The sequence below is a fragment of the Rana temporaria genome, chromosome 3, assembly GCF_905171775.1.
Source record: "Rana temporaria chromosome 3, aRanTem1.1, whole genome shotgun sequence".
Lineage (NCBI taxonomy): Eukaryota > Metazoa > Chordata > Amphibia > Anura > Ranidae > Rana > Rana temporaria.
The window spans coordinates 414,840,630-414,962,525 of NC_053491.1; the positions used below are offsets into that span (position 1 = coordinate 414,840,630).

A 121,896-nucleotide genomic window follows, 5' to 3' on the forward strand; every position below is an offset into this window, starting at 1 on the left:
TTATTTTCACATTAATAGAAAGTCAAACATTAATATCATTGTTGTTCATGATCCTCTTATTTCCTATATCATTATTGAGTTCAATTTATGAGTATCCCTTCTATTTATTAAATCTAGTATAAATCTTTTCCCTTCCAACCTCCCCCCCTTTTTCTTATATATTCATCATCTCTTCTTTTCCATAGTTCCCCCCTTCTGTTTCTCTCCTTATCCCTTTTTCTTCTTTTCCCCTTTTTTAATACAGCATCTTCATATTCCCAGCCTTGACCCACCTGAACCTCCTTATGTGCATTACCTAATCCCCACTATGTGAAAGTGCAGATTCTCAATTTAAAACTGTGTTTTATGTGACGTGCTATTAACTTAATTATGTCACTTTTATTTCCCATGTCTCACTCCCCCCCCCCCCGTTGTCCTTATATTTATTTATAAAAAAAAAAAAAAAAAAAAAAAAAAAAAAAAAAGAAAAATATTCTTTCATATGTACAATAGTGCCAATAATCTCCCTTTCTACCCCCCTCCCCCTCCCCCCATAGACTAACCCCTCTCAATATTCTTATATGTGTACAGTGATGTACGTGGTCAAGTGTTTAATTTATTTGTGTTTCAAAAAAAAAAAAAAAAAAAAAAAAAAAAAAAAAGCCCAGGGTGGTCTATCCTGATCTATTTAATAATATATAGTACTGTATTATTTATATTCTCTTGTATATTCATTCTAACATATTTTTTTTATCCTCTCCTATTTCGGACCTAACTAAACATTCCAATAAGGGTTCCATATCCACATATGAATAAAAAAGAAGGGGGTCAATTGGGGGGGGGGTTCATGTCCAGACTTTACATTGATACCTTCATGGGAGGAGAAAGAAAAAAAAAAAAAAAAAAAAAAAAAAAAAAAAAAAAAAAAAAAAAAAAATGGGAATGTATACAGTCCATACCATCAATTCATATTTCCCCTTCTCCTCGTTCCAAAAAAAAATCTTGACAGAGGGAAGAAAAAAAAAAAAAAAAAAAAAATAAGGGGAAAAACACTCACAGTTTTCCATTTCCCCAACCCAGTCTCTATATTTTATTTCAATTTTCTTCTATTCTTCTACGTTGTGGTTCTCGACCTCTCTCTAGGCCACCTTTCCGACGTGATCTTTCCATTGGTTGTAGCCAATCTGGGACCTCTATCTTTTCTGTTCCCAGAAAATTAAACAGCTCTGGAAGTTCCGACGGTTCAGACAGTAAAAAAGAAAGTTGGCCTTTTTTAACCAATAATGTAATCGGGTATCCCCAGCTATAAGTCCCACCCCCCGATTTAATTTTTTCCAAAAGCGGTCGCAATTGCGACCTCCGTTGTAAAGTAGCCCATGAAAGGTCCGGGAGAATCTTTATTGTCATTCCTTCAAATTTCATTACCTTTACCTCCCACGCCTTGCGGTTAATTATTTCTTTATGGGCATAATGATGGAAGCGGCCTATCACATCTCTGGGTCTTGCTGGGTCATTGGGCCGGGGCCCCAGGGCCCTATGTAGTCGATCAAATTCAATCTGTTTCTGTTCCTGTATTAATTCCGCCCCTAGCTGCTGGCATATTGTTTTAACTACTCTTTGTAGAGATTCTCCCTCAATTTCTTCCGGTATCCCTCTAAAACGTAAATTTAGCCTTCGACTTCTATCTTCAATTTCTTCAAATTTCAGATATATCGCTGGACTCTGTAGCCTATAGGGGGATTCTTTTTCCCTTATCTCTTCTAGCTTAGTTACCCGATCTTCCAACTTCACCACCCGTGTCCCTTCTTCTGAGATTTTTTCTGAAAGGGCTTGCATCTCAGATCTGATTAACTGCATTTCTTTCCGGTGTCCCTCCTCTAGTCGGGTCACCAATGTTTCCATCTCATCCCTTGTTGGGAGAGCCTGAAGAATCGCCATTTCATCTCTCGTTGGTAATGCCTGCAGAATCGCCATTAAATCTAATCCACCTACACTATTTTCAACCATTTTCTTATACTCCCTACTCCTTATCTCTTCCTGTTCTTGCTCCCCTTCCATCGCCTGTGCTGTAGTAAGGCTCATCCGGGGTGCTGCTCTCGAAATTTCCGGGTACTCTGTCCCCCTTGTCTCAATCACTGAGGCTCTTGCAGTAGCTGTAGCTGCTCTTGTACGTAGGAAGTAGTCTTTAATTTCTGGCTGTGTCAGTGGGGTCAATATTTTTTTGGTTTGAATCTGTTGCTGCTTTAACTGTAGGTTCCTTGCCTTTTTTTCATTTACTACATTCATCCCAACTGCAGCGAGCGAGATAAATACTGCCCAGTCTCCCTGGTTTTCCCCTTTACACTTTATCCAGTCAACAAAGTTCAAGAAAAAGGTCCTGATATATTCACCATTATCTTCCAGGGACTATATATCACAAATCTTAAAACACCACCTGTAGCCTGTCTCCCCTTTTTCCGTTATATCCCCCTTATATGATAGGCTCACATGGGCTCGCTTACTTCATATCCACTGCCACTGCCTCCAGGCTTCTGTGCTTCCTTAAAAGCCCCCCCTTTTTATTGTCCTGATCTCTTTCTTAATGACAGTGTTTAATATATATATAATCCACCAAGGATTGTTTGCCGGGAAAGAAAATAGTCAATTAATAATATTTTCCTCAAAGTTTTGAAAGGCAAAACAAACCAACACAAAAAAAAGTCCTTCATGCAGCAGTGAAAGGCATTCACCAATGAGATCTCAAAAAAGACATAAAGCTTGACTCATTTTTTAGGGAAGTGTGAGTAAAACGCAAAAAAAAAGTTAGAAGGATTGCTATTAAGAACAAATTAATCCTTTTTTTTTTTTTTTATACAGCCGCAGCAACTCCTTACTCACACACTTCACCCGTCTCTCTTCGGTGCCTCCGGATCACTTGTGCCGCCCAGTATTCCCGGCTGCAGTTGCTGCAATGATCTACGGGGGTCCGTTCCTCCTTCCGCCTCTCGTTCACCGCCGACTTCTCCCCCTCCTCGCAACGTGTCAGTGCGGCGGTATGTGTCGGCTATCTCCACTCCCCCGTTCAAGCTCCCTGCTCTGGATCTCTCCTCCACCTTCTCGCACCGCACGCTCAGCAGTCTCCGCCTTCTCACACCACTCGGCTCCACTCACCCACACAGAGGCTCTGAACGGCTCCAGATGACCGGGGTGCTGTTCTGTCCGGAATCCGAGATTATAGTCAGGCAGAATTCAGGCTTCAGGTAGGCTCGGGCTCCGCTTCACAGGCTCCAAAGTTCTATAGCAGTTCTATAGCAGTGCAGCGTAAAAGTATAACATAGAAGTTTTTTTTTTTCAGGGTTTCAAACTTTCCATACTTTTCGGGCTACACATATGTTTAGCGAGGCAAGGTGCAGCTCAGCTCAGCAGGTGTTTCCTCGCTCCGCCATTGTTAGGCCACTCCCCCACACCGGAGCAACAGAGACTCCTATCCAGCAATGGAGGCCACCACTGCCCCAGTCCTGCTTCCTCACATTTCCTTACATCTCAGGCATCACTGTCCCCAGCGGAGTGCTTCCTTACATCTCAGGTGTCAATGTCCCCAGCAGAGTGTTTCCTTACATTTCAGTTGTCCATGTCCCCAGCGGAGTGCTTCCTTACATCTCAGGTTTTCACTGTCCCCAGCGGAGTGCTTCCTTACATCTTAGGTGTCACTGTCCCCAGCGGAGTGCTTCCTTACATCTCAGGTGTCAATGACCCCAGCAGAGTGCTTCCTTACATCTCAGGTATCAATGTCCCCAGCGGAGTGCTTCCTTACATCTCAGGTGTCACTGTCCCCAGCGGAGTGCTTCCTTACATCTCAGGTGTCACTGTCCCCAGGGGAGTGCTTCCTTACATCTCAGGTGTCACTGTCCCCAGCGGAGTGCTTCCTTACATCTCAGGTGTCAATGTCCCCAGCAGAGTGCTTCCTTACATATCAGGTGTCCATGTCCCCAGCGGAGTGCTTCCTTACATCTCAGGTGTCAATGTCCCCAGCGGAGTGCTTCCTTACATCTCAGGTGTCACTGTCCCCAGCGGAGTGCTTCCTTACATCTTAGGTGTCACTGTCCCCAGCGGAGTGCTTCCTTACATATCAGGTGTCCATGTCCCCAGCGGAGTGTTTCCTTACATCTCAGGTGTCACTGTCCCCAGGGGAGTGCTTCCTTACATCTCAGGTGTCACTGTCCCCAGCGGAGTGCTTCCTTACATCTCAGGTGTCACTGTCCCCAGCAGAGTTCTTCCTTACATCTCAGGTGTCAATGTCCCCAGCGGAGTGCTTCCTTACATCTTAGGTGTCACTGTCCCCAGCGGAGTGCTTCCTTACATTTCCTTACATCTCAGGCGTCACTGTCCCCAGCGGAGTGCTTCCTTACATATCAGGTGTCAATGTCCCCAGCAGAGTTCTTCCTTACATCTCAGGTGTCAATGTCCCCAGCGGAGTGCTTCCTTACATCTTAGGTGTCACTGTCCCCAGCGGAGTGCTTCCTTACATTTCCTTACATCTCAGGCGTCACTGTCCCCAGCGGAGTGCTTCCTTACATATCAGGTGTCAATGTCCCCAGCAGAGTTCTTCCTTACATATCAGGTGTCCATGTCCCCAGCGGAGTGCTTCCTTACATATCAGGTGTCCATGTCCCCAGCGGAGTGTTTCCTTACATCTCAGGTGTCCATGTCCCCAGCGGAGTGCTTCCTTACATCTCAGGTGTCCATGTCCCCAGCGGAGTGCTTCCTTACATTTCCTTACATCTCAGGCGTCACTGTCCCCAGCGGAGTGCTTCCTTACATCTTAGGTGTCACTGTCCCCAGCGGAGTGCTTCCTTACATATCAGGTGTCCATGTCCCCAGCGGAGTGCTTCCTTACATTTCCTTACATCTCAGGCGTCACTGTCCCCAGCGGAGTGCTTCCTTAAATCTCAGGTGTCCATGTCCCCAGCGGAGTGTTTCCTTACATCTCAGGTGTCCATGTCCCCAGCGGAGTGCTTCCTTACATCTCAGGTGTCCATGTCCCCAGCGGAGTGCTTCCTTACATTTCCTTACATCTCAGGCGTCACTGTCCCCAGCGGAGTGCTTCCTTACATCTTAGGTGTCACTGTCCCCAGCGGAGTGCTTCCTTACATATCAGGTGTCCATGTCCCCAGCGGAGTGCTTCCTTACATTTCCTTACATCTCAGGCGTCACTGTCCCCAGCGGAGTGCTTCCTTAAATCTCAGGTGTCCATGTCCCCAGCGGAGTGCTTCCTTACATCTCAGGTGTCACTGTCCCCAGCGGAGTGCTTCCTTACATATCAGGTGTCAATGACCCCAGCGGAGTGCTTCCTTACATCTCAGGTGTCAATGTCCCCAGCGGAGTGTTTCTTTACATCTCAGGTGTCAATGTCCCCAGCGGAGTGCTTCCTTACATCCAGGGGCGGACTGACAACTCATGGGGCCCCCGGGCAATAGAAGATTATGGGGCCCCTGGGCTTACAGATGGCCACCATGCCAGGAGGCAGTGCAGAGGTGGGGAAGCTAAAATGTCAGGATTTTCACATCAAAAGCATGTCGGTTTCGGACATATCAGCGACAGATGTAAAAAAACACAGAATTTTACATACTGTCCCTGGTTTTATTGAGCCTGGTGACCCTGATGGGGCCCCCTAGTGGCATGGGGCCCTCGGGCAGTGCCCGAGTGACTCAATGGTCAGTCCGCCCCTGCTTACATCTCAGGTGTCACTGTCCCCAGCGGAGTGCTTCCTTACATCTTAGGTGTCACTGTCCCCAGCGGAGTGCTTCCTTATATCTCAGGTGTCAATGACCCCAGCGGAGTGCTTCCTTACATCTCAGGTGTCAATGTCCCCAGCGGAGTGCTTCCTTACATCTCAGGTGTCACTCTCCCCAGTCAGCGGAGTGCTTCCTTACATCTCAGGTGTCAATGTCCCCAGCGGAGTGCTTCCTTACATCTCAGGTGTCACTCTCCCCAGTCAGCGGAGTGCTTCCTTACATCTCAGGTGTCAATGTCCCCAGCAGAGTGCTTCCTTACATCTCAGGTGTCACTCTCCCCAGTCAGCGGAGTGCTTCCTTACATCTCAGGTGTCAATGTCCCCAGCGGAGTGCTTCCTTACATCTCAGGTGTCACTGTCCCCGGCCAGTGGAGTGCTTCCTTACATCTCAGGGGTTGCCCCCCCCCCCCCCCCACTGTTTACTAAGAACTCAAGGCTCTGTACACGGAGCAGTGATGTACTGTAGCTGTTTTTTTCTCCCTGCAAAGTAATCAGCCACATTGATTAAGTGGTTGTTAACCCACTTTCAGTCATTTGCATCTCACCTAGTGACAGTGTCACCCCATCCCCCTCCTGTTGCAGGAATAACCAATATATTTTTACACTATCCGTTCTTAATGCTAATACAGTGCCCCCCTGTCTCTATAGTTCATTAAAAATATACCTCCTTCACTGTATCTCACGGCGGCTCCCATCGCTCTTGTAACAGGCTATGTCTCCTCTCTGCACGTCTTGCAGAAGCAGTGGGCGGGGCCGAGATTTCCCCGCTGACATGTCAGCGGGACACGAGGAGGAGATGAGAGAGGAGACGCAGCCTGTCACGTGATCGCCAGGAGCTGCTGTGAGATACGGTGAAGGAGGAATTTTTTTAATGAAACACAGAGACGGGGGCACTGTATTAGATTACAGAACGGATAGTGTACAAATATATTGGTTATTCCTGCAGCAGGAGGGGATGGGGCAGCACTGTCACTAGGTGACACACAAAGAGAGGAGGGGGGAGGACAGACACAAAAGAGGCGCCGCCCCTTCACCCACTGCCGCCCCGAGGCCTGGCCTCGGTGGCCTTGTGGGAAATCCGGCCCTGCCTCCAGGTTAAGAAAACAAAATCCTGCAAAAGTGGCCACTACACTTCAAGTACTTCTAATCCAGAGCAGAATGTGTTTTGCCATTCTTTGCATCTACAGTGGCTGGATTAGTGAAACTTGTTTTCCAAATATATATATTTTTTGTTAATGTCCCGTGTATCCAATCAGACTTCATCGATATGTCATTATTCAGTAATATACTGTTTGTGCCTATCTCCTTTTAACTATCTATAGGCTCCATTTCCATGTAAAAATGTTATATCAAGGACATGACATTGAATTCTGAGACTCAACTGGTGATTTAAAAGAATACGATAATAATTAAATCATATATTCAATTAAATTTAAAATGTAAACTTAATTTAAACTTTAATGCCTAATAGATTAAATTTAACTTGGATAATTTTATAGGTTTCATTGTTGGCAACTGCACCATAATAAAGCTGGTAAATAATAAAATGATGATCAGCGCAACTTTCTAAATAAGTATAAAGACTACAGTATAAAATCACATATATGTGCTAAGCTGAATCATATAACATGGATAAATACTGTGCAAAATGAGCAAAACATCATCTGTGCAAAAACAGCAATAAAGTCCGTAGTAACTTGTGTAAATTAAGTGCTGAATTAGCTGTGATGCACTATAAAGTCCATAATAACTTGTGTAAACAAAGGAATAAAGTGCTGAAGTAGCTGTGATGATTGTAGTGTCAAAAACAGTGAATCTGTATTGGATACAGTAAATGGTATTGGGAGGAAGTCTCCCAGTGTATAATTAGATTGGCCCAGGTACCTGTCCCCCTAGATCCCTTGGTGTACTTGGTGCTATAGATGTCGAATTGTTTTCAAAAGGAATGTATCTTATGATGATAACCAGATTGTTGTATCTGGCGAGAAAACGTATTGCACAATATTGGATGGCACCAGGGATACCCACGGGGAGGCAGTGGATCCTATACGTGAACTCCCTACTTCTTAGAGAAAGATTGACATATAGCCGTAGGAGGTAAACGGGTACATTTGATCGTATATGGCAATCATGGTTGGGGGATGCCAGTCTCGCGCCACCACAACTGGTAATGGATAGACTCCGGAGGTAGGGATTCCAGGGGGCTGAAGGGGGGGGGGGGTGGAGAGGAGTAAAAAGCATAATCCAAATTAGTAAATGTATATACACTAGTAGGTAGATTCAGGTAGAAAGGAATAAACTTACGGCGGCGTAGCTTAGCGTGTTTAGGCTACGCCGCCGTAAGTTAGCTAGGCAAGTACATGACTCTCAATGTACTTGCCTGCTAATATACGGCGGCGTAGCCTAAAGCAGGCGGGCATAAGGGCGCCGAATTCAAATGTGTGGAAGGGGGCGTGTTTAATGTTAATAAGGCTTGACCTTACGTTTTTGACGTTTTCTTGTTACTGCGCATGCCCCGGGCGCCTACATTTCCCAGTGTGCATTGCGGCTAAGTACGCCACACGGGCCTATTGATTTCGACGTGGACGTAAACGACGTAAATCGATATTCACGGACGACTTACGCAAACGATGTAAAAATTTTGAATCTCGCGGCGGGAACGGCGGCCATACTTTAACATTGCTAATAGATGGAATAACTTTAGGCCTGATAATGCCTTACGGAAACGGCGTAAATGTACTGCGATGGCCGGGCGTACGTTCGTGAATCGGCGTATCAACTCATTTACATATTCTACGCCGACCGCAATGGAAGCGCCACCTAGCGGCCATCCGAAATATTGCAATCTAAGATAGGACGGCACAAGCCGTCGTATCTTAGATATGTTTAAGCGTATCTCTGTTTGAGCATACGCTTAAACATAAGTCGGCGTAGATTCTGAGTTAGGTTGGCTTATCTACTGATAAGCCGGCCTAACTCTTACTGAATCTACCTATTTATCTTTAAGAATCCCGGGGGTAGAAGAAAAGAAAAGACCGGGGATATTTAGACACAATGGGCTAGATTCACAAAGAGATACGGCGGTGTATCTCCAGATACTCTGTCGTATCTCTGAGTATCGACTGATTCACAGAATCAGTTACGCATAGATTTGACTAAGATCCGACAGGTGTAACTGTGTTACACCGTCGGATCTTACCTGCAATTTAAAAATGGTGCGGGGGGGCGTTCTCGCTGATTTACGCTGAGAAATATGTAAATCAGCGAGATACGCCAATTCACGAACGTACGCGGACCCGGCGCAGTGTTGTTACAACGTTTCCGTAGCGGTTTTCCCTGCGTATACCTACCCCTGCTTCTATTAAGGCGCAGCCAATGTTAAGTATAGCCGTCGTTCCCGCGACGGGTGTTTTACAAACCGCCGCCGCAAGTTTGGAGGTAAGTGGTTTGTGAATTACCCACTTGCCTCTCAAACTTGCGCCAGCGGATCTTAAATCACATAGATCACACGGATCTAATGATCCGCTGATCTATGTGAATCTAGCCCAATAGGGTATAAATAAGGTGGTGGTAGCCTGGGGGATGGGGGGGGAGGGGTAGAGAAAGGGAAAGAAAAGGGGGAAGGAGAAAAACAGAAATAATGCACAAAAGGTTAGACGGTTAATGATAAAATAATATTTTATGGACATATGGTTAAATATGTTTTTATGTGTATTTTTTGTATATGACTAAAAGCACAGAGTGTATCATAAGAGCAAATTTCTAAATAAAAATAAAAGAATAAAAAAAAATAAAAGTGAATCTTCGTGTCTACCACTTAATGCTCTCTGGACTCTTACCTCAGTAAGAAGTATGTACAGATTTAACGATCTCCTAAGCTGGGGAACGGGGGTGAATCTCCCGGTCTTTAACCACTTAAGGACCGCCGAATGTACATTTATGACGGCAGAATGGCACGGACAGGCACATCACCCCCTATTGCCAGTGTCACTAAGCGATCGTTTTTCTGATCGCTGTATTAGTGTCGCTGGTGCCGCTAGGTAGCCAGTAGGGATGAGACGAACGCGGGTATACAAGACCCAGTGCTGATCCTGACCTCCCTGGGGCCCTAAGCAAAATGACATGGCACATTAAAAATGAGAAGCCCTGAAGCTCCAGTCCTCGGGGCGCACCAACAGGTCTTGTTTTCAGGCTTTCCATTATTGTGCACAGGTGATTTTATCAGTTTCACTGCCTTAGTAATTACCACAGCAGTTTGATCTGAGGGAAATCCTGAAAACATGACCTGTTGGTGCGCCCCGAGGACTGGAGTTGAGAAACACTGCGTTAGAGCACTGCAGCTAGCACAATCTACTGCCTAACAAATAGGAATAGCTTATCTAGCTAAGCTATACAGTGTATAAATATATGTACAACGCCTAGGATGTATATATATCCTCTACACACTGTGGCCCAGATTCAAGAAGCACTTGCGCGGGAGCAAGTGTGATTTGCGCCGCGCAAGTACTGATTTGCTCCCATGCAAATTTGCGGCTGATTCAGTAAACCAGTTAAGCCTGAAATGCGGCCATTTTCCCGCGCACGCAGCCTAGCTGCTCCTGCGCAATTTTCGCGCAATTTTGCGTGGAGTGTAAGCTGCGCCTTCATGGAATTCCCTCAGTGAATATGCAAATTAGGTACTGCCGATGATTCAGAAACATGCGCGTGTGATGCGCATCTTGCGCTGGAAGCGCGCAAGCTTTTTTCCCCGGGCAAACTTGCTCCTTCTAAAAGCAGGGGCAAGTTAGCAAAAGATGGCCAAATGTCATCTGAAGGAGCGCGCAACTTCAGCAGCACCTAGACAGACGAGCTGAACAAGCAGAGCACCCACATTTTAGGGACCTCACATCTGTGCACCAACATGCCAGGGGCAGCTATGGTTCTTAATATTCTATTGACTGAGCCGACTCGTAGGAGGGCACGGGAGAGGATTTACAGAGGGCGCTACAACCTTTTTCATATGAGTGATAATGAGGTGTATCGCATGTTTCGCTTCAGCCCCCTGAAGTCATCCTTGAGTTGGTAACAATCCTGCAGGATGACATCAGCAGCCCGACCCATCGGGGACAGGCAGTGCAGCCACTGGTGAAGGTAGTGGCAACCCTTCATTTTTTGTCAAGTGGCTCATTTCAGCGCACAGGTGGAATGGTGGCGGGGATGTCCCAATCCAGCATGAGCAGGTGTGTGCACCAAGTGATCCCTGCAATACTCAGACGAATGGGCACACAATTTATCAAACCAACCACGGCTGACCTGCGGCAGAAGGCAATCAGTGATTTTTATGCACTAGCCAGATTTCCACGCACTGTGCCAGATTTCCACGCACTGTGGGTGCAATAGATTGTACCCATGTGGCACTACGCCCCCCCCCCCCCGGCTCCTCGAGCATATCTACTGCAACAGGAAACATTGGCATTCGATAAATGTGCAGATGATTGTGGATGCACATGGCCTCATATGGCATGTCCGTGCCAAACACCCAGGGTCAAGCCATGACAGTTTTATTTACCGACACAGCCCCATCCCAACCGAGTTTGACCAGAACATGTATGGAGACAGCTGGCTGATTGGTGAGTGACATGGGTGTCAGGTATGACTGCCCCCCCCCATGATGCACACATCACAAGGGGCACATGCACGACTAACATCCTCCTGTCTTTTTCCTTCCAGGTGACTCTGCATATGCCCTGGGACCTCACATGATAACCCTCAAACACCAGGAGAGGAAAGATATAACGAAGCCCATGCACGTACCCGTGCGGTGGTGGAGCGCACATTTGGCATCCTTAAATCTCGATTCAGATGTCTGGATAAATCAGGGGGGACCCTGTTGTATTCACCCAACTTTGTGTGCCAAATCGTCGGGGCATGTAGTATTCTCCACAATTTTGCTGAGAGAAGGGGCATGCACATTGAGCTACGCAATGACCTTACCCCCGAACCACGCAACCCCCCCCCCAAGAAACACTACCAGATCTTCTGAGGGAAGAGCAATCCGGAATGGTCTTGTGGAACGTCTCTTTGCACATTAAACACACCCTGATCTTGTCACAAGTAGAATGCATGTATGCACACCACTGTAGTCCCTAGCACACACCCGACACATGCACCCCAAATTGGATTAGACCCAACAATACCCCATGGTATTAGGGAGCAGCAACGTCGCGTCAAGGCTCCAATTATGTTGCTGTCCATTCATACACCTTTCACATGGCAGAGGGTGACACCCCTTTTCCAGCAGGAGTGCCACCCCCCCCCCATTCACACACCAGTCACACTGTAGTATACACTCCTCACCGTGTGTAGGGACTACAAATAAATATAAAAGCTCATATCCTGAGCATATAAAAAAAAAATAAACTCATATCCTGAGCATATAAAAAAAAAATAAACTCATATCCTGAGCATATAAAAAAAAAAAAAAACATATTCTGTGCATAAAATAAATGGAGAAATTATATTATTTTTGTTTTTTTTCTTTGGGCCAAGGGTGCCCCGGCTCTGGCTCCTCAATCTCCGTGGTGCTTAGGAGGCATGGGGTGGGGATTGAGGGGGGGAGGAGCATCAACCGCTACTTCCACACTCCGCGCAGGTGGTGGCTGCATGCCCTCCATGGCATTGGCCAGGCGGGCGAGGATGGTGTTGGTCTGGGCCAACATCCTCATTTGGCGGGTGGTGGTATCCCGCTGATGACGGCGGGTAACTCTCGCCTCCTCCCGCACTGCAGCGGTGTTGGCCTGCACAGCAGCGGTATTGGCCTCCACCGCAGCTGTCATCCTGCTTAATAAAGTGGGTGTGGTCTCCTGAGCCACCAAGCAGGTGACTATGGCCTTGGAGTTGCCACTAATTTCCCCCAGGCTCTGTGAGACATGTTTGTCCCGGTCCGCATGCAGGGTGAGGGCATGCTGCACAGAGGTGGAGGTGGATGCCATGCTGTCCGCCAGACGACGTACATCTCCCACCATGGCCCCTATATGGCGGGTCTGCAGGGCCTGCTCCTCCAGCAGACCGTCACGGAGGCTGGAGGATATATGCCTCGTTTTGGACTGAGCCTTCCTGGGAGGAGAGGCTCGGGCACGGACAGAGGGAGAAGGGGAGGGGTCCACAATGGAGGGGCTTGCCCTGGAGGGGCTTGCCCTGGAGGGGGATGACGTGCTGGGCAGGGGGGTGGTGGGTTGCCCAGGGATGGTGGTATCCTCCTGGAGGGAGCCAGAGTCCTCCTGGATGAGGAAAAAGGAATCCTCCTCCAACACAACTTCCTCCTCCATACTTGGCCCCGGTAGGATCTCCTCCTGGACCAGCATAGACAGAATGTCCATGGGGCCTGACTGGACCCCTGGCTCTGGTATGGATGGGCTGGGTCGACCCGCAGCCGAAGACGGCCCAGCTTCATCATCATCATCATCACCACCTGTGGATGACACCAAAAGGAAATATTTTGCTGGTGCAACACACTTCTCACATGTTCACTTCTACCCCCTCCCATGATGCACAGCAGATATGAAAAAAAATAATACTTCCATCTTCACTTCTACCCACAAATATGTTCACTTCTACCCCCTCCCATGATGCACAGCAGATATGAAAAAAAAATAATACTTCCACCTTACTTCTACCCACAAATATGTTCACTTCTACCCCCTCCCATGATGCACAGCAGATATGAAAAAAAAATAACTTACCAGTCCCCAAGTTCCCAACAGTGGAGTCGTACCCTGCAAGTCCCTCCACCTGCTCCTGCACAAACGTTTGGGCAATAAGCTCCTCCTCCTGATTGAGGCGGATCTTACATTGTGGGCCACCTCCCGTGCCACCGGTATATTTTCGGATAAGAGCCAGTTTATCCCGGACCCTGCGCCTCATATCGTTGAGCTTTTTCTGGATGTCATCCCAGGAACGCTCTTCATTACCCAGGGCATTGATGTCCAGGGCTATGGCTTCATAGATAGCCCTCCTTTGGGCAACGGTGGTGTTTGCCCGCTGGGCACCATATAGAAGCTCTTTATGTTGCTGGAGTGCAGCAATTAAGATGTCCATCTCCGCAGCCACAACGTTTGCCTTCCTTTTTTTGGTTCCTTTAGGAGGTGCCATCTCTTGAAAATGGGCTGAATTTCCTTGCTCGGGGGGGTAGGAAAAAGCAGGATGAAATTCAGCAAAGAACCTGCGCAAGTCTGCTCCTATTTATTTGCTCAGTGCAAGCAGCTGAGCATGATTTGCCCTGAAAGTATGCTAGGCGCAGTTTGACGCATGCGCAGACGGCAGCGCGACCGGCGCAAACCTCTGCTGAGCCGAAAATTCCTCATTTACATAGGGGCACACCCACTTTGACTTGCACGGCCTTGCGCCCTCAGCTTTGCCTTAAACAGGAGCAAATTAACTGAACAAACGATTCCTGAATCAGGTGGCAATTTGGCAAAATTGCTCCAGCGCAAGGAAATTCAGCTGAGCAGCTCAGGTGTAAGTAATGGGCAAATCTACCTGAATCTGGGCCTGTAAATTTAACTAAACTGACTAGCCTGCCTGCTCTATCTATCTATCTATCTATCTATCTATCTATCTATCTATCTATCTATCTGGTAGAAAAGACACTTGGCTAGATTCAGGTAGGGGGACGTAATTTTGTGCGGGCGTAGCGTATCCTATTTACGCTACGCCTCCGCAATTTAGACGGGCAAGTGCAGTATTCACACAGCACTTGCTCCGTAAGTTGCGGCGGCGTAGCGTAAATCAGCCGGCATAAGCGCGCCGAATTCAAATTGAGAAGAGGTGGGCGTGTTTTATGTAAATAAAACATGACCCCACATAAATGACGTCTTTAACAAATGGCGCATGCGCCGTTCGTGAAAGAATACCAGTGCGCATGCTCGAAATTCCGCCGCAAATCGTCAATGCTTTCGACGTGGACGTAATTTCCGCAAAGCCCTATTCGCGAACGACTTACGCAAATGATGTAAAAAATTCAAAATTTGACGCGGGAACGAGGTCCATACTTAACATTGCGTACGCCTCATAGAAGCAGGAGCAACGTTACGCCAGAAAAAGCCTTACGCAAATGACGTAAAAAATTCCGCCGGGCGCACGTACGTTTCTGAATCGGCGTATCCAGTGCATTTGCATATTCTACGCTGAAAGCGACGGAAGCGGCACCTAGCGGCCAGCGTAAATATGCAACTAAGATACGACGGCGTAAGAGACTTACGCCAGTCGGATCTTAGGCAAATTTCGGCGTATCTTGCTTTCTGAATACAGAAAGAAGATACGCTGACGCAGATTTGAATTTACGTAAATCAATGCTGAATCTAGCCCACTGTGTCTCTCTCTATCTCTCTCTCTCTAACTGACTGACTGACTTCTTTTCTTTAACAACGCTGGAACACACTACACGTGGCTGCCTTGCAGGCGGCCTTATATAGTGTGGGGCGTGTACTAAACCCCCTGAGCCATAAATGGCCAAAGCCACTTTAGCTTTGGTCAATTATGGTTCTTAGTTTTTTGCGCGCTGTGTTTGGCCAAGCATGCAGGGTCATGGTGCATGCTTGACCAATCATCAGCGCGCAATGCCGCAGTGAATTATGGGCCATTGCGCGTCACTCGAATTTGGCGCGAACGACCCGTTTTGTTTGAAATTCGTCGAACGTACGAACAGACAATGTTTGAGTTGAACATACGTTCGAATCGAACACAAAGTTCATCCCTAGTAGCCAGTTATTTTTTGAGGTTCGCCGCCAGGTTTTTATAGCGTTAGGTACCCCCATACATTTTCTAAATAAAGGTTTTAACGCCTGATTGCCCCTAGAGTTAACCCTTTCACCAGTGATCAACGTATAAGTGTCAGGCCCCGTACACACGACCAAACATGTATGCTGAAACTGGTCCGCGGGCCAGTTTCAGCATACATGTTCGGTCGTGTGTAGGCGCGAGCGGGCCGAATTCCAGCAAACATTTGCCCGCCGGGCCTTTTCCCAGCGGGCAAATATTCCTGGACGTGTTTTAAAACCGTCCGCTGGAATCCTGCCCGCTCGGACATGTATGGTCGTCAGTACAGACCTACCGTACATGTCCGAGCGCCCGCCGTCCCTCGCATGCGTCGATTGACTTCGACGCATGCGTGGAAGCCTTTAAATGACAGGCCCGCCCACGTCATCGCCGCGTCATTGTCGCGGCGACGACGCGGACACGCCCCGCGTAGTGTTTACGCGCGGACTTCTGTACGATGGTTAGTACAACCATCGTACAGAAGCCCTCTGGCAGGCATGTACGGTGAAAAAGGTCCGACGGACCGGTTTCACCGTACATGTTTGCTCGTGAGTACCCGGCCTCACTGGTGACGTTGGTTAGCCAGTTAGTTATTTAGTTATTTAGGTTCGCCGCCAGATTTTTATAAAGCATCAGGTACCACCATATATTACCTAACAAAGGTTTTAACCCCCTGATTTCCCCCTAGTTAACCCTTTCACCAGTGATCACCGTATAAGTGTTACGGTTGACGCTGGTTAGGTAGTTTGCTGTTTATAGCATCAGGGCACCCGCCGTATATAACCCAATAAAGGTTTAACCCCCAGATCGCCCGGCGGGTGCTATCAATAAAATGTTAGCGTCAGTCAGGGTCTGCGTCGCCTCAGGCAGCGTTAGGTTAGTGCCAGTAACGCTTACACCCACGCGCAAAGCATACAACCCCCATAGTGGTATATTATCTGAACGGATCGATACCTGATCTGATCAGATCTATACTAGCGTACCCAGCAGTTCAGGGTACCCAAAAATGCATTTTTAGCTGAATCAGCCCAGATACCCGCTAGTACCTGCATTTTGCCCCTCCGCCCAGCCCAGCCCAGCACACCCAAGTGCAGTATTGATCGATCACTGTCACTTACAAAACACAACACACATAACTGCAGCGTTCGCAGAGACAGGCCTGATCCCTGCGATCGCTAACAGTTTTTCTTTAAGCATTTTCTACGTTTGCTGACAGTCAGGTGCTGTTTTTACCTGTGAATCATCACTAGTGTACCACTAAATTTAGAGCCCAAAATTTAAAGCCCAAAATGAAATCAAAAATGTATGCCCTTAGAAATCTTGAAGGCGGTGCTTGGTTTTCGGGGTCCCGTACACGGTTAGGCTCCCAAAAAGTCCCACACATGTGGTATCGCCGTACTCAGGAGAAGCAGCAGAATGTATTTTGGGGTGTAATTCCACATATGCCCATGGCATGTGTGAGAAATATATCATTTAGTGACAAGGTTTTGTAAATTTTCTTTTTTTTGGTCATTATTCAATCACTTGGGGCAAAAAAAAAAAAAAATATTCAATGGGCTCAACATGCCTCTCAGCAAATAGCTTGGGGTGTCTTCTTTCCAAAATGGGGTCATTTGGGGGGGGGGGGGTTGTGTGCCATCTTGGCATTTTATGGCCTTCAAAACTGTGATAAAAACTGTTAAATCAAAAATGTATGCCCATGGCATGTTCTTTTTTTTACCTGTGAATCATCACTAGTGTACCACTAAATTTAGAGCCCAAAATGGCAAAGCGAATGTACACTAGTGAAGAGGCCTACATGTTTCTGAGCATGACATGTCATTATTCAATCACTTGGGGCAAAAAAATTAAATATTCCATGGACTCGACATGCCTCTCAGCAAATAGCTTTGGATGTTAACTTTCCAAAATGGGGTCATTTGGGTTTTTTTTGTGCTATTTTGGCATTTTATGGCCTTCAAAACTGTGATAGGTAGTGAGGAGTGAAATCAAAAATGTACGCGGCTAGGCTCCCAAAAAGTCCCACACATGTGGTATCCCCGTACTCAGGAGAAGCAGCAGAATGTATTTTGGGGTGCAATTCCACATATAACCATGGCATGTGTGAGCAATATATCATTTAGTGACAACTTTTTGTAAAAAAATGTTTTAATTTTTTTTGTCATTATTCAATTACTTGGGACCAAAAAAACGGTTCAATGGACTCAACATGCCTCTCAGCAATTTCCTTGGGGTGTCTACTTTACAAAATGGGGTCATTTGGGGGGGGGGGGTTTGTACTGCCCTGCCATTTTAGCACCTCAAGAAATGAGATAGGCAGTCATAAATTAAAAGCTGTGTAAATTCCAGAAAATGTACCCTAGTTTGTAGACGCTATGGGCCAGATCCACAAAGAGCCGCCGTAACTTAAATATTCTGATTTAAGTTACACTGCCGCAAAATATCTACCTAAGTGCCCGATCCACAAAGCACTTACCTAGAAATTTTCGGCTGTGTAACTTAAATCCGGCCGGCGCAAGGCGTTCCCAATTCAAATGGGGCGAGTCCCATTTAAATTAGGCACGCTCCCGCGCCGGACGTACTGCGCATGCTCGTTACGTCATTTTCCCAACGGGCATAGCGCAAAATTATGTTACGCCGTGTTTTGTGAATCGCGCCGGGTAAAAAAAGTTGCGTCGGGAAAAAAAAAAGATACGGCGGAAAAAAAAAAATGTAAAAAAAAATAAAATCAGCGTCGCTGCAAAGAAGGGTCTACTTTTACAAGGTGTAAACAGTTTACACTTTGTAAAAGCAGCCCTAATTTTACGATTGCAACGTAAGTATTTACGGAGATTTCACAAAGCTAAACCGCTTCGTGGATCTCCGTAAGTGCTCATTTGCATACGCGAAGCGGCATTTCGACTCGAAATGCCCCCAGCGGCGGATGCGGTACTGCATCCTAAGATCCGGCAGTGTAAGTCCCTTACACATGCCGGATCTTCTGCCTATCTTTGGGAAACTGATTCTGTGGATCAGTTCCAAAGATAGAAACAGGGATACGACGGCGTATCAGTAGATACACCGGCGTATCCCTTTTGAGGATCTGGCCCTATAACTTTTGCAAAAAACAATAAATATACACTTATTGTGATTTTTTTTTTACTAAAGACATGTGGCTGAATACATTTTGGCCTAAATGTTTGACTAAAATTTAGTTTATTCGATTTTTCTTATAACAAAAAGTAAAAAATATATATTTTTTTCAACATTTTCGGTCTTTTTTCGTTTATATCGCAAAAAATAAAATTGGCAGAGACAATCAAATACCATCAAAAGAAAGCTCTATTTGTTGGAAGAAAAGGACGCAAATTTCGTTTTGGTACAACATTGCATGACCGCGCAATTACCAGTTAAAGCAGTGCAGTGCCAAATTGTAAAAACACCTTGGGGTTGATTTACCAAGCCTTTGCACCATGATTCATGGAGCAAAGGCAGCAGTAAAAGCCTTTTTGACATTTACTAAAGAAATACGCTAGCAGAGCAGCGTATTTCTTTATTTACTATAATGCCTAGTGCGCCCAGGAGAGGGCGCATGGTGCGCCTCTATAGACCTGGCGCACGGCATTTTGAAATGTAAATAGAAGGTGTTTGGGCGGGAGTTTATTAGGGGGTGATGTGGGTAAGTGTAGTGACATGTGTTTGTTTAAGTTTTTCCGGGCCGAATTGAAAGTGAAAGTGATTTTTCTGAAAATGAGCCTGTACGCCGCAAGTACGCCTAAACCTGCGGGAGGTTTAATTGTGTACTGCACATGCGTGCACGGCAATTTCGGAGTTTCACGCACGCCGCCTCACTACGCCGGCAAAATCTTGGTGAACACCAAGCGGCGTAGCTGCATTTGCGCGACTTGAGGCGGCGCACGTGAAAGCCCAAACCGTTTTCAGCTTGCGCTGACCATGAAGGGGAACTCCACGCCAAATTTCAAACAAAAAAATGGCGTGGGTTCCCCTGCAGTGGCACATTAGACCCTTTGGTTGGGTCTGGATCGTAAGGGGGAAAACCTACGCTGAAAAAACAGCGTGGGGGTTCCCCCAAGATCCATACCAAACCCTTATCCAAGCACGCAGCCTGGCAGGACAGGAATGGGGGTGGGGACGTGCGAGCGCCCCCCCCCTCCTGAGCCGTACCAGACCGCATGCCCTCAACATGGGGGAGTGCGTTCTTTGGGGCAGGGGGGGCACTGCGCCCCCCACCCCAAAGCACTCTTGTCCCCATGTCGATAGGGACAAGGGCCTCTTCCCGACAACCCTTGCCGTTGGTTGTCGGGGCCTGCGGGCGGGGGCCTATCGGAATCTGGGAGCCCCCTTTAATAAGGTGGCCACCAGATGCCGGCTGGCCTCCCACCCTATGTGAATGAGTATGGGGTACATCGTACCCCTACCCATTCACCTGGTGGAAAAATGTAAAGTTTAAAAAAAAAAACACTACACAGATTCTTGTAATAATCTATTAGTCAGCTGGGGGGTCTTCTGCTGGCCCCCCCCTTTCTTCTTTAAGCTCTTTTACAAGGGGGGGTGTAGGCCGGTCTTTGCCGTTTTCCTGCGCGTGGGGGGGGGGGGGAGCCGGTCTTCTCTCTTCTGCCAGGCCCCCGGGCTTCTCCTGGCTGTCTTCTGCCGGGCTCTGGTCTTCTCTCTTCTGCCGGGCTCTGGTCTTCTCTCTTCTGCCGGGCCCCCGGGCTTCTCCTGGCTGTCTTCTGCCGGGCTCTGGTCTTCTCTCTTCTGCCAGGCTCTGGTCTTCTACGCTGTCTTCTCTCTTCCCTCCGGTCTTCTCTCTTGCCTCTTCTGCCCGGGCTTCTCTCTGCTGTCTTCTCTGTTCCCTCTTCTGCCTGGCTCCACCGCGGGGGCCAGGGCTTCTCTCCGCTGTGTTCTCTGTTCCCTCTTCTGCCTGGCATCACGGGGTGATGCCACCCAGCGACCCCACCCTTTGTGACATCACATTCCCGGGGCATGATGGGAATGTGATGTCACAAAGGGTGGGGTCGCAGGGTGGCATCACCCGGTGACCACGCCCTATGCCTATATAAGTCGATGCGCACCACTCAGACGGCATTACAGCGGGAGAGCTTGTCGTGTCAACATCGCTGGAACAGAAGAAGGAAGAAGACAGCGGAGAGAAGCCCTGACCCCCACGGTGGAGCCAGGCAGAAGAGGGAACAGAGAACACAGTGGAGAGAAGCCCTGACCCCCGCGGTGGAGCCAGGCAGAAGATGGAACAGAGAACACAGCGGAGAGAAGCCCGGGCGGGCCCCGGCAGAAGAGGCAAGAGAGAAGACCGGCCCACACGGGGCCTGGCAGAAGAGAGAAGACAGCGGAGAGAAGCCTGGGGGGGTGGCCCACCCCCGGCAGAAAACAACGAAGCCCGTATGCCCCCCGAATGTAATAGAGCTTAACCACTTCCATACAGGGCACTTACGCACCTTCCCGCCCAAGCCAATTTTCAGCTTTCAGCACTGTCGCACTTTGAATGGCAATTGCGCGGTCATGCTACACTGTAGCCTACACTGTACCCAAACAAAATTGGCATCCTTTTTTCCCCACCAATAGAGCTTTCTTTTGGTGGTTTTTGATCACCTCTGCGATTTTTTTTTGCTGAAAAGACTGAAAATTTTGAAAAAAAATTACGTTTTTATTTTTTTCTGTTAATTTTTTTGTAAATAAGTAAGTTTTCTCTTTCAATTACGGGCACTGATATGGCGGCACTGATGGGCACCGATGAGATGGCACTGATGGGCATGAGGTAGTACTGACGGGCACAGATGAGGTGGCACTGATTGGCGGCGCTGGTATGCGGCACTGATGGGCACACATAGGCATCACTGATGGGCACACATAGGCGGCACTGATGGGCACACATAGGCGGCACTGATGGGCACACATAGGCGGCACTGATGGGCACTCATGGGCGGCACTGATGGGCACTCATGGGCGGCACTGGGCACTCATAGGCGGCACAGATGGGCACTCATGGGCGGCACTTATGAGTGGCACTGATGGATACTTATGGGTAGCACAGATGGGCACTGATAGGTGGGCACTGGGCATGGATGAGCACTGTGGGGTGGCACTGATGGACACTGTGGGGTGGCACTGATGGACACTGTGGGGTGGCACTGATGGACACTGTGGGGCGGCACTGATTTACCCATGTTGCCAAATGGGCACTGATTGGCATATTTTCTTTTTTTAATGCTTTTTTTTTTGCCCAGACTTTTTGTTTTGCCCTTCCCTGGTGGTCCAGGGTGGGCTTCCCTGGTGATCCAGTGTGGCGATCCGAGGGGGGGCTGCGCTGATAAACAATCAGCGCGAAACCCCCCTGTCAGGAGAGCTGCCGATCGGCTCTCCTCTACTCGCGTCTGTCAGACGCGAGTGAGGAAGAGCCATCAACGGCTCTTCCTGTTTACATCGTGATCAGCCGTGGTTGGACATGGCTGATCGCGTGGTAACGAGTCTCCGTGAAAGACTCTTTACCGAGATCGGCGTTGCGGGGTGTCAGACTGATACCCTGCAACAACGATCGCCGTGATGCGCGCCCCCGGCGGCTCAGAATCCTGAGGACGTCATATGACATCCAGTCAAGATTATACAACCACTTTGCTGACGTCAATATGTCATTGGTGGGCGGCAAGTGGTTAAAGGGGGTGGGGGGCCCCGGCGGAAGACAGCGGAGAAGCCCGGGGGTGACCAACCCCACGGCAGAAAACGACAAAGCCCGGGTGCCCCTCGTATGTAAAAGAGCTTAAAGGGGGTGGGGGCCGCGGCAGAAGACCCCCAGCTGACTAATAAATTATTTTAAAAATCTGTGTGGTGTGTTTTTTTAACTTTACATTTCCCCCCCAGGTGAATGGGTAGGGGTACGATGTACCCCATACTCATTCACATAGGGTGGGGGGCCACCTTATTAAAGGGGGCTCCCTGATTCTGATAAGCCCCCTGCCCACATACCCCGACAACCAACGGCTAGGGTTGTCGGGAAGAGGCCCCTGTCCCCATCGACATGAGGAAAAGAGTGCTTTGGGGTGGGAGGCACATTGCCCCCATGCCCCAAAGCACACACTCCCCCATGTTGAGGGCATGCGGTCTGGTACGGCTCAGGAGTGGGGGGCCGCTCACTCATCCCCACCCCCATTCCTGTCCGGCCAGACTGCATGCTTGGATAAGGGTTTTGTATGGATTTTGGAGGAACCCCACGCTGTTTTTTCGGCGTAGGTTTTCCCCCTTACGATCCAGACCAAACCGAAGGTCTGTGTGGAGTTCCCCTCCCCCACTCGCTCCTGGTCCTGACGCGGGTGCCTGATGGGCGCAATCATTGCAGTGCACCCGCGATCGCTCTTTACAGAGCGAGAACCGGGAGTTGTGTGTGTAAACACACAGCTCCCGGTCCTGTCAGGGGGACAAATGCCTGAAGTCATAGCGATCTGTCATTTCCCCTAGTCACTCCCACCCCCCCTTCAGTTAGAACACACACAGGGAACATAATTAACCCCTTCCTCGCCCCTAATGTTAACTCCTTCCCTGCCAGTGGCATTTTTATAGTAATCAATGCATTTTTATAGTACTCCTCGCTATAAAAATGCCAATGGTCCCAAAAATGTGTCCGATGTGTCCGCCATAATGACGCAGTACTGATAAAAATCGCTGATCACCACCACTACTAGTAAAAAAAAAATATTAATAAAAATGCCATAAAACTAACCCCTATTTTGTAAACGCTATAACTTTTGCGCAAACCAATCAATAAACGCTTATTGCGATTTTTTGAACCAAAAATATGTAGAAGAATACGTATCGGCCTAAACTTAGGAAAAACATTTTTTTTTATATATTTTTGGGGATATTTATTATAGCAAAAAGTAAAAAATATTATTTTTTTTGTTTAACCACTTCCCTACGGCCGTACGACTATTGACGGCCGCAGGGTGGTTCTAAATCTCTGAGCCGCCGTCAATTGACGGCAGCTCATTTTCGCGGTCCCTTGGACACAGCCAGTCACAGATCGCCGTGAACGGCCAATCGGAGCGGCCGTTTCCTAGGCGATCTGTGCGGCCAATGAGAGATGATCTCATATGTTTACATATGAGATCATCTCTCATTCCCGGCTCTCGCAGACAGCGGTGCTGTCAGGGGAGAGAGGAGACGGATCTGTGTCTCTTGTACATAGAGACACAGATTGGTCACCTCCCCCAGTCACCCCCTTCCCCCACAGTTAGAACACTAATTAGGGAACACACATTTAACCCCTTCCTCACCCCCTAGTGTTAACCCCTTCCCTGCCAGTCACATTTATACAGTAATTAGTGCATATTTATAGCACTGATTGCAGTATAAATGTGAATGGCGCCAAAAATGTGTCAAAGTGTCCACCATAATGTCGCAGTCACAATAAAAATCGCAGATCACCGCCATTACTAGTAAAAAAAAAAATAATAAAAAAAAAATTCTGTCCCTTATTTTGTAGGCGCTATAACTTTTGCGCAAACCAGTTGGCTTATTGCGATTTTTTTTTTTTTTTTTACTAAAAATATGTAGAATATGTATCGGCCTAGACTGAGGATAAAAAATGTTTTTTTTTTAAAAAAATGAGCTATTTATTACAGCAACAATTAAAATTTTTATTTTTTTTTTCAAAATTGCCGCTCTATTTTTGTTTATAGCGCAAAAAATAAAAACCGCAGAGGTGATCAAATACCACCAAAAGAAAGCTCTATTTGTGGGAAAAAAAGGACGTCAATTTTGTTTGGGAGCCACGTCGCACGACCGCGCAATTGTCAGTTAAAGCGACGCAGTGCCGAATCGCAAAAAGTCCTCTGGACAGGAAGGGGGTTTAAGTGCCCAGTAAGGAAGTGGTTAAATTGTCGCTCTATTTTTGTTTATAGCACAAAAAATAAAAAGGTGATCAAATACCACCAAAAGAAAGCTCTATTTGTGGGAAAAAAGGACGCCAATTTGTTTGGGAGCCACGTCGCCTGACCGCGCAATTGTCAGTTAAAACGACACAGTGCCGAATCGCAAAAAGTGGCCCGGTTATTGACCAGCAATATGGTCCGGGGCTCAAGTGGTTAAAAAATAACAAAACAGTAAAGTTAGCCCAATTTTTTGTGATAATGTGAAAGATGATGTTACACCGAGTAAATAGATACCTAACTTGTCACGCTTTATTATTGCACACACTCATGGAATGGCGCCAAACTTCAGAACTTTAAAATCTTCATAGGCGACGCTTGTTTTTTTTTTTACAGGTTACCAGTTTAGAGTTACAGAAGAGGTCTAGTTAAAAGTATTGCTCTCGCTCTAACGCATGCGTCAATAACTCACATGTGTGGTTTGAACGGCGTTTACATATGTGGGTGCGACTTACATGCGTGTTCGCTTCTGAGTGCGAGCTACTAGGGACAGGGGCATTTTAATTATTATTATTATTTTTTTTACATAATTATTCAATAAGAAAAAAAACAGAGATCTCATGCTTTCAGCCGCGATTGCAGCTTTGTTTATGTTTCTGCCTCTGCATTTCTGGTGAACTGAGCATGCCCAGGGACTTAGATTTTTTTTATGTTGCTTTTTGTGTGTTGCTTTTTTTGCACTTGGATGTCTCTGAGCACGCTCATAGAGTGTGTTTTTTGGGTTAGTAATTTAAGGACATCCTTAACAGGTGTAACCACTTACAAGTTCACCCAAAGTAGAGACTGAACTTTGTCCATGTGTTTTCAATTGCCTCATTAGCACAAGCCTATGTTAAATAAAGCATGTATAGAGCATTTGTTAGCTGCCCTGAGGAGAGGGCAGGTTGTGTGTGCGGGGGCTGGCAAGAATGTCTTTGCAAAACAGATATGTTTTTGATCAAGGTTTTTTTTTTATCAATTTTTTTTATTTTTACGGTGTTCACTTTGATGTCTTTGTGCTGCATTATTTTGCTAAATATTTCTAAAGATGTTGTGATGTTGTGACTAATGTTTCAATCCTGTGTCTGTGGCTCTATTGTGTTATTTCCAAAGCATAAACCATATTCTGTTTACTGTCTCAAATGAACCTGTGTTTATTTTTATTTTTGATATTTTTTTTTGCTTTCCTTGTTTTGTTGACCAATAAAATTACTTTCAAATTTTGAAGTTTGTTTTTGTTACTTTTTCATGCTACAGATTTTGACAGCTGCAGCTGAAATGGGCTGATTGGCCTAACCAGGGGTGGACTGACAGCTCATGGGGCCCCCAGGCAAAAGGAGATTATGGGGCCCCCTGTGTCTCCGCCCATGTGTCTCTGCCCACGTTCAAGCTACATGGGATGGGATCACTAACTCTCACTTGCTGTCACTGACTAACAGGTGACAGCTAAGGATGAGCTCCAGCGTGTTTGCATTGTACACGTGCAGAGCCCGCCAGGGAGACATTTCCCGATCTCTGTAGCCGAGCATCAGGACAATGTCTCCCTGGCTGTGATTAGCACAGCGCCGTGCAGACTTCCTGGCGGGCTCTGCACATGTACCATGCGAACACACTGGAGCTCATCCTTAGCTGTCACCTGTTAGTCAGTGTCCACTTGGCAGGGGAGAGGGGCTTGGTGAGGGTGAGAGAGAAGGGGGGTAGGAGAGAGAGAAGGGGTGGGAGAGAGAGAGAGAAGGGGTGAGAGAGAAGGGGTGAGAGAGAAAAGGGGTGAGTTGGTAGAGAGAGGGGGTGGGGGAGAGAAAGTGGGGAGTGAGAGGGGATGGGGGAGAGAAAAAGGGAATGGGAGAAAGAGGAGGGTGGATGAGAGAGGTGGTTCAGAGAGAGGGGGTGAGAGAGAGAGAGGAATTGGGGGAGAGAGAGGAGTTGGGCGGAGAGAGACAAAGATATGAGTTGGTAGAGAGAGGGGGTGGGGAGAGAGAGAGATATGAGTTGGTAGAGAGAGGGGTTGGGGAGAGAGAAAAAGGGGGTGGGAGAGAGAGGAGGTGGATAAGAGTGGTGGTTGAGAGAGAGGCGGTGAGAGATCAGGTGGGTGAGAGAGTGGGAGAGAGGAGTTGGGGGGAGAGAGAAGGGGTGAGAGAGAGATATATGAGTTGGTAGAGAGGGGGTGGGGGAGAGAAAGAGGGGAGTGAGAGGGGGTGGGAGAGAGAAGGGGGGGTGAGAGAGAGAGGGGGGTGGATGAGAGAGAGGGGGTGAGAGTCTGGGAGAGAGGGGGTGAGAGATCAGGTGGGTGAGAGAGAGAGAGAGAGAGAGAGAGAGAGGGGGGTGGATGAGAGAGAGAGAGAGGGATGGGAGAGAGAGAGGGGGGTGGGAGAGAGAGAGGGGGGTGGATGAGAGAGAGGGGGTGGATGAGAGAGAGAGGGGGATGGATGAGAGAGAGAGAGGGGGGGTGGATGAGAGAGAGGGTGGATAAGAGAGCGAGGGTGGATAAGAGAGAGAGGGTGGATAAGAGAGAGAGAGAGGGTGGATGAGAGAGAGGGGGGTGGATGAGCGAGAGAGATGGGGGAGTGAGCGAGAGAGACGGATAGGAGAGAGAGAGGGGGATGGAAGAGAGAGAAATTGACCCCCTAAGCTGGCCTGCAGTCCTTCCTGTACACCCTGTCCCAGCCCCTGTCTGTGGGTAGGTGTGTGTGATGCACCTACCTCCAGACCATCCTTGTCCTCTGTCCTCGGCCAGCCTATGTTTCTTCTTGATGACAGGGCACAGCTGGAGCAGACGTTGGGAGAAGGTGTGCAGGCTCTGGGACTGTGAGGTGCCGCCGGGGATGCTGCGCTCACTGCTGCTCAGGTCAGGTCTTCTCTCACTCCCTCTCGCGCGTTTCCTTCCAGCCAGCCTCCTGCTTCTCACCGGGGCTGCCATTCTCTGTTGTTGCTGTTCTCAGATGCTGCAAATTTGTCCCTCTCTTTGCTATGTCAAGGGGCGGCCTCGGAGCTCAGCTATGTTGGGCCCCAGGAGGCAGAGCTGTAGCGCGGAGGTCGGAGGAGGAGAAAGTGAAATCCTCCCGCGCTTTCAGCACTGAACAAGGAGGGGATCTCCTGCAGCCGTGATGTCACTGGTTGCTACACGCCAAGCGGCACAGGCCTTAGCAACCAGGGCATGGGAACACTAGCCAGCGGCGCAGCTCCACCCACCTCCTCCCTCCAGCATGGCGTAATTACCATAGTCTCTCTCTCACCACCGTTGTGTGAGAGAGAGACTCGGTCGGGACTGCAGTCAGATTTTCGGGGGGGGGGGGAATGAGCCGACTGGGCCCCCCCACCACGGGCCCTCGGGCAGTGCCCGACTGACCGAATGGTCAGTCCACCCCTGGGCCTAACCAATCAGTTGTGATTTGTCTCGAAGCTCTTTTCCTGGTGCCTTCATGTGTGAAATGTTTGCTGCCATGTTTAGTCACCAGGAAAGGAAAAATACAGAGCGGTAAGTATTGTTTCCTTTTTACTGCAGTGGTTGTCAGCCCTCAAGTATCTTATCAAGAATTGCTGTCCAGACTGTCTTTTAATCACTTGGCCACTGGGCACTTAAACACCCTTAATAACCAGACCAATTTTCAGCTTTTGGTGCTCTCACATTTTGAATGACAATAACTCAGTCATAAAAACCTGTAACCAAATGAAATTTTTGTTCTTTTTTTCCCCACAAATAGAGCTTTCTTTTGGTGGTATTTGATCACCTCTGCGGTTTTTATTTTTTTCGCTATGAATGAAAAAAGAATGAAAATTTTGTCAAAAAATGAATTTTTCTTCATTCTATTATAACATTTGCACAAAAGTAAATTTTCTTCATAAATTTGGCCTAAAATGTTTACTGCTACATATCTTTGATAACAAAACAAAAAAAATGTGGATATTATTTAGTCTGGGTGAAAGTTATAAGGTCTGCAAGCTATGGTACCAATTACTGAAAATTTATCAATTTGATCACACCTGAAGTACTGACAGCCTCTCTCATTTCTTGAGACCCTAACATGCCAGAAAAGTACAAATACCCCCCAAATGACCATTTTTTGGAAAGAAGACATTCCAAGGTATTTAGAAAGAGGCATTGTGAGTTTTTTTAAGTTGTCTTTTTTTTACCACAATTCTTTGCAAAATCAAGGTTTTTTTTATTTTTATTTTTTTTCCACAAAAGTTTCTTTTTTTTGTTTCATAAAGTTTTATTAGGTGAATATGAAATCAAACATAGCATCGTATAGATACATTATATAACTGCATATGTTAACAATAGTGATAAATATCCGAAAACGTGGTATCGCAAATTACACTCTTATGCCAAGATATAGTCATTAATCGGACAAAATAATTGAGGAGAGAGAGTCGTAAATGAGAGAACATTAAATAGCATAAAAGGAGAAAAAACAAAGAGAATTCTCTATTTTTTTTTTTTTTTGTGGAACCCATCTCGACCAGTAAACAGGTTATTCAGTTACAGTATATATTTCTTTCGTGGTCAAGATAAGTAGAGAAGGGGTTGAGGAGAGGGGGGAGGGGGAAGGGGAGGGGAAAAAAAAATAAATAATAATATATGAAAAAATAATTGGGGAGGGGGAGCTTATTGAGATTTGTCTGACTTTGGGTAATTTATCAGTATATTCCATCCACTTTATCAAGATGTTTAATAGCCTTGCAGAGGGTGCTTTTCAGTTTTACTGAATGACTGTTTTATATGTCTGTGACTCTTTGAAAACCATCCAATTATACCATGTTGTCGAGAAATTTGTTATTCTCTCCTGAGAAATACTTATGAGTTCTTCTATTTTTTCTATATTGTTTATTCTTCTGAACCATTCTATTTTGGAAGGAGTAATGTTTGTGCGCCAATGAGCGGGGATACATTGTCGCGCAGCATTGATCATAAACATTGGGAGCGATTTCAGATATCGTTTCTTTTGGGAGGGAGTTGAAGTGTAAGAGATATTGTGCTGGTGTGAAGTAAAGTTTTCCGAGTGACCAAGGAAATGGTCTCGTGGACTGATTCCAAAAGTTTGTATCAATGGGCAGGGTCCACCATATGTGGAGCATCGAGCCTTCCTCTTGTTTACACCTCCAACATCGGTCGGAGAGTATTGGCGAGAATTTGTGTAGAATAGAGGTGTTCTGTACCATCTGGTGATGATTTTAAAAACTGCATTCTCGTGTGGCTACGTTTAGTGACCCCTTATGAGCATACGTGAAGATTTTTTTCCCAGTTCTCATCAGTTAGAGGGGTATTTATATCTTTTTTCCCAATTCTGACATGAGGAGCTGGAGAAATCCGTCTTATCCTCGAACAGTGAGTTGTATAAAGATGATATGATATGTCTGTGTGGGGTTTTTTTTTGTGGCAGAGGTCTTCCATATTTTGTGAGTGGTCTTGTCCAGCAATGTGCTGTGTCGGTCTTGGTCAAGTAATGTCTAATTTGGATATAATCCAAAAAGGAATTAAGAAGGGTTTAATGTCCTTGTTCAGGTCCTCTCTAGATAATATCTTCTTGTTTTTAAAGAAGTGTCTGGATAGGATTCGCTCGTGAGGCCAGTGATGTTTTAAAAAGTTATTCTCCATTCCTGGGGGGAAATCTGGATTGTTTCTCAAAGTTGTTAGCGGGCTAAGCCATGGGGTAGTATTTGTGGGTTTAAATGTGCTGTGGAAGATTTTTAGAGTAGGTCCAACGAGGGGGTGCTTTTAATAATCTTCAAGTGGTATTTAGGGTGGATCCATGGTAGGGTCTTGAGATCTTGGGTGAACTGTATATGTTCCAATGAGACCCAGTCCTTGACGGCTTTATGTAAATTCCAATCTACAATCCGTGTTAGAAGAGTTGCCTGGTGATATTTTTTAAGATCAGGTAGTGCTATTCCACCCCTGTTTTTGGGTAAATGTAATCTGGTAAGTTTAATCCTAGGGGATTTGCCTCTCCAGACAAATTTAGAGCAGGCCTTGCGAAAAGAGGAGAAGAAGGACAGAGGTAAGAAGATGGGTATTGTCTGCATAATGTAAAGGAAACGAGGCAGTATTGTCATTTTGATTAGGGAGGCTCTGCCGAACCAAGAAATGTTCAGAGAGTTCCATCTTTTTAGATCTTCATGTGTTTCTTTAAGTACTGGTAAGAAATTAAGTTTAAAGAGGTCTTCTAGATTTGAAGGGATTTCTATTCCTAGGTAGGTTATACTATGTTTGGCCCATGTGAACGGGAAGTTCGTTTTACACTGATCTACTACCCTTGAGGGTAACGTGATGTTTAGGGCGTTAGACTTTGAATGATTAATTTTTAAGTTGGATAATAAATTAAAATGATCCAAGTCTTGTAAGAGGTTTGGTATGGAAATGTGAGGTTCAGAGAGGAACAGGAGCATGTCGTCGGCGAATGCCGCAATTTTATAGGTGTTGTTCTGGTTGGCTCTAATTTTATTTAGAAGTGGCTCAAGGGTCAAAACAAAGAGTAGAGGGGATAGGGGGCATCCTTGTCTCGTTCCATTACATAGATTGAAGGCGTTCGATAGGTGGCCATTAACTCGTACTCTAGCTGTTGGATTAGTGTAGAGTGCAGTGATATTAGGCCTTCATTTGAGGTAAAATGCCTATGTGATCAAGTACTGCGTCGATAAAGTCCCAGGCCACTCTATCGAACGCCTTTTCAGCATCCAGGGATAGGAAGAATCCTTGTTTCTTGTTAGTGGTTAACCAGTGATTAATGTTAAGGGCTTTAATAGTATTGTCCCGCCCCTCTCTACCTGGGATAAACCCCACCTGATCTAAAGTTATAAAGGAATTGAGTAGTGGGTACCAATCTGTTGGCTAAGATTTTGGCGTAAATCTTGACATCGACGTTAATTAAGGATATAGGGCCTATAGTTTGTGACTTGTGATGTATCATTACCCTCTTTAGGAATTACTGTAATGAGTGCCTCAAGTAGTTGTTTGGGAGGTTGGCGTTCGGACTTAAGCGATTGGAAGGTTTTCAGGATCTTGGTTTTATAATTTCGTTAAACGTTTTGTAATATTGTATTGGTAATAACCATCAGGTCCAGGTGCTTTAAACACCAATTTTCATCTCTTTGATGGCTTGTCATATTCTGGACCTGATATAGGGGCTTCAAGTTCCTGTGCTTTGTCTTCAGCTAGCTTTCGTGGGCTGTATTTTCTTAGGAAATCCTGATCATTTTTGCTCTTTTCTCTGAATTTTGGGGGCATTTTGGGGTTTGACGGAAGGTCATAGAGGGATTGATAGTATGTTTCAAACTGCTTGGCGATCTCCTCGTTTGTGGAATGTGATTTCCCTTGATTGTCTCTATTTTGGTGTATAGTTGAAGATATTTTTTTACTTTGAACTGCCTTGGCCATAACTTTCCACTCTTATTACCCTGCTCATAGTATATCTTGTGTCTCAGTACGTATTGTCTTTTTATTTTTAAGTTTAATTCCTCTGTTAAAAGTGCCCTTGCCTTGGTTAGCTCTTCGAGTGATGAAACAGCTATGTTTCTTTTTGTGTGATATTTCCAGTTTGTGGATCTGATCTGTGAGAGTTTTTAATTCTCGATTGGCGCTCCTTTTTAGCCTTGCTAGTTTTTTAATGAATTCACCCTGATGACACATTTGTGCGCTCCCATTGGATTAGAGAAGAGGTTTTCATCATTTTCGTTCCTTACGAAATAGTCCGACAGCTTGTCTTGTATCTCGATTACATCTGCCAGGGTCTTTTAGTATTGCAGAATTGAGTCTCCACATTTTGTCACTATTTTTTTTTCAGGGAAAGTCAGTGTAGTGGTTATAGGATGATGGTCAGAAAGTGTCATGGGCTCAATTGTCGAGTTTTTTAAAAAGGTTAGGTCAGATTGTGATATAAAGAAGTAATCGATTCTAGAATATTTTTGATGGATGGTGAAAAGTAGTGAAGTCTTTGGTTTGAGGGTACAGAGTTCTCCAGGTGTCATGTAGTGTCAAATCTTTCAATTGTAGCTTGATTTGTCTTAATGCTCTGTAAGGAAGGCCTCGATGCTCCATTCGAAGTGTCTATGAGGGGATTCAGGGAATGTTGAAGTCCCCCCCTAGAATTAAAATGCCTGCGCAAAGTTGTCAGCAAATCCTTAATCTTGCGGAAAAAAGTAACTTGTCCCCGAGTTTGGGGCGTAGACATTGGCAATTGTCATGGATGTTTTTCTAATTTCCTTGAATAAATAAATATCTACCACTGGGGTCTAACAGGGTGTCATGCACTTGGAAAGGAGTCTGATTAGAAATAAGTATAGAGACCCCTTTCGTTTCCCTTCTGAGTTTGAGGCATGAAAAGCTAGAGGGTATCTCCTATCTTGAAATTTCGGGATTTTATCAGTTTTTGAAGTGGTCTCTTGTACGCAAACGATGTTGGCTTTTTGTTTGTGAAACTCATTAAGGAGATTTGGTTTCGTTTTTTCAGGTATGTTGGAGCCTTTAGCATTTACAGATAGAAAGTTTAACAGATAGTGGGATGGTCTGTTGATTACTCATAGTCATTGCTGCAGTCCGTGTGTGGATAGTTTTTTGTGTCCTGTTTTTAAAGCGTCAAAAAACTGCCACGAGAACTAAAGCTAGAGTTACCCTAAGTCTCGTCAATGAACAGTGTTCTGGGAGTTGTGCAAGAAAAATAAAATAAATAATAATAATAATAAAAAAAAAAAAAATAAAAAAAAAAGGGGGGGGGGGTTGGTGGGGGGAGGGGAGAGGTTTGAGGGATATAACTCCGGGGGTAGGCTTAGACCAGCTGGTCTACCCTAGTGTGTAAAATACCGGATGGGTCAAAGGACGGATAAATAACCTGTCCCTTGTGTGGGTTCGTGGCTATAATCAGTCTCGAAATGGATTTTTAGTTTTTGATTGTGAGCAATAGTATACAGTCAGAGTAGGCACTCTTATCTAATATAGATTCTTGTATTTAGTCATATTCTATTTAACTCTTACCTACACTCTTCCTATCTCTCTACTCTGTTCTGTGAACCAATGAATGTAGCAATCTGGAACAGCAAAAATGCTATAAAAACCTAATGGCACGGGGATATTTGTGGTCAGTTGAGGAAAAAATAAAAAAACAAAATGACGGTATTGGAGTCTCATGTGTTAAATTGGTGGTTGACTGGATTAAGCATATAAATCAACCGCAAAGAGGGCTTATGGCCAGGGGGAGACACCAATGGTTTAGGCATTTGGAGGTATCTAAAAGATCAGGCTTGAAAGATCATTAATGACTATTTTACTTTTGACCACTAGGTGGGAGTGTTGCTTTAGTATTGTATAGATTAGCTTGTCTAACAATAAGAGTTTGAGCAGTTTTCCTTGTGTTAGCGTTATATCAGCATGATACCCCAAGGGGTGAATAGTGAAGGAAAAGAAAAAACCCAGAACAGAACCAAACATCTTAGCACCTGTGTGAGGCGTCGCAGTGATCAAGCGTACGAACTGAGTATTTGGTTTACATTCCATGTATTTCGTCGCCCGCAAAGCCATCTGTCTATTAAAATGGTATCATTGTCATCAATAGTATTGAGGTGAGCAGATTAATCGCGCACCAGGACTTTAGGGCGCTGGTGTATGGACCAAAAATAGGTATTGACACTGCCATGTCTCATTAAATCTTGTGATGCGAGTATGGATACACAACCCAATAAGAAAACATAACAAACAGACAAAGGTGTAACAAATGTCTTTAACGACCTATGGCAGATCATCTAAGTTCTAATATACTTTCTATGTATGACTGGAAGTAGTCTGAACATTTTTAAGCCCTTCTAACAGAAAAAATCGGAAACAACTTTGGGCTGAGATACTTATTAAGCAATTCAACACCCTTTATAGGTACCAGAAGTCCACTATTATCTCCCAAAAGTGTCTCGGTATATCCCAGTAGGGTGTCTGCGTATCAAACAATCAGAATATGGTAAAGATATACTAAGAGATAGGCTGTCTGACATAAAGTAGATGACCGCCCGTAAAAGCAAATGAACTGTATAGCATATGAATAAACGGTTGTCTCTTGCTTTTTGAACTGTGTGAAAAAGGAGCCTTACTTACAAGCGTCTAGTTCGTGACGATATAGGCCATCAAACCTTTTTGTAGAAAGATTGTCTGGTTCTTTGTTAGCCGGTCGGATCATCTTGGAGGGATGCATCTCTATTCTCTTTGTTGAAGGTGACAGGTGTTGCTGCAGGAGATAAAGAAAGATAGACATGGGGAAAAAAAAAGGGGGGAAAAAAAATAAAAATAAGTCTGTCCGGTTAGGCTAGGGCCTGCGTAGATCAGAATCCAGTCTCTAATACATTTTAAAAAGAGATGTGTAGAGAAACTGTAAATCGCGGCGGCTGAATTTATCTGTTTGGAGCTTTGAATGGGCTGGTCTTGCGGCTTTCAATCTTCCAGAATTTGGAATCTGGATTAGGTGTCCATGTGGTCCTGGTGGTCCATTCGATCTCTACGTCTGGTGGAGAGATCCTGGGTCTCCTTGGGCTTCTGCTCTTCTGTTTCGGAGAGGAGACGGCGATCTACGGCGTCGATCTCTCTGTCTCTGTGCTCTAGGGGTGAGATTGTTGAAACTGCAACCCAAGGCTTCGTTTATTTTAAATGAGTTGTACCATTCTGGGACCTCTGTTCTAGGTATGTTCATGGCTTCACCAGAAAGATCGGAGGTCATCGGGTGTTCTAAGCAGCGCTGTGTGACCCCTTGAAGTAGCCGAAAGCAGAAGGGGAACTTCCACCTGTATGGTATCCCTCTCGATCGTAGTTTGCTCTGTGATCGGGGCGCAAAGCCCTGCGTTGCTGCAAAGTTATGTTTGAGAGGTCTTGATAGAGTTTTATTTCTGTGCCATTAAAGATGACCCTGTTTTCTCCCTGGCTTTTCTCAAGATCGCTTCCTTAATAGGGAAGTTACCAGGCAGCAAATTATATCTCTGGGGGGGTCATTTTTCTCTTCCTCTGGTCTTAGGGCTCTGTGGACTCTCTCAAACTCGATCGGGGAGTCAGGGGGTCTTTCTAGTATGTCCATTAAATATTGGGTTTCTGCAGTGCGTTCTACAGGTATTTGGTCCGGCATTTCTGGGACCCCCCCTTATCCGGATATTATGGCGCCTCCCCCTGTTCTCGAGGTCCTCTAAGTGGCGGTACATTTCAATGATATGGGAAAGGTGCATGTCAGCATTTTTTTGTACTTGCTTGATTGCCTCTGAGTGGCGTGCTGAGGCCTGTTCAAATGACTCCAGTCCTTGCAGCTATGCCCTGGATTCAGCTCTGATGTCTGTTATGGCTGCAGTAAAGGATGCTTTAATGTCCATGGCGACTGCTTGCAGGTTAGCCTGTAGGTCTGCCAGGCTCAGGGACTGTGCCTGCTGCTGTGCCTGCTGGATTGGAGGTGTCGGCGCTGTTTGGGCGCCGATCGCGCCGTCCGCGAGTGTGCTGGAGCTGCCGAGCGGCGCCGGAGGCTTACTCGAGGCCGCGGCTTTGGGGCCTACAGCCTGCGCCGCCCGGAACATCTCTGGGATGACAATCGGCGGGGCTTGCTGACCTGCCTCCATCTGCTCTTTGGGTGTTGAGGAGCAGCGATCACCTTTCCCCAGGTATGTTGAGGCTGATATTACCCCCGTGGGTGCTGTTTGCTGTTTCCAGGTGCCAGAGCAGAGGGATCAGGCGTCCATCTCGTTCCGACGCTAGGCCACGCCCCCACAAAAGTTTTCATATTAGCAAGTTATTTCTCAAAACACAGCATATGCATACCACAAAATTACACCTCAAAACACATTCTGGTATTCCTTCCGAGTATGGCGATACCACATGTGTGAGACTTTTACACAGCGTGGCTACATACAGAGGCCCAACATGCAGGAGCACCATCAGGCGTTCTGGAGCACCCAGACCAATTCTGACATTCCTCTCCTACATGGATAAAATCATCATTTATTTGGCTAGAAAAATTACATAGAACCCCAAAACATTAAATATGCTTTTTAGCAAAGACCCTAGAGAATACAATGGCTGTCGTCTTGCAACTTTTTATCGCGCAATGGTATTTGCACAGCAATTTTTCAAACGCATTATTTTTGGAAATAAAACAGTTTTGTGCTTAAAAAAAAAAAAAAAAAAACATTAAAGTTAGCCCAATGTTTTTGCATAATATGAAAAATGAAAGTTACGCCGAGTAAATAGATAAAACATGTCACCCTTCAATATTGCACACGCTTGTGGAATGACGCCCAAACTTCGCTACTTAAAAATACCCATAGGTGACGCTTTACATGTTTTTACTGGTTACATCTTTTTAGTTGAGAAGAGGTCTAGGGCCAAAATGATTGCTCTCGCTCTAACGTTCGCAGCGGTAACCTCACATGTGTGGTTTAAACACCGTTTTCATATGTGGGCGGGACTTACGTGCACAATCGCTTCTGTATACGAGCACGCGGGAACAGGGGCGCTTTAATTTTTTTTTTTTTATTGTTCATTTACTTTATATTATTTTAGTTTGACATGTTTTTCCCCAAAAATAAATGTTTTGATTACTTTTTATTCCTATTACAAGGAATGTAAACATCCCTTGTAATAGGAATATAGCATGACAGGTCCTCTTTACAGTGAGATATGGGGTCAATAAGACCCCACATCTCACCTCTAGGCTGGGAAGCCTGGAAAAAAAAATGATCCTGGCTTCGATCGCAGCGGTGAGTCGGAAGAAGCACCGGAGGGCGAAGGGAGTGGGGGACGTCCCCTTTTCCCTCCCGTAAGAACAATCAAGAGGCGGAACAGCCACCATGATCGTTCTTAAGGTGTAGAGAATCGCCAGCTGAAAAAAATGATATCTGAATGAGCCTGGTAGCTGCAGGCATCATTAGATATCCCTGCACAAAGTCCAAGGACGTCATATGACGTGGGCAGGAAGTGGTTAAAACACATTTTTTTCCCCAGAGTATTTTCTGGGTATTGCAGAGTATTGCCGGGGTAATTGCAAAGTATTGGCCGGGTATTGCAGAGAATTGTGCGGGGGTATTGCAGAGTATTGTGCGGGGGTATTGCAGAGTATTGTGCGGGGGGTATTGCAGAGTATTGTGCGGGGGGGTATTGAGAAGTATTGTGCGGGGGTATTGCAGAGTATTTTTTCGGGGGTATTGCAGAGTATTTTGCGGGGGTATTGCAGAGTACTGTGCGGGGGTATTGCAGAGTATTGTGCGGGGGTATTGCACAGGGGGTACTGCAGAGTATTGCACAGGGGGTACTGCAGAGTATTGCGCAAGGGGTACTGCAGAGTATTGCGCAAGGGGTACTACAGAGTACTGGCAGGGGATATTGCAGAGTATTGCGCGGGGGTATTGCAGAGTATTGCGCGGGAGTATTGCAGAGTATTGTGCGTGGGGTATTGCAGAGTAATGTGCGGGGGGTATTGCAGAGTATTGTGCGGGGGGTATTGCAGAGTATTGTGCCGAGTATTGCACAGGGGGTACTGCAGAGTATTGCGCTGGGGGTATTGCAGAGTATTGCGCAAGGGGTACTGCAGAGTACTGGCAGGGTGTATTGCAGAGTATTGCGCGGGGGTATTGCAGAGTATTGCGTGGGGGTATTGCAGAGTATTGCACAGGGGTATTGCAGAGTGTATTGGCACAGGGGGTATTGCAGAGTATTGCACGGGGGGGTATTGCAGAGTATTGCGCAGGAGGTATTGCAGAGTATTGGCGTGGGGGTATTGCAGAGTATTGCACAGGGGGTATGCAGAGTATTGCACAGGGGGTATTGGCAGAGTATTGCGCAGAGTTAAGCAACCACCTTGCCGGCCGTATTTGATGGTGGCTGGTGGTTAAGTGGTTTAAAACACATGTGGCAAGATGAAGGAAAAACCTGCAAACATGGCCTGTTTGGGGGGGGAGGGGGGGTGTATTGGCGGACAGGCTTGAAGTGCTGATTTACAGCATTGTGCTTAAATCTAGCGCAAGGCAATCCTATTCTAATTGTGGGTGTTTGAGGGAAGCCAAGTGAGTGTTTAGAACCCCTGCTTGTGTTTTTTGGGTTGGGCTTTGTGTCCCTTTTCTTAAAATTGGCTTCACTTCCTGTCACACAGCTGAACAGGAAGTTAGGTTAAAACCCTACCAGTGTCTTTTCTTGGGACACACAGGTCAACTAACTAGTGTCCCCATTAGCAAATTGCACTCCAGCACTGCTGTGTACACCCCCAAATGATTAGTTAGTTTGAGGTTTAGAAAAGGCAAAGCCACTCTGCAGTACAAGCGAGTCGCTGAAAATCAGAGGGGGAATGCACTGATTGTTTTGGGAACCAATCCAATCCTGTAGAAGCAAAGTTTTTTTATTTTATTTTTTGTTCTTTTCTTCCTTGCTTGTCCACTTGTAGTGCAAAGTTGATTTCCTTTAGTAAATGGACCCCAAAGTCCAAGTTCCCTAATATTTTGGGGTGTACACAGCAAAATTCTAGAGTGCAATTTACATAATAGGAAACTATTTAGATTGATCTGTGTGTCCCCAAGAAAATACATTAGTAAGGGTTTTACCTTTACCAAAAGTGACAACATTTGTGAGGTGTCCTTCACCCTATCAAGGGTGCAGACATCCCCAAAAAATGAGCAGAGATACTTATTTGCAAATTAAGAAAATTGTTTATTTAACATTGGGTGGTGTTTGTGGGGGGGTCCCTAACACACATTCATACATATTAGCAACGCTGTATCCTGGCCTATTGGCATGGTTATATTTTCTTAGTCCTCTCAATAAAATTATCAGAAATTTGTGCTTAAACTACAACTATAATCAACACTTTTTTTTTCTTCATTTGGATAGAGTGAGGGAAGGTTATAGGCCCTGTCAGTTTAGTTTGTATCAATCCCTGTCCCAATTGGGGAGATTTGCCTCACTTCCTGTCCCATAGCCAAACAGGAAGTGAGAGAAAAACTATGCAAATTCAGGGAATCCAGTGCCCCCCCCCTAGAACTAGTGTGTGTGTGTCCCCCTGACAAGTTCTGGGCGGGTCATAAAAACAGGTGTGGCCTTGACAGGAAGGGGTGGGTAATTTTTCTATTAGGAGGTGCAGAGAGTTTAGTCAGGCCTAGGGCAGCACAAAACCTAAATATACTACTGCATATTAGGGCTTATTTAGACAGGATTCGATTTGCAGCATGTTTTTAGATTGTGGGAGGAACCCCACCAGGCACAGGGAGAACATGCAAACTCCAGGCAGATGGTGTCACAGGCAGGATTCGAACCAGCGACCCTTTTTGCTGCTAGGTGAAAGTACTATCCACTACACACTGTGCTGAACGAACATGATTGCGGCTGAAAGCATGAGATCAGTGTTTTTTTTTTCCAATCTCATTGCATTCCAGCCTGGAGGACAGATGTGGGGTCTTATTGACCCTCGCCTCTCTCCATAAAGAGGACCTTGCACACACTAGTCATATTACAAGGATGTTTACATTCCTTGTAATAGGAAAAAAGGGGTCCAAAAAAAAAAACCATGCATGTAAGTCCCGCCCACATATGTAAACACCGTTCAAACCACACATGTGAGGTATGACGCGTGCGTTAGAGCGAGAGCAATACTTTAAGCACTAGACCTCCTCTGTAACTCTAAACTGGTAACCTGAAAAAAAATTCAAGCGTCGCCTATGGAGATTTTTAAGTCCCCGAAGTTTTGGCGCCATTCCATGAGTGTGCGCAATATTAAAGCGTGTCAAGTTAGGTATCTATTTACTCAGTGTAACATCATCTTTCACATTATCCCTAAAAATTGGGCTAACTTTACTGCTTTGTTATTTTTTAATTCATGAAAATGGCGTTTTGAAAAATGATTGGCGCAAATACCGTTGGAAAAAAAATATATATGACCACCACTTTATTCCCTAGGTTGTCTGCTAAAAAATATATAAAATGTTTGGGGGTCCTGAGTAAATTTCCAGGAACAAAATATAATTTTTACATGAAGAAGAGATGTGCCAGAATAGGCGTTGGTATGGAAGTGATTAAAGTGAAACAATAAAAGTGAAATATTCTTTAAATTTTATACAGGGGGGGAGGGGGGTATAACATGCCTGTGAAGTAGTGCATGTTTCCCGTGCTTATACTGTCCCTGTACAAGATGTCATTTTCTGAAGTGAAAAAAAAAGTAATTTAAAAGTATCATGGCTATAAAGTAATACAGTCATTGCTACATTTGGGGGTCCCCCCAAATTCAATTACCAGGCCCTTCAGGTCTGGTATGGATATTAAGGGGGAACCCCGCCGTAAAAATAAAATAAAAAAATGATGTGGGGGTTCCCCCCAAATATCCATACCAGGCCCTTTGGGTCTGGTATGGATTTTAAGGGGAGCTACACCCCAAATTTAAAAAAGAAATGGCCTGGAGTTCCCCCAAAAAACCACACCAGACCCTTATCTGAGCATGTTATCCTGGCCGGCCGCAGAAAAGAGGAGGGGGGGGGGACAGAGTGCGGCCTTCCCTCACCTGAACCATAACCAGGCCACATGCCCTCAACATGGGGAGGATGTCCCCATGTTGATGGGGACATGGGCCTCATCCCCACAACCCTTGCCCGGTGGTTGTGGGGGTCTGCGGGCAGGGGGCTTATCGAAATCTGGAAGACCCCTTTAACAAAGGGGACCCCCAGATCCCGCCCCCCCCATGTGAAATGGTAATGGGGTACATTGTACCTCTACCATTTCACCCAAAAAAAGTGTCAAAAATGTAAAAAATTACAATAGCCGGTTTTTGACAATTCCTTTATTAATGTCTTCTTTCCGCGCTTCTTCTTCTTCCATCTTCTTCTTTTCTGCTTTCATTCGGGTTTCTTCCTCCATCTTCTGCTTCTTCCTCTGCTTCTTTCTTGGGTCTTCTCGTCCGCATCTTGACCGGCGTCTTCTTCCATCTTCTTCTCCTTTCGTCGGCCTTCTCATCCGCATCTTGCTTCTTCTTCCCCGGACACTGCGCTTGAAATTGAAGTCCCCGCCGTGTGACGCTCCTGTGACCCCGTCCCCCTCTGATGCACATGTACCACACGGGGACTTTCTTATGAGTTTACCTGTGGCGTCAGAGGTGGGCGGGGTCACAGGAGGGTCACACGGGAGGAACTTCAATTTCAAGCGCAGCGTCCGGGGAAGAAGAAGCAAGATGCGGATGAGAAGGCCGACGAGGGAGAAGAAGATGGAAGAAGATGCCAGTCAAGTATGCGGACGAGAAGACCAAGAAAGAAGCAGAGGAAGAAGCAGAAGATGGAGGAAGAAACCTGAATGAAAGCAGAAAAGAAAAGAAGATGGAAGAAAAGAGAAAAGAAGAAAAAGAAGCGCAGAAAGAAGACTTTAATAAAGGAATTTGTCAAAAACCGGCTATTGTCATTTTTTACACTTTTTTTTGGTGAAATGGTAGACGTACAATGTACCCCATTACCATTTCACATGGGGGGGGCGGGATCTGGGGGTCCCCTTTGTTAAAGGGGTCTTCCAGATTTCGATAAGCCCCCTGCCCGCAGACCCCCACATCCACCGGGCAATGGTTGTGGGGATGAGGCCCTTGTCCCCATCAACATGGGGACATCCTCCCCATGTTGAGGGCATGTGGCCTGGTATGGTTCAGGAGAGGGGGTGGCGAATTCTGTCCCCCCCTCTTTTCTGCGGCCGGCCAGGTTACGTGCTTGGATAAGGGTCTGGTGTGGATTTTTGGGGGAACTCCACGCCATTTTTTTTTTAAATTTGTGGTCGAAGGGCCTGGTATAGATATTTGGGGGGAACCCCCACGTCATTTTTTTTTTTACGGCGGGGTTCCCCTTAATATCCATACCAGACCTTAAGGGCCTGGTAATGGAATTTGGGGGGGACCCCACGCTTTTTTTTTTTTAATGAATGAATCCACTCAGAATTGCCGGGAGCCGACAATTCATTATTGCCGCGAGTGATTTTTAAATGACTTTTTTTCCTTCAGAATGTCATTTTGAGCAGGGACAGTTCTAAGTACGGGAAACATGCGCTATTTCACATGCTGACTTTACACCCCCCCCCGGTACGAAATTTAAAGGAACTCAGGACTCAGGTCCCCAAACACTTTTTTTAGGACAAAAACTTGCATATTAACCTTGAAAATTAACACTTTTGATTTCTCGCATAGACTTCTAAAGGAAGTTTGGCGGTGGCTTTACATATTACTTGCATTGCGCTGGTCGCTGCGCCGGTTCATGCGCCTAATTAAGGATTCATCCGGCGCACTAATTAAGCCATGAACTGGCGCAGCGCACTGTTAATAGTAAATCAGCCCCAGGGTGTCCACCATGACGTAGATGGGCGCCCTGCTCTTTATGTCAATCCTGCTTTTTGAATTTATCATGCAAGTCCCCGCCTTTTATAATAGAAAAGAAAAAAAAATGAATAGTATGAATAGTTGACATATGTTGTCTGGTGCAAAGAATTGTATTTCCCTTCTATTAAAAATCCAGTTCTCTTGCAGTGCAGGGTATATGGGGTATGTATTTGGAATAGTTGGCTGATCATATTCCCTATTTGCCAGTGGATATCCTTCTTGTTCATCTGGAAGGGATTTAAAATCTTAGACCTTCTAAAAAAAATGAGAACTGTCCTGTCTACAAATAAGTGGTTTTCTAGGCCTGGGCTTCAGTTCATGGTACAGTTACCATAAAATGGATTGATATGCTAATTTACTGTATACTCATTATTAGTGACTTCATTTTTCCCTATTGTGATCTGGACAGTTTCATCAGAGGTCTAGCGGTATTTGGCATAGTGCCCAATTGTCCCTCCTTTGGGACCAAATCCCTGTGTCCCTCATGCAGCTTCAGTTATCCCTCTTTTTAGTCTGATATGTACATCTCTATACAAAATGTACTATTTTACTGCCAAAAGTGTTATGCTGCCCTAAACTTTTTATCCAGCCTCTATATTACTGCATTTGTTGTTTTGAAAAATCATTATAAAGGAAAAGTAGAGGTAAGTAAAAAACACCTGTATTGTTTAGCCAATCATTTTCTGCATATTAGATCCTTGAGGTCCCTGTAACTGATCCCTGTCCTTTGCTACTAAGACCTCTTTCACACTGGCGCGTTTTTCACACGATTTGGCGTTAAAAAAAGCGCCTGAAAGAAGCCTCATCTGCAATCCCAATGCAAAAGCCCGAGTGCTTTCATAGCCCTTTCACACTGCCAGTGCCTGGAAAATGCTGGTAAAGCTCCACTAAGACCCCTTTTACACTGGGGCGTTTTTCAGGCGCTTTGGCGTTAAAAAAAGCACCTCAATGGGAAGGGGCGCTTTAGGAGAGGTGTATTCAATGCTCCTAAAGTGCTGCAAAGAAGCTGCTTGCAGGACTTTTTTTTTTTTACGCCCTTAGGCCCCGTACACACGAGAGGATTTATCCGCGGATACGGTCCACTGGACCGTTTCCGCGGATAAATCCTCTCAAGGATTTGCGAGGATTTTGATCCGATGGAGTGTACTCACCATCGGATCGAAATCCGCGCCGAAATCCTATCGCGATGACGTGTCGCGCCGTCGCCGCGATGATGACGCGGCGACGCTGTCATATAAGGAATTCCACGCATGCGTCGAATCATTACGACGCATGCGGGGGATTCATTGGGACGGATTGATCCGCTGGAAATCCATCCCAGGGGATAAAAATCTGCGGAAACAGATCCACTGGATTGTACACACCAGGGGATCTATCCGCTGGAGCCGGTCCGCGGATCAATTCCAGCGGATGGATCCTCTCGTGTGTACGGGGCCTGAGTGTGAAAGCACTCGGGATTGCAGATGAGGCTTCTTTCAGGAGATTTTTTTAAAGCTAAGACCCCTTTCACACTGGGGCAATTTTCAGGCGCTTTAGTGTGAAAGCACTCAGGCTTTCACATTGGGATTGCAAATGCAGCTTCTTTCAGGCGATTTACATGCACTTTTTTTTAACTCTAAAGCGCCTGAAAAACGCCCCAGTGTAAAGGGGTCTTATAGGAAACACTCCTTCCCATATGGTCATATTGGATTAGGGTGTGCACCCCAAAACCCAAACACACACGCTTGTGGGTGGGTGTGTGTGTATATATATATATATATATATATATATATATATACACATACACACACACAGACACTATTTTAAATAAATGTAAACAAACATTTTGAAATGTGTTAAAAAAAAATTAATCTTTCAATACATTTTACATCTTATGGCAGATCCAGTCAGAAGGAGAAAGTGGGATGAGAGAGTGGAGATGGGATCAATTGGCAGTGGTGGTGGGGGGAGGGGAATGGGTTCAGTGGCAGTTCTAGAGGGATGGGGATCAGTGGCAGTGCTGGAGGGGAGTGATCAGTGACAATGCAGGGGGTTAATGGGATCAGTGGCAGTTGTGGTGGTGGGTGGGGGCTTAACGGGGTCAGTGGCTGCACTGAGGGGAATATCAGTGGCAGTGCTGGGGGGTTGATGGGCTCAGTGGCAGTGCTGGGGGATGATCAGTGGCAGTTCTGGGGGTTGATGGGCTCAGTGGCAGTGCTGGGGGGGTGATCAGTGGCAGTGCAGGGGGGTGATCAGTGGCAGTGCTGGGGGGGTGACCAGTGGCAGTTCTGGTGGTTGATGGGCTCAGAGGCAGTGCTGGGGGTTAATGGGCTCAGAGGCAGTGCTGGGGGATGATCAGTGGCAGTGATGTGAATTAATGGGCTCAGCGGCAGTGCTGAGGGATGGTCAGTGGCAGTGCTGGGGGTTGATGGGCTCAGTGGCAGTGCTGAGGGGGGGGGGGGATCAGTGGCAGTGCTGGGGGTTGATGGGCTTAGTGGCAGTGCCAAGGTTTGATCAGTGACAGTGCTGAGTGGTTGATGGGCTCAGTGGCAGTGCCGAGGGGTGATCAGTGACAGTGCTGAGTGGTTGATGGGCTCAGTGGCAGTGCTGAGGGGGGGTGATCAGTGGCAGTGCTGGGGGTTAATGGGCTCAGAGGCAGTGCCGAGGGGTGATCAGTGACAGTGCTGAGTGGTTAATGGGCTCAGTGGCAGTGCTGAGGGGGGGTGATCAGTGGCAGTGCTGGGGGGTTGTCAGCGGCAGTGCTGGGGGGTATGGGCTCAGAGGCAGTGCTGAGAGGTGATCAGTGGCAGTGCTGGGGGGCTCAGTGGCAGTGCTTGGGGTATGGGCTCAGAGGCAGTGCTGAGGGGTGATCAGTGGCAGTGTTGGGCGTTGATGGGCTCAGTGGCAGTGCTGAGGGGGGGTGATCAGTGGCAGTGCTGGGGGTTAATGGGATCAGTGGCAGTTGTGGTAGGGGGGTAACGGGGTCAGTGGCCGCACTGAGGGGAATATCAGTGGCAGTGCTGGGGGGTTGATGGGCTCAGTAGCAGTGCTGGGGGATGATTAGTGGCAGTTCTGGGGGTTGATGGGCTCAGTGGCAGTGCTGAGGGGGGGTGATCAGTGGCAGTGCTGGGGGGTATGGTCTCAGAGGCAGTGCTGAGGGGTGATCAGTGGCAGTACTGAGGGGGGGTGATCAGTGGCAGTGCTGGGGGTTGATGGGCTCAGTGGCAGTGCTGGGGTATGGGCTCAGAGGCAGTGCTGAGGGGTGATCAGTGGCAGTGCTGGGGTTTGATGGGCTCAGTGGCAGTGCTGAGGAGCGGGTGACCAGTGGCAGTGCTGGAGGGTATAGGCTCAGAGGCAGTGCTGAGGGGTGATCAGTGGCAGTGCTGGGGGTTGATGGGCTCAATGGCATTGCTTGGGGGGGTTAGCAGCACTAAGGGGAATGGGATGAGTGGCAGGGGTGGCGGGGGATGAGTGGCAGTGCTGGGGGGTGATTAGTGACAGTGCTGGGGGGGTGATCAGTGGCAGTGCTGGGGGGGGGTGATCAGTGGCAGTGCTGGGGGGGTGATCAGTGGCAGTGCTGGGGGGGTGATCAGTGGCAGTGCTGGGGGGGGTGATCAGTGGCAGTGCTGGGGGTTGATGGGATGCCGCTGGCTGCATGTAGGGAGAAAAAACAGTTGTCAAAAGTCGGAGGGGATGTGGGGTGAGCGGGACCGAACAGTTAAAAAAACAATGGGATGGGTCTGGGCTGGCCGGTACATTCCTCTGGCTACGCCCCCTCTCTAAAGCATCTCAATCATTGGCTGGTGTTGAGGGAGCTTGGTCCCGCCCACCCCCGACATCGCGGCTGAGTTGTAAGTCACAGATCACAGATGTAAGCTCCCTCAACACCAGCCAATGATTGAGATGCTTCAGAGAGGGGGCGGAGCCAGAGGAATGTAGCGGCCCGCCCAGACCCCCATCCCATTGATTGTTTTTTTTAACTGTTCGGTCCCGCCCACCCCGACATCACCATGACAGCTCGTCTCTCTTCGTGCATGCAGTGACATTAGCGAAACAGTTTCACAGGCAGCAAATCACAATTTTTGCCAGAGGTTACACGCTCTCTTGGATGCAGAATTTCGGGGCAGATCTCTGGAGACAGCATGGGGTGATTAGGGTGTGCCCAGGCACACCCGGCACACCCCGTGCGCACGCCTATGCATATGGTACAGTAGATCTCTATATGAAACACTCCTATCCATTACATTTGGTACAGGGGATCTCGATATTAAACACTACTGACCATATGGTGCTGTAGATCTCTCTATGAAACACTCCTGGCCATATAGTACAGTGGATCTCTATATGAAACACTTCTGTCCATAAGGTACTGTACCCCTGTATGAAACAATTGTGATCAATGTGTGTGATTTTTTTTTTGTTAATCTTCTTTGCGTTTGTGACGTCTAAGGTTATTGTTTTTCTTTGGACAAGATCATAAATGTTTCACAACAGAACATTCAGTATCTGAGAACTTTTCTTTTTTTTATCTAGCAATGGTGATATTTCTAGCTTTAGGGTATGTTTTTACAAGCTGCTCTGGAGAGTTCTACACAAAGTCTAATTGTTATCCTTGTTAGACAAACAACCTGTGTGCATCTCTGAAGTCTGCGGGTACACCGTGTGGACTGGGTTTTGGCAGATTTGTCCTCCAACTACAAAGAACAAGTCAAAGTGCTAGACTTTAAGAATAAACAACTGGTGGCTGTGTGGTTTTACACTTAGGTCATCTTACTGGCTTTAAATCAATAAGAATTGTGAACAATCAAATATTGTGCTTTTTGTTGTTGTTGCTAAGAATGGTGTTAAAGCAGAACCCCAGGTAAACAGCTACATGCACCATTTGAATACATTTTTCAGCTGGTAAAGGTTTGCAGTTCTGCTCTTTCAGTCTTTGGATTTTTACACCCTTGGCAGCCATCATCACCAGGCTGATAACAGCCATAATTTTCGTTCAACTTAGAAGTTTCCTTTGTGATCTTTACTAACTTATTGAACAATGATTATAGCAAATATATTCTCATACACTGCAGTGGCGTACTAACTGTAGGGTGCATCAGAGTACCCGAGTACCTGTCACCAACCATCAGAGTACCCTAGTACCTGTCACCAACCCATCAAAGTACCCGAGTACCTATCTCCCACCCATCTGAGTACCTATCTGCAGCCCATCAGCTTACCCTAGTACCTGTGACCAGCCCATCAAAGTACCGAAGTACCTGTCACCAGCCCACCAGAGTACCCGAGTACCTGTGACCAGCCCACCAGAGTACCCAAGTACCTGTGACCAGCCCACCAGAGTGCCCGAGTACCTGTCACCAGCCCATCGAAGTAACTAAGTACCTGTCACCAGCACATCAGAGTACCCAAGTACCTGTCATCAGCCATCAGAGTACCGAGTTCCTGTGACCAGCCCATCAGAGTACCCGAGTACCTGTCACCAGCCATCAAAGTACCCTAGTACCTGTCACCAGCCCAGAGTACCCAAGTACCTGTCTCCCGCCCATCAGAGTACCTATCTGCAGCCCATTAGCTTACCCGAGTACCTGTCATCAGCCCATCAGAGTACCCGAGTACCTATATGCAGCCCATCAGATTACCCAAGTAACTGTCACCAGCCCAAAGGAGTACACAAGTACCTATCTGCATGGACTGGCCCTAAAACTTTGGTACTTAAAAATCTCCATAGGCGACGCTTTGAAAATGTAAACACCCCATGTAATAGGAGTGGTGTGTGACAGGTCTTCTTTATGGAGAGATGCGGTGTCAATAAGACCCAAATCTCTCCTCCAGGCTGGAAAGCATGAGGTCGGGAAAAATAAATCACTGATCTCATGCTTACTAGCCGCAACCGCGGCTTTCTTTACTTCCTTTCTTTCTTTACTTTCTTTCTTGCCTCCGACACTCATAGAGATGACTGGTGACCATCTGGTCACCGGAAATCTCTATGCTCGTCATCCGTCGCCAGACGATTCTTTCTCCGGGTCCCCGATGGCACGGGAGAGCCCGGAGAAGCACCGGATGGTGGTGGGAGGGGGGGATGTCCCCTCCTGTCGCCTATAAGAACGATCAAGTGGCAGAACTGCCACTATGATCGTTCTTATCGTGCACAGAATCGCTGTCATGAAGTAATGATATCTGAATGATGCCTGCAGCTGCAGGCATCATTCATGTGTAGCGCTGACATTCTTGTATATTGATGTGTGTTTGCATACTTTAATACAACGTCTATGGACATTGCTATGTTTAAGTATTTGGAGCCATCTAGTGACCAAATACTGGTAATGCAGAGAGATGTTTTGTTTAGTATTTTGGTTGCCTTGGAGACGAGGAGAGACCCAAATACTGGTAATGCAGAGAGATGTTTGGTTGAGGGTTTTGGTTGCCTTGGAGACAAGGGGGGACAGGAGTGTAAACAAAAAGGGCTTCTGGAGGCGGATGCCGAGCTGCTGGGGAGCGAAGGCTGAGCTCGGAGAGCTAGAGGACAGTGGCCGGATTGCAGAGACCGAGAGACACTCATCCGAGCATCGGAGAACCGGATCCATCCAGCGGAGCTGAACAGAGCTGACTGAGAAGCAAGTTGCAGTCACAGGACCCTGAACAAAAGTTACTACCCGGAGCTCCGATCCAGTGGGTGAGCGGGTCACGACCCACAGTTTGCTAAGTTTACACGCAGTTAGACTCATATACAGGCCTCACTGGGATTTATAGTTCCACAGAGGAACTTAAACTGAGAAGGCTTGAGGCCTATCTAATTTGACGTTTCAAGCGATTTTAAAATAGTTATTGCAGTTACACCAGGAGCATTTTCACTTCAATTTGACTCATCAAAACTGTGGATTACAAATCACTTTAGCTAGCGAAGAAAGAAGATCCAAGACCAAGTACTTTAAGTGAGATCTCACGCATAGCTAATAAAGTAGGGGGAGCTCCCAGGTATAAAATATTTATGTATACTGTTTTCAAATAGCTTATGTTTAAATCAATTGTGCTGTCGTCTTACGTTGGGATGACAGCACAATTACTGTAATCACTTCTTTGCATATTTCACAGTAAAATATAGCTCTGGTTAAGTATCCAGTTGTTGTGGCATACTGTTTTTCTCACTCCAAGTGCAGTCAGTGGATCCTGGGGTTATAATACAGGTATTTTGTATTGTCTTACATTGTATTGTATTGCATTGCATCACAGCTGTGCCAAGGGGATTGAGCCAAGTTAGTGGGGTTTATTGGTAGAGTGCAGGCCCAAATTAAACCAGCAGCTTCTTCGGGGGTCAGTGCTACACGTGGGGGCTCGTCCGGGATTCCTGTCACTCTACAAGCAAGCCCGCCCCTTCACGCTATCATGGACCCCATCAAAGTAGTCCAATGGTGCGAAGCAGAAGGGACACGCTCAGAAGAAAGCGTGGTCATTGAACTTCCATGGAGCGACTGGGGAAAGAAACAAATTAAAGAGGTGGTACAAGCATTGTCCCCGGACAGAAAGGCTTACGTGGTCGCAGTGAAACCCGATCCTGGGACCGACTGCACCTATGCACTGATAGAGTGGGAACGGGATGTCCCTGAAAACTTCCACGGTGCCAGTATAAAATTGTCCGAAAAGACAGAGTTCCACCTGACACACCCCAGCAAACATGAAGGGCGCTCTCCCAGTCAAAAGCAGTTAGAACCTTTAGACAGGAAAGCAGAGGCTGCTGTTAAATCACTGGCAGAACGACAGCTGGCTGATCTGAAGCGACAGTACTGTAACATACAGGAGAGCTTTCAGGAGACGTCCAGTATGATAGCTGAACGCATTAATGGGTTACGTGTCATTTTGGAGGACCAGAAAGATGGCCAGATAACGCCCAACACTGGGAAGGTACTGAAGAAACGCACCCAGGGCCGCTTGCAGGAAGTAACCATCCGGAAGGATTTCCACATTGACGGCCAGATAGGAGAAAGAGGGCAGAAGGACAAACTGTCCTACACCAGCCTCCTACACCAAATAGAGTTGGGGCTACAGAAAGGATATCTGGAATCGGAAATTAGAGAGGCTGTAATCCATGCCATCAGCCCAGGTTCAAGTGTTAGGGGCATGTTGGAGAGGAAGAGTGGATTGACCTTGAACCAGCTAAAAAGGATACTGAAAAGCTATTATGAGGAGGAAGATGCCACTGAGCTGTTTCATCGACTGATAAATATGACACAGGATAGTAGAGAGACTCCTCAGAACTTCCTATTTCGGGCCATTGAGCTCAAGGACCGCCTGCTGTTCACATCAAAGGAAGAAGGAAATGGAGAGCATTTTGGAGCCGAGCTAGTTAAGAGGAAATTTAGGAGATCTGTGACTACGGGATTGAGGAGTGACTATATCAAGCTACAACTGAAGCAGTATTTGGAAGATCCCTCAACTCCGGATGAGGTCCTCATTGAGAAAGTGAATGAAGCGGATAAAATGGAGATTGAGAGGGACCAAAAACAGGGGAAACTTCAACCTCCTAGCACCACAAGTGCTAAAATACAGCAGATAGGTGTCCCCTCAGACACTCAGGGACTTAATGTATTGGCAACAAGCGTTGAACAGGGATCATGGCTTTCACCTATTCACCACCTACCCGTAGGTCAGACTGAACTGGAGAAGCTGTTCCAGACCCAGAAAGAAATACTGGAGATGATGACCATGTTGATGACTCGTCTGGTGAAACCCCAGACAGAAGAAGTCCTGCCACTCAAGGCTCCAGAGACTCCTACCATTAACCATCCTATGAAACAAACACAGAGAGTCTGCTTCAAATGTGGAGGAGTAGGACATCTCAGGCGAGTGTGCCCAAGCCCAGTAACTGAAACAAAATCCAAACAACTGGGGGAAAAACTTCAGAGGGCCCCAGTGAAGGAGTCAACTGGGCGCCCGGTTGCAATAGCGAACTCCACACCGACTCATATACCCCTGACCACTGAGGTCACCAACAAGCAAGGATGGAAAAGAGAGAGACCCCCAAAACCAAAGGCGAAGGTACAAGCCACCAGGCAGGTCAAAGGTACTGCAATCAGTGGATTTCCCCCCAAGCTAGTGGGACCCTCCCCAATTGTTCCCATCCAAGTAGAGGGGATTTATACGAAAGCCCTGCTGGACACTGGAGCCCAAGTAACCTTGCTCTACAGGGATTTCTATGACAGACATCTCAAGCACCTGCCATTACAGAAATTGGAGGAACTAGAGATATGGGGATTAGGCACCCAGAACTTCCCATATGATGGTTACCTGCCGGTCAGACTCACCTTCGACCCAAGTACAGCAGGAGAGGCTGAGACTTTCGACACCTTGGCCATAGTGTGCCCTCGTCCCCCAGGGGCTGACAAAAATTCCCTCATCATTGGGACGAACACTGACTTGGTGAGGAGGCTACTTGCACCGCTTGTGCTGCAGAAGGGGACCCTCCCCACTAAAATACATCCAATGTTGGCCCAGACATACCGAGACCTTAGACAGGAGGAAGAGGCTCCTGAAGAGGGAGTGGGAAAAATCTGGCTCCTGGATAGGGAAAAGAGGTTAGTCCAGCCAGGTGAAGTAGTCTGCCTGAGAGCCTCTGTCAAGTTAAGCTGGAAAAAAACAGGTCCTTTCATTGTCCTTGAAAATACAAGCCAGGAAGAAAAAAAGGGGTTAGAACTTATCCCTGAAGTATTGCCCACCAGGGCATTGAAGAGGACTCACGGCAAAGTTCCAGTCAGTGTCCGCAACACAGCAGCTGTGCCAGTGAGGGTGCCAGCCAGACTACTGTTAGGACAGGTCAGCCCAGCAACTCCAGTCACAGCATGTGGTTCGACGGAAGGACCAGCAGCAGAAATCCCTGTAGAAGAATTCTGCCCAAAGAATACGCCTCTTACTCCTGCATGGAGAGAAAGAGCTAAAGCCCAACTTCTGAGATGGAGGGCAGCTTTCTCAAAAAGTGAATTTGATGTGGGTTTGGCAAAGAGTGCCACCCACCGAATTCGACTGGAGGAAGACAAGCCGTTTCGTGAAAGGGTTAGGCGAATCCCATTGGGAGATCTGGAAGATTTGAGGGAACAACTGGCTGAACTCAAGAGTACTGGCATTATCCGGGAGTCCAGGAGTCCTTATGCCTCCCCAATAGTGGTGGTCAGGAAGAAGAACGGGTCCCTACGCCTATGTATCGATTACAGGACCCTGAACCGGAGGACCATTCCTGACCAGTACACCACACCTCGGATAGAGGATGCTCTGCAGAGGCCTGTCGGCGAGCGAAGTGGTTCAGTGTGCTAGAACTTAAAGGTGGGGTATTATCAGATCCCCCATGTGCCCTGAAGACAAAGAGAAGACTGCTTTTATCACCCCAGTCGGATTCTTTGAGTTCAACCGGATGCCGCAAGGCCTGTCTGGGGCCCCAGCAACGTTCCAGAGGTTGATGGAAAAAACAGTGGGTGACATGAACCTACTTGAAGTACTAGTTTACCTGATGGACGTCATAGTATTTGGAAGAACGTTGGAAGAGCACGAAGAACGCCTGGAGAAGGTCCTGAAGAGACTTCATGATGAAGGTCTGAAAGCTCTCTATGGAAAAAATGCCAGTTCTACCAGCCCTCAGTGAATTCCTGGGACACATTGTGTCTGAAGAGGGAGTGGCAACCGATCCCAAGAAGTTAGAAGCTGTCACTTCTTGGCCAAGGCCCACCAACGTGACTGAACTCAGGTCATTCTTAGGCTTCTGTTCGTACTACAGAAGGTTCGTGGAGGGGTTCGCTAAAATAGCCCACCCACTCACTGAGCTCCTGAAGAAACAGGAAGAAGTTAGTGTAAGCCCAGATCAGTCAAGGAAGCCAAAAGAAGGGCCCAGAAGGAAGAAAGAGTCCATCCAGGACCAGTGGACTCCAGGATGTGAGGAAGCCTTCAGACAATTGAAGTGGAGCCTTACCACTGCTCCGGTTTTGGCCTATGCAGACCCTGCCAAACCATACGAGTTGCATGTGGATGCCAGCCGTGACGGACTGGGAGGAGTGCTCTATCAAGAGCATGAAGGGCATCTGCAGCCGATCGCCTATGTGAGCAGAAGTTTGATTCCTGCCGAAAGAAACTATCCGACTCACAAGCTTGAATTTCTGGCTCTGAAGTGGGCAGTGGTAGACAAGTTGAAGGATTACCTTTACGGGGCTGAATTCGTGGTAAAGACGGACAACAACCCCCTCACATACCTGCTCACCCACTGCAAAGCTGGACAGCCACCTGTGACCGGTGGCTAGCTGCTCTCTCGGCATTTACCTTCAGCCTGAAGTACAGACCAGGGGTTGGTAATCGAGATGCGGATGCTCTATCAAGAAGGCCTCATGACCCCCGAAATCCATCAGAAGACTGGACTCAACTTACTCCAGAGGGGGTAAGAGCCCTTTGTGAAGGGACAAGTCTACACGGGAGAGGTGGGGCCAGAGCTGAAGAAGTGGGAGTATCCTCAGCGGGAGTACCCAGGTGCTATTGCAACGTCTCCCAGGTTGTACAAGAGGATCTCCCCAAGCTATCCAGAAAGGATCTCAGGAGAGATCAGGAGGAAGATCCACTGTGTGGGCTGGTGCTGAAGGCATTGGAACATCAACAGTCTGATGTGCTGCAGAAGAGCCCCAAGAAGGAAGCCCGGCTGATACTGAAAGAATGGGATCGGTTGCAGTTGCAACAAGGGGTGGTCTACCGAAGGGGCCCCTCTGATGATCCAGAAGCAAAGTGGCAGCTGCTCCTGCCGGAAAAGCACAGAGAGAGGGTACTGATTGCTTTACACGATCATCATGGTCATTTGGGAGCCGAGAGGACTTTCCAACTAGTAAGGGACAGGTTCTACTGGCCTCACATGAGGAAAGAAGTGGAGAGTTACTGTCATTCCTGCCTCAGGTGTATACAACGAAAGACATTGCCCAGAGGGCTGCCCCCAATGGGCCATTTGGAGAGCCAGGGACCAATGGACCTGGTCTGCATAGACTTTCTTTGTTTGGAATCCGATCTGAGTGGGCAGGGAGACATCTTGGTGATAACAGATCACTTTACCCGTTATGCCCAAGCATTTCCTACTAGAGACCAGCAAGCAACCACAGTAGCAAAGACTCTCGTGGAAAAGTTCTTCGTCCATTATGGCTTACCTCAACGGATACATTCGGACCAAGGAAGGGACTTTGAGAGCAAATTAATAAAAAGACTGTTGGATCTACTAGGCATACAAAAGTCCAGGACTACTCCTTATCACCCACAAGGGGACCCTCACCGGAAAGGTTCAACAGGGACTCTCCTGAATATGTTGGGGACGTTGACTGCAGAACAGAAACCCATTGGAGTAAACACATTACTGCACTGGTTCATGCCTACAACAGTACCAAAAGTGACGCCACTGGGTATTCACCTTACAGATTGATGTTCGGCCGTGAAGCCCGATTACCAGTGGACCTGGCTTTTGGTTCCTCCTTGGATCACACATCAGAGACCTCCCATAGAGGGTATGTGGACAGCCTGCGGAGGAGCCTGAAGATAGCTTACGAGCAGGCTCAAGCCACCTCGAACTCCAGAGTCAACAGGAACAAGAGAAACTTTGACCTGAAAGTAAGAGTTCAGGATCTTCAACCAGGTGACCGGGTTTTGCTGAGGAATCTAGGCATCCCAGCAAGCATAAGTTGGCTGATCGTTGGAGATCACAGCCTTATGTTGTGTGTAGGAAGCTTCAGGGCTCCAGTGTATGAAATCAAGCCAGAAGGAAACACTGGGCCAATAAAAACCTGGCATCGGAATCACCTTTTACCTCTCACTGAGGCAGTCAGGATAAGCACAGAGGAGGAATTCCCATCCACATCCACCGATGTGTGTAGGCCAATAACCAGATCTCAGCTTGCACCCTCTACAGATGAAGATGAGGGAAGTGGAGATGAGTTGGCTGTGGCCTCCGGAAACTTCAGAAACAGATGCTGATATCTCTTCAGAAGTAGAGGAGGATAATAACGGAACTCTCAGGGCAGAGGCCCCAGATTTGTGCGGCAACTCATCTTGCAGAAGAGCCGAGTACTCTTATTTACTCTCCATTTTTAGTCACTGAGAGGAGGGATGACGACATTTGTCAAAAAGGAATGGATACCCCGAAAGTGCAAAGAGCAAAGAGAGACATTCGCCCACCACGCAGACTGACTTATGATACATTGGGCGAATGCTCTGAAGCATCTCAGTTTGTCAGCAAAAGAAACCTTGAACTGTCTGGTCCCTCTACTTTTGATTCAGTAAGGGACAACCCCACCTCACCCCTTGGCACATCTGTACCAGACACAGTAGTATCATCTGTGAGTGCACAGGATAGCTCCCCATCATATGACAATTGGTGGGAAGCTCCTCTGTCTGTATTGTCTAACCGTATAGAGGCTAAAATGCAGAATAGAGTTAGCAATTTGAACCTCTTTGGAGGACCAAAGAGATAAAGTAGGGGGAGTGTGTAGCGCTGACATTCTTGTATATTGATGTGTGTTTGCATACTTTAATACAACGTCTATGGACATTGCTATGTTTAAGTATTTGGAGCCATCTAGTGACCAAATACTGGTAATGCAGAGAGATGTTTTGTTTAGTATTTTGGTTGCCTTGGAGACGAGGAGAGACCCAAATACTGGTAATGCAGAGAGATGTTTGGTTGAGGGTTTTGGTTGCCTTGGAGACAAGGGGGGACAGGAGTGTAAACAAAAAGGGCTTCTGGAGGCGGATGCCGAGCTGCTGGGGAGCGAAGGCTGAGCTCGGAGAGCTAGAGGACAGTGGCCGGATTGCAGAGACCGAGAGACACTCATCCGAGCATCGGAGAACCGATCCATCCAGCGGAGCTGAACAGAGCTGACTGAGAAGCAAGTTGCAGTCACAGGACCCTGAACAAAAGTTACTACCCGGAGCTCCGATCCAGTGGGTGAGCGGGTCACGACCCACAGTTTGCTAAGTTTACACGCAGTTAGACTCATATACAGGCCTCACTGGGATTTATAGTTCCACAGAGGAACTTAAACTGAGAAGGCTTGAGGCCTATCTAATTGACGTTTCAAGCGATTTTAAAATAGTTATTGCAGTTACACCAGGAGCATTTTCACTTCAATTTGACTCATCAAAACTGTGGATTACAAATCACTTTAGCTAGCGAAGAAAGAAGATCCAAGACCAAGTACTTTAAGTGAGATCTCACGCATAGCTAATAAAGTAGGGGGAGCTCCCAGGTATAAAATATTTATGTATACTGTTTTCAAATAGCTTATGTTTAAATCAATTGTGCTGTCGTCTTACGTTGGGATGACAGCACAATTACTGTAATCACTTCTTTGCATATTTCACAGTAAAATATATCTCTGGTTAAGTATCCAGTTGTTGTGGCATACTGTTTTTCTCACTCCAAGTGCAGTCAGTGGATCCTGGGGTTATAATACAGGTATTTTGTATTGTCTTACATTGTATTGTATTGCATTGCATCACAGCTGTGCCAAGGGGATTGAGCCAAGTTAGTGGGGTTTATTGATAGAGTGCAGGCCCAAATTAAACCAGCAGCTTCTTCGGGGGTCAGTGCTACACATATATCCCCCCCACTAAGCCCAGGACGTCATATGATGTCCACCCAGGATGGGAGATCCTATCTGTGGACGTCATATTACTATGGCTGGGTATTGAAGTGGTTAAAGCACAAAAAGTTTTTTTTAAAAACGCGTTTGAAAAATTACTGCGTAAATACTGTGCAAGATAAAAAGTTGGAAAGACCGCCATTGTATTCTTTAGGGTCTTTGCTAAAAAAAATATATAATGTTTTGGGGTTCTATGGAATTTTCTAGCACATAAATGAATAATTTTACATGCAGAAGAGAAATGTCAGAATTGGCCTGTGTACTCCAGAACGCCTGAAGGTGCTCCCTGCATGTTGGGCCTCTGTATGTAGCCACGCTGTGTAAAAAGTCTCACACATGTGGTATCGTCATACTCAGGAGTAACAGCGGAATGTGTTTTGGGGTGTAATTTGTGGTATGCATATGCTGTGTGTGAAAAATAACTTGCTAATATGACAATTTTGTGAAAAAAAGAAAGAGAAATCTTGATATTGCAGAGTTGTGGGAAAAAAATTACAACTTCAAAAAACTCATCATGCCTTTTTCTAAATACCTTGGAATGTCTTCTTTACAAAAAGGGGTCATTGGGGAGTATTTGTACTTTTATGGCATGTTAGGGTCTCAAGAAATTAGATAGGCTGTCAGTACTTCAGGTGTGAATTTTCAGATATTGGCACCATAGCTTGTAGACTCTATAACTTTCACAAAGACGAAATAATATACACCAATTTGGATTATTTTTACTAAAGATATGTAGCAGTATACATTTTGGCCAAAATGTATGAAGAAAAATTACTAATTTGCCAAATTTTATAACAGAAACAAAGAAAAATTCATTTTTTTTACAGAATATTTTTTTCTTTTATAGTGCAAAAAATCTAAAACCCAACAGTGATTAAATACCACCAAAAGAAAGCTCTATTTGTGTGGAAAAAAAGGACAAAAATGTCATATGTGTACAGTGTTGTATGACTGAGTAATTGTCATTCAAATTGTGAGAGCATCGAAAGCTGAAAATTAGCCTGGTTAGGAAGGGGGTTTAAAGGGGTTGTGAATACATTTAAAAAATAAATAACAAACATGTTATATTTACCTCCACTGTGCAGCTCGTTTTGCACAGAGTGGCCCCGATCCACCTCTTTTGGGGTGCCTCAGCGGCTGTCTCTGGTCCTCCCCACAAGAACTACACACATTCATGCGAGAGAGCTCGCATTGTGTGTAGTCCTTGCGGGCGCGCTCCCCGTGATACAGCGAGCGGCCATAGCCGCTCACTGTATCACTCGGCCCCGCACCTCGGTGCGCCGCGTCGCTGGATGTGATTGACAGCAGCGCCAGCCAATGGCTGTGCTGCTTTCAATCCATCCTCTCTAGCCAATCAGCCGCCAGGCTGAGCGGCGAAGAGGATGTCGGGGCCAAGTGCAGGACTTTCAAGGTAAGTATAACGGGGGGCCAGGGGGGGGTATACTCTGAAGATTTTTCACCTTAATGCATAGAATGTGTAGCTCCCCCCCTTTTAGTTAGTGGCGCATTACGCTAAAGTTAGTGGGGAGTGGGAGATTTAGGTTGCTCCCACTCACAAATTGTTTAGTTTATGCTGTTGCCAATTTGGTGCTGCCTCATGGGTCAGTCTGCGTGCCAGGGGTGTGTTGTCACCCCTGGGCGACAGTTGGCGCTAGAGGGGTTCTGACGAATCTATCTTTCCTCAGCAGCCAATCAAAGGGGTTTTCCCTCTTCGGGCATGATGGTATATCTGTGGCGACCGCCATGAGTAGTTCTGTTCTACGCGGGGCCCGAGTCCCAGGTGCGGCATCCACCTTCAGGGTGCGCACATCCATGGGCCCCGCCATCGAGGCCTGCTTGGCCGAAGTTACGCACCAAGAAAAATCTCACCTTGAGGCTAGGTTCACACTGCCGCGATTTTCGGGGATGCGGTTTTGCCGCGATTTTGCCGCGATTTCGGCCGCGATTTAAGAGACATCTGTGCAGGGTTCAATGTAAATCGCGGCCCAAAATCGCAAAAAGTAGTACAGGAACTACTTTTTGAAATCGGTGCAGCGCCGCACCGATTAGGACGGTGCCATTGCCGACAATTGCCGGCAAATGCCGGCGATTTGAGATGCGATTTGACATGTGAAATCGCATCTCAAATCGTACCCAGTGTGAACCTGGGCTGATGCTGAGAGGGACCCCAGCGGCTCGCTGGGTCCCAGATCCTAAGCTGGGAGCTGTACGATGGGGGGTCTGCTCGGGAGAACCTAGATACCGAGGTTGTCTGCGAGGTCTGGACGTGCCATCGGGGATCCGGTCACCACGCAACATGACAGGTATATTTCAGCTGTCTATTGTTGACCCTGAATTGGACTTACTGGGAGGATTCGCTAGTTCTACCATTTAACCATATTTCAATATATACCAGGCCTGTGCAGGGGCCCTGTTTCCTCCCAGTGATTTTATTTGCAAGTGACCTTCTGGCTGCCAGGCTCAAGGTAATCACCTGTCCCGGGGCACTTTAGCTACTCCGGCGGGAGTGGCGACATTTGAACTGTCTATGCTGAGAGCAGGCTTGCTCTCCATGTTCTTGATATCCAAGGCCTGATACTGCAGTTTCTTTTCTCTCTGCTCATCAACCCTTTTCCTATTGTGTGCCATGTTGATGTTGGCTATGTTGGCCTTGGAATAAAGCATTGGAAACTCACACTGTTGTCTGAACATTTGCTCCCTATCCACACTCACGAGTTGTACCCCTAGACAAGAGAACTTGGTAACTTAATACGCCGATCCCCAAATTATCCAGCGGCTCTTTCGGGGGTGAGCGCTACAAATGCATTAAGGTGAAAACTTTTTCCTTTACAACTCCTTTAAGTGCCCAGTGGTCAAGTGGTTAAACTCTCCACAACTTTATCCATGACCTGTCTGGCGTGTTCCTTGGCCTTCACGATGCTGTTTGTTCACTAAGGTTCTCTAACAAACCTCTTAAGGGCTTCACAGAACTGCTATATTTATACTGAGATTAAATTACACACAGGTGGATACTATTTACTAATTAGGTGACTTCTGAAGGCAATCAGTTCCACTAGATTTTAGTTAGGGTTATAAGAGTAAAGGGGGCTGAATACAAATGCTCGCCCTTTTTTTATATATATTTATTTGTAAAAAAAATTTGACCATTTATCATTTTTCCTCCACTTCACAATTATGTGCTACTTTGTCTATCACAGAAAATCCCAATAAAATATATTCACGTTTTTGATGTAACATGACAAAATGTGGAAAATTTCAATGGGTATACATACTTTCTCAACGCACTGTATATATACAATTTAAAGTTGTTTTCGTTTTTCTGGCAGTGAATGAAGGAGTTTGTAAGAGGGGGGGGAGGGGTCTGGGGTGCACCTGCCATTTTTGCCTCGGGTGCTAATGGTCCTTGTCCTGGCTTTGTGTGATAACACAGTGTGACTTTGCTTGGGGACAAACACCCTGTAATATTTAGACAATGAACCTGTTTGCTTATCAGGGTATAAATTACAGAGAATCCCAACTGCTTTCTTCACATCCATTTCCCCACACACATATACACCTATTGTGTGCTCCTACCGCTGTTATGCTAATATCCATAATGTCTCCACTGGTGATGTTCATCCTCCCGGTCATAGGTGAGTTTATCATTTTGTTTCGTATTTATAAAATAAAATAAATTCCTAGTGTGTCAGGGGTCTATGGAGAGGACACCAGAGCAAGTTTTGACTATACCGTTGCCAGCCACATTGGATTGCTTAAAGTAAAATAGCAGAAAATGTAATGAATGACTCCCACAGAGTCCAATACAGTCCTGCAACAGCGCAGCAAACTCTGCGCTTGCTGTGATCCTAGTCAGTGTTGAGGTAAGAAAGAAGTGCTCCAATCACCACTGTTGTTCACCACGTGGGGGGTAAGGGATGCACTTACCAGATGGTAGATATAAATCAGCATGTAATCCACCTCATAACTATCCGTCAGACTTTCACCATGTCAGCAATATTCAGCATACATGAGGGAAAAAAAGCTCATATAGTGCAATAACGTTTTGAAAATTTTATTAACAAAATCCCCCAAACAAAGTTTCCCCTTCAATGTCAATGCGTACCACAAAATAGTGAAAAACAGGCATGTATAATACTGTTTGTCTCACGGTTCTGGACCCTGAAGACCGCTCGGATCCGTTTCCTGTGGCGACTTCCTGATTCCTTCCCCGTGGAGCGCAAACGTCACTTCCGGTTTCTGTGCTTAGAGAGTCATGCTCTGACGCGTTTCGTCACTTCCGGACTTCAACTGAGGGCGTGACTCTCACACGCACCAACCGGATTTAAATACTGCAGCGCCGCCCGTCATCGGCGAATGATCGACGCCCACTTGCGTCATTCGCGTCACTCACGATGCTCGGCCGTGATTGCTCACAACAATGCTCGAGTAAGGGCGGAAGTGTACTGCGCTACCGATACCCAACACTGTTGCCACCATAGAGTCCTATTCGGAATCGGAGCCGCAGCGCGAACTAGCATGCTGACTTTAGCTGCTGGGATTGGTACAATACCATTAACACATTTAAAGTATTAGAGTTATCACACCTAATTATCCGGGTATATATAGGTATATACCACATATGTTTTTGAGCATATAACGAGCAGGCTAGTAACCATGACTTAATAGTCATATACTGTACATAACCTGATCTGGTCAAACATATGATATAACCAGATAGGTTGTATATAAGCATACAATATACAATCTAAATCTGAATCAATGTAGCAACATACATAATTGTGGCAACATGTAAAATTAATAAAATCAATCTAGAGCAATATATATAAATATATAAAATCTATACATAAAACTCGATATACATATAAAATAAAATAAGACCACACATATAATTAACACCCATATAAGCTCATATGTAAAATTAAAATTAAAATTAAAATACTATACATTAAGAGCACCAGCCAGTGATATCATGATGTGTCTATAGACTACCTGATAATAACCGAACATGTATAGAAGGAGGGAGACAAAAACATCAGTGACCTGAACATAGCCTGTACGTTAATGTACACAGAAAAGAGGCTGTTGGACAAGGGATATTCAAATATGGAATATGCAACCATACTACCACATTAGGAATAATGAATATTCCATCTACTTCTGCCTACAACCCTCAAATCCCTTCTGTATTGGTAATGCAAGCAAGATAGTCGGTATCTACAATGCTTCCCGGCTGATCTAAACTTTTTTCCAGTCTAAATTGCTAACCCCTTCACTATGTAATGACACCAACATTCAGTCAAATTGAGTGAGATCAGTTGTGTATAAGTCCTGTTTAAAAATCAAAATTTGGACATAAAACTGGCAGGCTGGGTGTATGAAGAGAAAGTAGGCTGGCTGGTATATGACACAAAAATAGGAATACCTCCTAGTAGATGAACAAAATTAAAGAAATTAATGAAGTAAATATAATATTTATAATTTATATATGCATCACCTCAGGATTCTTGATTGGTCAAAGGTGATCATAATCTTAAAATCCCGAGTGAACCAGTAGTCAATATCATGATGACTATAACCATCAAGGGGGGGGGGTTTGAGAAGGTAACATATGATCTATAACTAATTATTATAATTATAATAATTTGTTATAGATCATATGTTACCCCCCCCCCCCCCTTGATGGTTATAGTCATCATGATATTGACTACTGGTTCACTCGGGATTTTAAGATTATGATCACCTTTGACCAATCAAGAATCCTTGATTGAAGAACCTAGAATATGAAATATATTTTCAGTTGTTTCACACTTTTTTGTTATGTATAATTCCACATGTGTTAATTCATAGTTTTGATGCCTTCAGTGTGAATCTACAATTTTCATAGTCATGAAAATAAAGAAAACTCTTTGAATGAGAAGGTGTGTCCAAACTTTTGGTCTGTACTGTGTATATATATATATATATATATATATATATATATATACACACACACACTTTTTCAAATGTATCCCTTTATTTCAATTTGTTTTCCCTTTGTGCAGGTGTGTGAATGAAGAGCCTTTTACTTTATTATGTTTGAGGCTGGGTTCACACTACACTACACGACAGCAGTACGACTTTCATCCTACTTTGCTCTGCGACATCGGTCCTACATTGATCCTATTTGTCCTACATCCATCCGACTTTCATGAACAGGATACTACTTTGATCCGACTTTGTGATAGTCTGACTTGTTCTTTGACAAATCAAAACAATCCCAGAGTGAGATAAATTCCTTTTACTGCTGCTGTAATCACATGTCGGATGTCTGGTAAGTAGTGTTGAGCGGAATACGCCATATTCGATTTCGCGATATATCACGAATATATAGACGAATATTCGCGAAATATTCGCTAAAATCGAATATTCGTGATATTTTATCAAAAAAATGTTTTTGCATAATTTCGCTAATGCGAATGCGAAATTGATTGCGAAATTCTGAAACATTCAATTTCACCTGCCCTTTGGAAAAAGTGTGGTTTTACGTAATGGACCCTGCAACTAACAACAAGGTATTAATAAAATAAATACATTATTATATAGATTTGAGGGTTTACTTTGACCAATTTGTATATTAATTAGTTTAATAAATATTGAATAACCATAGATTTGGAAAATACAGATCTCTCCTCTAGACTGACCTGTATTGAGTTAGGTAAAGATCAACCGCACACTGGGGCCCCTGATTCTGTTGAGTTAAAAAAAAGCCAAGTAAACCGTTTACGTTGACATCTCTTAAATGTCTTTATGTTAAACAGTTATTATTCTCATTAAAGAGGTGAAATGCAAATGATGACACAAGACAAAAGATGGAAAATTCTTTGAAGATGTGATACACTGGAAAAACGCACAGAAACACTCCACTCTCTCTAGCCACCTTGTGAATCTGCACTGAAATACTGCTGGGAGTGATCTTATATACTGGTCGTGCAGGCAGGTTCCTATTGGTTGCTATGGAGGTTGCTAACCTCTGACAACTGTGGTAGGAGAACTCTGATTGGCTCTGATGCAAAAGAAGGGCGGAGAAAGTATTCGCGAATAATCGTAATACGAATATTCGCGATAGCGAATATTCGTCAACATAAAAGGATCGCCTCAGCTTAGCTACTCGGCCCAGGGTCTCTAATCATACCAGCAATGCTTTTAGACGTCAATGGAGATCACTAGGATGTGATCTGTTTTAAAAATAAATTTGAAAAAATGCGAATATTCGTAATAGCGAATTTTGGCCACGATATTCGAGTTATTCGCGAATAATCGAATATGCAATATTCGTAACGAATATTCGCAGTACGAATATTCGTGAGCAACACTACTGGTAAGGACAAGGCTCCTACTTTGGTCCGACATAAGACTGGGTTCACACTATACTACACGACAGCAGTACAACTTTCATCCTACTTTGCTCTGCGACATCTGTCCTACATTGGTCCTACATTGATCCTACATTGGTCCTACATCCATCCGACTTTCATGAACAGCATACTACTTTGATCCGACTTTTTGATAGTCTGACTTGTTCTTTGACCAATCAAAACAATCCCAGACTGAGATAAATTCTTTTTACTGCTGCTGTAATCACATGTCGGATGTCAAAAGTCGGATGGTAAGGACAAGGCTCCTACTTTGGTCCGACTTCAATGATATTCAATGGGCTGAAGTAGGATCAAAGTCGGACCAAAGTAGTACAGGGAGCATTTTCAAAGTCGGACCGACTTGTGTCAGACCAGTTAAGACGGCTCCCATAGGGAAACATTGGTTTTCACACGTCATGCGTCATGAGCTCCTAATGTCGGAGTGTTTGTCGGACAAGTGTGAACCCGGCCTCAATGATATTCAATGGGCTGAAGTAGGATCAATGTCGGACCAAAGTAGTACAGGGAGCGTTTTCAAAGTCGGACCGACTTGTGTCGGACCAGTTAAGACGGCTCTCATAGGGAAACATTGATTTTCACACGTCATGCGACATGAGCTCCTAATGTCGGAGCGTTTGTCGGACAAGTGTGAACCCAGCCTGAGGCTGGGTTCACACTGAAGATGCTCACAGCAGGGGTCCGGTGTGTGTCTGTTCACTGTTTCAGGTCCGATTTCAGCCCAAATGTTTGACTGAATTCAGACCTCAAATGGACCAGAAGACACACAGGTCTCTTGTCCAATTCGTACCGGAGCCGCTCTGGAGATGTGTGAACCGGCTCCATAGAGAGCCAGTCACAATTCAATTCGGAGAAATCCGTATCCAATTTGCAATAGTATGATCCCAGCCTCAAAGTTTTGAGCATGACAAAAGGGAATGAGCTGTTCTGTCGTGGACCTAAAAATGTAGTTATACCAGTTGATTTAACCACTTAAAGTGGAGGTTCACCCTCAAAAAAAATTCTGACATCACACGGAGTCGAGCCATCCTACCGACAGAATGCTGGTGTTTTTTTTTTCTCAGCACATACCTCGTTATGTGCGATTTTCACCTCACGGCAATCCCGCGGGAGTGGGCGTTCCCAAGCACTACCTGTGATTGACAGGCTTCCGAACGGCGCATACTGCGCATCACAGGTTGCCGAAAAAACCTGAACGTCGGTGCGGCTCTATACGGCGCCTGCGCACAGACGTTCGGGTTCTGTCGGCAACCTGTGACGCACAGTATGCGCCGTTCGGAAGCCTGTCAATCACAGGCAGTGCTTGGGAATGCCCACTCCCGCGGGATTGCCGTGAGGTGAAAATCGTGATAACGAGGTATGTGCTGAGAAAAAAAAAACACCGGCATTCTGTCGGTAGGATGGCTCGACTCCGTGTGATGTCAGAATTTTTTTTTAAAGGGTGAACCTCCACTTTAAGGACCGCTGCATGTACATATACGTCGGCAGAATGGCACTTACGCGCACATTCACGTATCTGTACGTTTCTGTCCGATCGGACCCCCTCCCGGTACATGCGGCGGTCCGGTTTGCTGTGGAAGCGATCCGGGATAAGGGGGCGGCCATTGGTTTCTGGCCACCCCCTCGCAATCGCTCCCAGCGAATCAGATGCTTCCTCTTCCTGTGTAATGTAAATACAGGCAGAGGAAGTGATGTCACGCTTCACGAGGCGATCTTTTTGACCGGAGCTCGTGGAGTGAAGATATCTCACGTGAGTTGCACCAACACTATACTACAACACTACACTACACCAGTACACATAGGCACACTTTTCACCCCCCAGTCACCCCCAGCCCCCAGTCACAGTGTCACTGATTGCAGTGATCATTTATTTACTGATCACTGCATTTAGTGCCATTTGTGACTGTAAAAAGTGTGATACTGCGTACACATGATTGGTTAAACCGATGAGAATGGTCTGATGGACCGTTTTCATCGGTCAAAACCGATGAAAACGGTCCATCGGTCCGCTCTCATCGGATGGACTGATCGTGTGTATGCGGCATTAGGGACATTAGCTTAAGGCCCCTTTAGGTCCAGGGTAGCCCCCTACTCCCCCTAATCAAGGTTTAACCCCTTGATCCCCCCCCCCCCCAGTTAACCCTTTCACCCCCGTCACCAGTGTCACTAAGCAATTGTTTTTCTGATCGCTGTATTAGTGCCGCTAGGTAGCCAGTTATTTTTTTAGGTTCGCCGCCAGATTTTTATAGCGTCAGGTACCCCCATATATTTTCTAATAAAGGTTTTAACCCCCTGATTGTCCCTACAGTTAACCCTTTCACCAGTGATCATCACCGTATAAGTGTCACTGGTGACGCTGGTTAGCCAGTTAGTTATTTAGGTTCGCCGCCAGGATTTTATATAGCGTCAGGTACCCCCATATATTACCTAATAAAGGTTTTAACCCCCTGATTGCCCCCTAGTTAACCCTTTCACCAGTGATCACCGTATAAGTGTTACGGGTGACACTGGTTAGTTAGTTTGCTGTTTTTTAGCATCAGGGCACCCGCCGTATATAACCCAATAAAGGTTTAACCCCCTGATCGCCTGGCGGGTGATATCAATTACATTTTAGCATCAGTCAGGGTCTGCGTTGCCCCAGGCAGCGTTAGGTTAGTGCCAGTAACGCTTACACCCACGCGCAAGGCATACACCCCCCTTAGTGGTATAGTATCTGAACAGATCAATATTTGATCTGATCAGATCTATACTAGCGTACCCAGCAGTTTAGGGTTCCCAAAAATGCCTTGTTAGTGCGATCAGCCCAGATACCCGCTAGCACCTGTGTTTTGCCCCTCCGCCCAGCCTACCCAAGTGCAGTATCGATCGATCACTGTCACTTACAAAATACAACACACATAACTGCAGCGTTCGAAGAGGTCACGCATCTGTCAGATTCTGACTCAGAATACATCCCCGTAGAAGACAGCGGTTCCATGTCAGATAGCTCTGTCGACGAAGGTGAGGTCCCTGCTAAAGGCAGGCATACCCGACCCCATTCTGATGTTGTTGAGGCGCAAGAACCGCAGAACCCTCGTATGGAGCAGAGAGCCAGTACTAGCGCCGCTATTCCTTCTGGTGAACTGGCAAGCACTAGCGGCCTAGTACACCCTGGTCATTCATCCAGCACTGCAGTATCACGTGGTAACGTGGCGAGTCCCAAAAGTGCAGTTCAAGCTGGCGAGGTGGCAAGCACAAGTATTGTCCCGCTGCCACCACGAAGAAGCCAATGACAGGCCCGTCGTGCTCATAGTGCCCTTCCTGCAGAATTTGCCTATCCTGATTGGGTCCCCACCACTTCTGCAGAACCCGTACTTCCCCCATTCACTGGCCAACCCGGTATTCAAGTGGAAACAGCTGATTTTACGTCACTTGATTTTTATTCGCTGTTTTTCACGGAAGATCTCTATAGATCTATTGTGGACCAGAGTAATTTATATGCTGGTAATTTCATCGCCGCTAATCCCCAGTGCGTCCTTGCCAGAAAATGGAAACCACTTACGGTTTCCGAATTTAATACCTTTCTGGGCCTTTGCCTCAACATGGGCATACTGTACATCAATTTCCTAAGTTGTGGACTTATTGGTCCACAAGTTCACATGACCATATGCCCGTGTTCTCTGCTTCCATGGCCAGGAAACTATACTAGACTATCTTGCGGTTCTTGCATTTCAATGACAATTAACTTTGTCGTCCACGTGGAGACCCTGAATACGACCAGCTCTACAAAATTCAGCCCCTCATAAACCACTTAAACGAACGTTGCAGGAAAAAGAAAAAATTGTTTTTGCGCAAAGTTGGCACTAAATTATATATTGCTCAAACATGCCATGTGTGAGACTTTTTGGGAGCCTAGCCGCGTACAGGACCCCAAAAACCAATCACCGCCTTCAGGCTTTCTAAGGGTGTACATTTTTGATTTCACTCCTCACTACCTATCACAGTTTCAGAGGCCATGCAATGCTCAGATGGCACAAATCCCCCCCCCCCCAAATGACCCCATTTTGGAAAGATAGATACCCCAAGCTATTTGCTGAGAGGTATGGTGAGTATTTTGCAGATCTCGCTTTTTGTCACAAAGTTTTGACATTTTTTTTTTTTCATTTTCTATCTTCATTTTCAAAAACAAATGAGAGCTGTAAAATACTCAACATGCCTCTCAGCAAATAGCTTGGGGTGTCTACTTTTCAAAATTGGGTCATTTTGGGGGGGGGTTGTGTTATTTTGGCATTTTATGGCCTTCGGAACTGTGATAAGTAGTGAGGAGTGAGTTCCAGGTTCCAGGTGCGAGTTCCAGGTGCGGTACCCACCTTCAGGGTGCGCGCATCCATGGGCCCCGCCACCGTGGCCTGCTCTACTGAGGTCATGCACCATGCGGAGCCTCATCCCAACTTAGAGAGGGGCCCCAGCGACTGGCTAGGTCCCAACCTTCTGCTGAGAGGATCCTAAGCCGGGAGCTGTGCAATGGGTGGTTGGCTCGGGAGAACCTAGAATCAGAGGTTGTCCAGGAGGCCTAGACGAACCATTGGGGATTCGGTCACCACACTGTATGACAGGTATGTTCAAGCTGTCAGTGGGTAACACTATCTGAATTGACTGGGAGGATTCGTTTAAATCTAGTTTCACAAATCTCAAATTGCCAAGCCTGTGGCAGAGGCCTGTTTCCTCCCAGTGATCCTTAAGTGGCGATCCGGCTGCCAGACCTGTTGTAGACGCCAGTCCGGGGGCACTTTACCCACCCTGATTGTGGTGGCGACGAATTGGGTTACGTTATTGCTGAGAGCAGGCTTGCTCTCTTTCATATCCAGGGCCTGATACTAAAGTTTCTCTACGCTCATCAACTTTTCTCTACTGTGTGTCATGTTGATGTTGGCCACGTTGGGCCTTGGAATAAAGCATTGAAAACTCAATTGACGCCTGGACACTTGCTCTTTATTCACACTCACAGCTATCACCCTAGACCAAGTCAAGAAGTTAACTTAATAGGCCGATCCCAAACTAAACAAGCGGCTCCATTGGGGGTGAGCGCTACATATGTAGCGCTCACCCCCGAAGGAGCCGCTGATTAGTTTGGGACCGGCTTTCAAAGTTACCTTCTTGACTTGATCTAGGGGTGACTTCTGTGAGTGTGAATAGAGAGCAAATGTCCAGACACCAATACAGTTTTAAATGCTTTATTCCGAGGCCGAAACTGGCCAACATCAACAGGGCACATGACAGAGAAAGGTTGATGAGCGTAGAGGAACTTTAGTATCAGGCCTTGGATATTAGGAGAGATCCAGCCTGCTCTCAGCAATAGTGTAGCTAAATTCTTTGCCACCCCAATCAGGGTGGGTAAAGTGCCCCCAGACAGGCAGTTATCTCAGGCCTGGCAGCCGGAGCGTCACTTGCAGATCACTTGGAGGAAACAGACCTCTGCCACAGGCCTGACTCAGGACCTCTGCCACAGGCTGAACAATTTAGGATTTGTGAAAAAACAGTTTGAGCAAATCTCCCCAGTCAGTTCAATCAATGTCACCCACTGACAGCTTAAGCATACCTGTCATACGGTATGGTGACCGGATCCCCGATGGTTCGTCTAGGCCTCCTGGACAACTTCTAATGCTAGGTTCTCCCGAGCCAATCCCCCATCGTACAGCTCCCGGCTTAGGATCTTCTCAGCAGAAGGTTAGGACCCAGCAAGTCGCTGGAGCCCCTTTCAATGGTAGGGTGAGGTTCTACATGGTGCACGGCCTTAGCATGGCAGGACGCGGTGGCAGGCCCATGGATGCGCGTACCCTGAAGATGGGTACCGCACCTGGAACTCGGGCCCCGCAAGAACAACCCGCCAAAAGCGGCTGCCACAGATAAATCCCCTCCCAGCATGCCCAACGAGTGAAGAACTCCTCTGATTGTCTGCTGGGAGAAGGTGGGTCCACCAGAATCCCTCTAGCGCCAACTGCCGCCCAGGGGGAATAACGCATCCCCTGGAGCGCAGACTGACCTACAGGACAGATTCTGGAAATGGCAGCAGCCCAAATTTCCATCAATTGTGAATGGGAGTAAATTAACCCTCCCATTCCCCACTAATTTTAGTGTAGCGCCCGTACTGAAAGTAAGGGGGCGCTACATATATATATATATATATATATATATATATATATATATATATATATATAAATATATATATATAGTGAAGGAGTTACCTCAGCAGCGTTGTGTGAGACCCCCTGGATGAGTTCACTACACAAAAATCAGGCACAGCAGACAGCGTTGCAGGTGAAAAACAAAAAGTGCAGTTTATTTATATTATATACAGTGAAAAATATGACAGCAAAACAAAAAGAAACATGAAAAGAAATCCTGGTCAGCTTGACCACTTACTACACACATATGAATGAAATGAATGAAAAAACGTATATAGCGCGGCACATGCGAACTGAATCGCCTCTGGGAATTCTGGGAATTCCTAACTAACAACTAGGTGCAGCCTTGTGCTGCCCCAGCACCTATCTCCCTGTTTTTTAAGTTTGTCACACAGGCGTTGTCTCACCGCACAGGACAGATACCACACTCCCTCCCCAGTCTACACAAACACAGAACTGGCTCCAGGATGGATCATCTTCCTAAGACCCCTTTCACATTGAGGAGTTTTTCAGGCGTTACAGCGCTAAAAATAGCGCTGCTATACCGCATGAAAAACTCCTGCCCAGCTACCTCAATGTGAAAGCCGGAGGGCTAAAAAGTTATAGCGCCTACAAAATAGGGGACATAATTATTATCTTTTTTTACTAGTAATGGCGGCGATCTGCGTTTTTATTGGGACTGCGACATTATGGCGGACGCATCGGACATTTTTGACAGATTTTTGGGACCATTTACATTTATACAGTGGTTAGTGCTATAAATATGCACTGATTACTGTATAAATGTGACTGGCAGTGAAGGGGTTAACACTAGGGGGCGAGAAAGGGGTTAAATGTGTAACCTGGGAGTGATTCTTACTGTGGGGGGAGAGGACTGATTGGGGGAGGTGACCGATCTGTGTCCCTATGTACAAGGGACACAGAATCGGTCTCCTCTCCCTGACAGGACGTGGATCTCTGTGTTTACACACAGAGATCCACGGTCCTGCTCAGTTACTGGGCAATCGCGGGTGCCCAGCGGCCATCGCGGGCACGCGCATCATTTTCCCAGTTCCCTAGTGGCTGTGAAAGACAAGGACGTCATATGACGTCCTGTCAGAACAATAGGACTATCGTGCCGCCGTCAATTGACGGCGGCCGTTAGTGTAGTGGTTAACCACTTAATGACCGCCCATAGCTGAATAACGGCTACAAGGCGGTTCCTTAACTCTGGGAGGATGTTATATAACATCCCCCCAGAATCGCACTCCCGCGCGTCCCATGGGGCGCGCACATGGGAGTGTCCGTGACCGCCGGGTCCAGAGGACCGGGCGCATCACGGATTGCAGTAAATAGCCACTGAAAGCGATCGTTTACCATGTGATCGCTCTGTCAAATGACGGAGCGACCACTTGTGAACAAACTGGCGTCATGTCATGATGCCGGTTCCTCTCTCCCCTCTCTGTACCGATTGGTACAGTGTGAGAAGGGAGAGATCCATCCCTGCTCAGCCATCCCTGTCATACCCTGCAACACTCTGCAATACTCCACAATACTCTGCAATACCCTGCAATACTCGGTGATACCCAGCCATACCTGGCAATACCCAGCCATATGCTGCCATACTCAGCTGTACTGGGCCTCTGTATGTGGCCAGTAGGGATGAGCCGAACATACCCGGGTTCGGTTCGCATCAGAACGTTCGAACAGACCGCGGGTTCGCGCGAACATTTAGAACCCCATTGAAGTCTATGGGACTCGAACGTTCGAATTCAAAAACGATCATTTTAAAGACCAATATTCAATTTAATGTTGGTAAACGTCTTTCAGAACCCGGGTCTTGCCCCAGGGAACATGTATCAATCGAAAAAAATATTTTAAAAACGGACGTTTTTGCGGAGCAGCGATTTTAATGATGTTTAAAGTGAAAAAAAAAAAATGAAAAATTCCTTCAAATATCACACCTGCTGTGTGTCTCTAGTAGTGGCACATGTTTAGAAATGTCCCTGCACAACATTAAATTATTATAAGAACAAAGTAATTTAATACTGCTTGCGCACGTGCTGTGTGGGAACAATATCTCAATTATTTTAGGGGTGGTGGGGGGGTGGCATTATCTTTTTGGGAAAGCAAAATTGTAGAAAAAAGGGCACCCCTCTAACATACTGTAATTGTAGCGCAACAAAGAGCCACTTGCAAAGTATTGCATCAAAAATTGTTATTAGGCGCCCCTGTTACACAGGGGCATAAAAATGTGTCCGTAGGCGCAACATAACACTGCAACCCCTCCCAATATCTGTAATTGGAGCGCAACAAGGAGCCACGTGCAAAGTATTGCATCAAAAATTGTTATTAGGCGCCCTTGTTACGCAGGGGCATAAAAATGTGTCCGTAGGCGCAACATAACACTGCAACCCCTCCCAATATCTGTAATTGGAGCGCAACAAGGAGCCACGTGCAAAGTATTGCATCAAAAATTGTTATTAGGTGCCCCTGTTACACAGGGGCATAAAAATGTGTCCGTAGGCGCAACATAACACTGCAACCCCTCCCAATATCTGTAATTGGAGCGCAACAAGGAGCCACGTGCAAAGTATTGCATCAAAAATTGTTATTAGGTGCCCCTGTTACACAGGGGCATAGAAATGTGTCCGTAGGCGCAACATAACACTGCAACCCCTCCCAATATCTGTAATTGGAGCGCAACAAGGAGCCACGTGCAAAGTATTGCATCAAAAATTGTTATTACAGTAGGTGCCCCTGTTACACAGGGGCATAAAAATGTTCGTAGGCGCAACATAACACTGCAACCCCTCCCAATATCTGTAATTGGAGCGCAACAATGAGCCACGTGCAAAGTATTGCATCAAAAATTGTTATTAGGTGCCCCTGTTACACAGGAGCATAAAAATGTGTCCGTAGGCGCAACATAACACTGCAACCCCTCCCAATATCTGTAATTGCAGCGCAACAAGGAGCCACGTGCAAAGTATTGCATCAAAAATTGTTATTAGGTGCCCTTGTTACACAGGGGCATAAAAATGTGTCCGTAGGCGCAACATAACACTGCAACCCCTCCCAATATCTGTAATTGGAGCGCAACAAGGAGCCACGTGCAAAGTATTGCATCAAAAATTGTTATTAGGCGCCCCTGTTACACAGGGGCACAAAAATTGTGCCTTAGGCCACATGCAAAGTATTGCATCAAAAATTGTTATTAGACGCCCCTGTTACACAGGGCAGAAAAATTATGCCTCAGGCACGCCAGCTGATCCCGGCACCCGACTAGCACCTGACTTATCTGATCCATCCCAGGATAACGAGCGGATAGCTTTCACACAGCCGAGCGAGGTTCCCCAGTGAGGACGTTTTTGTCACGCATGCAGTCCCAGTGCCGGGAAGGCACATACCAAGTAAGAGGCCAATCAGCTGATGTCTTTTAAGTGTATTTTAATAAAACAGTATTATACTATGAGATCCCCTTTTGTTTTTCCTGCGGTTTGAATACATTGTTTTGTACCAGTGGACTCCCTGTTGCAGCTTCTGCCATACAGTGTGCAGGCACTCATCCTGCTCAGCGTGCATGACCCACTTTTCTAAGGGGTCCATACGTAAGGGTAAGCGCATAAGTTATACAGAGCACTTTGGGTGAAACTAGATGGTGAAGGCGTTCTCCTTATCTGCTGTGAATTTAACCTCATGCATCCATCCACATGAACTTTTCTTTTTATGAACTCTTTCACATGATCACACCACATTTGTGATAATCTGTGTTATTGCATTTAAAACATTTTTTTTTTTTATGAAATTTGCTATTATCTGGGCGAGTTTTTCCTGTAATTTTGATGTGTTGAAACTTTTTTTTTTTTTTAATTGTTTTTATTAAAGTTTTCAGACAGTACAAAAATAAGACAGGCGACAAGATACAAAAAACACAGCTCAAATTCTCACACCATATAGCAGAATAAATGACACCTTATACTTCAACAGTGTGCTTCCGTTGGCAAATGTACAGGAATAGGGGGCGGGGGTGCATCTAACCGCAGGCACTATACACCCTCAGTGTGCTGGCGCATCAGCCCGGCATAGATCAGTAGTAAAACTCAGGCCCCAAGTCAAACATAACAGTCATATTGGATAATCAGCCAGCAGTCTCAGACTCCGCCAGCCAGGCGCGCCAAACTTTATCGTACTTCTGCGGGCATCCCTGATTGATATAAGTGTCCCTATACAGAGGAAGGCTGGTATTTACCAGACGTCTCCACTGCACCATGGAGGGGGGCGTGGGTTTTTTCCAATGTATGGCAATGTTCTTGCATGCATAGAAAAGTAGCAGCCTGATCAATGTTCGTTTAGCGGAGGTCAGAACAACGTTCTCAATAATGCCCAGGAGACATACTTCCATTGCCAAGGGCAGTTGAACTGCCGCAACCTTATTAGTCATTTCCAGTACCACTTCCCAATATTGTTTCACTGCGGGGCATTGCCAAAAAATGTGGGAGAAGTCGCCCGGGGAGGCGCTGCATCTCCAACATTCTGGGGAATGCGCAGGGTTCATCTTGTGAAGCCTGTGTGGGGTGAAATATGCCCTATGCACAATCTTAAATTGCACCAGCCTGTCTCGAATGGAGACCAGAGTGCGGAAGGGGAGGTCCCACACGTCATCCCAGTCATCAGTATCTAGCGTGGGGATGTCACCCTGCCATCTGGATCGCAGCCCATCCAGAGGAGGGAGAGACACAAAGATCAAGTATGAGTACAAGTGCGAGGTGGGTTTCGCATCGCAGCAAAACCTAAGTGTTCTCTCCAACTTCGACTGGGCCACGATGCAGGACGACAGCGGGAACTGTGCTGTAAACGCATGTGACAATTGGTGGTATCTCAAAAGATAATGAGGGGGTAGATTAAACGTAGACACAAGCTCTGCAAAGGGTATCAACTTATTTTGCGAGACGATGTGCGAGATCAATTTGATACCGCACCTCGACCACGCAACGGGGTCCAAAAGCTTATAAAAGTGGTCTAAGGTTGGGTTCACCCAGATAGGAGCATTGGGGGAAACCTCGGTGGGTTTGCACTTTTCAATGGCCAGTCCCGTCCTCCACGCCCGCAGAGTGGTAAGCATGGAAGGGGTCAGGGGGTAGATGTGTTGAAACTTAATTCTAATCAATTTTTTTTAGATGTTTATATAATTGCACAATAGCAGTACCTTCCTATATTGTATTGTTTGTTTCACCTACCAGGTGAATCTCATTCACTAGGTTAACACATTGTGTGCCATTGGTTCACATGTTGAACCACAGCGCCCTCATCCACATATATATCCACCTTATCAGTGCCCATCTGCTCCACCTCCTCAGTGCCCACCTGCTCCACCTCATAAGTGCCCATCTGCTCCACCTCATCAGTGCCCATCTGCTCCACCTCATCAGGCTTAGCACACACCTGTGTAGTCGCACCAGCAACCATGTCAAAAAGATCCTATTCCATTGAGGAGGCATACCAAATACTTTCCGCGCCCGACGAGAGCAATGTGGAGCTCTCTCTTTCAGATTCCATTTCAATTTCCAATTCTGATTCTGAGTTTGACGTCAATTATGAGCCAGCCTTCAGTAGCGCAACACTGAGTGACTCAGAGGAGGAAGATAGCCGGCCTGCTAAACAAAGGCATTCTGGTGAGGAGGCAGTGCCATCCACCAGCACTGCAGTGCCATCCACCAGCACTGCAGTGCCATTCACCAGCACCGCAGTGCCATCCACCAGCACCAAAGTGCCATCCACCAGCACCGCAGTGCCTCGGCAAGAAAGGTCAAGGACCCATGCCAGCCTTCCCTATGCCCTTCAAAACCCCTTGTGGCTTCCTCCTACTTCAGGAGAAGCCAACATTCCCCCTTTCACTGCCCAGCCAGGAATCCAGGTGGACACAGAGAATTTTTCCCCAATCGATTATTTTAACCTCATGTTTACAGAGGACATGCTATTTGCACAGCAATTTATTGCAAATAATCCCACGTCATATCATGCCTGTCCCTTCCAGTGGAGAGACCTAACGGTGGAGAGTTGAATTTTTTTTTAGGCCACACATTATGTATGGGACTCAACCCAAAAAACACTTCACGTTCCTTTTGGTCCAAAAACCCCATCTACCACATGCCAATCTTCTCCAGCGTAATGCCCAGATCCCGATACTTCGCCATCATGAGATTCCTACATTTTAACGATAATACCCAGTGCCATCCCCGAAATCACCCAAATCATGACAGGCTTTTCAAAATTTGGCCCTTACTGCATTATTTTTCTGAGAAATTCCCCCAATTGTATACCCCGGACCAACACATCTGTGTGGATGAGTCCCTTATTAAATTTAGTGGCAGGCTTCAAATAAAACAATTTATCCCCAGCAAAAGAGCCCGCTATGGTGTGAAGGTGTACAAATTGTGTGACCGAGTCACAGGGTACCTGTATGCCTTCAAAGTGTACGAAGGCAAGGACACCCAGCTGAATCCCCCTAATTGCCCAGACTACTTGGGATCAAGTGGCAAAATTGTTTGGGAACTAATCAAAAAAAGGATACCACTTGTACGTGGACAACTTTTACACCTCTCTTCCCCTGTTCCACAACCTGCACCGGAAGCAGATGCCAGCATGTGGCACCATCAGAAAAAATCGTAAAGGCTTTCCTCAAAGCCTTGTAAATAAAAAGCTGAAAAGAGGAGAATCGGCAAGTCTGCGCAACAAGGAGTTTCTGGCAGTGAAGTGGAAGGACAGAAGGGATGTGTACATGTTATCTACCATCCACAATGACACCGTCGTTGAAACCCGCAGAAGGCGTGGCACCACCATCCGAAAGCCCACATGCATCCAGGACTACAATTTGTTTATGGGGGGGGTCGACTTCAATGACCAGATGCTTGAACCCTATCTTGCCACAAGGCGGACGTACCATTGGTACAAAAAAGTTGCCATTTTTTTTTTTTCAATTGGCCATATATAATTCATATGTAATTTACCGCAACTCCACCCAAAACCCCAAACGCTTCCTTGGCTACCAAGAGGACCTTATCACTGCCCTTATTTTCCCGAACGATGCACCCAAAAACATCCGATCTGATGTTTTAAGTCGTCTCGCCGAGCGTCATTTTCCCGATAAAGTCCCTCCCACAGAAACAGGCCGACAACGTCAAAAAAGATGTAAGGTGTGTGCCAGTGAAGGAGTCAGACGAGACACATCTTACCATTGTGCCGATTGTCCTTCCCAACCAGGCCTCTGTGTAACTGATTGTTTTCGCCGTTACCATACCAAACTAAATTATTAATCCTCCGTTCCTGCCTTCACACACCTTCACACCCCTTATGCCACTGCCTGCTCTGTAACTGACCCTGGCTTGTTTTTTGACCACGATTCTGCCTACGGATTTTGTAATACCTCTGCCTGATCTGGAACTGACCCCAGCTTGTTTTTTTACCACGATTCTGCCTAACTGACTGTTTTTTCGACCATTCTTATGCCTAACGATTCTGTAATGCCTCTGCCTGATCTGGAACTGACCTTGGACTGTTTGACCATGTTTTTGCTTGCCTCATAGACTGATCTTGTACCCTGCTACTGGACTAGTGGGATTCAACACAGGGCTCTCACATATGTGAGGGGCTCCATAAAAGTTTTTCTGGATAAAAAAAACAATTTTTTTTGTTTTCTCATCCTAGATTAGGGTCTGGTTGCCCGGAGGCTTCAAAGAGATTTGGGTGGGGGAAACCTCTACCCCTGTCCCCATTCTGTCCTGAACGAGGCCCTACTTCTGCCTGCTGCCTGTAGGACCTATGCCATCATGGCTCTGCCTGTTGCATGAACTGACCACCTGCACTAACCCTGATGGGACAGTATCCCTGCCTGGACAATTGTGTATGCCGTTGCTGACCAAGTCCCTGCCTGCTGCCTGGACCAGTGCTATCCTCCTGTGTAGAACTGCGCTACTATTACCACAGGTAATCTTTTGTTTACGCTTTGCTCAGCATAATGTATTTTGGGGTGTAATTCTTGGTATGTGCATGCTATGTGTCTCTGGAACACCTGATGGTGTTCCTTGCATGTTGGATCTCTGTATGTGGTCAGGCTGTGTAGAAGTCTCACACATGTGGTATCGTTGTACTCAGGAGGAGTAGCAGAATGTATTTTGGGGTGTCATTTTTGCGATCTAAATGCTATGTGTTGGAAATATCTTAGAAACGGACAACTTTGTGTAAAAAAATGCGTTTTCATTTTTTTTCCACATGTTCCAAAAACTTCTGGAAAAAAATGAACCGTTCAAAAGACTCACTCTGCCTCATAGATTATACGTTGGGGTGTTAGCTTTCCAAAATGGGGTCATTTTGTGGGTAATTCCATTATCCTGGTGTTCCAGGGCCTTCAAAAGTGTAATAGGTAGTCAACTAGTTAGATGTGCAATTTATGCTCCTAAAACCCCTGATGGCGCTCCCTGCATGTTGGGCCTCTGTATTTGGCCAGGCAGTGAAAAAGTCTCACACATGGGGTATCGTTCTACTCAGGAGTAGCAGAATGTATTTTGGGGTATCATTTTTGCTATGTACATGCTATGTGTTGGAAATATCTTATCAATGGACAACTTTGTGTAAAAAAAAAAAGTGTTTTCATTTTTTTTCTGCCTGTGCCATCTGCCCGTGCCATCTGCCTGTGCCATCTGCCCGTGCCATCTGCCCGTGCCATCTGCCCGTGCCATCTGCCTGTTCCATCTGCCCGTGCCATCTGCCCATGCCACCTGCCTGTGCTACCTGCCTGTGCTACCTGCCCGTGCCACCTACCCGTGCCATCTACCCGTGCCATTTGCCGTCATCAACAACAATGGCTAAACGATCGTTTTCCCTCAAGGAGGCGTACGAAATTATTGCGGCCGATGGGAGCAACGGGGAGCTCCCCGGTTCGGATTCCTCCGCAAATTCAGACGCCGAATCTGACGTTGACTACGAGCCGGTAGTCAGCAGTGGAGCAGAGACATCCCCGGAGGAGGAGGAAGAGGAGGAAGAGGAAGAGGAAGAAGAAGAGGAAGAAGAGGAAGAAGAGGAGGAAGAGGAAGAAGAAGAGGAAGAAGAGGAAGAAGAGGAAGAAGAGGAGGAGGAGGGTCCGCCCGTCAGACGAAGGCGTATTGCTGAGGAGGCAGTGCCATCCACCAGCACCGTGGTGCCATCCACCAGCACCCGTGTTTCATCCACCAGAACCGCAACACCTCGTCAAGCAAGGTCACGTACCAGTAGGTCCCATGCCAGCCTTCCCTATTCCCTTCAGTACCCCTTGTGGCTTCCTCCTAATTCAGGAGAAGCCAACATTCCCCCTTTCACGGCCCAGCCAGGAGTCCAAGTGGACACAGAAAATTTTGCCCCGATCGATTTTTTTAATCTAATTTTTACTGACGACTTGCTTTCCTCAATTGTTTCCCAGTCCAATCTATATGCCAAACAATTTATTTCCAGTAACCCCACGTCCTATTATGCCCGTCCCTTCGAGTGGAGACCCGTAACAGTGGAGGAATTCAAAATTTTTTTGGGCCTCGTATTCTGTATGGGACTAAACTATAAAAACGAAGTACGATCATATTGGTCAAAACGCCCCATCTACCACATGCCCATCTTTTCCTCAAAAATGCCCAGGTCCAGATATCAAATGATCATGCGATTCCTACATTACAGTGACAATACCCAGTGCCCTCCCCGAGATGACCCAAATTTTGACAAACTTTATAAAATTCGGCCACTACTAGATTATTTTTCCCAAATTTTCCCCCAGTTGTTTACCCCGGACCAAAACATCTGTGTTGACGAGTCACTTGTGAAATTTTCTGGTAGGCTCGGCATAAAGCAATTTATTCCCTCCAAAAGGGCCCGCTATGGAGTGAAGCTCTACAAATTATGTGACCGTGCCACCGGATATACCTATGCCTTCAACATATATGAAGGAAAGGACGGCCAGCTACACCCCCCTAATTGTCCAGACTACATTGGGACCAGCGGGAAAATAGTTTGGCAACTCCTAAACCCACTAATGGAGAAAGGCTACCACTTGTATGTGGACAATTTTTATACAAGTTTGCCCCTGTTCCGAAACCTCTACAGAAAAAAAACACCCGCATGCGGCACCGCACGGTCGAACCGGAAGGGCTTTCCTCAAAGCCTCGTCACCAAGAAACTAAGAAAAGGGGAGACGGCGAGTGCACGCAATGAGGAAGTTCTGGCTGTGAAATGGAGGGACAAAAGGGATGTGTACGTTCTTTCTACCATCCACAAAAACACATTTGTTACCATCAGGAGGAGGAATGGGCAAACCCGGAAACCAAAATGCATTCAAGATTATAATAAGTTCATGGGGGGGTCGACTTGAACGACCAGATGCTGGAACCGTACCTTTCCACGAGAAGATCTTACCAGTGGTACAAGAAAGTTTCTATTTACCTATTCAATTTGGCCATGTACAACACCTACGTATTATATCGGAAATCCACTACAAGACCCAAATCCTACCTTTATTACCAGGAGGAAGTCACCACTGCCCTTTTATACCCCAGAAACCCACCAGCAAGCATTCGTTCCGATGTGGTTAGCCGTCTTTACGAGCGCCACTTCCCAGATAGAGTCCCTCCCAGACCAACAGGCCAAAAACGTCAAAAGAAATGCTGGGTGTGCTCCAAAGGAGGAGTGAGAAGAGACACCACTTATTATTGTGCCCAATGCCCTTCCCAACCAGGCCTCTGCGTAGTTGACTGTTTCCGCATTTACCATTCCTCACTAAATTATTAGTCCCTTCCTGCCATTTACCTTCACACCCCTTATACCTCTGCTTATGACCCTGGCTTGTTATTCGACCACGATTCTGCCTACCGATTTTGTTTATACCTCTGCCCGATCTGGAACTGACCCTGGACTGTTATTTGACCACGCTTATGCTTACCGATTATGTTTATACCTCTGCCTGATATGGAACTGACCCTGGACCGTTTGACCACGCTTATGCCTACCGATTCTGTTTATACCTCTGCCTGATCTGGAACTGACCTTGGACCGTTTGACCATTCTTTTTGCCTGCCTCTTGAACTGATCTTTTACCCTGCCAGTGGACTAGTGGGATTCAAAGCACAGGGGTCTCACATGTGAGGGGCTCCAGAATTGTTTTTCTGGATGAAGAAAACTATTGTTTGTTTTCTCATTCTAGATTAGGATCTGGTTGCCCGGAGGCTTCAAAGAGATTTGGGTGGGAGAAGCCTCTACCCCTGTCCCCATTCTGTCCTGAACGAGGCCCTACTTCTGCCTGCTGCCTGTAGGACCTATGCCATCATGCCTGTGGTGACTATTGACAATATCCCTGCCTGTTGCCTGGACAATTGCATTTTCTTTTGCTGACCAAGTCCCTGCCTGCTGCCTGGACCAGTGCTATCGTCCCGTGGACAACTGCGCTACTAAAACCACAGGTACATTTTTTTGTTTACCCTTTGCTTAGCATAATGTATTTTGGGGTGTAATTCTTGTCATGTGCATGCTATGTGTCCCTAGAACACCTGTTGGTGTTCCTTGCATGTTGGGCCTCTGTATGTGATCAGGCTGTAAAAAAGTCTCACACATGTGGTATCGCCATACTCAGGAGGAGCAGCAGAATATATTTTGGGGTGTAATTTTTTCTATGTACATGCTATGTGTTGGAAATATCCTATAAATGGACAACTTTCTGTAAAAAAAAAATGCGTTTTTATTTTTTCCCACATTTTCCAAAAACATCTGGAAAAAAATAAACCGTTCAAAAGACTCATTATGCCTCATAGATTATACGTTGGGGTGTTAGCTTTCCAAAATGGGGTCACTTTGTGGGCATTTCCATTGTCCAGGTGCTCCAGGGCCTTCAAAAGTGTAATAGGTAGTCAACAAGTTAGATGTGTAATTTATGCTCCTAGAACACCTGATGGTGCTCCCTGCATATTGGGGCTCTGTATGTGGTCAGGCTGTGAAAAAGTCCCACACATGTGGTATCGCCATACTCAGGAGGAGTAGCAGAATGTATTTTGGAGTGTACTTTTTGCTATAGACAGGCTATGTGTTGGCAATATCTTATAAATGGACAACTTTGCATAAAAAAATTGCGTTTTCATTTTTTTTCCACATTTTCCAAAAACGTTTGGAAAAAAATGAAACGTTCAAAAGACTCATTATGCCTTATAGATTATACGTTGGGGTGTTAGCTTTCCAAAATGGGGTCACTTTGTGGGCATTTCCATTGTCCAGGTGCTCCAGGGCCTTCAAAAGTGTAATAGGTAGTCAACAAGTTAGATGTGTAATTTATGCTCCTAGAACACCTGATGGCGCTCCCTGCATATTGGGGCTCTGTATGTGGCCAGGCTGTGAAAAAGTCCCACACATGTGGTATCGCCATACTCAGGAGGAGTAGCAGAATGTATTTTGAGGTGTCATTTGTGGTATACACATGCCATGTGAGAGAAATAACCTATTACAATGACAATTTTGTGAGGGGGAAAAAAAAATAAAAAAAATATTAATTTTGCAAAGAATTGTGGGAAAAAATTACAACATCAAAAACCTCATCATGCATCTTACTAAATACCTTGGAATGTCTACTTTCTAAAAAGGGGTCATTTGGGGGGTATTTGTACTTTCCTGGCGTGTTCAGGGCCCCAAGAAATGAGATAGGCACCGGTACAACAGGTGTGATCATTTTTTTATGATTTGCACCATAGCTTGTAGACTCTCTAACTTTCACAAAGAGCAAATAATATCCACTAATTTGGGTTATTTTTACCAAAGACATGTAGCAGTATAAATTGTGGCCAAAATTTATGAAGAAAAATTAATATTTTGCTAAATTTTATCGCATAAACTAAGAAAAATTCATTTTTTTCAAAATTTTCCGCCTTTTTTCATTTATAGCGCAAAAAATAAAAAGTCCAGAGGTGATCAAATACCACCAAAATAAAGCTCTATTTGTATGAAAAAAAGGACAAAAAAATCATTTGGATACAATGTTGTATGACTGAGTTATTAACATTCAAAGTGTGAGAGTGCTGAAAGCTGAAAATTGCTCCGGGAACGAAGGTGGTTTAAGTGCCCAGTAAGCAAGTGGTTAATATTGTTTTTTGTATTCCTTCTCTTCTCCATTTCAGTATGTAAAATAATTTTTTGGACATTAAATTCAAAGAAAAATATTGACTGTCTTGCTGAATGTTTTTTAGTAAAATTAACAATAATAATAATAATAATAATAATAATAATATTAATAACGATAATATTAGCAATAGTAGTATTATTACAGTTGTAATAATAATTAAATAAAGGTTAATATGATCACTTATCATTTGAACTCAGTTCCAGGTCTACATGCGCTGCCTACAGGACAGAAATACAAGGTTGTCATTCCACAGCAAATCCATGCACTGTACAAAAGTGATACTCAGGTAAAACTATGAAAAAAGTATGATAAAAATTATGTGTTAGGATATCTATACGTACACACATGTTTGTATACAATCAGAGATCTGTCATCAATTCACAGCTCAAAGGAATACATCCAAGAGGTGCTGGAACTTCAATGCTTATTAATACAGAGTAGTAAAGGGAAAAGGTAATCGTTTTAAAGAGTACACTGGCTCTGGGTAGGTGGCTTACATGCAACCACGGCTACCCCCCAATGTTAAAGCCCTGCCTTTTGGCAAGGTATCTCTACACCACCTGGTAATCTGGACGCGTTTTATCTATTGGTGACACTATCTCCCTGCTGCCATCTCTGCTCTGAGTTCCAAGCCTCATTCTGATATCGAGTTCCTCCGTAGTAGCCGGTACCCATTCACACGGAGTGAAGTCATCTCTGCAAGTGACGGAGATACACAAACGGAGAGTGCAGTCTGCAGGAGCGGCCAACTTGACTCCATTGGGACTGATATGCTCTGTTTTACTTCTACCAAATGTGAGTGCATAAACTGTATGCCTATTAACTGCTTAAGGACCGCCGCACACAGATATACGTCTGCAGAATGGCACGGATGGGCACAAGGGCATACATGTACGTCCCCTTTAGGAGCCCAGCCTTTGTTCGCGCAGTGCTCTGCCGTGGGTTGCTTAGCGCACCGCTGGTGGCGTGCTTGCGACCCGGTCCTAAGCTCTGTGACCGTCCCCGTGGGAACCGCAGACCCGATCACTGCCGGTGACCCGCGATCGGGTCACAGAGAGGAAGAACGGGGAGAGGTAAGTGTAAACAAACCTCTCCCCGTGCTTTCTGGTGAGACTGACACTGATTGTCTGTTCCCTGTCATAGGGAACGACGATCAGTGATGTCACACACTAAGCCACACCCCCCACAGTAAGAAACAACATTCAGGGCACACTTAACCCCTACCGCGCCACCTACAAGTTAACCCCTTCACTGCCAGTGTCATTTTTACAGTAAACAGTGCATTCTTATAGCACTGTTCGCTGTATAGATGACAATGGTCCCAAAATAGTGTCAAAAGTGTCCGATGTGTCCGCCATAATGTCGCAGTCGCTATAAAAATCGCTGATCGCCACCATTACTAGTAAACAAATATATATATTAATAAAAATGCCGTAAAACGATCCCCTATTTTGTAGACGCTATAACTTTTGCGCAAACCAATCAATAACCACTTATTGCGATTTTTTTAACAAAAATATGTAGAATACGTATCGGCCTAAACTGAGATTTTTTTTTATATATTTTTTTGGGAGTATTTATTATAGCAAAAAGCTCTAATTTTGTTTATAGAGCGCAAAAACTAAAAACACGCAAAGGTGATCAAATACCACCAAAAGAAAGCTCTATTTGTGGGGAAAAAAAGGACGCCAATTTTGTTTGGGAGCCACGTCGCACGACCACACAATTGTCAGTTAATGCGACGCAGTGCCGAATCTCAAGAAGTGGCTGCATAATGGTCCAGGGCTTAAAGTTTCTATACATCTACTCTCAGAGGCGCCTCTTTCCTTGTTGTTTATGTGGCCAACCCACCTTGTGTGTGCCTATGGACGCACACTGCTTGTCTTAGATGTGCACCCGGGTGCCCTCTGAGCAGCTGGCTTGCTGAGGTGGCACTTGGCAGAGAGGAGGAGTGGAGAGCACCGTCAGGGGACCCCAGGACCCCGCTCTGTGTGAAACGATTGCACAGAGCAGGCAAATATAACATATTTTTTATTTTAAAGGATAGGTCCACCCTAACACTAAAATCCCTGCATCTACAGACATCCACGATCTAACACTAAACCTATCTAACTCTCTAAAAGAGAAATCGGCATACACACCTTTTTTTAAGCCGATCCGACCCGATCCCACGTTGAGCTGTCAGCCGCAGCTTTCCTGTGGAGGAGGGTGCAGAAAACACATCCGACAATGAAAGCCCCATAGTAAGTCTATGGGTGACGTCACTCTCCATTAATTTTCTGGTGTGTTGTCTGCAGAGCTTCTGCTGCTGGAGACCGAAAAGAATCGGCTTCAAAGAAGGTATTCATACTGATTTCTTCTTTACAGGTTTAGATGAGGTTAGTGTTAGATTTTGGATGTCTGTGGATGCAGGGATTTTAATGTTAGGGTGGACTTATCCTTTAATAAAAAAAAAAGGCTTTACAATCATGTTAAATTTGTGAGGGGCCCATAAATTAATAACAGCCTGGGGCCCATTGTACAATTAATTCTCCACTGTTAGAAGAGCACTGACTGAACTTCTTCTATGCCCCCCCTAGGACCAATATCCACATGTGGTTAAGTATGAATTACAGATTGAAGACAAACCTCTGGTTATACACCTGGAGAGGAATGAGTAAGTGACATATTGAAGCACTTGGAGGGAAGAAGAACGGGGAGGTTGAAATGCTGCAAACCCTTTAATTTCCCCAACTTTTCATCCCTCAGGGAACTGGTAGCTGATAATTATATGGAGACAAGCTATGATCAGGATGACAGACCGATAATGATAAGCCCTCAGGGGAACATAAAGGTAAAGTCATATTCTTTCTTGATGATGAGGGGACAATTAATATTTCTATGTAGATGACAAGCTTCATCCGCAGAGATGATTTTACAGCTGATTTACTAAATTCTCTATTCCGTGTTACATAAAGTTTTTTTTTATATTTTAACAATTTAGAGCATACAGACTGCATTCGGGAGTTGTTAGGAGGCAGCATAGACCTGAGGCCAGACGACTTTCTGGGCTATCCAGTCTCTCTGTTTTGTTTCATAGGGGGGTCATTTACTAAAACTGGAGAGTGTAAAATGTGGGGCAACACTGCATAGAAACCAATCCGCTTCCAGGTTTTATTGCCAAAGCTTGCAAGATGATGTTAGAAGCTGATTAGCTACCATGCAAAACTGCACCAGAGTCACTAGTTTTAGTAAATCTCCCCCATAGTGTTTTAAAGTGTATGTAAACCCTAAGGCTCCATGCACACAGAAGAGTTTTTGCAATAGCGTTCATAAGCGTTTTTCAGTGTAGCGTTTTTTTTCCTCAATGGATAAAAAAACGCAAAAAATGCTGGCGCCAGTGGTTTTGAATTTTTTTTGCGTTTTTTCCCACCGAAAAACGGCACTTTGAAGGCAAATTTCGGGCGTTCAGAAAAAAGCCAATAAACTCCAAAGCTCATTAAAGTGGAGGTTCACCCACAAACTTAATTTTTTTTTTTTTTTTCACAAAGAGTCTTTATTGGGTGAATAATAAAGCATAATACATCGTACACTTACAGAAGCACAATAACTGTGAAGGATTGTATACATCAAAAAATGAACAATCATAAAGAGGTTGCAAATAATGAATTTCATATAGGCATATATGTAGCAAAAGTGCCTTCATTATAGAACTAAGATGAGAGAATATAGTTGCTTGGTCAAGCAAATTTGTGAGGGGGGGGGGGGGGGAATGGGGACAGGAGGGGAGGGAAGGAGAGAGAAAAAAAAAAGTTAGAAGTCCTGAAATGTTTCAATATCTACTCCTATCTATACCTTTATTTTATAATAGATTTGTAATGTTGAGAGTCTTTGAATGTTGACCAGTTAGATTTTTGACCACTTAATTTTTAACATTAGATTGATGCTCATTTTGTCAAGGGGAATCGGGTAGTTTTTTTAAAATCGAAGCAGTACTTACCGTTTTAGAGAGCGATCTTCTCTGCTGCTTCTGGGTATGGGCTGCGGGACTGGGCGTTCCTATTTGATTGACAGGCTTCCGACAGGCTTCCGACGGTCGCATACATCGTGTCACGATTTTCCGAAAGTAGCCGAACGTCGGTGCGCAGGCGCCGTATAGAGCCGCACCGACGTTCGGCTTCTTTCGGCTACTCGTGACGCGATGTATGCGACCGTCGGAAGCCTGTCAATCAAATAGGAACGCCCAGTCCCGAAGACCATACCCGGAAGCGGCGGAGAAGATCGCTCTCTAAAACGGTAAGTACTGCTTCGATTTAAAAAAAAAAACTACCCGATTCCCCTTGACAAAATGAGCATCAATCTAATGTTAAAAAAAAAATTTCGGGTGAACTCCCGCTTTAACATTAAAAAACACCCAAATGTGCATGGGCACATAGGCTAATATAGAGTTCAGTTTATGGGCTTTTTAAAAAAAACGCCAAAACGCCAATAAACTGCAGTTTATCAGCTTCTGTGTGTATGGAGCCTAACAAGGAACTACTTCTCGTACTTGCTCTCTTTTGGTCTGTTAAATGTACCATTGGATGCATTTTGTTATATCTGTTTCATAAATGCAAACAAAGAACTTTTGATCCGCTCAGAAATTGAGAGCAGTCCTGTATCTTGTTCTTTCTGTCTGCATTATCTCAAAAAGGCGGTTTAGCCCTCTTAGTACTTTTGTTTGGTTGAGTTTAGGTATTGTTTTGGTTGAGCAAAAAAAATAAATCTAGGCAGGGCTGACACCACCCTGTCCACGAAAAACTGTACTAAATGTTTTAAAATAAAATTTCTGGCAGAGCAACGTGTATAGTTCTGCACAAGCAGAGTCTTTAAAGAATAAAACATCCACAAATATGTCTTTATTGCAGACGTATACTACATGTGTTTTGCCTTCATATAAACTTTAAAGCGGTGGTAAACCACTTGCTTTTTCTTTTTTTTAAACCCTGCTAGACAATGTCATAATGTGCTAGTATGCATCGCTAAAGGCGTTTCCATCTTCACCTGATCTTCCTTGTGGGTTCGCGGAGCCACTGTTTACGCCACAGGATGTGCTGTTCCTTCAGAGCGCATGTGTCGGTGACTTCACTGGCTGCATCTACAGTAAATATCTTGGTGTACACAGGGCAGGACTTAGGGTGGTGGGGGCCCCTGGGCTTGAGTGTCGAGAATTGGGGGGGGTCGAAGTTGTTGAGCGGGGGGGCGAATTGAAGTTGTTGAGCGGGGGGGGGGGGCGCATTAAAGTTTTAAAGTTGTTGAGCGGGGGGGGGTTTTGCAGTTGTTGAGTGAGCGGGGGGAGTGCCTCTCACCTATGCCAACAGCCGGGGCCACAGACTGTCATTAGCCTGGCTGTCGGCTTTCTTCCCTTCAGCAGCCACAGTTCTCCACACACCGCTCCGGTTCCTCCTGCTTCCGTGCTGCCTCCTCTTGAAATGCAGGAAAATTAACCCTTTTGCGGGACTGCGGGAAGAAGCTGTATGTGTGGGAAAGTCCCAAAGAATCCGTGCGTGTTGGGAGGTATGCGCAGGGCCGCCATCAGGAATTTTGGGGCCCCTTACACAGCTTAAGGCATGGGCCCCCTGGAGCAGAGAACCACCTGAAATTGAGAAGCGGGGGGGGGGGGGGGGCTGCCACAAATTGAGAAGCAGGGGGGGCCTTTAAAAAAAAAAGAAGAAATAAAGGGAAAAAAAAAAAATATATATATATATATAAAGGGGGGGTAGCCATCTGGGGCCCTGGGGACCTCTGGGCCCTTCCTTTAAAATAAACCTCTGGGCCCTTTAATAAAAAAAATAAACATTTATAAAAAATACATAAAAAAAGGGAGGTTGCCTCTGGGCCCCTGGGGACCTCTGGGCATTTTAATAAAAAATAAAAAATGTAAACAAAAATAAAAAATAAACATTTATAAAAAAAGGGGGGGTTGCCACATGGGGCCCTGGGGACCTCTGAGCCCTTTAATAATAATAATAATAATAAAAAAATATATATATATATATATATATATATATATATATATATAGATATATATATATATGTATATATATATACTGTATATAAAACATTTTTTTTAATAAAAAAGGGGGGTTGCCGTCCGGGGCCCTGGGGGCCTTTGGGACCATGGGGACCTCCGGACCCCTAAATAAAAAAAAAATTAAACATTTTTTTTTTTTTTTTTTTTTAAAGGGGGCCCCCTATTGGGCGGGGCCCATGGGCTTGAGCCCAGTCAAGCCCAATGGTAAGTCCGGCCCTGCCCTGGGCCCTTTAATAATATAATAAAAAAAAAAATATATATATATATATACTGTATATAAAACATTTTTTTTAATAAAAAAGGGGGGTTGCCGTCCGGGGCCCTGGAGGCCTTTGGGACCATGGGGACCTCCGGACCCCTAAATAAAAAAAAAATTAAACATTTTTTTTTTTTTTAAAGGGGGCCCCCTATTGGGCGGGGCCCATGGGCTTGAGCCCAGTCAAGCCCAATGGTAAGTCCGGCCCTGGGTGTACAGTTAGGAAGTATTTATAATACCTATAGGTAAGCCTTATTATAAGCTTACCTATAGATAAAATTAATGCACAGGATTTACTAATGTTGTGATTGTCATTGTGCAGCATTGCTTTATTGGAATAGCTGTTTGCATTGTTACCTAGCAGGTTACTGCTTTTATTTTGCCCTATTTAATGACCACAAATGCATTGATATCCTTTAATGACTTATATTCCATGAACATGTCTCTTGCCACCTATATATATCTTTTGTCCATAAGCTGGGGTTAATAGTCGAGATAGTCCTGCAACCTTTGTGAGCCCTAAACCCGGGCCACTGCCCCCCATATTCAGCATCTTTATGTTGTGTAGCGGTATAGGCCATCAGGTCAGACACATACAGTGATATTTACGTGACCATTCCTGGCTGTATGCAGGGCAGACATGCACAGACATATTACCAGTAGGGATGGGCGAAGTGTTCAGCCCGAGAATATATATGAGCCGAACTTTGGTTGTTCGGATGTTCGGCGAACAACGAACTTTATGTGGTGTTCGGGGCAAATTAGAAAGCCGCAGAACCCCGTTAGGCTTCATGTACACGGGACGTTTTTACAACGGCTCCTAAATGATTTAACTTGAAAGATAGTAACCCACATTTAAAACGTCCGTTTTGCCGCGTTTACATGCCGCGTTTAGCGGCGTTTTGCCATTTGCTGCCGCGTTTGCGTTTAGAAGCGTTTCAAAATTATTATTTTTTTAAATGGCCAAAAACGAAAAACGCCTATAAACGAAACGCGACCAAATGCGTTTAGTCGCATTTGGCGTCTGAAATGTGGAAATCTTCTGCGTCTGAACCCTTTTTTTTCTTTCAAAGAAACGCTGTTAAAACGCAACTGCCTAAAAACGGCAATAAATGAGACTGTGTACATGGTCACATAGGATAATATTGAATGAGTTCAGGGGCAGTTGAAAAAAGTGTCCAACTGCCTCTGAACGTATGTTTAGCAGCGTCCCGTGTACATGGGGCCTTAAAATCTATGGGACACTACCATGAAAAAACAAAAGTGATCATTATAAAGGCTTATATGCAAATTATTGTCATAAAAAGTGTTTGGAGACCTGGGTCCTGCCCAAGGGGACATGTATCAATGCAAAAAAAAGTTTTAAAAATGGCAGTTTTTTCGGGAGCAGTGATTTTATTTATTTATTTTTGACAATCCAAGGTTTATTGAAGCACATTTGGGATTGTACAGAAAATGGTATATAACAACATACTTAACCTCCCTGGTGGTATGATTCTGTCTGGAATTACGTACCAAAAGCGGTACAATTATTTTGCAAGGAAATTTGGCGTTTTATACTGTAGGCCTGTAATTTTTAGGAATAACTCACTTAAATCTGTCCAAACAAGAGTCTTGTAGGCATCCCGGGTATGATTTTTTTTTTAAAACAAAATTATAAATTATAATATAATAAATAATTATAAATAATTATAACAAATAATAATATAATTATAATAAAAATTATTTAATAATGTAATCAACTCAAAATCACTGAAATTTGCTCAGTTGCAGAATTGTCGCTGTCATTACTTTTATTTTTTTATGACGTATTTCCCCACATATCGCTATCGCTCAATTCTGCAAGTGATTATAATTTATTATCACTGTTTTCTAGCTGATCTCAAACCATTTTTGACATAAAGGGACACTTTTGGACAATCTACAGTTTGCAGGGAGAAAGATCAGTTTTTATTATATAAAAGTACATGTAGGGCACTGGGCAGACCACTAGGGACAAGGGGTGTGTGTATTTTTTACACACAGTACTGTAATCTATAAGATTACAGTATACTGTATGTATAGTGTTTGTTTACTTTTTTGGATTTGGCGCCGTTCTCCGCTCCCGTGCGTCGTAACGTCGCAGGAAACGGAGATCGGCGGCACACGGGGACACTGTGAATCGAGCGAGGAGGACCCGCTTGCTCACACAGCGGGGTGGCATCGCTGGATCCAGGGACAAGGTAAGTAACTTGCCTGTGGATTCAGCGAGCAGGTAAGCCGCGCCGCTGCACACTCTGCACGTCCACCCCGAGCGTGACTCGGGGATACCGATCCTAACATTGGAAACCCACCCCGAGTCACGCTCGGGTTTACCGCTAAGGGGGTTAAAGGATCACTAAACAAAATTTTTTTTTGGGCTAAATAGCTTGCTTTACCTTATAGCAGTCTTGATTTCATGTCCTCATTGTCCGTTTTTGCTTTGAAGCAGCTGTAATCCTTTGCTGAAATCCTCACTTCCTGGTTCTCTGGCTCCATAGTAAATTTCTCATGGGAGCTTCTCACTGTGGTCTAAGCTGTGTGTCTCAGAACCAATCAGATTCATTTTAAAAACAAAAATTAGGAATTAGATATATCACATTGGATATGTCAGTTAGGAGTAAGGAATGGGGAAAAAGGGAAGTGAAGATGAAGAGAGATAGAGAGGGGGGATGTAGAGGCTATTGAGGGATGGGGAGGTGGGGAGAGAAGGGGGGAGGCAGGAAAGGGACTAATCATTAAGGGGAGGGAGTATATAGTCTGTCTGAGGGAGACAAGAAGGGAAGGGAGAAAGGTGAAACAGCCAGTTAATTTCGAGAGAGAGTGAAGACATGTATGAGGATTACATATCATAGGAAGCGTAAATATTATGTTAAGGTGCGTAAGACCAAGGAAGAGCAAATTAGCGAGAGGAGAGTGACTCAAACTCTTTTGAGTAGGTGAAAGAAACCCAGGGAGACCAGCTTTCAATGAAGGTGAAACTACATTCGTTTTTCATTGCAATTAGTTCTTCCATTTTGTAAATATAGCTCACCTTATCCAACCAATCTCTGACCCCTGGAGGTCTATCTGTTTTCCAATGCATTGGAATCAGTGACTTTGCCGCTGTAAGCAACTGCCTTGTTATGGACTTTTTGTATTTTTGTATGGAGAAAGAGTTTATGTGCAGTAAGCAAGCTGCGGCGTCCAGAACAATTTTAGTTTCAGTAATGTGCTTGATCCAGGTGGAAACCTCTTCCCAGAAGCTACGGATGCGGGGGCACTCCCACCAAATATGTAGGAAGGTACCCACGTCCGTTTTGCAGCGCCAACAGGTGACAGAGATTGCCGAGGCCCAGTTGTGAGCTTTCAATGGTGTAATGTACCACTGTGTAAGTACTTTATATGAAGTTTCTTGGTGTTTGGTACTTAACGAACATTTGTGTGTGAATATACAAGCCCTCTCCCATTGGCGTTCACTAAATTGTCGACCTAAATCTCACTCCCATCTCTCCTTGTGTTTGATAGCATCTTCAGCGTCATGTGAGATCAACCACGTGTAGGCTAGAGAAGTAGTTTTAAGGACCTGAGACCTCTTGCAACAAATGTCTTCAAGGGGCGTCAATCTTTGAAAATAAGAGTATTTGTGTTTGCTGTTTACTAGGAAGTTCCTAAGTTGCAAGTAGAACCATGGATTTGGTAATGAATCCCCAAATTCAGTTTTAAGGGATGATAGTGGTTTAACCGCATTGCTAGTCATACAGTGGGTGACTAAGAATTTTTTCGCGGGACTAGGGTGCGGGAGAGATTTTTGGTTCTGTCCCGGAGGGAAGTCAGGGTTTCCTACAATCCATCCATCCCCTGATGAAGTCATGTGACATGACGCCACGCGTAGGGACAGGAAGTACCAGACCTCACACACTCTGAAGGGAGAGATATGAGCTCGCTGCTCGTTTTGTTTGAATATTTCTGACATTTTAAATTGCCAGTATCCGTGGACGTTTAGGTGGAGGCCAAAGAGAGAGGATCAGCATACAATCAATATCACAGACTGGGTCGCACAAACTCGCCGTTCGTAGGAGATAGGCCCACTGCTCACGGCCTCCATGTGAGTGCATGTGCATGTGATTGATCGTTTTTTAAGACCCTTGCTTCCAGTATTACGCCATATCTTCCTCTTTTTTTTGTTTCTTCCAATATGGTCATTTAATGTGGAGACTACATGTAGCCCTCATCCTGCTGGATCTTTGAGTACACCTTGAGTGGTATCCAGGCTATCCGTGCTATGGCCTTGAGGTGAGCATTCTATACCACTAGAGGTGTGCGCACCGAAGCTTGCTCTTCTCTGAAATATTGGATTTCCTGGTTTCTCATCACTTATTACTCACAGCTATCAAGGACTGCACCTTTAAATATATGCTTTTTGGATGCGAGACTTTTATTTGCACTTGATTTCACTGGATTTTTACCCTTTATTATGTGTTGGGATCACTTACCTTTGGTCCTTAGTACCAATCCTGGACATTTATTTTGATAATTGTGTTTATTGACTTTCATGTTTATTTTACTTCCTTATAAGGATTTTGCTGTATAGTGTTAACCTTTTTCCAGATCACCCACCTTCACAGTTCAGATTGCACACTGCTTGTAGAGTTCACCCCGCCCAATTGGTGGGACTTATTGATCACTGTTTTGTTTTGCTTTTTTTGTTTATTGTTTTTTGTTTTTCGCCCTATCCCTCCATACCCACACAGCGGAGTTATTATCACTCATCTCATTTGGTTTCCTACAATCGGTGTCAAAGGGCCCGGGATTGTAGCTAGTTTGTAAGGCGAAGCTAACTTGTGCCAGATTTTTAATGTGTTAGCTATGAGAGGATTGGAGAGGTTTTTTAAGGATTTAGAGTGAAGGGTCCAGGGGTAATAAAGGAGGGACTGTAAAGAATAGGCCAGTTCTAATTGGACCCAGTCCTTATTAGGGCCGTGACAGTGCCAGTCGATCACCCTTGTAATGTGGGAGGCAAAGTAGTATTTTCTATAGTCTGGAAGGCCCAGACCACCTCTGTTTTTAGGAAGATTAAGAATTTTCATTGAAATCCTAGATTTCTTATTTGACCAAAGAAATCCCCTTTGGGCTGATTGAAGTTTAGTGAAGAGGGAATTTGGTATATCGACTGGGAGAGCATTGAAGAAGTATAGCAGTCTCGGAAGTACCACCATCTTTAATATGGCGGCCCTTCCAAACCAGGAGAAGAATTTTGAATTCCATCTCTTCAGGTCCCCTAAAATTGAGTTTATCAGAGGGATGAAGTTTGTTTTGTATAGGGAATTTAAGTCAGGAGTGAGTTTGATCCCTAAGTACTTAAGGGATTATTTTTCCCACTTAAATTTGAAATTCTTTTTAAGTGAATTGAGTTTATCTGGGGGAAGGGTGAGATTAAGTGCCTCAGATTTGGTCGGGTTGATCTTGAAGTTTGAAATGAAGCCGAATGTTTTAAATATTTTAGATAAGTTTGGCATAGAAATGTGTGGTTGAGTGACCAAAAATAAGAGGTCGTCAGCATAAGCCACCAGTTTAAATTCCCTGTCCTTAACCGTGAAGCCTCTGATGTCAGGTGATTAGTTTATTGACCTAATGAGTGGTTCCAACGATAATATAAAAAGCAGGGAAGACAAGGGGCAACCCTGGCGAGTGCCATTTTGAATATTTATAGGGTCAGATAGGGTGGTGTTATTTTAATCCGTGCAGTCGGATTCTGGTAGAGGGCCTTAATCCAATTTATCACATTTCCTTTCAGTCCGATATGGGAACACATTGCGAACAGGTATTCCCATGATATCCTGTCGAAGGCCTTCTCCGCATCGGTGGACAGGAGAAGGCCTTCAATTTTTGAGACATCTGCGTGGTGGATTAGGTTTAGTGATTTGGTTATGTTGTCCCTAGCTTCCCTTCCAGGCATGAAGCCTACCTGCTCAGGGCCAATGATTTTTTATAGAAGGGGTTTGATCCTATTGGCTAGAATTTTTTCCAGGATTTTTATATCCAAATTTAGGAGGGATATGGGACTATAGTTTGCGCTTTCTGTGTGATCTTTGTCCGGTTTAGGGACTACGGCTATGTGGGCAGAGAGTAAGGAACTGGAGCTGTGTGGTTGTTGTGCTAGATGATTCAGGGCCTTGAGCAACAGGTCAGTGAGGACAAGGGAGGTAGTTTTATAATATTGGGACGTATAACCGTCCGGACCTGGACTTTTCCCTGGTTTTAAATCTTTGAATATTAATTGAAGTTCAGTAGTGGTAATGGGCTCGTTCAGAGTGGAGGCGTCTTCAGCAGAAAGTGATGGAAGTTTGCTATCAGTTAAAAATGTAAGGATCATTTCTTCTTTAGAGGAATGTATGTGATGTGGTTTGTGTTGTGGTGGAAGGTCGTATAGGCCTGCATAAAAGTCATGGAAGATTGCTGCTATTTTTTCTGAGGAATGCTCTAGGTTGCCTGAGCTGTTTCGAATCGAAAAATGTTTGATTTGCTAGGGTGGCATCTTTTAGGGCCCTAGCAAGTTGTTTCCCCCCCTTGTCTTCTCTTTCATAAAAGATATTTCTTTTAAAGAATAAGGATTTTTGAGTCTGAAAGGTCAATAGCTGTTTAAGGGATGTCCTATGTCTAATCAGGTCATCCAGTACCCTGTCGGAGAGTGATTTTTTGTGTAAAGTCTCAAGTTTGGCTATGGTATTTGATAGGGAGGTGATCTCCTCAGCCCTCTCCCTTTTCCTTCTCGCGCCCCATCTTATGAGCTCCCCTCTTATGACACTCTTGTGTGCTTCCCAGTTGTTGAGTGGGTTTGTATCAGAGTCCTTGTTCAACCTGAAGTATGTTTCAATGGAGTCTCGAATGCTGTCATGTACAATCGGATCTGTTAGCAAAGATGCATTGAGCCTCCAATTGAACGGGGATCTCTGTTTGGGACCTAAAGATAATGTCACAGCCACTGGGGCATGGTCGGAGAGTGCAATGATGCCTATTTCTGCCTTTGATAGCGCGTTTAAGTTCCTTTGGGAAATAAAGATCAAGTCTAATCTAGAATACTTCCTGTGGGGAGGTGAGAAGAAGGAAAAATCTCTGTCCGTGGGGTGTAAGAGTCTCCATGTGTCCACTAGCTTAAGTGATTGTAATAAACTCTTAATTCTTTTCAAGATCCTATAGGAGACGTGGGAATGTCCATTAGAGGTATCTTGTGAAGGGGAGAGAGGGATGTTAAAATCCCCGCCAAGTATGATGCAACCCTCTGCAAACCATTTCAGTTCCGAAACAATTTTGGTACAGAATGTGAAGTGAGTGGAGTTTGGAAAATATACATTCGCTAGTGTAACCGGTGTTCCCCCCAGGTAACTTTGAGAAAAATGTATCGGCCCTCTGGGTCAGAAAGTTGGCCAGATAACTCAAATGGAGAGTGTTTGCTCAGTAGAATAGAAACACCTTTAGTTTTTGTCAGGGGGTTTGTGGCATGATATGCCTTAGTAAAAAAGTTGTCGGTGAGTTTAGGGGTGTTTGGGCCTTTAAAATGTGTTTCCTGTAAGAAAGTTACTGAGGGGTTCGCCTTTTTTAGTTCTCTCAGTAGTTTTGTTTACTTTTCGGGGATGTTGAGGCCATTGACATTATGTGAAATGACTGTGGGAGATTTGCCTAAGTGGGAGTATGACATTTTGGGAATGGGAGATAGGGTGGGTGAAGCAGGTAACTAGCAGGGGTAGCTAGAGAAAAGGGAGGTGAGAAGGGGGGAGGGAAGTAGGGCGGTGGAGGAGGGATGTGGGGGAAGAGATTGTATGTAAGAACAGGTAAAAAGAATAGTACGCTGAGAGCGAGACTATACTCTGGATGTCGCTTGTAGAAGCGCAGAGTTATTAGGTGTCACAGAGTGAACACCTCTGATGTCTCTTAGGGGAAAATGGGAGGTGCCAGGGTGGATATGTGTAATATATGTCCAGGGAGATTTTGTGAAAAGTGAGTAAGAAGCATACATGTGTTACAACCCGTAATGATAGTATCATATGTAACATTTGCGTTTTTTCTTAAAACGAATAAAAATAACTAAAACCAATATAACACTTCCCCAAAAGTGACAAAACGAAAAGCTGCCTCATGCCTGCGGCTTGGGAGGGCGAGCAAGTGCATTCAGGAACAATATCACCACCAGTGGGCCCGCGTCCCTGGATGCAACTAGCATTAAACAGTCTTAACTAGTACTGCAGAAGGTGAATAGTGAGGAGCGGTTAAGGGTCTCCTAATCAGGTGTAAGGTCGGCCAGAAATATCAAATAACCCTACTTGTGTAGACATATCTACCCAGGGCCGATCCTAGGCAGGGTGCACAGGGTGCATTGCACCCAGGCGCCTGCAGAGGTGGGGGCGCCAAACATCTAACAGACTCTCTACCAGAAGCCCTCTCTGTGTCCATCACAGAGGCCCCCCTTCAGGTCCCAATAAAGTACTCTGCTTCTCTTCCTGTATTTTATTTATTGTTAAGAGATCATGTAAGGATCCCAGGTTAATGAAGACTTTGTGGGGGAGCATCTCTGTGGTTGACTCATTGCCATAGAAACATTTGTAAAGAGGAGTTGGTAAAATGACGATGCCCATGTTGGGGGCCAGAAACATTTCTGCACCCAGGCACCTGTGACCCTAGGATCGGCCCTGTATCTACCCCTAATTATTCAAGTTCCTCTGGAATCTGGAAGAGTAAGGTAACAATGTCTTAGGAGTATGGTGACACTAAGACCAACCAGCAAAGAGAGCGTTAGTCTATACACATGTGGGTGTGTTTCTCAGCCCGTATATCTTTGGGGCCCATAGAGGAACAGAACCTATTGGATAGGGTAAATACTTGAAGGGCTGTGGGTACTATACTAGAGATCTTCCAGATAGGGACCGTCATCGGGATCTGTAGAAGGTCAGGTCCGTCCGTTAGAGGCAGAGGTCTTCTTAAAGTGGCAAAGTTCAGATGGTAGAAGACCTGTTAAGAGGTGAGAACTCAGGGCAGAAAGATGTGATTTTAATAATGTTTAAAGTGATAGATGCCCGGGGGGTGTCTATAGTATGCCTGTAAAGTGGTACAGTTTTCCCATGTTTAGAACAATACCACAGCAAAATTACATTTGTAAAGAAAAAAATTTCATTTAAAATTGCTTGTGGCTGTAATGAATTGTCGGGTTTCGGCAATATAGATAAAACGAATTGAAAAAAATGGCATGGTCCATTACCAGGTCCTTTGGGTCTGGTATAAATATTAAGGGAAATCCCGAACCAAATCTAAAAATAATGTTGCGTAGGGGTCCCCCCAAAATCCATACCAGGCCCTTCAGGTCTGGTATGGATATTAAGGGGAACCCTGCGCCATTTATTTTGAGGGGACAGTAAATTTACACTGTTATACAAGCTGTACACTCACTACTTTACATTGTCGCAAAGTGTAATTGTCACATGAAATGAAAAGATATAATAAAATATTTACAAACATGTGAGGGGTGTACTTACTTTTGTGAGGTACTGTAGGTATCCAAACACAGTAACAGAAATTAAAACAATTCCTACATTTTCCCACTAGGTGGCGATACAACATAATGATATGGCAGAGGGAAAGGGTTACTGGCAAATTTTTTGCATTGTGTGGCTTTAACTGACAATTGCGTGATCGTGCGACACTGTACCCAAAACAAATCTATGTCCTTTTTTACCCACAAATAGAGCTTTCTTTTGGTTGTACATCTGATCACCTCTGCAGTTTTTATTTGTTTGTGCCATAACTAGAATAAGACCGACATATTTGAACAAAAAACAACAATATTCTTTACTTCCTGCTATAAAACACATCCAATAAAAAAATGTAAAAACTTCATGTTTTGCTGTTGTGCTAAGTGGAGGATGTGTGTTATGGCCATCTTTTCTATATCTTTGTATTGCTATGTTGCTTAGTTCAGCCAATGTGTCTGTCTACATTGGAACTTGTTTTTCTTTAATAAAAAATACATTGAAATATAAAAAAATGTAAAAAATCTTTTTTTTTCCTGAATTTAGGCTAATATGTTTTCAGCTACATGTTATTGGTAAAAATAATTAATTAATTAATTAATTAATTAATTAAAGTCCCAAAAAATCCCAATCACAATGTGCAGCATTGCGGCAGACAAACCTGACACTAAGTGACACTTTTTGGGGACCAGTGACACAAATACAGTGATCAGTGCTAACAAAAATGCACTGTAACTGTATAAATTAGGCTGGCTGGGAAGGGGTTAACATCAGGGGCGATCAAAGAATTAAATGTGCTCCTAGGGGGTGCTCTCTAACTATGGGGGGAATGGTGTGACTGGAGGAAAACAGAGATCCGTGTTTCTGCTTAGTAGAAATACAAGATCTTAATTTTCCTCCCTCTCAGAACAGCTCTCTGCTTCTCCTGTGAACGATTGGCAGGTCCCTGCTGCCATCACGGCTGCCGGACCTGCTGATTTGCTCCCGCTGTGCGTGCCCCAGAGCCCTTGAAATAAATCATGAACAGATAGGGGATTTCACACTTAAGGGCCGCCCTGCCGCAGAATATGTACGTGGGGCGTTCCTTAACCACTTAAGACCCGGACCATTATGCAGGTTAAGGACCTTGCCCCTTTTTGCGATTCAGCACTGCGTCGCTTTAACTGACAATTGCACGGTCGTGCGACGTGGCTCCCAAAAAAATTGGCGTCCTTTTTTTCCCACAAATAGAGCTTTCTTTTGGTGGTATTTGATCACCTCTGCTGTTTTTATTTTTTGCGCTATAAACAAAAATAGAGCGAAAATTTTGAAAAAAAAAAATATTTTTTTTACTTTTTGCTATAATAAATATCCCCAAAAAAAGATATAAGAAAACTTTTTTTTCCCTCAGTTTAGGCAGATTTTCTACCTATTTTTGGTAAAAAAAACACAATAAGCGTTTATCGATTGGTTTGCGCAAAATTTATAGCGTTTACAAAATAGGGGATAGTTTTTGGCATTTTTATTAATATTTTGTTTTACTACTAATGGCGACGATCAGCGATTTTTTTCATGACTGCAACATTATGATGAACACATCGGACACTTTTGACACATTTTTGGGACCATTGTAATTTTCACAGCGAAAAGGGCTATAAAAAATGACAATGGCAGTGAAGGGGTTAACCACTAGGTGGCGCTAAGGGGTTAAGTGTGCCCTAAGGGAGGCATTCTTATTGTAGGGGGGCGTGGCTGTAGGCGTGACGTCACTGATCGTCGTTCCCTATATCAGGGAACAGATGATCAGTGTCACTGCCACACAAAAGAACGGGGAAGTTGTGTTTACACACACCTCTCCCCGTTCTTCAGCTCCTGTGACCGATCGCGGGACACCGGCAGTGATCGGGTCTGCGGGTCCCGCAGGTGCGGTCACGGAGCTTCGGACCCATGGCTGGGCTATTCAGAGACTAAGTGATTGACGTGATGACAAAAGCTTTCCCACGGCGCATAATGCGCGTCACCAGTTTCCGGAAGATGCCAAACTGCGAGTCGGCTCTATACGGCGCTATACGGCGCCTGCGCACCGACGTTCGGCTTCTTTCGGAAACTTGTGACGCACATTATGCGCCGGGGGGAAGCTTTTGTCATCACGTCAATCACTTAGTCTCTGAATAGGAACACCCACTCCCGCAGGAGCCACTACCCGGAAGCCGGGGGGAAATAGCTATACAACGGTATGTACAGCGGAAAAAAAAAAAACAGCATACTGTACATGTCGGCAGAATGCTGGATGGAATGGTATATACATGTTTTTTAGGGTGAACCTCCACTTTAAGTGGTTAAAGTGTAACTAAAGGCAAAACTTTTTTTGTTTTAGGACACCTGTTATTATTGCTGTCTGTGTCTCAATGTGTGCGATTCACCCTCTCTATTTGTCGTATTTACTATTTTTACTAAAACTGAAAGCAAAAGAAAATCCCAAATTTTGGATGTCACCAGAACAGAAATAGAGGGGAAATCTTCCAATGGGGACACCAATTTCGGTGACCCTGATAGCAATCAGAGAATCTGTCACTTTGGTAGGATTTTATTGCACTTCCTGTTGTGGTTGTAGGACAGGAAGTAAAGGGAATTCTTCCTTCCACAGGTGGAAAAAAAACTGACAAGGGTGTATAACTTTCCCTTACTCTATCCAAAAAAATGTTTTTTACTCTTAGGCCCCATACACACGAGAGGATTTATCCGCGGATCCGTGTCGCGCCGTCGCCGCGATTATGACGCGGCGACGGGCGCGACGCTGTCATATAAGGAATTCCACGCATGCGTCAAATCATTACGACGCGTGCGGGGAATCCCTTTGGACGGATGGATCCGGTGAGTCTGTACAGACGAGCGGATCCATCCTTTGGGATGGACTTCAGCAGATGGATTTGTTGAGCATGTCAGCAAATATTCATCTGCTGGAAATCCATCCCAGGGGAGATTTATCCGAGGATAAATATCCGCCGGAGTGTACACACCATAGAATCTATCCGCTGAAACCCATTTGATGGGATTTATCTGCGGATAGATTCTATGGTGTGTATGGGGCCTTAGACAAAATCTTGCTGACATGTTCAAGGTTATGGGTTGCACTCAGGCTTCTGCCCCTATTCACATTGAACAAATCATTTGGTGTCGGCAGACCTGCTCAATCAGCTGAAACAGTCCCCTGTAGATAACGTGCCTCTTGAACATACAGTATGTCTTGTGTACATCTCAGTGTCTGGCTTCTACATGGATTCTTTTTGTCCAGCACCTAGAAGAAGCTGGGAAGAGGTTGCCAATGAGGGACCACAAAACATTGAAGGTAGGTATTATTAACTTTAGTTCCACTTTAAGGCCATGTTCCCAAAGATTGGGAAAACCAATGTCTTAGCTCCTCAAATAGCGAGGCACCAGTTGGGTGACTTCCAATCCTTTAAACACCTTTACACCATTACTTTGTACAAGTGCAATCATATTTCAAAGTTTGCCAAGACCTTTCTATGGCAATGAGAAACATATATTTTTTTGCATTGTTGAGGATTTCAATTTCCTGCCTGAGGCCTAGTACACACGAGAGGATTTATCCGCGGATACGGTCCAGCGGACCGTTTCCGCGGATAAATCCTCTCGAGGATTTCAGCGGATTTGGATCCGATGGAGTGTACTCACCATAGGATCGAAATCCGCGCCGAAATCCCCTCGCGATGACGTGTCGCGCCGTTGCCGCGATGATGACGCGGCGACGAGCGTGACGCTGTCATATAAGGAATTCCACGCATGCGTCGAATCATTACGATGCATGCGGGGGATCCCTTCGGACGGATTGATCCGGTGAGTCTGTACAGACCAGCGGATCAATCCGTTGGGATCGATTCAAGCGGATAGATTTGTAGACATGTCTACAAATTTTTATCTGCTGGAATCGTGAAATTTCCGCGGATAAATATCCACAGGAATGTACACACCATAGAATCTATCCGCTGAAACCGATCCGCTGAGATTTTTCAGCGGATGGATTCTATCGTGTGTACGGGGCCTGAGGATGTTAAATCTTTGGCTGAACTTTATAACTGTTTGTGCTCATATTGTGCAGGATCACTGTCACTATCAAGGCTATGTTGAAAATGACAACCAATCAATGGTCAGCATCAGCACCTGCTCTGGGTTAAGGTAAGACAATGAATTTAGTATTAAAAATATCAATGCTTCCCTCTTTTCCTCTCTCTTCTTTCTTTTATCTGTTTAGCTTCTCTTTTCTTCCTTTCTCTCCAATTCCTTCTTATTTCTTTATGTTTCTGGTATTTACAGGCACGATACTTGTGATAGTCTATGGGGTCTCACACTATAGTGAGTCCTAAGATAGACCCAGGGAAATTCACCAAGGCTACTCGGTGGCTTCCCAACCAACAATTTCCTTTCCTCTTTTTTCTAACTAAAGCCTCGTACACACGCTCGGTTTACTCGGCAAGAACCAGCAAGAAAACTTCTGGCAGAGCTTTCTTGCCGAGTATACCATGCATGTGTACGAGGCTTTCAGGTTTCTCATCAAGAAAACTGCCTAAAATCTCGATGAGAAAAATAGAGAACCTGCCGAGAAACCCGAGAGTGTGTATACTTACCTGTCGCCGTGGAAACCCGCGCATGCTCGAAATGACTTTGACGCATGCGCGGTAGCTTCCTAGGCATAGGTAGGGTGCAGCAAGATGGTGGCGACGTCATCGCGTTCTTACCATTCAAAAGAACTGCGGTTCTTTTGAATGGAGTGTCTGTACACTCGGGCGGCAAGAGATTCTTGCCAAGAATCTCGTCAGGAAAAACAACGCTTTTTTCCTGACGGGATTCTGGCCTGTGTGTACAGGGCTTTAAACCCGTATTCGGGTTCTCCATCACTCACTATATGTGATGGTATTCTTGATCATTGATGGGAAGTACCTGTTCAGTCCCACTAGCACTTAGTAGTTCGGCCTTTTGTTTTGGATGTAACAGTTCTTAAATTAAAAGTTAGATGTAAAAGTTGGATATATATTGTGGCTGTATTTTCTATGTTTTTATGCTATTATGTTGACGATCTGAGAGTCGATTGTGCTGCATTATTGTGTCTGTTCATACCAAACATTTATTTTCCAATAAAAATATTTAAATATAAAAATATCAATGCTTGAAGAGAAAATAAGATATCTGATATTATATGTAGTTTTACTATGCAGCTTGCTGTTATGTGTTATCAGCTATTTCAGACTTACATGGATTAGCATTTCTTATAGAACATGTGCTTACATTGCTGTGTTGTGTGCACTCAACCAAGTCGTATACTACTGGTATTTACTATGAGCTTTTGATGCGTGCAGGTATGAGCATTCTGGTTACAGCATATGGAACTTCTAACAAGTGTAGTTTAACCACTTCAGCCCCTGAAGTATTTACCCCTTTAATCAGTGCCGATCCTGACCTCCCTGGGGCCATAAGCGAAGTTCTGCTAAGGGGCCCTCTACCTGACCCGTGAATAATGGGTGTGGTTTAAGCATAATATTGGGCGTGACTTAAAGGGGCGTGACTCAAAGGGGTGTGGTTAGAGTCTGAGGTGAATGAGGGATGGAGGGAGAAACAAAGAAAGGAAGAGAGAGAGAGAGAGAAAGAGGAAGTAAAAAAGATCCTACACCATAATAGCAATATGTGTATACCAGAAAGTTTAACAATCAGCAGATTAAGATACTCCAAACACCTGGTGTTAGGGCCTCAATCATCCCGGCACCAAGGTTGTTATGGTGTCAGGACAATTGAAGCGCATTATTATTACATTGTAATATAAAATGAAATCATTCAACTCACCATAATGCAGAATCAGTGGGAGCTCTGATGTTACTGTCCCCAGCCAGCGGAGTGCTTCCTTACATCTCAGGTGTCCCCAGCCAGTGGAGTGCTTCCTTCCATCTCAGGTGTCCCCAGCCTCCGGAGTGCTTCCTTACATCTCAGGTGTCCCCAGCCTCCGGAGTGCTTCCTTACATCTCAGGTGTCCCCAGCCTCCGGAGTGCTTCCTTACATCTCAGGTGTCCCCAGCCTCCGGAGTGCTTCCTTACATCTCAGGTGTCCCCAGCGGAGTGCCTACTTACATCTCAGGTGTCCCCAGTGGAGTGCCTCCTTACATCTCAGGTGTCCCCAGTGGAGTGCCTCCTTACATCTCAGGTGTCCCCAGTGGAGTGCTTCCTTACATCTCAGGTGTCCCCAGTGGAGTGCCTCCTTACATCTCAGGTGTCCCCAGTGGAGTGCCTCCTTACATTTCAGGTGTCCCCAGTGGAGTGCCTCCTTACATCTCAGGTGTCCCCAGCGGAGTGCTTCCTTACATCTCAGGTGTCGCCAGTGGAGTGCTTCCTTACATCTCAGGTGTCCCCAGCGGAGTGCTTCCTTACATCTCAGGTGTCCCCAGCGGAGTGCTTCCTTACATTTTGCCCCTTTGGAGCCCTTCTATAGTTCAGCAGCGGTGTCTCCAAGAGACACCGGGTTTATTGCCGCTTTAAGTGCCGAAACTGGCAGACACTATCACGTCTGCAACAAGCTGTTTGATTGGATGTCACTAGTGTTTATGTTCAGCTTTACTAATGCGATGCATTATGGTGGTTTATACTGCTGACCCGGGCATGACTTTGCTCCTGCACTTGGCTTCATATCTGCAGCGTTGTGCATGGTCCACTCTCCTTTCTGACCTCTCTTTGAACCGACAGCTGACTCTGGAACTGATTTGTTTCTGGCTTTCTTTCTGCTGAGGGGTACATAGGGCTTTGACTTGTTGAACACAGAGTACCAGTTAGGACAGGAAGATTATTAAATCGATCTGAAGGCAGAGGCAAGAGGCGAGGGGGGGAACAAATTAGAGGCGGAGCCGGCCATCTACAATGTAGAAATTGAGCTGCAGCACCGCCCACCAGGGGCGGGGGTGGGCGGCGCCGCAGCTCTCTTTCTATTTCGGCAGAGCTCCCTTCTCGTTCTGGCCTGGTCTTCGGTAAAATGGCGGCCAGCGGAGACATTATCTCCGCTGGCCGCGGATCTCTAGCGGCGGCGGGGCCCAGAGTATTCTCGGGGGCCCTACGCAGCTTGCGTAGTCAGCGTATAGGGCGGATCGGCCCTGCCTTTAATGCATTGTTTTATCTGACAATTGCACGGTCGTGCGACGCTGTACCCAAACAAAATTGACGTCCTTTTTTCCCCCGCAAAAAGAGCTTTCTTTTGGTGGTAATTGATCACCTTTTTTTTGCGCTATAAACATAAAAAAAGTATTTCTTCATCAGTTTAGACCAATATGTATTTGTCTACATATTTTTGGTAATAAAAATCGCAATAAGCATATATTGATTGGTTTGCGCATACGTTATAGTGTCTACAAAATAGGGGATATATTTATGGCATTTTTTTTCTTAATTTTCTATATTTATATCTCTATTTTTTTTTTTCATTTCTTTTTTTTTCATTTTGGATAAAGCAAGTGAGGGTTATAACCCCTGTCAAATATTTTTTTTTCGTCGGAAGGAAGTTGGTAAAAATCCCTGCAAATTAAGGGAATTCCTAAGGCACCCCCATGTCCCCATTGGAAGGTTTTCCCTCTATTACTTCTCTGAAGACAACCCAAAATGTGGTATTTTTTTTTTAATTTATTTTTTATTGATATTGGTAAACAGAACTAATTGAGAGGGTGAATCTCCTTAACAGGAACACAGACAGAAAAAAAACCTGACAGGAGTTCTAAACCCTCTGCACTCTATCCAAAACTAAAAAAAGTTTTGCCTTTTGATATACTTTAAGGAATGTACACTCCAGCCTCCAAATGTATGCCTGCTAAAACTAGGCTTGCCTAAAATAAAATAAAAAGACTATCTCAAATTCCTTAAGTCAGTGTAGCATCCTTTTCCCTAGACTAGGACTGCAGGTAAATTTAGTTGTGCTGGATGGTAGTCAGTCTGGCTAATTTGTAGTGTTTCGTGATTACATGACTTCTGTTAATTCCATATTAAGTTGTGGCTTCTCCCTTCTGTCAGCAGGTGGTGCTATTGCCTTTGACATAAGGGTGATGAGTTACAGTAAAGATCAGGATATGATAAACATACCTTTCTCAGCCAACCATATTTGTGGCTAGGCATGCTGGGAAATGTTATTTAATGGAATGAAATCAGGTGAGTTCTTCCTGCCCATGTCTACAGCTACGGTCTGGGTGGATGGTGTGTATACAGCTTTTAGCGGCTAGACCTAAGGCCTATCCATGAGGCTGCTGGCTGCTAGGCCTAACTGAGGCCTATGCGGGTGTTCAAGTTCATGCAGAGGAAAGCCTGCCAAAGATCCGGTAACAATTCTAGAGGGATGGAGTTCTGAGGAAGGTGCTACAAATGTATAGCTGCTGTTACCATTTATAAATGTACAAATAATGTATGTGATAGAACACTGCGCTGTTATCTTTAAACTGTATTCTTGTTCTTCTTTTACAGTGGGCTCATCCTGACACAAGGCCGGAGATATTTAATTGAACCACAGAACCTGGCAGAGGGAATGCATGTTGTATATGAGGAAGAAGAAGAAGAAGAAAACCCCAAAGCCTGTGCAGTGACAGATGGACATTGGGAGGGATCAGTGTTGGCTCAGGAGGTGTTACCTACTCCTACTAAGGTGAGATAATGAGAAATACTAAGAGGAGACACTAGAGATTGTTTATAGAACAAGAGCAACTCCATGTTGTACTCATGTCATTCCACACTGGCCAATACTGGGGGACTTAACGCGATTGTAAGCCTTTAATTTAAAAAAAAATATATGTAACAAACATCATACTTACCTGCTCTGTACAATGGCTTTGCACAGAACAGCCCCGACCCTTCTCCTCTTGGGTCTCCAGCTGGCACTCCTGGCTCCACCCTGCCGAGTGCCCACCATACCAAGCAACTTGCTATGGGGGCACCTGTGCAGGCTTGCTCCTGAGCTGGCTCTGATTTGTCTATAGACACACAGAGCGCATCTCAGCCCCCCCCCCCTCTCATTCTAACACTGTTTGTGATAAGCAGCAGCGAGAGCAATGTTGTGTCTGAGCCTATGAGGAAACTGAAAGAGAATAAGTCATGAATGGGATTTTGCCTGCAATTATATAGGCTTTCTTATAAAATATTTATTTTTTCCCCCTCATTTAGCTTTGCTTATGTTGGCAGAGCCTGGCACATTGGTTTAAGTGTCAGAGGCCATGTGAAATGTAATTATTGCTGCTTTGTCATCTGCCTGCCCATCCATAGCAAAAGCAGCAACTTTTAAACCTTCAGGCAGCTGGTTTCTGACCATTCAGAATTAGGAAAAAGGTACCGTATTTATCGGCGTATATCGCGCACTTTTTTCCCCTTAAAATAAGGGGAAAATCGTGGGTGCGCGATATACGCCGATAGCCGCTTCCCGCGCTCAGTTTGAATGGAGCCGCCAACATATACCGAGTGCAGTACACTCGGGTACATTCGGCTAGGCTCGTCTTCGCTCGTGCTCACGAATAAACGTCACAGAGCGTGAGCACGAGCGAAGCCGAGCCCTGTCGAATGTACCCGAGTGTACTGCACTCGGTATATGTCGGCGGAGGCGTTCGAACTGAGCGCGGGAAGCGGGGACTCGACTTGAGGCGCGCGCTGGAGAAGCCGGGAGGACACCACCGAGGCCGCTGACGGACGCCGGACCGGACGATGGACGATGGGCAAGACACCAAAACTGTAAGTAATAATATCTTATAACATTTTTTTACAGGAATTTCGGGGCAACTTTAGGGGTGCGCGCTATACCCCAATAAATACGGTAAATAAGGGGGTAAATATACATCCCTCATAAACTGCACCGTTAAAGTGTAACTAAAGGCAAAACTTTTGTTTTGTTTTGAAAAGAGTGGAGAGGGATTAGAATACCTGTCAGCTTTTATTACTGTCTGTGTCCCCATTAGAGATATTCACCCTATTTGTACCATTTACTGTTGCTGACGAAATCAAAAGTAAAAGAAAATCCCAAATTTTGGGTTGACATCAGAATAGAGGTGAAATCTTCCAATGAGGATACTAGTTTTGGCGATACTAGTTTTCCTCACTTCCTCTTTTGGCTTTAGAGCAGGAACTGAAGAGAAAAAAAAAAAAAAAAAACTGACAGAGGGGACCCTTACTCTATCCAAAATGAAAAATAAATAAATAATTGCCTGTAGTTACACTTTAACATGAGATTATGAATTCTCCAGGTTCTGTGCTGCAGACTGACTTTAGCAACCTTCATTGTCAGATACCATGGCTTTTGAACAATGAATAATTAACAAACAAATTATGAATTACTCCAAAAGGCTTGGAGGCTTCTCTGTCCCACACATCTTACTAATATTCTGTAGCACTTACCCTGAAGAAACAGCTGGATGTATTGGGTTTTCTATTCTTGTACCACAACTTTGCAAATAGCTTTGTCCCTCCTGACACCTGGCTGGGTACAGGATGGCTGCACATACTTCTGCATACACCGACGTATACTGTAGATTCTGTATACAACTGTGTTATAGCATCGGAAATATTTACCAGAATGGTTAACTGTAAGAAAAGTATGGCCCGGATTCACATACATCGGCGCATATTTATGCCGGCGTAGCGTATAAAATATACGCTACGCCGAAGCAGCGCAGAGAGGCAAGCACCGAATTCACAAAGCACTTGCCTCCCAAACTGCGCTGGGTTCCATCGGCGTAAGCCGTCGTAGGTGGAAGTGGGCGTGAGCCATGCTAATGAGGCGTGACCCCATGCAAATGATGGGCCGAGTGCCATACAAGTACTTAAAATGAACGGCGCATGCGCCGTCCCGTGGACGTATCCCAGTGCGCATGCTCAGAATCACGTCAGAACTACTCCCTAAGATACGACGGATCACTGCCTATGACGTGAACGTAACCTACGCCCAGCCCTATTCACGTACTACGTAAACGACGTAAAATACGATGGCTGTGTTCCCTGGTCCATACCTTAGCATGAGTTGCGCCTCAAAAATGGGGAATAACTTTACGCCGGACGTACGCAAACCGCGTATATTATGCGCCGGTCGCAAGTACGTTCGTGAATCGACGTATCTCCCTCATTTCCATATTTGAATAGAAAATCAATGGGAGTGCCACTTGCGGCCAGCGTAAATATGGTGCTACGATACGACGGCGTAGGAAAGTTGCATCGGTCGGATGAAGCCTATTTTCAGGCGTATCTTAGTTCTGTGGGCACGGCGAACAGATACGACGGCGCATATTTACACTTACGCGGCGTATCTCGAGATACGCCGGCGTAAGTGCTTTGTGAATCCGGGCCTTTGTATATTGCCACAGGTTAAAAGCAAATAGAAAAATACATGAATGAGCAAATGCAAGAAACTTTTCACTCACAGTACGCTAAGTGATGTAATTATTAGATTGTGGCAGCTCAAGCTGAGTTAATATAACCACTAAAGCACAACCCCAACAAAGAAAAGTATTAGCAGTGAACAGTATCAATAAGCATAGATATTTCCCCAACAGTTCCTCTGTAATAACAGTCAATAACTACTACAGAGTGCACTCTGTGAATATAAGGTCAAATTTTACTTGAGAGAGGTACTTCTGGCTATGGGTAATATAGTGTAAGGTCTCTGTGAAACAATTAGCAGAAAGTTGGCTCCAGACTCTCAATCTTTAGCCTGATAATCTTTTTTTTTTTTGTCCAAAAACAGAAGTTTATATTTGGAATTAAATACATACAGTCCAAAGTACCATAATCGTAGCAAATATATAAAACAAGTACAAAACCATAAACCATACAAGCAATGCATTTATACAGCCGTGGTCGGCCACCAACACTACCCCTTGGTCCAGTTCCTTGCCAGGTCAACTTGCCCACCATAATCCAGTGTCAGCACTACATAAGCAGCATATTTAGCCCACATTCAGCCAAAAAAGTCTGTCCATGATTAGGTCGTCCGGAGCAAGCCCCGGTGTTCCCAACCATGGGTCCCATAATTTTTCAACCTTTTTAGAGCATCCCCTATGTTGGTATATAACCTTTTCCCTTCTCAGTGCGTTACCAAGTGCATTGATCCATTCCCTGACTGTGGGGGGTGATTCCGACTTCCAATGTAGCATAATCAGCTTACGGGCCATGAAAAGGGCGCTAGTGAGGGCTTCCCTAATATGGGGTTCCCATGCCAGCTAATCTAGCAGATTCAGAAGACATTATTTAGGATCTAATGCAGTGGTTCTCAACCTTTCTAGTGTCGTGACCCCTTGATAACATTTCACAAATTGTGGGGACCCCTAACAGTAAAATTATTTTCGTAGCGTGGAACCCGTACTACAGTGGTGTCTCGCAGCAGTGACACCTATGCTGAAATCAGGAGATAGGGTCTCCTTCAGCCCCTCCCACTTGACTTTCCTCACCAGTCAGCCGACTTCTAGTCTAGTCGGGTGGCTGCAAAGAGGCTGAGTGGGCGCCTGTGGGCTCCAGGAACAGCCCAGCTGGGCAGCCGAGAAAAGGCTGGGAGAGCGGTGCGGTCTTCAGAAAAAGGCCAGGATTTGGTGACCCCTGGCAAATCATCATTCGACCCCCAAGTTGAGATCCACTGATCTAATGGGACCAATACCTGGAATACTGTGTTCAGCGTTTCTGTCATCCCCTTCCAATAAGCAACTTGGGGCAACGCCAGAGCATACGTATTAGGTCCCCGTTGTCCCTTTAACATCTTGTGCATGTCGGTGTGGGCAGCAGTCCCATACCATGCAATCTGTGAGGCGTGTAGTATACCCTCAGGAGTGTATACAGTTGCATCAACAGTGAGGGGACACATTAAGGGAACATATGGAAACTGACTGTAGGGCCTCTTCCAACTGATCCTCATCCAGGGGTCCTACATTTGTTTCCCATTTTCTTTTAACTGTCAAGGAGTGTTTTGTGAGATATTTACGAAGCAGCGTACTGTAGCTCTGGGAGATAAAGCCCTTAGACGTCTCTGCACTCTTAAGCTGCAAAAGGAGTGGAGTAGAATCTACATGCCACTCTGAGGCCCTGGACTGAGCTGAAAATGCGTGTCTGAGCTGAATACATACCTCCCAACATTTATCCAATGCAGGACATCTTGTTGCGCGGGGGGGTGCTGGGGATAAAAGTTGTTGAGCAGGGGGGGGGGGCGGGGATCAAAGTTGTTGAGGGGGGGCGGGAATTAAAGTTGTTGAGCGGGGGGGGGTTCTCCTACCTGTGCATATTCCTCTGTCCCCCCGACACCCTGCCTGCGCCATTCCACTGTGGCCCGCTCCGTATTTCCCGTCGCACTGTGATTGGGCGTATAGCCGTCATGCGCGGAGGCGGGACTTCTAGACGATCAATGACAGGCCAGCCCCACGCCGCACATGACCACCCAATCACAGGGAACCGGACACCAAACATGGCGGTGGAACGCAAACATGGAGGTGGAATGCAAACATGGAGGCACGGAATGTCGCGCCCTGGCCCTGTTTTCCGGGATCCTAGCATAGTCAGATTTTGAATTGCGGGAGGATCCCGCCGAATGCGGGACAGTTGGGAGGTATGCTGAATATAGTAAAAAAGCATGTTCGCTGGTAGTTGATAAGTCTCCCTCAAAGTTTCAAAAGGCAGTAAATTACCATTTGTTAAAAGCAGAAAAATAAAAACAGCCCGCACAGAGCATGTAAATAGTCCTGCAGCAGCGCTGCAAACCCCTGGTTTGGAAAAAGATAAAAGCTGTGTAGGATGACTCGATCAGATGTAGTTTAGGTATGTGCTCCAATCACCAAAAGGCATTCACCACGTGGGGGGATATAGGGTCCCCTTCGGGGGAAACACTCACCAGATGGTTTCTTTACACTCGCATTTCCATATAAATCACCTCACGTATCACCTTCAGATGCTTGGAAACTGCATACCCCTCTCCTATCTTGATCACCGTTATTGTATTCACTTCCCAGGTGTAGTGTCCGCAGATGTATGAGGAAATGAAAAAAACCATATGGTGCAATATCGTTTTTGAATATTTAATGTTACCCCAAAACAGATATACAATGGTCCCCTCATAAAAACGTGCGTACCGGAAAATACATTAAATCAGGCATATAAAGGTTTCTTTAGCATTTCTCACTGTTAGGTGTAGACCCCTGAAGACCGCTCTATAGGCTTTCCTGTGGCTGTCACTTCCTGGTTTCTCCCACAGTGGAACGCATACGTCACTTCCGGTCGGGTGCTGGATAGCAGCGCTCTGACGTTTCGTCCGTTCGGACTTTTTCCAAGAGCGTGCTATTCCTCTGCACCCGCCGGAGTTATATTGCGTGGTGCTACACGCCCACCTGTGACGATACTATAGATGGGAATGACCCTCCATCCATGCATCACTCAATCCTCACTCCGAGCGCCGCGCTAAGCCACGCCCCCCGGAGAGGAGGAGATCACTAGGTCTTGTTTTGTTGTTGTACTCCGCTTGCTGACATACACTGTTGCCACCATAGGACTGTCAGATGAGTTTACGTCAGCGCGCGGTCATACATGCACTATTCATTTCATATTTGGGCTCTGTACCTGTGAAAGCTGTGAAATATGTATATAGCCCAGTGGTCTGAAGTGTTACTTCTTACACTAGTATATATTAATAAACACACATTGTAGCCCGTACATTGTGCTACACTAGGATCAATATACCCTTTGTGTCACAACACAATGTGCTTCAATTTTAATGGGACTATACATGAGTGGCTGACTGGCTCGTTCATAGACATTGGCTCTTACATACTCAGCAGAGCCAAAGTCCATTAAGAAAACCAGAAAATGTATAAGAACTGGATGTTGAACTTAAATAGATCTAGGACACTATGTGTATATAAATAAATAAATATATGTACACCTCACACGTGTGTGAAACCACCCGAACTACACACCTATGAGTAACCATAAAATCCATTCATATTAAAATAGGAATATAAAAATCTTACTTTAAAAATATATACAAATTATTACAGATCAGATTAAAAACACAGATTATATAGAAATGTAGAAAGAAATATAAATATAAATATAAATATATATTCCTATGTCATCACAGAGACATGGCTAAAATTATTATATGCATTGTGCAAAGCTATATTTATGGAGAATAGATAAGATGTGTTATGCAAATATCAAACACCATATCCCAACCCTGATCACATAAGTTGATGGGGGAAGAGACCTATTATCCCATGTGTTTGGGATCACTCCACCGTGTGTTGTCTCCCATAATAGTATGATGAGCTTGGTTTTCTTTACCCCCCAGGGGCCATTTCTGGTTGATGATAGAATACCAGCCCTTGTACAATAGTGGTCATATTTCGTTATTTGTTAGATGGGTGTGGATAATATTTACACTAATCTTTTCTTGATGGCATATGTATTGCGTAACCCCTTTGTTATTTTGATCATATTACTTAAGCTGGCATTCAGGCCCTAGTTCTGATGGTCATTGTTAGGTGTCACTGATGAAACAATTGATATCGAGTTCCACATTGAGTCCTTTAGGCACCAAGACGTCAGTCAGGAAAATCCAATGAGTTTCTCTTTTGGACAACTCGCGTACTCTGTGGGAGCCCCTCCAATGTGCTTCCACTTGTTCAATGCCCCAGAATTCCAGGCCCGATGGGTCTTGATTATGTTTGATTTTGAAATGGAGGGATACATTATGATCCACATTTCCCAGGTAAATGTTCTTTATGTGTTCCCCTATCCGAATTTTTAGTTTCCTTTTTGTGCGACCGATATAGAGTAAACCGCATGGGCACCTTAATGCATATACCACATGAGTACTGTTGCAGGTGATAAAGTGTTTTATTTCAAAATCTTGCTGGTTCGACGGTGATGTGAAATGATCCAAATTCCTCTGTAATTTTCTCACCTCTTTGCAAGGCTTGCATTTTCTGCACGAGAAAAAACCGTTCTTATTCCAAAAACTTTGAGGTTTTTCTGGGAGATCTAAGATTTTCTTCACTATGGTGTCACCATATGCAGATGCCTTTCTATAAATAAGTTGGGGTTTCTGTGGTATTACAGGTCCTATTTTCTTATCTAACGACAGAATGTGCCAATGCTTCGAGAAAATGGATTCCACCTCTCTATATTGACTGTGGAATTGGGAAATAAATCCCCATTCATTGGGATTTGGCTCTTGAACTTCCTGTATATTTCCAACATTCTTTTCTTCTAGACATTTATTTCTCGGTATCATTCCCACCTCCTCCACGATTGTGTCTAAAAACTGAGGGTTATATCCTTTAGCTTTAAATCGTTCTGTAAGGATTCTTGATTGGTTGAGGAAGTTGTTGGTCTCTGAGCAGTTACGTCTGACACGCATTATCTGCCCCTTTGGAATGTTTTTTAACCATCTTGGGTGGTGTCCACTGGTTGTTGGCAGGTAACTGTTTCTGTCAGTTTGTTTAAAATAGACCTTAGTTTCCAATTTATTATTTTTTCGATAAATAGTTACATCTAAAAAATTGATTGTGTCATGATGCCATTCCGATGTAAGCCTAATGTTGTTATTATTATTATTTAAAATACTTAAAAACATATTTAAAGATTCTTCTGTTCCCGCCCAAATAAAAAACAGGTCGTCGATAAAACGTTTGTAAAAAATTAACTCGGCTTTTCTTTCTTTAAAAATGGATTTATCTTCCCACTCGGCCATGAACAAATTCGCAATGCTCGGGGCGAACTTTGCTCCCATTGCGACACCGCGTTTTTGAGTATAAAATTTGTTCCCAAACCAAAAATAATTATGTGATAAACAAAAATTTAATGCGTGGCCTATAAAAACTTTTTGATTGTGTGGAAGATCATCCCTTTGACTTAGAGCCCAATTAAGGGCTAAAGTGGCATCATCATGTTGAATTATGGAATATAGTGAGGACACATCTGCTGTTACTAATAGCACTTGCTGGTTTTCAATTAAAGTGACGTTGTGCAAACAATTTAGAAAATCCTTTGTATCTTTTAAATAGGATCTTGTCGATTTCACACTCTTCTGCAAAAATTTGTCAAGATATTGGCCCATTCTGGAGGATATAGAGTCTATGCTGTTTACAATTGGGCGTGCTGGTGGATTAACCGGGTCCTTATGTATCTTGGGCAGGGTGTAGATCGTCGGTATTTTGCTACTCGCTGGTAATAGATACATTTTTTCTTTCGTCGACAATACTCCTGAAGATGAGCCGATTTGTATTAATATTTCCAATTGGTCTCTATATGATTGTGTTGGATCATGTTCTAACAAACCGTATGTATTTTGGTCTGATAGCATGTCCTCAATCTGATTTTGATAATACTCTTTGGATAGTATCACGACTCCTCCTCCCTTGTCCGCAGATCTCACTATTATATCTTTCCTTTTCTCTAACAGTTTAATACCATCATTTATGTGTTGAGCACTCACATTCACATTCACGTTCAAGAGCCAAATCCCAATGAATGGGGATTTATTTCCCAATTCCACAGTCAATATAGAGAGGTGGAATCCATTTTCTCGAAGCATTGGCACATTCTGTCGTTAGATAAGAAAATAGGACCTGTAATACCACAGAAACCCCAATTTATTTATAGAAAGGCATCTGCATATGGTGACACCATAGTGAAGAAAATCTTAGATCTCCCAGAAAAACCTCAAAGTTTTTGGAATAAGAACGGTTTTTTCTCGTGCAGAAAATGCAAGCCTTGCAAAGAGGTGAGAAAATTACAGAGGAATTTGGATCATTTCACATCACCGTCGAACCAGCAAGATTTTGAAATAAAACACTTTATCACCTGCAACAGTACTCATGTGGTATATGCATTAAGGTGCCCATGCGGTTTACTCTATATCGGTCGCACAAAAAGGAAACTAAAAATTCGGATAGGGGAACACATAAAGAACATTTACCTGGGAAATGTGGATCATAATGTATCCCTCCATTTCAAAATCAAACATAATCAAGACCCATCGGGCCTGGAATTCTGGGGCATTGAACAAGTGGAAGCACATTGGAGGGGCTCCCACAGAGTACAGGAGTTGTCCAAAAGAGAAACTCATTGGATTTTCCTGACTGACGTCTTGGTGCCTAAAGGACTCAATGTGGAACTCGATATCAATTGTTTCATCAGTGACACCTAACAATGACCATCAGAACTAGGGCCTGAATGCCAGCTTAAGTAATATGATCAAAATAACAAAGGGGTTACGCAATACATATGCCATCAAGAAAAGATTAGTGTAAATATTATCCACACCCATCTAACAAATAACGAAATATGACCACTATTGTACAAGGGCTGGTATTCTATCATCAACCAGAAATGGCCCCTGGGGGGTAAAGAAAACCAAGCTCATCATACTATTATGGGAGACAACACACGGTGGAGTGATCCCAAACACATGGGATAATAGGTCTCTTCCCCCATCAACTTATGTGATCAGGGTTGGGATATGGTGTTTGATATTTGCATAACACATCTTATCTATTCTCCATAAATATAGCTTTGCACAATGCATATAATAATTTTAGCCATGTCTCTGTGATGACATAGGAATATATATTTATATTTATATTTATATTTCTTTCTACATTTCTATATAATCTGTGTTTTTAATCTGATCTGTAATAATTTGTATATATTTTTAAAGTAAGATTTTTATATTCCTATTTTAATATGAATGGATTTTATGGTTACTCATAGGTGTGTAGTTCGGGTGGTTTCACACACGTGTGAGGTGTACATATATTTATTTATTTATATACACATAGTGTCCTAGATCTATTTAAGTTCAACATCCAGTTCTTATACATTTTCTGGTTTTCTTAATGGACTTTGGCTCTGCTGAGTATGTAAGAGCCAATGTCTATGAACGAGCCAGTCAGCCACTCATGTATAGTCCCATTAAAATTGAAGCACATTGTGTTGTGACACAAAGGGTATATTGATCCTAGTGTAGCACAATGTACGGGCTACAATGTGTGTTTATTAATATATACTAGTGTAAGAAGTAACACTTCAGACCACTGGGCTATATACATATTTCACAGCTTTCACAGGTACAGAGCCCAAATATGAAATGAATAGTGCATGTATGACCTCGCGCTGACGTAAACTCATCTGACAGTCCTATGGTGGCAACAGTGTATGTCAGCAAGCGGAGTACAACAACAAAACAAGACCTAGTGATCTCCTCCTCTCCGGGGGGCGTGGCTTAGCGCGGCGCTCGGAGTGAGGATTGAGTGATGCATGGATGGAGGGTCATTCCCATCTATAGTATCGTCACAGGTGGGCGTGTAGCACCACGCAATATAACTCCGGCGGGTGCAGAGGAATAGCACGCTCTTGGAAAAAGTCCGAACGGACGAAACGTCAGAGCGCTGCTATCCAGCACCCGACCGGAAGTGACGTATGCGTTCCACTGTGGGAGAAACCAGGAAGTGACAGCCACAGGAAAGCCTATAGAGCGGTCTTCAGGGGTCTACACCTAACAGTGAGAAATGCTAAAGAAACCTTTATATGCCTGATTTAATGTATTTTCCGGTACGCACGTTTTTATGAGGGGACCATTGTATATCTGTTTTGGGGTAACATTAAATATTCAAAAACGATATTGCACCATATGGTTTTTTTCATTTCCTCATACATCTGCGGACACTACACCTGGGAAGTGAATACAATAACGGTGATCAAGATAGGAGAGGGGTATGCAGTTTCCAAGCATCTGAAGGTGATACGTGAGGTGATTTATATGGAAATGCGAGTGTAAAGAAACCATCTGGTGAGTGTTTCCCCCGAAGGGGACCCTATATCCCCCCACGTGGTGAATGCCTTTTGGTGATTGGAGCACATACCTAAACTACATCTGATCGAGTCATCCTACACAGCTTTTATCTTTTTCCAAACCAGGGGTTTGCAGCGCTGCTGCAGGACTATTTACATGCTCTGTGCGGGCTGTTTTTATTTTTCTGCTTTTAACAAGTGACATTTATTTTTAAGCAGCTGCTTTTACTATTATTTTATTTATTGTGTTTTATCGTGATTAGAATTTTATTGCCTGGACTTTGTTGCTTACTCCTAAAGCGCAGGGTTGTACTATCAATAGAGGGCCACCAATCAGTACTATTTTTTATATACGAAGTAAATTACCATTCCCAAGATATTGTGATATACCTCTTCCACCTGTCCTCATGTTGCAATTTGGCTAGCTCGGGATAGGAATTATTTGCCCAAATGGGGCTGAACTCGGTAATGCCTGATGCCTCCTGTAAATATCTAGTTTTATTCCATATCTTCTGCATTAAACTATATGTAATTATGTAGGGAAGCTTTTTTGGGGTTTTCCAAAAGCTAGTGCCTCAAGCGCTGTTGGAACGGACCTTCCTCCCACCGTCTGGAGCATAATATGCTCAGAAGCGCTGGGGGTTGTGTCTGATGGGTCCCTTTCAGAAACCATGGTAACTATAAGGTGTTGCAATTGCGATGCCAAATAGTACAGCCACGGATTTGGGGGGGGCGTTATTTTCCAGATCAGTTCGTGAAATATGGCATTCACTATCCTAAAGGTCTTCAGTGGGATCACTACCGGGGAGTTGTGGAGCATGTACAGTAGTTGGGGCATAGGAATAATTTTAATCAGATTCACTTTGCCCGCAACCGACATACACAGAGTGTTCCACGTTTTAACATGGGAGTGAAATCTGGCCACCAGCAGGGAGATGTTGAGTTGACTATATTCCCTGATACGCGGCGTCACTTGTATCCCCATATATTTAAAGGAGGTTGCTACAGGGATACCGCCCACACGGTCTCTGTGATGTAACTGAACATCATCCAATGGCATTAAGGCTGACTTAGTCCAATTTATTTTTAGGGCTGAGAACTCCCCAAAATGAACCACCGTCTCCATCATCTTGCTTAGGGATTGCTCTGTATCACCCAGCAGAATCATTATATCATCGGCATAGAGCATCACTTTCTCATGTCTTTAAGGCCTCGTACAGACGAGCAGACATGTCCGATGAAAACGGTCCGCGGACCGTTTTCATCGGACATGTCCGCTGGGATCATTTGGTCTGATGGCTGTACACACCATCAGACCAAATTCCCCACGGACAGACGACGCGGTGACGTGGCGGCGACGATGACGCAGCGACGTGCGCGAACCCGGAAGTTCAATGTTTCCACGCATGCGTCGAATCACTTCCACGCCATGCACGGGTTCTCAGGCCAGCGGACATGTCCGATGAGTCGTACTGACCATCGGACATGTCCGACAGACAGGCTTCCAGCGGACATGTTTCTTAGCATGCTAAGAAACATTTGTCCGCTGGAAACCTGTCCGCTAGGCCGGAAAACTGTTCGGTCAGCCCTACACACGGTCGGACATGTCTGCGGAAACTGGTCCAACGGACCAGTTTCCGCGGACATGTTCGGTCGTGTGTACGAGGCCTAACGGTCACCACCGTTTACGACCTTCCATCAACCCACGACAGCTCTTCTGACACTCCAACCGTCCAACAGACATCAGACATCCCATTTTCCCAGAATAACGAGACTTGCTCTGTGTTCTTGTAGCTCTTCTTCTGGCGATGGAATTATCCCACTGCTGCCACCAATTGTAACAGTCACCACTGTTTACGACCTTCCATCAACCCACGACAGCTTATCGACACTCCATAATCAGGCAAACGAACACGACCCATAAGAATTCCCCCCAGACACGAGACAAACACCTCTGTTCTGGTTTCAAATGCAAGACCACTTTAATGGCTAGCTCTCAAGTTTATATACAGTTTAAGCATGAAAGGAACAATCAAACTCTCCACCCACACATCACACCCTGGGGGGGCTTCAATACACCTTCAGATGGCTAATTGCTAAACATTCCAGACATCT

General features: G+C 45.2%; 1 protein-coding gene across 1 annotated transcript; it reads left to right on the top strand.

Annotated features, from left to right (window-relative positions):
- The first annotated feature begins 60,934 nt into the window (after positions 1-60,934).
- On the top strand, positions 60,935-108,720 carry LOC120933095 (snake venom metalloproteinase atrolysin-D-like). Its single transcript, XM_040346092.1, has 6 exons — positions 60,935-61,041; positions 84,339-84,427; positions 86,721-86,797; positions 86,890-86,974; positions 104,067-104,143; positions 108,445-108,720. The coding sequence occupies exons 1-6, from the start codon at positions 60,990-60,992 to the stop codon at positions 108,629-108,631; spliced, it is 567 nt and encodes a 188-aa protein (XP_040202026.1). The 5' UTR covers positions 60,935-60,989; the 3' UTR covers positions 108,632-108,720.
- Positions 108,721-121,896: the final 13,176 nt, after the last annotated feature.

Bases quoted from the DNA above. Each gene is read 5' to 3' on its own strand.
- LOC120933095 (XM_040346092.1), top strand. From the start codon at position 60,990: ATGCTAATATCCATAATGTCTCCACTGGTGATGTTCATCCTCCCGGTC. The intron at 86,975-104,066 runs GTAAAGTCATAT...CATATTGTGCAG, and splicing joins GCCCTCAGGGGAACATAAAG to GATCACTGTCACTATCAAGG. The intron at 104,144-108,444 runs GTAAGACAATGA...CTTCTTTTACAG, and splicing joins AGCACCTGCTCTGGGTTAAG to TGGGCTCATCCTGACACAAG.